Source organism: Eriocheir sinensis, chromosome 25, assembly GCF_024679095.1.
Source record: "Eriocheir sinensis breed Jianghai 21 chromosome 25, ASM2467909v1, whole genome shotgun sequence".
Taxonomy (NCBI): domain Eukaryota; kingdom Metazoa; phylum Arthropoda; class Malacostraca; order Decapoda; family Varunidae; genus Eriocheir; species Eriocheir sinensis.
The window spans coordinates 11,611,695-11,742,011 of NC_066533.1; the positions used below are offsets into that span (position 1 = coordinate 11,611,695).

At 44.8% G+C, this 130,317-nt stretch overlaps 1 protein-coding gene across 1 annotated transcript; it reads left to right on the top strand.

Annotated features, from left to right (window-relative positions):
• Positions 1 to 39,301: 39,301 nt before the first annotated feature.
• LOC127003363 (zwei Ig domain protein zig-8-like) lies at positions 39,302 to 120,455 on the top strand. The gene is made up of 7 exons (XM_050869897.1): positions 39,302 to 40,048; positions 75,474 to 75,802; positions 95,683 to 95,893; positions 111,527 to 111,657; positions 115,749 to 115,832; positions 117,527 to 117,611; positions 117,982 to 120,455. The coding sequence occupies exons 1-7, from the start codon at positions 39,979 to 39,981 to the stop codon at positions 118,125 to 118,127; spliced, it is 1,056 nt and encodes a 351-aa protein (XP_050725854.1). The 5' UTR covers positions 39,302 to 39,978; the 3' UTR covers positions 118,128 to 120,455.
• The last annotated feature ends 9,862 nt before the right edge of the window (positions 120,456 to 130,317 follow it).

A 130,317-nucleotide genomic window follows, 5' to 3' on the forward strand; every position in this document is an offset into this window, starting at 1 on the left:
TCTCTCTCTCTCTCTCTCTCTCTCGTGGCCTTGACTGACCAGAGGACCTTCGCACCGGGAGACAGAAGATTAAGGTGAGAATAAAGAAAAAAAGAGTAATAAATCATGTGAGAAAGAAAGAAAGCGAGAGAGAGAAGAAGAGAGTTATGTGAGGCGTTGAGGAGATGGATGGCAGGAAAAAGAAGAGAAGAAGGAGAAGGAAGAGGAGGAGGAGCAGAGGAAGGAGGAGGAAGAGGGGGGGGGGGGGGGTTAGCGGCTATGTGTATGAAGTGACCTTGAAGCGATACTCAAACCTAATGCATATATGATTGAACTCTCCAGGAAAGGGATCCAATCTTATTCTCTTTATCTTTCAGTGGTATTAGGTATCATAAATCTTTACGGGAGGCATTTTTATTTATTGCAAGAGTTTTAGTTGGTTTTGGCGTGCTTGTCCGTGCGTTAGTTATTCAAGTAGCTGTAGTAGTAGTAGTAGTAGTAGTAGCAGTAGTAGTAGTAGTGGTGGTGGCGATTGCAGGATTGTCAGACTAGCTGTGAGAAGAGTAGAAGTAGCAGTAGAAGCAACATAGTAATAGTAAGGAGAAAGAGAAAAGTGAGAGAGGAGGAAAAGGCGAGACAACCAGTAAGGGAAGAAACACCAAGAGCCGAGACACTGAGCAAGAAGTAGATAAAACAGCAGGGCGACACAAAGGAAGTGAAGACATATCTCAGTGCCTTATGCTCACACCAGCGACAATCCTTTCTTGTGTGTGTGTGTGTGTGTGTGCGCGTGTGCGTGTGTGTGTGTGTGTGTGTGTGTGTGTGTGTGTGTTTATTGCTACATTCCTGAAACTAGTCAGAAATGTAGTTGAATTTTTAAGAGCAAACTGGTTTCTTAAGTGCAAGTTTCATAAATAAATTGTAAATCGCGATAGATTTAATGCATCAAGGAATGAGTAAAGGCAAATAAGCATATATGTAAGTTAATAAGTAATAGGAAAACACTATGAATATGAAAAACTTAAAATAAAAAGAAACCAAATCATTGAAGCAGCCAAGCTAACCATTAACGCCAGAACAAAAGGATCGACTGACGCTTCAGAACCCCTTCGGCACTTCCCCGCGGCGCCGCCAAGCCGACAGCCCTCCGCTACACTGTTCCGAAGCACACAATCGAGGGATCACCAGGAGATTACACTGATTTAATCTCCACTGATTGTATATTATAATGCGCTGGTGAGGAGAGACAGTTACGTATTGTTATTATTATTACTCATTATTATATCATCCTTATACTTCGCAAAATATAAAAAGATCTGCATACGGCAATTGTTTGTGGCTACTTTTTCACTGTCTATCTCTATTTTTTCCCTTATTTTTTTGGAGTGGTGGAATTGATGTGGCGGAAAGGTTGAAGGATGATTTAGTAGTGATGTCACACTTCGCAAAATATAAAAAGATCTGCATACGGCAAGGGTTTATGGTTACTTTTTCTCTGTCTAACTCAATTTTTTTCCCTTTTTTTTGGAGTTGTGGAATTGATGTGGCGGAAAGGTTTAAGGATGATTTCGTAGTGATGTTGAGTGAGTGGAAGTGGAGGTATCTAGCTAAACATTGATTCTCTCCCTCTCCCTCTCCCTCTCTCCCTCTCCCTCTCCCTCTCTCTCTCTCTCTCTCTCTCTCTCTCTCAAACCCTCCACGTACTCTTCCCCCGGGGCAGAGTCTCTTCATTAAGCTTCCTAGAACTCTGGTACGGAGAAATAAAAACGCAATTAGCTCCATATGCAGACGAAGGGAGTTGAGACTTCTCGTAAAGCGTAAACTTGCAAGAAAAATATAAGCAAATCACTAACGCTCATGCATCCCACCGCACCAACTAAAAACAAAGGTAAGACAGCAGAAAAAAATATTGTACCAACGCCTTCCTTATTCTTGCTAATATCTACAGCATCAACGTGAGCAAAGACGAGTTATTAATATCCAATGAAACTTAAACATACAGAAGAACAGAGGTTATTAATTATAGAAAAGAAAGGAGTAGTCTTCCACCCTCATCTCTGCTTCTTCGTTCACTTTCACCTTGTACGAAAAATAATACACAATAAAAAAAGGAACGGATGAAATTAAAAGAGACAGAAATATAGAGTAAGAAAAAGTAACGAATAGAAAAATAGATAAAGTAAGAAGAAAAAGGTAAAGAGAAAAAGAATAGAAAAAATGGCTAAAGTAAAGCAAAGCAAAGAAGTTAAAAGACTCCTCCATCGCCTTATCCTTCCCTCTTCTACGATGCGCATAAAGAAGTAGTCACCAGTACCCAGGGGAAGGGATCTTAGTAGAGAAAAATATAACATAGGGAAGCTACAAGAAAATAATGTAACTGCGTCCTTCCCCGCGCTGAGTAGCCTAAGTAGTCCTCGTTATCTATGCAAGAGGGAGCAGCGAGAGGAGCAGCAGGAGGGAGGATGAGAAAACACACTCCCTCTCGTGGTGGCTTTCGCTCACATCCTAAGGGACTTTCGTGGAGTACACTCTCTCTCTCTCTCTCTCTCTCTCTCTCTCTCTCTCTCTCTCTCTCTCTCTCTCTCTCTCTCTCTCTCTCTCTCTCTCTCTCTCTCTCTCTCTCTCTCTCTCTCTCTCTCTCTCTCTCTCTCTCTCTCTCTCTCTCTCTCTCTCTCTCGTCCTTGCTTTCTCCTCCCATCGTTCCCGCGTCAGGTAGTGAGGCCATAGGAGGCTGATAGGCTCTGCCGGTGCTCCCAGATTGACGAGGCAGGTAATGAATCGAACAGGTGGTAGGAACGTGAGCCACATACCACAACCCGACATCCTCTTGAGTCCACAATTATCATACTTTCAATTTCAGAGGCAGGCGATGTATATATAAATGATTAATGTATGTCAAAAAAGCAAACTAGAGACAGACGATTCTTGGCATATCACTCAATCGTAAAGGCAGCGATATACTGAATGGCAAAAATGGAAACTGAGGGCTGAAAACTGAACACAGATAACTCAAAACCTATCAATTTTCTAGGCCCGCCATGCACTGTATAGCAACAATGAAGCCAGTGAATGGAATAATTGCCCTCACTTCACAGTTAGAGAAAATATCTGGTTGGAGCGAGGAAAAAAAATATTCCCTAGTGTACCAGCGTCCCGATCCCTGGAGTGGCGGCAGCTGGGGAGTCAGGGCTTTTAATCACCTCAGAACAGATTGAGCGCAGCGCGTCGTCCCTGAGCTTCGCCCACGCGCCCGTCCCGTCCCTTACTCCGTCACCGGTGTCTCCCTGTCCGGCGGGTCACGAGCAGCGAGCCATCAATCACGCCGCTAGTCGTCAATTACCGCGACCTAGAGCCTCCACTGCCACCCTCACCCGTCCGGCCTTCCCACGTCACCATAAACTATCCCACCTCTCCAGTCCTCTCCAGATTGTCCCCACTACACCTATTCCCAGCTTATCCCCTCCTCACCTCCTCACCGCCAAGGCCTATCCAATTTCCCAACTCAAGATTCACAGTAGACCTTCCCCTACCCAAGTCTCCCCGCTCCTCCCATTCATAAGACTACCTTTTACCTATACCCCAAACCATTCCGTTCCCCTTCTCAGCCAACATCCTTCTCAATATCTTCTTTCCCGAAAACTCTATTCATAGCCTCCTTTCCCCTTAAATCCAAACCTAACTCCTCCCCTCCAAACTCAAGTCCTTTTCCACTCCTCTCCTGCAGCTCTGATCCGCCCCACAACTATCCTGCCCTACCCAGCACGTCCCCCCCCCCCGCCCCAGCCTCATCCGTCCTGCTTTATCTGTGTGGCGAGGTAGCCGTGCGGCACCACCTGTCCCGCCTCGTCGCCTCGCTCGACCACCTGTGTCACGCTAATTAATGTACTCGCGCACCGCCTCTCCTGTGACCTACTTTGTGAACCCCTAGCCGCCCTTCTCCCTCTGAAGTGCCCACGCTGTGCCCGCCGCGGCTGTATTTGTGTGGGTGGTTTTCACATTTGGTCTCCCCATCCCGTCACTTCCACTCAAGAGGCGGCGACACCCCTACTTCCCCTTCTTGTTTCCCTCCCTCCTCGTCCCTTCCTGCTTCTCGGCTTCTTTGCTAAATCCAAACTTATCATTCCTACTTTGCTATCTTACTTTCTTCTTCCTTCACTTATCTCATTTATCTCTGTTCTATTAATTCTCATTCTTACACAGTGGGGCTGATCAGACTGCTGGCCATGAACAGAGTCGCAGAATCCTTGGGGTTTATCCCGGCTACTCAGACGATGTAGAAGCCTAAAGATGCAACAATTTACGGTAACACTACCTTAAAGTAAAAAAAAGAAAATGATGAAGAAAAAATGGTTCGTGGGCGTCGTGAGCGAATAGAACAAACTAAAAAGAAATAAAGTTGATACAAGCCCGATTAAAAGATTTTGAAACAATTTTTACCAGGAAATTTCAACAAAAAACTCTTTCTACATGAATTACACAACTCAAGGTCAAGCGCCTAACCTCTGACCTTGCTATTATTTTGAGAGAGAGAGAGAGAGAGAGAGAGAGAGAGAGAGAGAGAGAGAGTCATCGATCACGAGGTTAGTGACATCGAGAGAGAGAAAGAAGGAAGAACAGGAAGGAAGCAAGGAAGGAAGGATACTGACACGAGGAGGAGGAGGAAGAGGAGGAGGAGGAGGAGGAGGAGGAGGAGGAGGAGGAGGAGGAAGTGAAATAAGAGGAACAGGAACATGAATAAGGAAAGATGAATGCGGAAGAAAAAGACGAGGAGGAGACGGAAGGAGAAAGAGGAGGAGGAGGAGGAGGAGGAGGAGGAAGTGAAATAAGAGGAACAGGAACATGAATAAGGAAAGATGAATGCGGAAGAAAAAGACGAGGAGGAGACGGAAGGAGAAAGAGGAGGAGGAGGAGGAGGAGGAGGAGGAGGCGGCGAGTGAAGAATATATGACCGAGCGTGATATAAAGGATGAAGATGGAAGGCAGTTAAGAAAATATATGCGAGGAAAACAAAATAGGAGAAAATAATAAAGGAGGAACTAACAGAGAACGATGCGAGGAGGCGTGAAGATAGACACACAAAAGATGAAGAAGATGAAGAAGACGAAGAAGACGAAAAAAACGAAGAGAAAGACAAAGAATACGAAGAAGAGGAAGACGAAGAGAATGATAAAGAAGAATATGAAGACGAAGCGGACGAAGAAAGAGAAGAAGAAGAAAAGAAGATAAAGCAGATACAAAGAATGGAAGATTATGAAAGAAAAGACTGAAAATATGAAGGAAATTGAAACGTAATATTATGAAAAGAGATTAGAGAGAGAGAGAGAGAGAGAGAGAGAATGCAATATAAGATTCATTCTAGTCCGTCTATTATACTTTACCCGTCTCTCTCTCTCTCTCTCTCTAACACGTGGCTCTTACCCAGGCCTGTCTTTCTACCTCACTTCCTCCACTCTTTCCTCCACCTCATTCCTTCCTTTCCTCCCATTTCGCCCCATTCCCTCTCTCCTCCCTCCATTTCCTCCCTACCCTTTAGCCCTACACACCATATCCTCCTCCCTTTCCTCCCCATTCTCTCTTTACCTCCTCCTCCTCCTCCTCCTCCTCCTCTTCTTGCTCTTTTACCATTCCAAATAGTTTCTTTAGCTTTATCCCGCGAGAAAAGTTTGTGGTATCCCTCCCACTGCTTCTCTCTCTCTCTCTCTCTCTCTCTCTCTCTCTCTCTCTCTCTCTCTCTCTCTCTCTCGCTCTCTCACTCTCTCTCTCTTCATTTTACCGTTTCCTTTCCCGTCGTCTTTTTCTTCTTTTCCTCATTCTTCACGTCTACAAACACATCATTCTACTCCTTCTCTTTATACTCTTCCTCCTTTCTTCTATCGTTCCCTTTCTCTTCGTCTTTTCGTAACTATTTCCCTCATTCTTCACGTCTTTAAACACGTCATTCTACCCCGTCTCATTCTTCTCCATCTCTTTCCCATCCTCCTTAATTTTCCAGAGTCTCCTGAGGGTTCCTGATTGCCTAGCGGGATGCGATGTTCTAAAGTGGTGTTATTAATTCGAATGGCTTGGAAATCAGTGGGAGTCTTACTTAAGTTTTTTACCCGTGTGTGTGAGACGGCAAGAGGAGCGGTGATATTAGTATAGCTGTGAGTGGCAGAGCTTGAAAAGAGTGAGTGTTATCATCCCATCAATCTAACCTAATTCAACAGTGGGATGATTTAAAGAGATAAAAATAAGGAAGGTACTCAAACGCTGTCGATACGATAAACAAGGTAGAAAGATAGACAGGTAAAAGATAAATAAACACTGTGAGACGATTGACTGGAAGAGAAGAACATTGAGGTGGATGAATGGGTGTAGGAATGGAGTGATGGATGAGAGGGTTGGAAGTATAGATGGATGTGTTGTTTGACTTCTAATGGCTGCAGCGTCGGGGATTTACATAGCTATCAATAACCACTCAATTCGAAGACAGTGTGTGTGTGTGTGTGTGTGTGTGTGTGTGTGTGTGTGTGTGTGTGTGTGTGTGTGTGTAAGGGGGCGGGGGGTGATGGGATGGGATGGGAAAGGCTGCTGAGGTGTAAATAGTTAGTGAAGGAGAAGGGAAGGTGTTGGAGAGGAGATGCTGCGAGAGGCGAAGAGAGGAAACGCCGAGGAGGAAGTAGAGAAAAGAAAACTGATACACGGTGAAGAGAGGAGAGAAAAAGAAACAGGAGTGATGGAGGGATGGAAAAAGAGGTGAGAGATAAAAAAAGATGACAAGGGAGTGCAGGAAAGATAGATAGATAGAGATAGATAGATGGAGGAGATGCATGAACTCGGGGAAAAGATGCAGGATGAGAGAAAGAGAGAAAGCGTGGGAGGAGAAAAAAAGTGGTATGCAGACAATTAGTGTTGATGCTAAAGTTCTCCTCAGCCTATGCCTCTGCCTCCTCCCCCTCCTACTCCTCCTTCTCCTCCACCTCCTCCTCCTCCTCCTCCTTCTCCTCCACCTCCTCCTCCTCTTCCTCCTCCGTAGTGACACATGAAACACAGCACGCAAAAACTGGCTCCTTGTTTCCCTGCACGAATTGGACAAAAGACTGTCGCGTGACCGAGGCAAAAAGAAAACATTGATCTCAGTGGGAGGAGTTGGAGGAGGAGGAGGGGGAGGAGGAGGAGGAGGAGGAGGAGGAGGAGGAGGGGGGGGGGACGTGATTCTAGTGTAGGAGGATAAGATCGAGCAGAAAATAAAGCAGAAAAAGATGGAGTACTGCAAAAAATAAGGATTGAGGAGGAGGAAGAGGTAGAGGAAGGTGAGGAGGAGGAGTAGAAAGAGGAAGAAAAGAAAAAAAAGACAGTGTACGGCAAAAAGTAAATGGTGGAGTAGGAGGCGTTGGAAAAGGTGGAAGAAAAAGAAGAAAAAGAAGAGCAGAAGACAAAGAAGGTGCTGTGAAAACAAGAGAAAATCATAAAGAAAACGCATGAAAATTAGATAGAGAAAATGTTCAAAAACGAAAAGACGAGGAGAAAGAAAAGAGGAAAATAGAGACAAAGAAATGAAAAGAGATATCATATTGGAAAATACACAATAAAAAAAAACGCGGAAAGATAAGTGAAGGAAAAAACAGAAAGAAAAAGAAAACAAAAAATAGAAAAAAATAAGAAAATAGAAACATAGGAGCTTAAAAATAATGGAAAAAAAGGAAAAGAAAGATAGGAAAGTAAAATCCGTAGAGTTAAAAAAAAGAATAAGAAGAAAAACAGATCGCCATAGATGAAAAAAAGGGAAAAAACATGGAAAATGAGAGAGAGAGAGAGAGAGAGAGAGAGAGAGAGAGAGAGAGAGAGAGAGAGAGAGAGAGAGAGAGAGAGAGAGAGAGAGAGAGAGAGAGAGAGAGAATTAAAGCCGCCGCCCTCCTCCCAGCCCGTGCGCCATTCCCGGGTCATTCCAAGAGTCTAATATCACGCCACACAGCCTGACCCGCAGTCCTCGCCGGGTCAAAGGTCACATAAAGAGCCTGACGATAAGCTGAGGTATGATTATAATGGCGATGATGAAGAAATGGATGAAGAAAATGATGACTTGGGTGTACAATGGAAGTGATGATGATGATGGGGGTGATTTTGATGAGAAGAATGAGGAAAGAAGATGATTCGAGAAAAAAAACAATGATGATGATGATGATGATGATGTGTATGGGTAATGGTTCTCTTCCTTGCTTCCTTCTTTAATTCCTCCTTTCCTTCCATTATTTCTTCACTCATACCCTCCTTCATCACCTTCTTTTCCTTTTTTTATTATTTTTCTTCCTTCTCTTTCATTCTTTATCTCCCTCCTTCGTTCCTTCCTTCCTCTTTTCCTTTCTTTCCTCCCTCCCCCGTTTTATTCACCCTTCTTTTTTCTTTCGTTTATTCTTTCCTTCCATCTCTTTTTTTATCTCTCTTATTTTTTTATACTTTTTCCATGTTTTTTTTCTTCCTCTCTTTCCTTCCTTCCTTCCTTCCTTCCTCTTTTCCTTTCTTTCCTCCCTCCCCCGTTTTATTCACCCTTCTTTTTTTCTTTCACTTATTCTTTCCTTCCATCTCTTTTTCTTTTTATCTCTTATTTTCATTTACTTTCTCCATTCTTTTTTTTTCTTTCACTCTTTTTCTATTCCTTCTGTCCTTCCGTCACATCCCTCCCCTCCCCTTCACAGCCACAGGTCATCTAGCGGGCAAACCCACACCTCTAGGGACGTCACGTGACCCATAAGGCGCCACACTATCCAATCGCAGCCATCCATTTCCCTGCCTCATTCCCTGCCTCGATTAGCGCCGCTTTAGCCAAGAATTAATGCGCGAGTTGAAGTTCCCAGCAATAATCATTAGTAAGGAGCTTTTTGCCTCGGCCGTCTCTCTTTCCCGCTCCCTCACTCACGACCTGATGTAGAGTCTGAAAGTTTTGGACGCAGGAATTCCAAGACAACTCATATCTGGCGACGACTACGAATCTCCGTCTCTCCGTCTTCCTTTCTTGCCCTCTTCTTCACGACTTGATATTGATTCTGAGACGACTACGACTGAGGCGGTGAGGGTCGTGTTCAAGTGAGTGGCAGGAGATGCAGGTGTGCCCGGACGCTCTACCTGCACGCTAATTGGACAGGAAAATCCGTCTTTGAGTCCGGGTCGAGAATTGTCGGTGATTCCGCGTAGTTGTGCCTGAGAGATGGACGGGAACGAGGCGGACACAAAGCTACACTCATGCCCGGCGGGGAGGAGCAGCTGTCGGAGGAGCACGAGAGCAGGAAGAGTGTTTGAAGAAGAGGATTGACTTAGAGCAATTATGTGCCAGGGGACAATGAGAAGGCAAAGGTACGTGTATTCTTGCACAGGTGGAGGTCATGCTGGAGGATGTGGAGGGACATGAGTGGGGGAAAACAAGCATGAGAAATGAGACAAGGAACGAGAGAAAGAAGAAGAGAAAAGTGGAATGAAATGTTGTACAGGAGCAAGAAATATATACAAAGAGTCACACTTTTATTTTGTTAAGGTTAAGTGGTGAAAGTGGAAGGTGAATAAGTGGTAAGGAAAATTGAGTATATAAGAACAAAAGAATGAACGAAAGAAAGACAAATAGAGGCTGAATTATATAAAACAAAAGAAAAACAGAAAACAAAGAGAAATAGACGTTGAAAAATATATATAAACACCTCTAAGCACACATTTTGAAGCGAGACTTATCCGAGGAGAAAAGAACAAGGGAAAGAACAAAAGAAAGAGAAATAGAGGCTGAACTATATACATAACAAAAGAGAACAAAAGACAAAAGAAATAAAGGGAAGAAACACATGTAAATAACTCTAAGCACATATTTCAAAGGGAGATTATGTAGGGAGTCTAACCGCCCGACATATTAGCTACTCTTACGCAGGTGGCAGAAGAGAAGACGTTAATTAATATGCGTGGAGAGCAGAGAAGAAGTCCAGCAATGACATACAACCCACGAAGTTGCGGCGAATGTGTTGCAGAAGTACTTGAGTTGTGCGTAATTATAGAATCCTGGACGGCGATCTGAACTTGTTGGTGCGAGACGTATTGTTATAAGTCCTTCCAGGAAAGAAAATCCCTCAGGAGCTTCTCTTGCAAAGTTATGAAGTACTATAAACTGAATTTCTCTGTCTCTTCTCTGCTCTTCTCTTCTCTTCTCTTCTCTTCTCTCGCTACAAGGTTCACACGTCAGCTACCTTGGCGACACATCCTTGGGGACTTTACTAATCGCCGGCAATGTTCTGTATTCCCTGCTGCCCTGCCCTACCCTGCCCTGCCCCTGTCCCTGCTTCTGCCAGCCCGACCCTGCATTATAGCAACCCTGCCTCCCTTCACCCTTCTCCCCCTCCTCCTCCTTTCCTCCTACCTTCCCATCCATCCCGCCCTGCCTTAGCCTTGCATCCCTTTCTCCTTCGAGTTCATATCTTCCTTCCTCATCGCTGCCTCCCTCCCACCCTCTCTCTCCCTCTCTCACCCCCTCTCCCTTGCCCCTCCTTCCTCTCATTCCCTGACGGCCTAAAGTGGCTGGTAATAAGCAAACAAGGGTTCATTAGGAGTAATTAGCCAGTTTGGGCGACGCTCCGTCTTCCCCACCACATCCCAGCTTACCTCCACCAACCTCCACCTCCATCTCAACTCCACATCACCTTAATTTCTACCCCATTAAAATTTATAACCTACGACTCTGTCTTTGTCTTTTTCTTTCTCTATATTATCAACATCATCAAGAGTTCACACCACCACATCCACCACCACCACCACAATCACCAAACACAAAAGCCATCATCACCAATTGCAAACACCACTGTCCCTTCCATCACCACCACAATATACAACCAAACGACCCTGCCAAACACCACCACCACTATCACCAAAGGCAATTATCACCGTTTAAGAGAGAGTGAAGGTGGTGGATGAGGATGAAGGATAGAGAGGGAGGAGTGAGAAGAAAGAGGCTAAAAATTTTCATCTCACAAATTTCACCTGTCTTGAACCCTCATTTTCTCACATTTAAGCTAGCTCTAACTTAACTCGCTTTACACCAAAACGTAGCTCAATCTTTCCTCTTTCAAACCATACCAAGCTCGCTCACTTTCACACATGAGAACTTGCTCTAATCTCTCTTTTTCTTGGGACACTTTTTCTTGGGCTATCTAAAAATTTTCATCTCCAAAATTTCACCGGTCTTGAACCTTCATTTTCTCGAGAAGGGAAAGGAAGAGAAAAGAGAAAGGGGAGGAGTTACAGAGGGATGGGTAGATTATAAGTGTGACAGGAAAGAGAATGGTGATGGGGTGATGGGGATGAAGATTGCTTAGGAAGTTGAAGATAACGGATGACTGATGACAATAATGATGATGACAATGATGAAAATAATGATAATGTAAAAGGGCATTAAATAAGAGAAAGGAGGAGGAAGAGGAGGAAGAACACAAAAGGAGTAAAAAACATGTATAAAAAAAGAGGGTCGATGAATGATGAATGATAATGAAAAGTTAAAAGAGAGAAGGAGGGAAGGGAAGAAGAAAATAATTATAATGAGTAAAATTTAATATCGAGAAACAATACATGGTTAAACACGTATATAATAAAACATCACGGAATTAATCCACACAAAAACACAAGCACACACACACACACACACACACACACACACACACACACACACACAAACTCAAACATGACCTTTACTTCCCGGCCTTTCCTCCGCTCCTTCGTTAGGCGCGGGACAAACAGGAGTTCCCGCCGTGCCCCAAATAACTACGTGACTGCTAATTACAGGTAACTTTCCGCCGATATTCAAAACCCCGAAATTCGGTCCGGTAAAAGAAGATTAAAAATAAACGTCCTTGATTTTCTTTTTTTCCTTTCGACTCCTCTATTTGGAATGCGGGGCGGGGGGAGGATGGTGTCTTTCCGTCTCTCTCTCTCTCTCTCTCTCTCTCTCTCTCTCTCTCTCTCTCTCTCTCTCTGCCTTTTCATGCCTTTCCTTTCATCTCCTAATCTCCCTCTTTTATTCTTGTTTTTTTTTCCTCCTTTCTTCTCCTCTTTGTCAATTCTGCTTTTCTTTTCTTCTTTCCTTCCTTTTTATTCCCATTCTCCTTTATTCTTCTTTCCTTACTTAACACACGATCAGAAAGAGAGGGAATACTGGACACACACACAAACACACACACACACACACACACACAATGGACGTTTTAAGCTATATATATAACTCTAGCATATCTTTTATTTTATCCTCTTCTTCATGCACCTTATACTCCTTCTACCTATTTCCTTTCGCTTCCTTTTTTTTTCATCCCCATCATCATCATCATCATCATCATCATCCAATAGCATCACAGCTTTGCCATTTCTTTGCCCTAATCGTCCCTTCATTTCCCGATCGAACTTTAGGCGCGCTATTTAGGGAAACCAGACCGTCCAATCACAACCACGGATAATGTGAACGCGATCATTTGCAATCATTTTCCGGCCTGGTTTGCGGAAGGGGCGAGGGGTGAGCGGGTGAAGGGGGGGGGAGGAAAGAGGGGGAGGAAGTGGGGGTAAGGGAACGGGGGGTGAAGGAAAGGGGAGGAAGAGGGGGTAGTTGAAAGCGGATGAAGTGCATAGGTAAAGACTGCATGCGATGTGAGTGTGTGTGTATGCGTCTGTGTGCGTGTCCGTGTGCGTGTGCGTGTGTGTGTGTGTGTGTGTGTGTGAATGGCGTGACAAAACCTAAAGAGGGGACAATAGCAGTGATGATTGTGTGTAGTTATAAAATGATGGGGGTAAGGAAGGAAGGGGAGAGAAGGAGAGTGAGGGAGAGAGAGGGAAGGGGGAGAGGAGGAGGAGGATACAAGGCATGATTAGACGAGCTTGTTGAGATGAGGAGACCACACGAAACTTCCTGGTGCGTCAGATTACCGAGACAAACTTTTATCAGGAGAGTTGTGAGCGAGTGTCTGCAGGAATATTATGAGGTGTATTGAAGCTGGTTTAGGTGGGTCACGCAGAAAAGACACGTCGTACACATAGCCTGTTTACTTAAAGGACAGATAGATAGATAGAGAGATAGATGGATGGATAGATAGATAGAGAGGGAAAGAAAAAGAGGCTAAAACTGAAAGAAAAGAAAGGTTGGGTGATGGATGACGGAAAAAAGGTCTCTCTCTCTCTCTCTCTCTCTCTCTCTCTCTCTCTCTCAGGTTCCTTCTTCTGTTATGTCCCCGTTATCGTTTTTCTTCCTCTGTCTCTTTCTCTCCTCCTCCTCCTCCTCCACCTCCTTCTCCTCCTCCTCCTCCTCCTTTTATTTTTCTCTGCTCACTTTATCTCGTTCTCTTTTTTCTTCCTTTCCTTGCCTTTTGTCGCCTCGTTCATTTATCTTTCTTTTCTCTCTCTCTCTCTCTCTCTCATAATTCCATCTACACAACCCTCTACCAAAAACAGAGTATCTAATCCTCTTCATAAACCATTTTTCTTCACCTTACCTATTCTGGATCTCTTCAGGTTCTACAAGGGTTTGGATAGCATGGTTAGGGTATTCCATCGCCCTCCACCACCCTTCCTCTATACTCTCCAGAGGGTTAAGGGGTTCAATAACTTCTAAAGATCTCACGAACCCGCCCTTCCTTCAGTTTTTGTTCTTTAATAGAGTAATTTGGTGCAATTTGCGCGATGAAAAGTCGAGTACGGGGAAAAATGGGTGAGTGAAAAGGAGAAGAAATGAGAGAGAGAGAGAGAGAGAGAGAGAGAGAGAGAGAGAGAGAGAGAGAGAGAGAGAGAGAGAGAGAGAGAGAGAGAGAGAGAGAGAGAGAGAGAGAGAGAGAGAGAGAGAGAGAGAGAGAGAGAGAGAGAGAGAGAGAGAGAGAGAGAGAGAGAGAGAGAGAGAGAGAGAGAGAGAGAGAGAGAGAGAGAGAGAGAGAGAGAGAGAGAGAGAGAGAGAGAGAGAGAGAGAGGAGTTGGAAAGTCGCAAGCGTAAGCAAAGTTTCCTTTTGTCCCGTCAATTAGAGAGAGAGAGAGAGAGAGAGAGAGAGAGAGAGAGAGAGAGAGAGAGAGAGAGAGAGAGAGAGAGAGAGAGAGAGAGAGAGAGAGAGATATAGAGATAGAGAGAGAGAGAGAGATAGAGAGAGAGAGAGAGAGAGAGAGAGAGAGAGAGAGAGAGAGAGAGAGAGAGAGAGAGAGAGAGAGAGAGAGAGAGAGAGAGAGAGAGAGAGAGAGAGAGAGAGAGAGAGAGAGAGAGAGAGAGAGAGAGAGAGAGAGAAACCCTACTTGCATCCCGTCGAGTTGGTACTTTCAATCTTCAAATATTTCCTCGCCTCGATTTTACGATTAACTTGTAAGAAAAATTGAAGCTCATTGGAAGATATTGCTGCCGAGGACTCTTTTTGGGTTCCCTTGGGTCACTCACTCGGGGAGGAAGACCATCAAAAAGGGACCACGCGAACTCTCAATGACCCCGGACCATTCAACGTTCGGTCTCAATCAGTCTTGTTAGTCTTCTCGCCATTATCGTCTATATCGTCAATACATCATCATTACTTTTGGCGCTGATGCTATAGAGAAGGTGAAAGTTGGGTTTTATTGCTGTAGTTACAAAGTTAATCTAATATTGCAGTGGTCTTGGTGCTGTAGTTGAAAGTGTATTGTATTTTCACCATCATTTTCTCCATCATTTCTTTTGGCGCTGATGCTATAGAGAAGGTGAAAGTTGGGTTTTATTGCGATAGTTACAAAGTTAATCTAATATTGCAGTGGTCTTGGTGCTCTAGTTGTAGGTGTATTGCATTCTCACCATCGAGGTCACACGTTAATCAGCTACATAGAATCACCTGCAGCGCCGTCTGACCTCAGCTTTGTAAAAAAAATAGAGATGTGAAAAAAGAGCATCCCCATCCCCGCGGCTAAACACTGGCAACACTGTCATTCCTTACTTTAATCCAGCGCCGTCCATGCTATCCTACAACATATATTTCTGCCGCTTATGCTTTAGAAATGGCCAAGAAAAAAGAAAAGAAGGAAGAGAGAAAACGAGGGACGAAAAATTGCACAGCTTATGAAAGGATGGTTATGGCTTCCTCCTCTCCATCGTCGACCTGCTCCTCCTCCTCCTCCTTCCTCCTCTTCCTCTGCCTCCTCAAGAAAATAAGAAAAAGCCTACTGATGTCTTCCTTCGGCACGAGTAAGTAAAGATCAGCTGATCCTCCACCTTTGTGTCTACCGTCGGAGAGGAGGAGGAGGAGGAAGAGGAGGAAGAGGAGGATTAAGAGGATGAGGAAGAAAGAGGAGTGGAAGAGAACGAAGGTACGAGACTAGACAACAAGAAAGAATGGAGAAGAGAGAAGACTGGAAAAAGAGATGTGGAGGAGGAGAAGGAGGAAACATGGAGGAAGACGAGGATGAGGAGGAGGATTAGGAGGAGGAGGAAGAGGAGGAGGAGAGTAGTGGTAGGGAACGAAGGTACAGACAACAAGAAAGAATGGAGATGAAGAGGAGACAAGAGAGGAAGAGGAGATGTGGAGGAGGAGAAAGAGTCAATGAAGGGAGGGGAGGAAGAAAAAGAGGAGCAGAGGAGGGAAGTGAGGACCGGAGGGAAGAATTGGTAAAGTAGGGAGATAATTAGGAGCTGAGGAGGAGGAGGAGGAGGAGGAGGAGGAGGAGGAGATACTGAGGGCCATGAGAGTGATTTCAGTACATCATGGAAAAAGGAAGATGAAAACGACATATAAATAAAAGGAGGAAGAAGATTCATTACTTGGAGAAAATGTAGCAATAATAAAGTAAGGTGAATATGATGAAAAACAACAACAAAAACAACAACAACAACAACAGCCATGCATATCATAACACAAGAGATACAAAATAAGTCTTAATACAGAATATGTGGAGAGGATGAGTCAATCTCTCTCTCTCTCTCTCAGGAGGGCTAATCAATCTCTCTCTCTGACACTAACTATTATGCATCGCCACCATATAACACCACTAGGGTTCTGTGTGTGTGTGTACGTGGTCGGGGGTAATGGACTCGAGAGAGAGAACGAGAAAAAAGAGCGGAACTGAAAAGCAGAAACACACACACACACACACACACACACACACACACACACACACACACACACACACACACACACACACACACACACACACACACACACACACACACACACACACACACACGTGGAGACAACGCAGACAGACAGAGAATACCAACATAAGCAAGTTAAAAGAACGAAAAAAAGAACGAAAGAAAAAACAAGAAAAAAACAACAACAGTGAAAGAGAGACATTAGAATAATCGAGAGGAAAGAGAAGGAACAAACACAAGCATATACTGAGGAAACAAGGGAAGAAAGAATAAAGCGCAGGAGAAGGGGGGAAAAAGAGAAGGAGGAAGAGGAAAAGAATGAACTGGAGGAGGAAAATAATGAAGCCAAGGTATTCAAGTGGAGATAAAAAGGAGAAAAACAAGAAAACAACAAAAGAACAACATCAACAAACTCGCTCTCACCGTCAAAACACAATAACACATCCAACCTCCTCCTCCTCCTCCTCCTCCTCCTCCTCCTTCTCCTCCTTCTCTCGCACGCCAAGTCAACATAATGCAGTCGACAAGAAAGAAGAATAACGCAGCGATGATAAATTTAGCTTCAGGAATCTTGGTCGGACACAATCAGTCACCGAGGCAGCCAACACACACACACACACACACACACACGCACACACACACACACACACACACACACACACACACACACACACACACACACACATATACACACACACACACACCTGCAGAAGTAGGACGAAGTGTTGTACCATTTTCAAGAGGCAGAAGAAAGAGGAAAGGAAGAGAGAGAGAGAGAGAGAGAGAGAGAGAGAGAGAGAGAGAGAGAGAGAGAGAGAGAGAGAGAGAGAGAGAGAGAGAGAGAGAGAGAGAGAGAGAGAGAGAGAGAGAGAGAGAGAGAGAGACAGAGAGAGAGAGAGAGAGAGAGAGAGAGAGAGAGAGAGAGAGAGAGAGAGAGAGTTGAAACGAACGGAAGTGGAAGATGGAGGAAGACAAAATTAGAAAAAGGAAGAGAAGGAAGGAAGGAAGGAAGGAAGAGGGATGACAGGGAAAGACACAAAGGGGAGATAGAGAGGAAAACGTGATAATAATAACAAAAATATGGATTAAAGTGGAAAATTATGCATACGAGAGAGAGAGAGAGAGAAAGAGAGAGAGAGAGAGAGAGAGAGAGAGAGAGAGAGAGAGAGAGAGAGAGAGAGAGAGAGAGAGAGAGAGAGAGAGAGAGAGAGAGAGAGAGAGAGAGAGAGAGAGAGAGAGAGAGAGAGAGAGAGAGAGAGAGAGAGAGAGAGAGAGAGAGAGAGAGAGAGAGAGAGAGAGAGAGAGAGACCCGCGGACAGTCAACCGAAGGAGAAGCAAGATATATGTGGAGGAGGACGTGGCGAGATAAACCAAGATGTGTGGAGGGAAGGAAAAGGAAGGAAGGGAAGGAAGGGGAAGAAAGGGAAGGAAAAGGGAAGGAAAGGGAAGGAAAGGGAAGGCAAGGAAGGAAAGGGAAGGAAGGGAAGGAAAGGAAGGAAGGGGAACGAAAGGGAAGGAAAGGGAAGGAAGGGGAAGGAAAGGGAAGGAAAGGGAAGGCAACGGAAGGATGGAAGGAAAGGAAGGAAGGAAGGGGAAGGAAAGGGAAGGAAGGAAGGAAAGGAAGGAAGAAAGGAAGGAAGGAAGGGAAGGAAGGAAAGGAAGGGAAGGAAGGAACGGAAGGAAAGGGAAGGAAGGGAAGGAAAGGGGAGGAAAGGGAAGGAAAGGAAGGAAGGAAGGAAGGGAAGAAAGGGAAGGAAAGGAAGGAAAGGGAAGGAAGGAAGGAAAGGGAAGGAAAAGGAAGGAAAGGGAGAAAGGAAGGGAGGGAAGGAAGGAAGGAAAGGAAGGAAAGGAAGGAAGGGAAGGAAGGGAAGGAAAGGGAAGGAAAGGGAGGGAAGGATAGGAAGGGAAGGGAAGGAAGGAAAGGGAAGGGAAGGAAGGGAGGAAGGAAGGAAGGGGAAAGGAAGGAAGGAAGGAAGGAAGGGAAGGAAGGAAGGAAGGAGGGAAGGAATGGGAAGGAAAGGAAGGAAAGGAAGGAAAGGAAGGAAGGAAGGAAAGGAAGGAAAGGGAAGGAAGGGGAAGGAAGGGGAAGGAAAGGGAAGGGAAAGGAAGGGAAAGGAAGGAAGAGGAAGGAAGGGAAGGAAAGGGAAGGGAAGGGAAGGAAAGGGAAGGAATGGGAAAGAAAAGGAAGGAAAGGGAAGGAAAGGGAGGGAATGGGAAGGAAAGGGAAGGGAAAGGAAGGAAAAGAAGGAAGGGGAAGGAAAGGAAAGGAAAGGGAAAGGGAAGGAAAGGGAAGGAAAATGAAAGAAGGAGAAAGAAAGAGAAGGAAAGGGAAGGGAAAGGAAGGAAAAGAAAAGAAAGGGAAGGGAAAGGAAGGAAAAGGAAGGAAAGGGAAGGAAAGGGAAGAAAGATGAAGGAAACGGAAGGAAAGGAAAGGGAAAGGAAGGCAAAGTAAGATAAAGGAAGGGGAAGAAGCTGGAGAATGCAGGATAATTAAGTGTTAGAACGTTTTTGTTGAAGAAGAGACGAAAGGAAATACAAGGAGATGCATATAAATAGATAGAAATAGAGATAGAGATAGATAGATAGATAGAGAGAGAGAGAGAGAGAGAGAGAGAGAGAGAGAGAGAGAGAGAGAGAGAGAGAGAGAGAGAGAGAGAGAGAGAGAGAGAGAGAGAGAGAGAGAGAGAGAGAGAGAGAGAGAGAGAGAGAGAGAGAGAGAGAGAGAGAGAGAGAGAGAGAGAGAGAGAGAGAGAGAGAGAGAGAGAGAGAGAGAGAGAGAGAGAGAGAGAGAGAGAGAGAGAGAGAGAGAGAGAGAGAGAGAGAGAGAGAGAGAGATGAGAGGAGAGAGAGAGACATGGGAGAGAGAGAGAGCTTTGTTACTCCAAGAATGTAGGGTGACGATGAAGCTGAAAGAGAAGCAACTTTGGGGACAAGGAGGAGGAAGGAATGTAAATATCGGGAGTCGACAGAAATGAGGAAGGGAGGTAATGACGGGACGGGACGATGGGGGGGGGAGGGGGGGGCAGGAGGCACGATATGAGGACATGAGGACACGAGGCACGGCGATGACTAGCTAGGGAGGGGTGAGGGAGGAGAGCGAGAGAGAGAGAGAGAGAGAGAGAGAGAGAGAGAGAGAGAGAGAGAGAGAGAGAGAGAGAGAGAGAGAGAGAGAGAGAGAGAGAGAGAGAGAGAGAGAGAGAAGGAATAAGAATTACTCTGTTATCGGGGTGGCGATTGAACGAGGGAGAGAGAGACAAAATACACACTGAGAATTAGTCGAGGCAGAGAAGAGGAGGAGGAGGAGGAGGAGGAGGAGGAGGAGGAGGAAGAAGAGGAGGAGGAGGAGGAGGAGGAGGAGGAAAGGGTGAGAAGGGAAATTACAACCCGATAAAGGAGGGGGAGGATGGAAACGAATGAGATAATTACTAAAATATGAGTATGACGCCATCTGGTGGTGAGGAAAACGTTGATTAAAAAGTGGTAAAAGGCTGCGACGGCTACCACAACTCTACTACGACTACTTCTACGACTACTACTACGACTACTACTACTACTATTACTACTACTACTACTACGACTGCTACTACGAAAGCTCGCAATACCATATCCTTTTCTTCTTCCTCCTTCCTTTGTTCCTTCCTTCCTATTATTTCTTGCATTTTCAAGCCTTCTTCTCTTATTTCCTATATTACTATTGTTACTATGACTACTACTACTACTACTACTACTACTACAACTACTACTACTACTTCTCTTCTTCCTTTCTCTTATTATCATCACCACTAAGCCTCCCTCTATTATTCCCTACAATACTACTGTTACTACTACTACTACTACTACTACTACTACTACTACTACTGCTACTACTACTACTGCTACTACTCTTCCTCCTCCTCCATCCTTCATCCCTACCTTTTGTTTTTATCACTTCTAAGTCACTTTCTCTTATTACCATTCTTCTACTATTACTGCAACTACTAATACTATTACCAACACCAACACCACTTCTACCACCACTACTACAACCACCACCACTACTGTATGAACACAGCGGCGGGTACTGGGCAGAGTAATGCATCGCGTACTAAATCAGTGACCCACGCCCCGCCTCTGTAAAATAATACTTGCGCTAAACTAAAATTGGTGATGCCGCGCGCCATTAATTGCCGCCCCGAACCAACCTTTTGCAGCGGCCGAATTTGCATGTTTAATTTTCGTCGATTCCCGATTGTGTTACGCTTTCCCGTATTTCATTTTATGCCTCCTGTCTTCTCTGCGCGCTGGCTGGGTTCGCCTAATCCGCTTTCAGGCTTAGTAAACGTGTTAGGTTCGTGTTTATTTTAGGTTGGTGTATCTTCGTTAGAGTACAATTTAGTCTGTTTTTCTTTTACATATTTTAGTTTGGATGCATTTCAGTTGTGTTTGGGTAGGTTTAAGTTAGTATCTACTATAAAAGTTAGGTTGTATATATTTTAGTTGGTATCACGGCTCAAAGGCAATAAAAAAAGTACAAAAAAAAAGTCCGCTACTCGCCGCTCCTATAAAGGATAAAAGTAAAGAGTAACCAAAAATATAAATTAGTTACATTCTTTATTCTTTTTTAGTTAGGATTTACTTTAATTGGGTTTGTATATATTTTACATCTTTCCTCTTCTCCATCTTCCTCCTCCACTCTTTCTTTTATTTTACTTTCTTATCCTCATCTGTTTTGTTTGTTTTCTTCTGGTTTTGCTTTTTAGTCGGTATCCATTATATTTACTTGGGTTGAATTTAGGATCGTATATATTTTAGTGATTTCCTTGTATATATTTTGTTAGTTTAGTTTGCATATATTTTAGTTATTATTTTTTCTTTCACATCCTTTCTTTCACCTCTCCAGCATATCTTCCTCGCCGCCAAGCTTCCCTCAGTTCTTACATTCATCACCTTCCTCCTCCCCTTCTCTTTCTCTAACTTTCCCCTGCACATTTATTTCTCCTCCTCCTCGTCCTCTTCCTCCTTCTCCTGCTGTTCCTCCATTCCAACAACCCACTCTACACCACTACTCTCTCCACAATATACATAGAAGTCATCATACGTCTGGCGGAACTCATTGAAGCTCTGATTAAAATTACAGCTCGTTTTACTAATTATTCTGCGTCTCACCATAGCCTCCCAAGCCTTAATTTCGCCCAATCTATCTCTCCCTTTGTTTCCTTCTTGCCTTGCCTAGCCTTACTAATCTTCTTTTTCCTCCCGCCTAGCCTTGCCTTGCCTTTCCTTCCTTTTCTCTGTTCTAATCTTCTCTCTACTCTTCTGTTCTCCTCTTTGCTCTTCCTTTCCCTTCACTTGTCTTCATTTAGTCCTCATTATCATTTGTTATATAAATTGAGAAAAGCGTCTCCGTGTGCAAGAAGAATATTTTGTCCTTAGAGAGCATGTTCAGGTACAGAGAGTGAGGATACAGGAAGGTCTTTGACAAACTGGCAGTACCCTTTTACCTCCCGTATTCACCACATCGGGAATGGTTTACGCCCGTTGCGGTTTGGATCTTGCTGTCTACTCCCTACTGACTACGCTTTCACTTCCCACCCCTTCTTCTTCCCTTTCCTTTCCTTGTCTTCTCTCGCCGTCTCTTTCTTTCTCTGGCCTTCCTTTCCCATCCCTTCTCTTCTCTTCTCCTCATTTGCCTGCCCTTCCCCGTCCCTGCCGCTGCCCTCGCCTGCTTAATCCTCACTAATCCCCCCCAAGATATGCTAAGAATTATCGCTTCAACACATATAGATATCGAATAATCCTCTTCAGCGGAGGGATGGAAGGATGAGAGGAAGGAATGAAAAACGGGAGGAGGAGAGGGAGGGAGGGAAGAAAGGAGGGAAAGGAAGGGTAGGAAGAGGTTTAGTCAATCATTTTACACACACACCCTCGACCATAGATCTGATATATGCAAAGTTATATAAGAGCGGTGGTGTGGGTGGCGGGGTGCGAGCGTCGGTGTGTGTGTTTGGTTGGGGGGGAAGGGGAAAGGGAGGAGGAAAAGCAGAGGATTGGAAACAAACTACGAGACCCAATATTACCAGCTTTTGTTGCTCTCTATCTCTCCCTTTCCCCCTTATCACTCTTTCTCCCCCTCTTATCTGTGTGTGTGTGTGTGTGTGTGTGTGTGTGTGTGTGTGTGTGTGTGTGTGTGTGTGTGTGTGTGTGTGTGTGTATCACGGTATCTATCTTTCTCTTTCACCCCTCTAATAACCTCTCCCCCCCACCCCCACCCCACTCACACACACACACACACACACATACACACGTACACATCCTTCCCCACAGCCCCCTCGCACAAGAGTAGAGTAATAGGGACGAGCGGCAAGGCGGACAAAAGGACTTATAGCAGCGATTCGTCACACACATATAAATTGACCAACCAGTCGGCCTCTAACCGTCTCCCCTACCCCAGTGCAAACAGACCGCGCTCCCATTCTCGCCCCCTAATAAGTGTGGCCATTCACCGGTTTCCCCATGCCATAAAGATAGAGATGTGTCACTATGTTTCGCCAATGTTCCAGGAAGAAGTAGTAGTAGTAGTAGTGGAAGATGTAGTAGTAGTAGTAGTATCAGTAGTAGTAGTAGTAGTAGTAGTAGTAGTGGAAGAAGAAGAAGTAGTAGTAGTAGCAGTAGTGAGGTCTCCTGTTACCGGAAAGTGGCGAGGAGGAAAATGACAAATTGCGTAGGGGAAAATAGCAACAAATATAAAAAGAAAAAGAAAAGAGGATGAAAACTAATATCTACCCATGAAACGCCTACTCTTAAGGCTCCACGCGATTAAATTCAAAGTTACAAGTGAGTTATGACGGACATTTAAAAGGACAGGACACAAAGTAGTGGAAATTAGATAGCTAGTGAGGAGCAAAAAGGAACAAAAAGAAAAAAAGAATGAGGATGATCATGATAAAAGAAAATATATAACCAGAAAACACCAAATATTAAAGCTACACGCGAATTAAAAGTAAGAAATTAGTTACGGCAGAGATGATAGAAGAGAAAAAACAACAAGAGGAAATTAAAACCCATCAAATATATCATCAAACCCGACATCAAAACAACTCCCAACACAGTCACTATAATAATAATACAAAAGCCATTACGGAACTTCCTCTCTCTCCTTCCTTCTCCGCTCGACCTTTTTTCTGTCCCCCTCAGCAAGATCCGTCCCTAAAAACGCCAATCACCTCACTTTTATGTGTTTATGAGGCCGGCTCGGATGTTGTTAATACCCCGCCGCTGTGTAATACTCGTGTGATGGTTGACTTATTGTTTTATCGTATTTTCAAGCTTTAGTACAGTTCGTCGACTCCTAACGTGACTACAAATATTACTACTACTTCTGCTACTACTACTACTATTACTACTGCGACTACGACTACTACTGTTGCAATATTTTTTTTATGGACTATTTCTCTTGTGTTACGATAGATAGGCAGATAGATAGATAGAGAGCGAGAGCGAGAGAGAGAGAGAGAGAGAGAGAGAGAGAGAGAGAGAGAGAGAGAGAGAGAGAGAGAGAGAGAGAGAGAGAGAGAGAGAGAGAGAGAGAGAGAGAGAGAGAGAGAGAGAGAGAGAGAGAGAGAGAGAGTCCTAAATTGATTTCAGGTGAGACTTTGGATGAATTCCTCTACCGTGAACTGTGTTGGCTTCTGATTGGGTGGAGGCGACACGGTGGTGGTGGTGGTGTGGATGTGCCGTTGGTGGTGTTAGTGGCAGTGGTGGTATTTTCTGGTGTTGCTGTGGTGGTAGTCGTAGTACTGGTGGTGGTGGTGGTGGTGTTGTTGGTGGTGGTGGTAGTGGCAGTGGTGGTATTTTCTGGTGTTGCTGTGGTGGTAGCGGTAGTAGTGGTGGTGCTGTTGTTGTTGTTGTTGTTGGTGGTGGTGGTAGTGGCAGTAGTTGTGGTGGTGGTGGTGGTGGTGAGGCTCAAAGCAATCCCCCACAAGTGTTCCTAGGCGGCAGTGAACGTGTAACTTCTGTCTGTTTGATCCACACACACACACACACACACACACACACACACACACACACAACCACAAACAAACTAACTAAACAACTAAATAAATAAAACACAACTAAGGAAACAAATTAAAACTACACTCCTGAAACAAAGAAACAGAGTAATGCAAAAAAAAAAATCTCACTCGCTGACTAAAACAGGTTATTCTTTCTTCACTTTTCGCTTGTTTTTCAGATGAACAGTGAGTTTAGTGTCTTGCCTTCCCCTTGGCCTCCCTAATTTATCTTTAAACAATACAAATAAACAACAATATGGTGACTCGAGATGGAGATACAAGTAGTGGTGTTGGTGGACGCGGTGGTGAAGAGCCATACGAGTGGTGTTGAAGAGCTGAGGTGTTAATATAAGGGTGCTGGTGTTGACGGCCGGCCTCTGATCGGTGGTGTCTCTTTAAGCCCCAAGCGGCACCACCAGATGACTCAACACCACTCCCGCCCATCACCACACCTTAAAACTCCACCTGCCACCACCCATCCCTTCGACACACCTCCTTTGTGCTGGTGTTGGCGGGAGTTACAGTATAGTCAGACCCTTCCACCCCTCACCTCAACTATTTCCAGAGGCCAAAAAGGAGATTATTCAGGTTCTAGTGAGTGGTTCTTTAGATTCGAAGCACAGAAGAAAGGTCAAACTACCACCAGGGTCCTAAAACTACCCCTGGAAATGCCAAAAACTCCTACGAAGGCCTTTTCAAATTTGTGTGCTTGGTCGCAGAAATGTTTACAAATGTGGCCCCTACTCTGCTCTTCCTTGTGACTGGAGAAAGTAAATGTGTTTGTTTTTGCGATAGATATGGAAAGCAGGCAGATAACAGTTAACTACTAAAGGAATAAACAAAACTGCAATATCTATTTGTTTGTAGGCCAGGATATATAACCTATCTACTAATAGTGATAGGGAAATGGAAATGTGTGTTTATGATGGTTTGGTTTTGTGATAACTAAGAAAAACAAGAGGGTAACAGTTAACTACGAAGGGAATAAAGAAAATTGTATTATCTATATGTTTGTGAGGTTAATATAGTTAGTTTTCCCTGCAATTTTAATAAGAAGAGGATAATATGAGTTTATGGCTCTCAAACAAAGCAACGACACAACACATAATTACTTTAGGAATACACAGCAGGCTTCATTACCTTTCCCTGAGACTATATATTTATCTTTTCCACTCTTAATCATCGGAGGGATAATACCTTGCTTCTAGGATATTAAAACAACAAACATTTACTTTTTCTCTCTATCTATGAATATCAAAGTCTGTGTGGGGGTGAAACAAGAGATCACCGTGAAAATATATAGTCTTCTTATCTATCTATTTTTCCTGTCTATCCATCTATGAATATCAATGTCTGTGCGTGGATAAAACAAAAGCTTACCGCAAAAATATATACAACAACAAAGGGACCAAAATAAAACTCGGTAACTCTCCACAAAGGCGCAGCGTCAAAGCAAAGCCACTCGAATCGGAGGCGACAACAAAAACTGCCTAATCCTCCTCCCGAAGCTCTTGTCGACCACTCGCCTTCTGCTCCGCCTGACGTCAGCTCTCGCCACCTCGTCTTCCTCCCGACCCGCAACCTCCCTCCCACGTACCTCACCCCTCGCCCATCACACCACACGCTGACTCACTCACTCCCACTCTGTCTGTCTCTCTCCTTATCTGCCTCTTTCTCTGTTTCGTTCTGTGTATGTGTCTGCATCTGTGTGTTTATTTATATGTTTGTTTGTGGTTTTTTTATCTCCTCTCATATCTTTCTGGCTGCCTCCAACTCTCTCTCTCTCTCTCTCTCTCTCTCTCTCTCTCTCTCTCTCTCTCACACACACACACACACACACACACGCTGGCATTCTCAATAGCTTTTCATTGGCGAAGGTCAGGCTTGGTGGATGGGCGAGCGAGACACACACACACACACACACACACACACACACACACACACACACACACACACACACACACACACACACACACACACACACACGAGATCCCGTAAGTCAGATGTTTTTCAGCTTCCCGAGTCAACAATAATTCGATCTGCATTGCAAATCTAATCTCGCGTCCGTCCTGCCTGCTTGCGGGAGAATCCGAGGAGATGAACTCTTCCCGCGATTTACATACCATCTTCATAATTCATACGGAGATGGCATTAAATAACACTGTTGGCCCGTCCTTCCCTCCTGACTTCCTTCCTTCGCTTCCTTCTTTCCCTTCCAGGCCGCCCGTGGAGAGAGGAAAGACGAAGATCAGATAGTGAATGAGTAAAGAAATAGAAGAAAAAGAATAGAAAGAAAATAAGGGAGTCGATGGATCAGAGAGAAGGCATACATAAGAAAATAAAAGAATACATGAGATTGCCGGAAATAAGGAAGGACACATGAGTGGAAGGAAGAAGAGGAAATAGATGAAATAATGGCTGATATAAGGAAATATAGCAAAGAGGAAGGAATTGGAGGGAAATAGAGATGTGAGATAAGAAAATGACGAGACGGAGAAGATAAGGAAGCACGAAGGAAAGAGATGGATAGATGAAGGATAAATGAGGAAAAGAGGAAAATATAAATAAACGTAATAAGAGAGAGAGAGAGAGAGAGAGAGAGAGAGAGAGAGAGAGAGAGAGAGAGAGAGAGAGAGAGAGAGAGAGAGAGAGAGAGAGAGAGAGAGAGAGAGAGAGAGAGAGAGAGAGAGAGAGAGAGAGAGAGAGAGAGAGAGAGAGAGAGAGAGAGAGAGAAAGGGGGGCAGTGAGTGAGGGGAATTTACAGCCTATATTGATAAGGAAAAAGGGGAGAGAGAGTGAGGGGAGTGAGGAGAGAGAGAGAGAGAGAGAGGGGAGCACGTGAAGGGAGGAAGAGACGGGAGGAAAGGGAGAGAGTGTGAGGGGAGTTAGCGAGAGAGGGGAACGAGTGAAGGGAGGGAGTGGGGAGAGAGTAAAGGGAAGAAGAGGGGAGTTAGGGAGAGGAGAGCGAGCGAAGGGAAGTGAGGGGATTTAGTGGATGAGGGGAGGAGCAGGTCACCGCACATCCACGTCAGGCCCTTCCACTTTTCAATCTCCACCAATTACTGGTTGTCACACACTCCACCCGCCCCCTGCACGCACGCACCCACACTTTCATTTGTCTTTCTCTTTATACCGACGCCGCAAAACTCTATGGTAACCCCTAACTCTTCGCATTCATTCTTTATAACAACACTTTATTATTGACTCTTAATTATCAACTCTATCATCAGCTATAAAATTCAACTCTCTTTGTTTTAACTCTCTATTTCATCTTTTTATCAGCTCTGTTAAATCTGTATATCAACTCCCTAAAGCTTTATTTCATTACGTTTAGTGTTATTTCATTGACTATTTTAAGTTGATGATGTAGTTTATTCCTACATGTTAATACTACAACATCAGGCATCACTACAATGTATCATCTTCATTGTTATTTATTGCTAATTTTTATTCTTTTCCCACTTATGCCATGGTTTTTACACACACACACACACACACACACACACACACACACACACACACACACACACACACCTAACCTTGGGAGCGCTGCCTCTACTCATGTTTCACTTTTTCTCTATCTCCTTCTCCATCGCTCTCTCAATCTTGACGCAACTAATAGACAAGCGAAATTGGCCCCGCTTCTCGAAACTCACATTTTTTCCTATAGGGAGCAGAACCAATAAACACAATCTTTGCCTCCTTGATATTTTGTTTTTATATATATTATTACTTCCTACTACCTATATTTTTCTCCACCCACTGTTCTCTCTATCTGTCTTTCTATCTATCAATCTATCTATCTATCTATCGTTGTGTTAATAATAGAGGAAACCGTCACATAAGAGGCCATGAAAAAATATATATAGACATCAATTAAATCATTTTCAAGAGGCGGGAGAGACGAAGGGAAGGAAGAAGAGGAAGGAGGAAAGGAAGAGAAGGAAATAAATGGGGGGATACGAAAGAAGGGAGAACACGAGGGATGATGAGGGGAGGGAAAAAACAATGGAAGGCGAGAAGAGGGAGGGAAAAAAGGAAGATAAGGGAAGGGAGGGGAGGAAAACAAGGTAAGGAATGAATGGGAAAAAGAAGATAAGTGAGAGCTATTATCTTCCTCTTCCTCCTCTTCCTCTTAATGACTTTTCCCTATCATCTTCCCTTCTTCTCTCCTGACTCACCGCCATCCCCCCCCCACCCCCACCCCCAACACACACGCACGCACACACATTCACAAAAGTGGGAAGAAGAATTGTACCATTTTTAAGAGGCAAGAGGAGAGGAAAGAGAGAGAAAGTTGAAACGAACGGAAGTGGAAGATGGAGGAAGGGAAAATTAGAAAGAGGGGGTGAAGGAAGGAAGGAAGGAAGAGGGAAGATAGGGAAAGAGTTCAAGACACAAACAAAAACACAAACAAGCAGGCAGAGAGATAGATAAGCCCGAGATACCCACCTCCTCTATCTATCCTCTCGCCTCGTTTGCTCTCTCCCTTGTTTCCTCGTTTTAGTGTTTGCCGAGAAGGAACAAAACAAACAGCAACGGCCCGTAACTAAGCTCCTCCAATCCCTCCTCCTCCTCCTTTCCTCCAAGTTGTCTGGTGTTTTTATTTTTATTTTTGTTTTCGTCTTCCTTCGTCTGTCATTCGCCTCTAACACTCTTTTTCTCCCTACTTTTCTTCCCTTATTAAATCCTTCTACTTATTCTCCTACTTGTCTGTTGTATTTATTTCTATTTTTTCTTCGTTTTCCTTTTTCCATCATTCACCTCTAACCCTCTTTTTCTTCCTACTTCTTCCCTTATTAAATCCTTCTACTTATTCTCCTTTCTCTTCTCCTTAACTCTAATCTCTTTACTGTTTATTTTTTCTTCCTCTTCCTCCGTCTATCATCCACCTCTAACCCTCTTTTTCTTCCAGCTTCTTCCCTTATTAAATCTTTCTACTTGTTCTCCTTTCTCTACTCCTAACTTCTTTTCTGTTTGTTTTCTTTCTCTTCCTTCTTCAATATTTCACCTCTAACCCTCTTTTTCTCTCTACTTCTTCCGTTATTAAATCCTTCTGTTTATTCTCCTTTCTCTACTACTTATCATTAGTCTCTTTTCTGTTTATGTTTTCTTCCTCTTCCTTCTTCTATATTTAATCTCTAATCCTCTTTTTCTCCCTTCTCATTGCCTTAAATCCTCCCCCTCATTCTTCATTCTCTTCTCCTTAACTCTAATCTCCTTACTGTTTTTTTTTCTTCCTCTTCCCTTTCCTTCTATCTTTTACCTTTAATCCTCTTATTCTCCCTACTCCTTCTTTAAAAATCCTCCTTATTCTCCTTCCTTATTTATTTCCTCTATTTCTTGTTCCTCCTCTGCATTCTCTATTTCTTTCTTCCCCTTCTTCCTCTCATCCTCCTCTCCTGTTATTTTCTTCGTCCCCTTTCTTCTACCTCTTTCCTACCTTCTCCTTCCATTAAATACTCATTCTTCCTCTCCACCCTCTACTCCTAAATCCTCCTCTCCTTCCTCTACTCCTTCTCCCTTCTCTCCTTTATCTCTCCTTCCTTCCCCATCTTCCTCTGTTCCTTCTCTCCTGTTATTTTTTCCGTCCCCTTTCTTCTATCTTTCACCTCTAATCCTCTTTCCAAAATTCTCCTTCCATTAAATACTCATTCTTCCTTTCCGCCCCTTACTCCTTAATCCTCCTCTCCTTCCTCAACTCCTTCTCCCTCCTCTCCTTTATCTCTCCTTTCTTCCTCTCTTAGGCCACACGAATTACAACGAGCGTCGAGAACCAGGGCGTAAAATAGTGTTAAGAACTGCCTTTCGTAAACCACCACCACCACAACAACAACAACCCAACCACAACAATCACGGCAGCGGCGGCGCCAACACAATAACACGCGGCTCACGACACGGAAATGCAAGTAAGGGAATGGAAGGCGCCGTGTATTCCGCCCGCCCGCCGACCCGCCACGCAGCACAACAGAACCCGGATCTAGTACGGCCTTAAACTCGGCTGACGCACTGGCTCGCCTTGCATCACCCTCTTGCTTCTGCCTCAGACATGAAGACGTGGGGAAAGAGATGATATTAATGAGTACAGCGAAGGGAATGTGTGTGATCTAGGGCAAGCTTTAACAATAGTGATGCAGTTGTAGTAGGAATGGAAGAAGAGGGTAAGGAGGATAGTGAAAGGGAAGGGAAGGATATGCAAGTGGAGGGAAGTAAAGGGAAGGGAAGGGAAGGGAAGGGAATGGAAGGGAAGGGTAAGGGATGGGAAGGGAAAGGAAGGGTAACGTAAGGTAGGGTAGGGTAAGGTAGGGTAGGGAAGGGAAGGGAAGGGAAGGGAAGGGAAAAGAAGGGTAAGGTAGGGTAAGGTAGGGAAGGGAATGATAGGGAAGGGAAGGAAAGAGAAGAGAAGGGAAGGGAGGAGAAGGCTGGGTAGAGTAGGGAAGGGAATGGAAGGGAAGGGAAAGGAAGAGAAGGGAAGGGAAGGGAAGGGAAGGGAAGAGAAGGGAAGGGAAAGGAAGGAAAGATAAAATATATTCCTGGAGAAAGGGAATGATCGAGAGAATTTATTTTTCCCTCCCTTTCTTTTCTCCCTTTTCCTTTCTTATCTTTTCCCCTTCTTTTCCTGTTGTTCCATTCTTTACCTTTCCTTCCCTCCCTTCTCTCACTCTCCTCTCACTTTCCTCCTCCCTTCCCTTCACCTCCCCCCATCCTCTCTCTCTCTCTCTCTCTCTCTCTCTCCGCCCTTCCCTTCACCCCCCCATCCCCTCTCTCTCCCCCTCCCCGTCATTCGTGTTTACATCAGGTCAATTCCCGCCATTGATCACGGCCGCTTAATATCGCCTCCCTGATTTATGTGACTCCTTTCATTGTCGTAATTCAGTGACAGATTAGAGTCAGATTCCGTGTGTCTGACGTGATTGTGGTGCGGCTATTGTGTTGTGTGTGTGTGTGTGTGTGTGTGTGTAGTGACCTCGTTGTAATTGCGTGGGATTATGGGTAAAATGAAGGAGGAAGAGAGGGAGGAGGACGACGACCAAGAGGAACAAGAAGAGGAGGAGGAGGAGGAGGAGCGCGAATCAGTTGAAGTGTAAGATATTGAGAATGGTTAATGGAAGGGGAAGGACATACGGACACACACATATGTACACACACACACACACACACACACACACACACACACACACACACACACACACATACACACACACACAACTCCTTCCATCCACACACACTTGGTTTTACTCGCAAAGAAGACATAAAACAGCGATAAAACACATAAAGAGGTCACGTCAATTACTCTTTCTCCCAGTGAACCAAAATTTGCCTTCCCACTTCCACCTCCACTTGCCAGACACTCACTCAGCTACTCTGCCACACTCAAATGACGTTCTTTTCCACACTCGCTATGATGAAAAACGCTAAAATCCCTAAACGTCTTTTTAACACATATATCAAAGTTATTATCGATACGACACAGCAAAACCCATAAAGAAACCAATGCCGCCAATAAAAGTGCTCTATGGACGATGTTTTACCGGGAGAGAAGGCATAAAAGACACAGACAGGAAATATAAAAGAGAGAGAAAGGAGATAAAGAGGTTACGGCAATTATTATTTTTCCCCGCGGATCATAATTTGACTTTCCACTCCGCCCTGCACTCAACAGGCACTCGGCTCGCCACTCCACCGCACTCAAAACGCCGCTCGCTCCACCACACGCACAAATGGACGTTAAAATGTGAGTTCCTGTTATAATATTTTCAGCGAAGTTATCAAATAGAGCAACATTTACACCCTCTAAAGGAGATGTACAGAGTCAGAAAAGCTCCTTACAAAAATATAGCTGCAATATTTAATGGGACAATGCTTTAGTCTGCTATGAAAATGGAGGATTACAGAAAAAAGTATGGGTTAAATAAATAAAATAAAGGTTTGCGCAATGTGTGTGTGTGTGTGTGTGTGTGTGTGTGTGTGGCTAATTACAGACACCTGAGAATGTTACGTAAAGGTGTGAAAGAGGGAAAGGAAGGGAAGGGAAGGGAAAGAAAGGGAAGGGGAAGGAAAGGAAGGGGAAGGGAAGGGGAGGGGAGGGGAAAGGGAAGGGAAAGGAAGGGAAGGGAAGGGAAGGGAAGGGAAGGGAACGGAAGGGAACGGAAGGAGAGGAGAGGAGAGGAAAGGGACATGAAGGGAAGGGAAGGGATGGGAAAGAAAGGGAAGGGAAGGGAAGGGAAGGGAAGGGAAGGGAAGGATTAGGAAAGGAAGGGAAGGGAAGAGAAGGGAAAGGAAGGGAAGATAAAACAGATATTCCTGGAGATTGGGTACGATCTCCCTCCATCTCCTCTCCCTCTCCCTTTCCCTCTCCCTTCCTCCCTCGCTCCCTCGCTGGCTTTCTGACTGGCGGACGGATACACACTCTGACAGACCATCAATGCTCAGACCTCTCCTATATAGACCTCGTATCTCCCGTCAGGCTGCCAGGATTAATTCTTCGGCCGAGACCTTAATTTGCAGCGCCCATCCATCATCCGCGTATGGGAGTGACGTTGACAAAGTGAGGCGAGCGGGAGGACTAAAAAAAAAACGACGATCAATTGTAAAACGACCTGGCTACTGGTGGTCTAAAAGGAGGAGGAGGAGGAGGAGGAGGAGGAGGAGGTAAGGAAGGGAAGGAGGGAAGGGAAAGGGAAGAAGGATGAGGGAGAGAAGATGTTAATGGATGGGGGTAAAGAAAAAGGGAGGAAGGGAACATGGAAAGGGTTTTAAGTAGTTGCTCTCTCTCTCTCTCTCTCTCTCTCTCTCTCTCTCTCTCTCTCTTCTAGTTTATATAATTACCCTATTTAAACGTGTTCCCTGAGAAAGACAGAGAGAATAAGCAGCAATTAAAAGAGAAACAACAAAATAAAGAGAAATGAATAAAGGATTAAAGGTAGCTGAGAAGTGTGTGTGTGTGTGTGTGTGTGTGTGTGTGTGTGTGTGTGTGTGTCAGCCAACAGGGAAAGAAGAACAGAGATGAGACGGGTTATAAGGCGGTGAGAGGGCGGAGGGAGGGGCGGCGGAGAGGGGCGTGAAGGGGTTGAGGAGGCGGCGGCGAAGACCAGGGCGCGATAGAGCAGCTCAGGTCAGGCCTCAAGAGCCGAAACAATGCCCCGGCTCGCCCTTGTCGCCTCCTCGTGGGAAGGCGCAGCACAATACACACATCAGGACGGCTTGACAGAGGTGCGTGTTGGCGGAGGAATAAAAGAAAATGCATAAAAGAATGGACTTCCTATATGGTTGTTCAAAGCGGGTACTTGTGAATTGTGTCTCCCTCTCTCTCATCCTCTCCCTCTCCCACTCTCTCTCTCAGGATGGCTTGACGAAGATACGTGTTGGTGGAAAAAATAAATGAAAATATATTGAAATCTGTACTTCTATATGCATCCTCAGAGCGGGTACTTGTGAATCTTGTCTCTCTATCTCTCTCCCCCTCTCCCTCTCCCTCTCCCTCTCTCTCTCTCTCTCTCTCTCTCTCGCTGGCCATGAAGCGCTGCGAGGTAGGTAATAATGTCACGTGTTCCGGGATTTAATTACTAGTTTGTGTCGCAGATTATATCACGACCACAGATAAGTACACTACGTTCAGAGTAATTTCCCTTAATGAACTGCCTGCATCTCTCTCCCTCTCTCTCTCTCTCTCGGTGGTGGTGGTGGTAGTTGTAGGTGGTGGTGGTGGTTGCGGGTGGTGGTGGTGGCGTCGCTTGGCTTCGGAAGGGCAATAGAATGGCAATTAAAAGCCTGGTGAGTAATGGGCAATGGAAATGATCGTTTATTGTCCCAGAGACGAACCAGGGCAATCATATGGGTGAGAGGGCAAAGGAGAGGAGGGAAGATGTGGGGGAGGAGGGAAGAAGGGTAGAGAGAGAGATAATAGGGAAGGAGAGGGAGAGAAGGGTGAAAAGTGAGAGACAGAGGGAGAAGGGAACAGAGGAGACCAAGATAAGGGAGATATGGGAGGGGAACAGAAGACGGGAGATTGAGGGAGAGAGAATAAAGGGAGAGAGGAGGGAGCTAACGTATTTGCCTTAACTGAGAATGAACCTTGTTGTGTCTCTAACGTTATCACGAAGCGTACCTGGAACCTCACCTCACAGCACCTCACTTGTCCCATTACCTGTCCATTTACTTAACCTTCAACACACACTGAAATACACACATATAGATAGATAGATAGATAGATAGATAGATAGATACAATCAGATAGGAAGACAGGCACACTAACACACGCTTCCTACATAAACCTACACACACACATATAAATACACAGGCAAACTAACATACACTTCCAATATAGAACCTACACACACATATAGATAGGTACACAGACACACTAACACACATTTCCTACAAAAATCTACACACATTTAAATACACAGGCAAACTAACACGCACTTCCTATATAGAACCTAAACACACATACAGAAAGACAGACAGACAAGCACAGACAGATATATCTCCCAAAAACCTACACATACATAAAGACAGACAGACACACAGAGAGACACACAGACACACTAACCCCTAGATGACTTCCTGGAACCATCAGGCATACATTCGTGCACACTTCAGGAGACATTACGATAACGACAAGCAGATCGGGACGGTAATTGGACGAGAGCAAGGAAGCAATAATAGAAGCCGCCTCGTAGCCCCGTCTCGTGCCCGCGTCGAGTTACGAGCAAGAGTAATATTAGTGACGGCGATGATGGGCCATTAGGTGCGACTCCCGGCCTGCATCGCAATACCCGCTCGGCTGATGTACACGCGCGCCAATATTACGGACATGGTCATAAAGGCGGTAATGGGACTCCAGGCTGGTTCATTAATAAGCCGAGAGGTGATTAGCGCGAGAGTGAACTGTTGAAGAGAGGCCGTTCCAAGAAGAGGAGATAGATGATGCGGAAAAAAAAACTACACTGGTCTAATTATACGCAGATCAGGATGACACAGATGAGTCACAAATCTTCTTAATATCATAACGTAAATTCTCTCAGTCAAGTGCTTCCATATTTGTGCTCACTGGGCTTGTCTATCTCTTGTATTTCGCCCTTTATTTACCCTCTACTTATGCTGCAAACAACACGGATTCAAAAAAAATAATTAAACTGTACATCTGAGAGTGAAAATGCAATGAATAGGAGTCCACGGTCCCGCAAAACGCCAAAGAAACATTTACACAAGTATCCGTTACATTAGACAAGCAGGAGCAATTTTCTTTGGCTCATCTTGCCACTTTCTTCTGGGAGCAATGGAAGACTAAGGCATTTACCCCTGACAGAGAGGAGGAAGCAAAGGAAATTATGTATGAAATGCGGGAAAAAGAGGAAACGTCAGCGGGGATCCCGGAAAATTAAGGGACTGGAAACTGAATTGGACAACTGAAGTACATCCGGGAAGCTTAGTTGTCAAGGCAAAGCTTACAACTACAGCTAACTCGCATACACGGGGTCTAAAGCTAAGTGGAGTTAAGAAAGATAACCCAGATAAGACCCAAACCTTTACCCTAGATACTCACATACGGGGACTCTAAACTATGAGGCAAATTAGGAGAGTTTGAAGAACACATAAAAAAATAAGCAAAATAACATAAAACATACAAAAATCAGGACAATTCACAAGTTACCGTCACAATCGGCAAGAGAAGAGCAGTTTTCTGTGGCCCAGCTCGGTGCTCTTCGATCGAGACACTATGGGATACTCAGACATTCACACTTAAAGAACACCAAGCGCTATCTATATACAGTTTTAAAGAGCACTAAGGAAAAAAAATATATATATACGACTGTACACATTAAATCCAACTCAATCCTCTCTCCATCCCTGAAGTAAGTGTCTAGCAAGATTTACTGCAAAACGAACTCTGCAGCGAACATAAATGCAAGAAATATTATCCGATGGACCAAGTAATCGATAAGCACATGAGGAAATACACACGCGAAGCATAACACGAGGCATAGAAAGTAACACGAGACGCTGGGAATATCCTCGGAGGTGACTCGATGCACCATAAATAAGACACACGCAATAAGAATAACTGAACACATTCCCAGAGCCAAGACGAGGGTTGGTTATCACATCAACACAACGATGATGTGGTAATGTGGTGCGTTCGGTGGTTATCAATAAAACACACACTTCGATTTTGATAGGAAGATAGACAGAGAGACACAGATACCTCCTCCCCCCAAAACACACACACACACACACACACACACACACACACACAACCACAACTCAAAAATTTTATCGAGCAGAAACGAGCAAAACAGTAACAAACTCTACAAATACAAACCAACGGCAATGCATATTAAACACGCCATCCACAAGCCAATCACTAAACCGATCACACACACACACACACACACACAGTAGCGGCGGCGGCAGTACCAGGACCCAGCTCGCTCGCCCTCCCCTCCTCATTCCGGCTGCCGCGCGCCCCTCCGGCAAGGAAACACTCAAGCGCTGGGTCCTCAGTCGAGTCCCTCCAAGAATTAATTTGCCGTCCAGCGCTATGACGAATCGCCGAGAGGAGGACCGAGAGGGATGCGGAGGAGAGAGGCAAAGGAGGGAGGAAGGAGAGGGACCATGTGAAGAAGGCAAGAGAGGAAGCATGAGCGTGAAGGAGGAGACATGCATTGGAGAGTGCGTGGACAGAGAAACACGTGGGAAGGAAAAGAGATGGAGAAGAAGGAGCGCAAGGGACGAGAGGGAGGGAGGTAAGGGAAGCAGGTGAAGAAGGAAGGAGAGGGAGGGACAAGTGGAAGCTCAAAGAAGGAGGTAGTAGGGGAAGTGAGTAAAAAAGTAACGAAGAGAAAGAAACGAAGGAAGAAGAACAAAGCTGGAAGAGACAAGAGGAAGAGGGAGGTAAGGCCAATGAAGGAGAGTGAGAGAAGAGAGGAAGGTGAGGGAGAGAAGAGAGTGCAGTAGAGGAAGGGAGATGCCGGCAGGAGAGCGAGAAGTTGAAGGTACGGAGGGGGGGGGTGAGAGAGAGAGAGAGAGAGAGAGAGAGAGAGAGAGAGAGAGAGAGAGAGAGAGAGAGAGAGAGAGAGAGAGAGAGAGAGAGAGAGAGAGAGAGAGAGAGAGAGAGAGAGAGAGAGAGAGAGAGAGAGAGAGAGAGAGAGAGAACGGACGGAGAAAAAGATACTGGCAGACTTTTCCGGATGAGATCACTAACTCTTTTTTTTCTTTCTCGCTCCAAATTAAGAGTCAAATTAAACCAACGTACAATTAAGACACGTAAAAAGGGATATAAAGTTTTCTCGAAGTGGAGCTTGAGATTACAGGTAAAGTAAAGAAACAAATGTAAAAGAGACGAGAACTTGACATTTTATCGAACAGGGAATAGATAGATAGGGATTAAAGTGGAGATAAAAGAGACAGGTAGAGAGAGACAGACTGACGAACATAAAGAGACAGGTAGAGAGAGACAGACTGACGAACAAACAGACATACATACAGAGAAGCAGACACACGGAAACAAAATAAAAATAAGTTACACAGGAGATGGAAAGAGATAAAAAAAGATAGAGATAAAAATGGAAATAAAGTGACAGGTAGAGAAACATACACACAAAAAAAACGAGAAAAAAAAAGGGGGTAGATATTCATGAGATGGAAACAGAAACAAAAGAACGCTGAGAAGTCGACGATTAATACTTGACATTTTATCGATGAGAAAATAGATAGATAGTTAAAGAGATAATAGTGGAAATAAAGACAAGTTAAGAGACAGACCGCCAAAACAGAATACGAAACTAAAACAAAGGGAAAATATTTATGAACATGCAGGAAAAGATGACCCCCCCCAAAAAAAAAAAAAACGCTGAGAAGGCAACGAATTATACATTAAACAACGGGCGTCAGGAGAAGAGAAAAGGGCAGGGAAGCGAACCTCACTCTCCCGACAAGGACCGGTCTGAGGCGGAAATTTAATAACGCGACAAGACTCGTGCCGTCACACTAATTCACTAAAGCGTCACATTACTGTTTCAAGAGCGACCAAATTTATTACACATATACGCATTTTCACTTTTTTTTTATTTTTCTTGTGGACGGTGTGCATTAAACCAAACTCGGTGCTAAACCATTTCATTTACTTCGCAATCTCCACTTAATACTTCTACATTTGTTCTTATATGAGACACGAAAGAAAGAAGGGGAAAGAAATGGAGAAATAAGATGAAGAGAAAGAGATGGAGGTGGAAAAAGATGAAGAGGAGGAGGACAGTGGAGGAAGGTGATGGAAAAGGAGGAAAGGAAGTGAAAGGTAAGATAATGAAGGAAGGGTTATGCAGAGAAGAGATTGATGGGAGGGAAGAAAGAGGGCGTAAAGGAGGGAAGGCCGGGAATAGAGAAGAGGGATTGGAGGAGGGGAAGAGTGTTGTAAAAGAAGTAAGAGTTATGAGAGGTGGAGCGGGATGGGAGGGACGGAGGGAAGGTCACCAAAGAAAAGATGAATGGAAAGGAAAAAAGGAAGAGGAGGAGAAACATGAGGGAAAAAATGGAGAGAGAGAATCTGAATCTCACCTTCGTAGATATAATGGATGAATTTGGTGAAGTCTAGGCAGAGAAGGGAAAATAAATGAGCAAAGAAAATTACACCAAAACCATTCTGAAATAACGATCACGGAAGGAGAGTGAAAAAGTACTAAAGGAGGAATAAAGAAAGTGTAAAGCTTATAACGTTTAATGCAGATATGTACACGTATATAATTATGTATGACGAACCACTTCAATAACAACTACGTAAAGAGAAAAAGGAATTATAAAGGGAGAAATGAGACGTGTAGTGTTTGTATAATGTATCCATAACGCTTAATATGAGTATGTATGTATATAATTATATATAACGTATGTATGAAGATCTAACATTTGAGTAAAAAAAATCTTATTATTAGCGACATCGAAAAAGAAAAACAAAGAAGAAAAAGGGATTGCAATGTATGTATTATGTATGGATAACGTTTAAAATGAGTACGTATGTGTATAATTATGTATAACGAACGTATAATGCAGATATGACACATGAATACTAAAAACTCCAATTATTAGCGACATTGAAAAAGAAAAAACAAAGGAAAAAAAAAGAGATTGCAATGTATGTATAGTGTATGGATAACGTTTAATATGAGTACGTATGTGTATAATTATGTATAACGTAGTATGTATAATGCAGATATGACGCATGAATACTAAAAACTCCAATTATTAGCGACATTTGAACTTTCCATCGTGCCGGCCAAGGTTTACGAGGCCATTCACTCCTTGAGGGAATAAGGTGGACTTGAGGCGAACAATTTCCAGGACGGGACGCGATCACGGTGGAGGAGGAAGAGGAGGAGAGGGAGGGAGAGCTGGGGAAGGTGGGGGGGGGGAGGAGGAGGCACTGAGGGAGAGGTAGGGGCCGGTCAGCCAGGCTCTCCCTCGTCAGTTGCTCTCCAGTCATCGTCGTGTGAGGTGTCGCGTCGCCCTCTCGTCTCCCGCCGCAACTCTGCCTAACTTTTGATCTCGCGTGAAGGACACCGCCGAAGTCACGCGCCGCACCAGGAACAGAGAACTTTTGACTCCCGCGACTGTGTGCACTAACTAGCGGCCAATGAACTGAAAGATTAGCGAAAGACACGACCAGAAGAAGCGAACTTACTCCTGAACCAGAAAAAAAATATAATATAAGAAGAAACTGAATGTATGAAGGCCGAGAAAAGCTTTATGAGGCTTAATGATGATCCTGAGTACCCGATGAGGAAGGGTCGGGGCGCGAGGGGACTTTGAGAGCGACGAAAAAAAGGGAGAAAAGGAAAGGAAGGCAAGGGGAAGGACGCGACGGCCAGTCCAGGAAGTTTCCGAGACGTTGAAGACCCTTTGATGGCGATGGTGGGCGTGTGGGCGAGGGTGGCGTGGTGCGGCGCCCTCGCCCTCGCCCTCGCCTCCCCGGGTGAGTAAACTGCGCCGAGGAACAACGATCGTATGGCCATCAGGCGGGGAGTTCCCAAATGTGCGCGTTTGTGTGTGTGTGTGTGTGTGTGTGTGTGTGTGTGTGTGTGTGTGTGTGTGTGTGTGTGTGTGTGTGTGTGTGTGTGTGTGTGTGTGTGTGTTTTATAAGTCGTACCTCGTGAATGCATTATGCTTCAGCCATGTTCCGTGTAATAGGTAACATACAATACTCACGAAATTATTGGTATTTGGTTTTACGGATATCAAGACTCTCCTTTCTTCGATACGATAATGAATAAAACATGAAAATAAATTATACAAGAATATGTGTGATCCATAAACACACACACACACACACACACACACACACACACACACACACACACACACACACACACACACGCACGCACATTAGCCGAAGTACCTGGGGCGCACACCATCACAAACACGGTCAAACGAAGCACAGGATAGACAAACACGACAGTCATTGATGCATCCCTGGGCAGGAGGAGGCGCCAAACACTGCGACGGACAGACAGACAAGGAAATAAACTGAGCGATGGACGAGCACAAGAAACACAACACAGTCTGAACAGAAACACACGACCCACTCTGCCAATCACTCAGCCAGGATGGAAACCTTGTGAAAACTACAAAAGACGAATTAGATACAGAAATCAAAGGGTATAGACGAAATCAGATAAATACACGCAACACTCTGATGATTAAGCCATTCATTATATCTCGATCGCTCTTAGACATGAAGCAGAGAATAAAATCATGAAGACGAACGAAAGGAGTATTTGAGTATAGAAGACAATAAGGATAAACAAACAATCCCCAATTAGCCACAAACAAAACAGACATACCCACCACTCCCTCAATTGCTCTCAAACATGGAGGAAGAAGTGAATGGAAAAAAAAATATTACCCAAGCAAACAAATAGAAAAGAATAACTGAAAAATATAAATCGATGAACCAAACAACCAAACAACCCATAAACAAAAACAAACACAGACGTCAATCCCTTGCGGACAATGAAAATTTAATTGAAGAATAAAATAATCGAAGAAGTCTTATCGAGCCGCCAGCCAGCCAGTCAGCCAACCAGCCAGTCAGCCAGCCAGTCAGTCAAACAGTTAGTTAGCTAGTCAGTCATTCAGTTAGTTAGTCAGCCACTCAGCCAGCTAGCCAGTCAGTCAATTAGCCAGACAGTCATTCAGTCAGTCAGTCATTTAGTAGTCGGCCAGTCAGTCAACCAGCCATCCAGTCAGTCAATCAGTCAGTTAGCCAGCCAGTCAGCCCATCAGTTATCCATTCATCCAGCCAGTCATTCAGTCAGTCTTTCAGTTAGCAAGCCACAGTCACTCACAGTCACCCCGTCAGTCATTCAACCAGTCAGTCAGTCATACAGTCAGTCAGTCCCCCGTGTATCGCCCTTCCTTCCCCGTCCATCCTGCATCCCGCACCTTCTCATTACGTCTCGACTCTTCAGGCCTCAATATGCCTCCGGTGGTCTCTTCTTCCGCGCCCTCGTCGGCCTCTCATCACCACCACACCACCACCACGACATTGATCCCACACTAACCGCACAACCAACGCATTTTTTTTTTCGCTCTCGTTTCTTCTTTTGTTTAGTTTTTGTGTGTGTGTGTGTTCAGCCTCCTCGCGTCATCACCACCAACGCTCTTCTTCACGCAAATCACACGACGTCGTTATTATTTCTCGCATTCTGTTTTTGCCTCGCCTCTTTTTTTTCCTCTCTTTTCAACGCTCTTATTTTGCATTCCTTTTTTTTCCTCTCTTTTCAACGCTCTTATTTTGCATTCCTTTTTTTTCCTCTCTTTTCAACGCTCTTATTTTGCATTCCTCACTGATCATGTCTTTACCATTTTTTCCCTCTTTTTATTTTTGTTCTTTTTCTTTCATTTTTTTCCTCACTCATTTTTTCTTCGCCTCGTTTTTTCCTCTCTTTCCAACGCTCTTATTTTGCATACCTCACTGATCCTGTCTTTGCCATTCTTTTCCTCCTTCTATAGTTATGTTGTTTTCCTTCCATCTTCTTTTTCATTCTCAGTTTTTCTTCGCCTCATTTTTTGTCTGTTTTCAATGCCCTTTTTTTACCACTTCTCTCTGAATCCTGTTTTTTCCCTTCATTTCTTCTTTTTATTTTTGTTGTTTTTCCTTCCATCCTTTCTCTCGTTTTCAGTTTTTCTTCGTCTCATTATTATTTCTATTTCCAACGCACTCTTTTTCACTTCTCTCTGAATCCCTTTATCTCCCTTCTTTTTCTCTTTTCTTTTTCTTTCCATCCTTTCAACCCTACGGCGTATTTTTATAATTATCACTCTGCTCTGACTCTTCCCTTTTCCAACTCCATTTTTCCTTCTTTTTTTCTCCTCTCTCTCTCTCTCTTCTTTTACCATTTATTTTTGCACTCCTTTCTGAATCCCGTTTTGCCCATTCCTTTCATCTCTTTAGTTTTGTTTTTCTCTCCATCCTTTTAAGCGTCAGGACATATCTTTTATACTTATCCCTCAGTTCTGATTCTTTCCCTTCTTTCTACGCTTTTTTCCCCCCTTTCTCTCTCCTTTCCTTCTCTCTCTCTCTTCTTTCACCGCCTTATTTTTCCGCGCCGTCCACCCGTCAGCCTCAGTTTCCGGAGTGCTATGCGATCTTCACACACTTTTTCGTTGGGATTTTTCTCTTCACTCGGCACGGGCCAGCTTACTCCACTCCCTCCCGCCCTCCCCGCCATCTTATTCCCTCCTAACCACAGCCATAGAGCTCCATTCTTACCCAGACTTTACGTACAGACTACTCGCATGATTTTCTCGTATCATATTTCCCTGGTTTCTGAGGGTAAGCAAACTAACGGAGGAGAGAGTTGGGCGTAAGTTACCCGATACCTAACCACACCTAACCACGAACAGAGTGCGAGCGTCAGAAATTCGCAGACTTTAGGTGAAAACGACCCATATGATTTTCTCGTATCACATTTTCTCTCTCTTTGTGGCGGCTGTAAAACTAGAGCAGAGAGAAACATCAGCATTAAGTTAACTGACACCTTACAGCACCGAATCTAACTTAACCGAATGCAGCCACTAACAGAGGGCAAGCGATAGTATTTCTTGGACTTAAGACACTACCTATACCCCATGATTTTCCAGTATCGTATTCCCTCTCTTTTTGTGATTACTGGTTAACTAGCGAAGGGAGAAACATGGGGTTTAAGTTAACCGGCACCTACCGGCACCGAGTCTAACCTAACCTAACCTAACCACCAACACCAGCGTCAGTATTTCCTAGACTTTATGTACTCTCTACCCCTTGATTTTTCTGTATCGCATTCTCTCTCTCTTTGTGATCACTGGTTAACTAGCGAAGGGAGAAACATGGGGATTAAGATAACCGACACCTACCGCACCGAGTCTAACCTAACCTAACCTAACCACCAACACCAAGCGTCAGTATTTCGCAAACTTTAAGTACTATTTGTCTCATGATTTTCCAGTATCATATTTCCTCTCTTTATGTGACGGATGGCGAACTGTAGGAAAGAGAAACATGACCATCTAGTTAAGCGATACCTAACTGCACCGAACCTAACCTAAACTAACCATAAAAAAGCCTCAAAATTTTGCAGACTTTAGGCACAAGCTACTCACAGGATTTCCTCGTATCATATTCACCGTTGCCAGATTATTGTACTCAGAGCATAGTATTTACCGGGTTCTGACGTCTAACTATTGCCAAAAAACATCAGGATCTTACTCTTTTAACGATAACTATAAATGAGTCTCGTTATTGGAGCCAGAAAACAGTTTTGGGGTAGGAAGTCGGGAAAAATAAGCGGCTGAGTACGACAATCTGGCAACGTTGATCATATTCCCTCCCTTTTGCCACACTAGCGGATAGGGAAACAGGAGGATAATAAAGACAAGTGATATGTAACCTAACCAAATATAACCCAACCACCAACCATGAGCGTCCTTATCACCCCCACTTTACATACACACTCCTCACATGGTTTCCTCGTATCATATTCCCTCCCTTTTGACACACTAACGAATAGGGAAACAGGAGTATAAAGAGAACTGATGCGTAACCTAACCAAATATAACCCAACCACCAACCATGAGTACCCTACACACACACACACTACACACCTCACAGGAAACAGGAGTATAAAGAGAACTGAAACGTAACCTAACCAAATATAACCCAACCACCAACGACGAGCGTCCATATCACCCACACTTTACATACACACTCCCCACACTGTTTCCTCGTATCACATTTCCAGGTTTTTGCTGACGGACGGCGGCGAACTAGCGCAGCGAAGCACACACACAAGCCGAGGTCAGCCGATGGTAGCAGTTTCCCTCTTCTATGTTCCCGTTTTTCAGCTTTACACTTGCAATTACCCGAAGTTACCTGACACTCGAGCCTGTCAACCTGTAATTACCTGGAAAGCCTTACGTGGGAAGCTGTGATTGATGCGACGGACCTGAGCGCGGCGAAGGGGAGGAAGGGGGATTAAGGGGAGAAAGCCACGAGTGAAGAGACGCTTTATACCTTCCCTTATTCTGGGAGATTTAACACTCGGGTGAGACGACGACCAAGAGCACACGTGAGGGGAACTACCGCAAGGGAAGGTACTCTTTTGCATTAGTTTCTCCTTTTACACTGAGCACTCCATTACGGCACAAAGCAGCAGGAAGCAAAAAACAAAGCGACTAAACACTTGAACTCATAAACGCAGTCACATCCATCAGGAGTAAAAGGAAACTACAATATGGAGAGTTGTTTTTTCCCCGTATGATTCCTCTCCAAACCGCTTCACTCCATTACGACGACGAGCAACAGCGAGGAAAAAAGAAGATGAGTATGTGTAACCGATCCGAGGTGATGTAACTCGAACAGACCTAGCTCGAGCAGCGTGCAGGAGTCAATATGATGTTAAAAGCGAAGCGAGACACGAGATCTGCAGAAGCTTAGAGCCGGGGAGAGTGATAGCCGGGAGGGATCAGGGAGAAACAGACAAAGGGATACGTTAAATCTGGCGTGTGTGAGCGAATGATGACAGACATTTAGGAGGGAGAGGAGTACGCGGCTGTAATGGTGTAGGTCTGTGTGTATGTGGGTTGGGGTGGGTATGACTGGGTGTTTGCGCGCGTGTGACGGGAAATGCTTAACAGGAAGTGAAGGGGAGAGTGCCTGGCATTTGTGTAGCGAGAGCCAGGGCGGGGCAGGCCGTGTAGGGCGTGAGAGGTGCGTAACAGGAGCGAGAGGATTGATAGAAGCAGCTGCCGTGAGAAGGAGAGCAGGGTATTAATGAATGGGGGTGGGTGGAGGGGCAAGTTGGTGTTGTCCTCATTTTCAGGATAATTTTCTTTGTCCTTGTGTGATATAAAACGTGTCAAAGGAGTAAGGAGAGCAGTGGAGAGTGCTGGTTTGACAAATAGGGTGATAATATAAACATAAGGGAAAATAATGTTGCAGTTTACAAATAACGGGCCAGGCGGAGATGTAGTTATATTATTTGCCGGAGGAGAGATCGTGCACCGTTGCCAGATTATCGTACTCAGAGCCTCGTATTTACCTGTTTCTGAGTCATACCTATTACCAGAAAACACCAACAATTAACCATTTTAATGATAACTTTATATGAAGGCAGTTATTGGGGTCGAGGAGGCAGTTTTGGGGTCGGAAATCGGCAAACATTGAGGCTGAGTACGACAATATGGCAACGTTGGGAGAGAGAGAGGTGGAAGGTGTTAGGAATAAGCTTAGCCTGGTACTTCTAGACGCTTCAGCTTTTCGCACCAACTATTTATAAATGCCGAAAAGGAGAGTTATCGGGTTTTCAAGGCTTTTATCACGTTCAGGGCAAAGAAAATGTACCATACTACCACCAGGGTCATTAAACTACCCCTGAAAATGCAAGAAACACCTACGAAAGTCTTGCCAAATGTGTGCTTCGGCGTCTAAATCCTATAATGGACTAGTAATAACCGAAGATGATGATGATAATGCTCAGTGCTTCCTTATTCTTATAAACTAAGCTTCCCAATCCAACTTATGCCTTGCTGATGCCAAGGAACCGAGCATCCAATCTCTGCCCCACTGATGCCTCGCTAAGGGCTTCTGCGTGACTGACTCTTCGCCTCCCTCGCATAAACTAACAGCAATACCCTGGAATCTGCATCTTATTAAAATCATGATAATACCCCCAGATGGATGATTAAACGAGCCGGGGAGTGAAGGTTGCGGCGTCTAGGAAGGAAAACTTTTTACTCCTGACGTCAAAGGAAGACACGAGGCTGAATAAGACAACACCAATGCCTGATTTTCAATGCCTTTCTCCTCCTCAGCTTGTTGGCGTCTCTTCTTTGCCTTTGCTTTGATAAGAAGAAAAAAAAAATGACGTGTGGGAACAGGGTAAACAGAAGCTCTTTTGCCGCAACGCAGATTCATGTTTCTTCCTTCCTCTTTTTTTATTATGCATTCTCTTAGCTTCGTTTTTTTCAGTGGATCTTTGAATTTTCAGCGATGAGGAGGATGGTTTGTAATGGGTGAGAGGGGAAAGGGGTAGTGAAGGGAAAAGGAGGGGGAAGGTGAGGGAGTGAAGGAAAGCAGAAGGGGGAACGTGAGGGAGTGAAGGGAAGGGAGGTGGAAAAGTAAGGGAGTGAAAGAAAGTGGAAGCGAGAAGTGAGTGGATGAAGGGAAGAGGGAGGGGAAAGGTGAGGGAGTGAAGGAAAGGGAAGTGGGGGGAAGGGGAGGGAGTGAAGGGAAGCTGGTGGGGGAAGGTGAGGGAGTGAAGGAAAGGGAAGTGGAGGGGGAAGGTGAGGGAGTGAAGGGAAGAGGGAGGGGGAAGGTGAGGGAGTGAAGGAAAGGGAAGTGGGGGGGGGAAGGTGAGGGAGTGAAGGAAAGGGAAGAGGGAGGGGGAAGGGGAGGGAGTGAAGGAAAGGGAAGAGGGAGGGGGAAGGTGAGGGAGTGAAGGGAAGAGGGAGGGGGAAGGTGAGGGAGTGAAGGGAAGAGGGAGGGGAAAGGTGAGGGAGTGAAGGAAAGGGAAGTGGGGGGGGGGAAGGGGAGGGAGTGAAGGGAAGAGGGAGGGGGAAGGTAAAGCCAAGGACAACGGTGCGAATCAATGAGACTTACGTTTATATCCCTACCCTCGACTTTGCTCTCTCTCTTTCCGATCATCTAGTCTTTATCACCCTGAATGTGACGTGTTATAGGGCGGTAGGGAGGGGGTAGGGGGGGGGGGGTACTGGCCGGTCGGCGGTAATAAGGGGGAACTTCTTAATAAGCAATTTGAGTGTTAATGAACCAAGATTATTTTACCGCGGCAACTCCACTAAAAGTTGCGCTAATTTCCAGCTGTTGGCCCGGATTGTTTTGATTCCGCGGCCTAAAAACTTGAAGAAAAAAAGTCTCGTCTCACCTGAGGAAAGACAAACTAAGGAGAGAGAAATGATGTTGGGTGGGTGAAATTAAGAAAAGATAACAGGTAACAGATGCGGAAAACTCACCTTGAAGTAATATAATTGTCAGAAAAAATATATCTGTAGAGATAAAATATATGAGGCAAGATAGCGATTACAGAATGACTGATTATAAGACCCTGTAAAAATTAGTGTAATAATGTAACCTATATATAATATCAACCAGGAAGATGAGAAGAGGAGGAAGAGGACGAGGAGGAGGAGGAGAGGGAGGAGGAAGAGGAGGAGGAGGACGAGGAGGAGAGGGAGAAAGAGTAATTGATGAGCAGGAGGAGAAACTGAGGAGCAGGAGGATGGGGAGGAAGAAGAGACGGAGGAATAGAAGGAGGAGGAGGAGGAGGAGGAGGACAACATTATAATATTCTCTATCACCTGCCTTACTTCTCTAATTAGCCCAACACCTGGCGGCAGACACACACACACACACACACACACACACACACACACACACACACACACACGACCTATTATCCCTTGCTTCTTGCTATCCCCGTCATTCTCAAGACTAGTCCTGAGAGATCTTCGCCTTAAAACACGACAAAAAAAGTTATTAGTTAGCGCAAAAGAACGTCCACCACACCCACATGCGAGCCCCGTCTTAGCGTTATCCTGAGGCAAAGGGGACTGACGTAGACAAGAGAGAAGTGGCTACAAGAAACACTACCCCCGGCACTGTCTTAGCGTCCTGCTCTTGGGCCATTAAAGTCGACACCCAGGTTAGCCATACATGCGTCGAGGTCAGACAACACGAGAGGTACTTTCTGAGGGAGATAAGAAAAGGGGATATGTGTCAAGAAAGGGAGAGAGATAGTTAGATAAAGAGTAGGTATGGAACGAAAGGAGGAAGGAGTGGAGAGGAGAGAACGATGGAATAGGGTACGTATAGGAGGGAGAAAAGGGAAGGAAGAAGATTACAAAGGCTGGAAAGTAAGATAGGAGGAGAAAGGAGGGAATAAGGTAAGTAGAAAAGGAAAATGTAGAGAGAGAGAGATAAAAAGATAAAGAGATGGAAGGAAGATAAGGTCAGGCGAAGGAGGGAAGAGGAAAGTAAGGGAAGAAAGGTCGTATAAACGGAATGAATGAAGAAAGAAATGCGTTAGTTTGGGAAGGAGGGAAAGAGGGAGTGGGATAGAAGGACAAGAGTGAGTGAGGGAAATAGAGAGAAAGGGAAGATGAAGAAATAAAGGAGGAAAAGGGGAAGAGGATAGGAGGGAAGAATAGAAGGGAGGGTGGGACAGAAGGACGTGAGAGTGAGGAAAATAGAGAGAAAGGGAAGATGAAGAAATAAAGGAGGAAGAGAGGAAGAGGATGGGAGGGAAGAATAGAAGGGAGGGTGGGACAGAAGGACGTGAGAGTGAGGAAAATAGAGAGAAAGGGAAGATGAAGAAATAAAGGAGGAAGAGAGGAAAGGGGAGGAAATAATAGAAGGGAGGGTGGGAAGAAGGAGAGGAGGAAACATGAGGGTGGCAATCTCGACCCCCCAAACCAGGTATGAATGACTATATGAAGATTCTCAGGAACGGCGGATGAGCGGGAGTCACGGTATACACACACACACACACACACACACACACACACACACGCCCCCCCCCCCCCCACACACACACAAGCATACACACACGCACACCAATATGACCAAGCAAAGTTACAGACCCCAAGGCAAGCAACAGACACCAACGTTAATAAAATATATAAACAGACCACCACCACCACCACCACCACGGCACATTTCATTCGCCGGGACACCCTCGCCTTTCCCTCGCCGGAGTTGCTTTAATCTCGGAGTCTGCATTAGCGTGCCGGCATCTACTGAGACATTTAATTCACGCCGCAGGAGGTGAAAGTAACGTGGCGGAAGGGCGGGGAAGCAGAAGGGGGACAATGGGAGAGAGAGGAGGAGGAGAAGAGAGGGGGGAAATGGCACAGCTGATTAGGTCGGGGAGGGAGAGGTCTTAGGTACAGAGGGGGAGTATGTAGATGGGGTGAGGGTAAGAGAGAGAGAAGGGTGAGGGGAGATTGTGGAGGAGGGAGGAGGAGGAAGGAGAGAAGGGTGGGGAGAATGGAAATGAGAGTGGGGAAATTGAAACCGAAGAGGAGGAGGTAGGAAGAAGATGGTAAAGAGAGGAGAGCAGGAGGATGGGAGACAGTGGTGGAGGGAAAGGAGGTAGGAGATACAAGAGGAGGGAAGGGAAGGAAAAATGAAAATGGGTGAGGAGAGTAAAACCGAAGGAAGAGGAGGAGGAGGAGGAGGAGGAGGACGGAAAGTGAAGGTAAGAGGAGTAGGGGAGGAATGTGGGGGGAGTTTACAAAGGAGGAGGAAGGAGGAAAGCAGAGATACAAGAGGGAACGGCGGAAGAATGAAAATGAGTGAGGAGACTAAAACCGAAGGAGGAGGAGGTGAGGAGAGGAGGAGGAGGAAGACGGCAAGTGAAGGGAAAGGTGAAGGAGGAGAAGGGGAGAAGGAGGAGGTGAGGAGAGGAGGAGGAGGAAGACGGTAAGTGAAGGGAAAGGTGAAGGAGGAGAAGGGGAGAAGGAGGAGGTGAGGAGAGGATGAGGAGGAAGACGGTACGTGAAGGGAAAGGTGAAGAAGGAGGAGGGGAGAAGGAGGAGGAGGGGAGAAGGAGGAGGAGGGGAGAAGGGACTGCGAGTGGGGAGGGTAAGGACTAAGGTAACACCACGAATCGATGGGTCTTTTGCCTCCCGTCCTCAATGACTCATGAGGCTCAGATTCCGTTTGGAGCTTCTGGGAACGAAACAACAGACGCAGAGGGACGCGCCTAAGTGATACACACTCCCCACGCGTATTACCGGCGCGAGGAGCAGGCCCGTGACGACGACTTCAAAGTGCTGAGTTCAAGAGTGTGAGGGAACGAACACGTATCGCTGTGTGGGTGTGGGTGGGTGGGGAGCAACGTTGTCAAATTATCGTACTCAGAGCCACGTATTTACCGGTTTTTGACGCCTAACTATTGCCAAGAAACATCAGGCATTAACTATTTTACCGATAGATATAAATGAATCTAGTTATTGGGGCCCAGGAGTCAGTATTTGGGTCGGAAGTTGGTAAATATAAGGCTGAGTACGATAATCTGGCAACCTTGGTGGGGAGGCGCTTTGATGTGACAAGAGAATGATGAAGACGTGTTTCTATTATTAGTATCATCATTCTGTCCGTCTGTTTGTAATAAGGTATGTCTGTCTCTCTGTCTGTACTAATGTTTGTCTATCTCTATCTGTTCCTTTATAGCCGTTGTCACTGCAGCAATGTTATGTTATGTTACGTAATGTTGTGATGCGCCATGCTATGCTATGCTATCTATGCTATCTACCTGTTTGTACTAAGGTTCGTCAATTTCTATCTGTTCGTTCATAGCCGTTGTTACTGAGGCAATGTTATGTTATGTGATGTGATGCGCCGTGATATTCCTGCTATGCTATGCTATGCTATGTTATGCTCCGCTATATCTCGTGCTGGCTGCAGGCTGTTTTAATCCCACGACTGGTTATCTCGAGAATTATGACGGCTGTTACATCTACTTTTATGGGGAGTGTTCCAACTTAGCATACACATTACTTTGCGCGTATTTAAAACAGTAATTACCGCTGCTCCATTACTGCAATTACTTATATTACACGTTTGTGCTGCGCCTTGGCCCAACAGCAGCGGCGGCGCCCTTGCATCACCCTGTCTTCCTTCCGCGGCACAAAGGGCTTCGCTAAACACACACAACATTTTCTGCACACTTACAACAAACATAAATCTCGCATCATTGCATTTCCTGGCCTGGGTGTACCTGCCCCGAGTGTCCGAATGCACTAAATCGCGTTGTAATTATGTAAAGTAATTTCCAGACTTCTAAAAAAATACTCATCCTTTTATATTTTTCACTCCCGCTTTTTATGCCCACGAGGGAGAGGGCTGAAAAAAATGCGAAATGATATGAGGAGAAGTTTCCGATAGTTTTTTTTCTCTCTTTTTTAATATTTGAGAAAAGTTAAGAAACTTCCACCACTAAACAGAATTAAGCCTCGGCGTGGGTTGGCGTTCCCTATCCTCCCTGACACACACACACACACACACACACACACACACACACACACACACACACTACCCCCCACTCCCCCACACCAGACACCAAACACATGGCAACAAGAAAAAAAACACGACACACGAGCGAGTCACAATTTGCATACTAACAAATCAACATAATAAATAGTGGACGAATATTGGTGTACATTTATAAAGACGTATTTCATTGCGGCGGGAAATTCAGGACTCTGCAAACGTTAGGGTCATGGCGAGCAGGTAATGGATGGACACGACAAAAAATAACTGATTAAAAAGCTAAATTAATATAGGGACTGTAGAAAAAAGAAATGAAAGGAGAAAAAAATGAAGGAAAGAAGAAAAGAAAAAGAAAAGAAAGGAAGAAGAACTGACATATATAACGTAATAGCTATGAAACTCCCTGACAAAGACAATCAAATACGAAATAAGGAAATTACTTAATAAACAAAAGATTGAAAAACGGAACGATGGAATAAAGAAAGTCGGAATAGAGAAAGAAAAAAAGATATACAAAACTAGTAAAAAAAAGATGATGGCCATGAAACTCCCTGATAAAGAAACAATCAAATGATAACAAGAAAATAAATAAATCAACAAGGATTGGAAAAATAACGAAATAAAAGAAAGAACAAAGATTACACTAACATGATAGACTCCAATTAGATAACAGAAGTGTGTGTAAGGGGGAGGGAGCTTAATGCTAATGTGTATGTGATAAAATAAAACACTCTTCACGAACAAAGAAACACAGACAGACACAGACATCCACACAATATTTTCAACGTACGAGAAGGTTACTCATTATGCTAATTTCATCGCTTACCTGAGGATACATAGTAATGAGGCGAATGGGGAACAGGAAGATGAGGAGGAAGGAGGAAGGAGGACGAGGAAGCAGGACACAAACGATGAGAGGGAAGAAGATGAAGATGACAATAACCAGGAAGAGGAAGAGATGGAGGAGAAAAATAATGCAGGAAGAGATTGTAAAGGAAGAGCTATCGCGTTTTTAAAAGGTGAAAGGTGAGAGTGAATGAAGGACAAAGAGTAAAAAGGCAAATCAGCCAGAGAGTGAGTGAATTACCAGCGCAAAACACCTGTGGATATCAATTAAGCAGTCGTAATACGTGAAGGAGAAATGCAAACAAGATTACACGATTTAATAATAATTTTGAACTGTGTAATATTGTGCATGGTAAATTGTTAATATGTGTAGGACTGTTATTGTAAGATATTGTGTTCTTTTAGCTTTTAGAAATGAGTAGGATTGTGTAGTATTGCAGGATTGGGCAAGACCGACAAACTCTTCCCCTAAAGTCGCTGAACACAAAACCATCACGAAGCCGAACAACTGTTTGACGAACCTTCAGTCTGTGTTTCGACCGCTAATTGGCCATGTTCTGTGTGTGTGTGTGTGTGTGTGTGTGTGTGTGTGTGTGTGTGTGTGTGTGTGTGTGTGTGTGTGTGTGTGTGTGTGTGTGTGTGTGTGTGTGTGTTTGGAGGGGGATTTACAAAGGCGAGGGAGATGCAGTCTGTTTGTATTCCGAGATTAATGTGTTTATGGAGATGTGTGTGTGTGTGTGTGTGTGTGTGTGTGTGTGTGTGTGTGTGTGTGTGTGTGTGTGTGTGTGTGTGTGTGTGTGTGTGTGTGTGTGTGTGTGTGTGTGTGTGTGTGTGTGTGTGTGTGTGTGTAAGCGGGGGGAAGGGGCTGTCTGAATGCACGCAAGCGCCAGAAGGAAATTAATTTGCTTGCTAAGGGACAAAGGAAGGAAGGCACGAGAAAGCCACGCCTGGACCTGCCCTTCCTCACGTTCCGGCCCTCACGTCCTCGCCCGGCATGAACACTCACAAAACCGAGACAAACGGGGACTTACGAGCAAGCTAACCCCTCACACTAACACACGGCATAAATAGACGTAGTAGTTTTCCATGCATTACCTTAGAACATGAGCGTAAAAGTAGGAATATAGAACACAGATAACCTCCACAATTCCTTTTTTTTTCCTTCATCTCATCTCAAAGCAAGGTACATAAACACAACCGCGGACCAGCGCAGAAAAGAAGAAAACTAAGCGAATCGTATCCCATTATTCATCCATCACCGTTGCACATTTTCAGGTATTCATAACACAGGTAACCTCCACCATTCTTAGTAGTTAAAACTCCCTCATCTCATCTCAGAGCAAAGGTACACAAACACAATGCCGGACAAGTGCAAAAAAGTTGAGGGAAATAAAATGCCATCCCCCGTTGTTCACCCATCGCCTTTACACACACACAAGACAAGGGGAGAAGGGTAATGATATAATACTTACAAAACAGATAACAAAGCCTCGTCGGGGAATGTGTTAACAGGGCGCGTAAAACAGCACAGGTAGGGATCACGTTCACCTCAATATGTCGACCTTAATTAAACTTTCTAGTGCACCTCCTCAGTACACACACACACACACACACACACACACACACACACACACACACACACACACACTCACTTACATAGACTCACGAATTATAATCTCAAAAGCACATTATGGATATATACATCGAACTTGCAGCCTTGAAACTCTGACACAACCTTAGAAGCTCTCTCGTGATATTCCTCCGTGTGGTGTAATGTTAATTCCTCGCTAACGTGCTCTAATGTGTTTCGTAATACAATATATGACTTGTTCCTCGCCCGCTTTACTCTGTCGGGCTTATGACTGACGTGGCTTTGATGCTCATTTGTTTTCAGGCAATGCTACATCTTCGGGATAGACAATTTGGGTTATATTATAAGACATTTCGTCGTCAAAATAAACATATTTCACAAGGCTTTCGTGGGAGCTGTGGCCATTTCCAGGAGTAGTTGAATGACCCTGGTGGTAGTTTGACCCTCCTTCTGTACCGTGAACCTGAAGAAACACTCATCAGAACCCGATTGACCTCCTCTTTGACCTTTAGAAAAAGCTGATGTGAGATGCGGAAGTGTCATAATACCAACCCATGACAAAGCAACCGAGTATCCTTCCTTGTATACTGACAAATCCAGAGTATTTACGTATATAACAGAGAAAGATCTACTTTATGAGGTAAGAAATGGGAAAGTTACATATGTGAACTCTGGATGCAAGATATAATAACAGAAATGAAAAAAAAAAAATAGAGCATCAAATAAATATACAGTGAGAGGCAATACAACAAATGGTTCTAAGTCGAGCGTCACTATTTCTCGCCTCACCTGCCTACCAATAATGAAACGTTCCCCGGAATGAAATACATAACGCCGTCAATAACACTAAAGAAAGACTGCAGTAGTATTCTGCAAGGAAAGCCGATCCCGCACGAAATGGTTGAATGTTACGTTGTGTAGGCGCATCAGGGCGGCAGCAGCAGCGGCAACAACAAGCAGGGAGGAGCAGTAGCAGGAGGAGGAGGAGGAGGAGGAGGAGTCCAACACGCGCCGTTTTCACTTTCTTGTTTCATGCAACATTTGGTGCCTCGGGCCAGACAAGCTACACGCAACTCTTTTTTGTTCCGCTATGAAACACGCCTTTCTCTCTCTCTCTCTCTCTCTCTCTCTCTCTCTCTCTCTCTCTCTCTCTCTCTCTCTCTCTCTCTCTCTCTCTCTCTCTCTCTCTCTCTCTCACACACACACACACACACACACACACACACACACACGGCCCCTCTCAGCCAGCCCGTCGCCATTAATTATCAGCTGATGGGGCAGGTAGTTAAATAAATGCGTCGATGGAAAACAGTGCGTCACGCCTTTATCGGCCTGGCTGTGGAATGGTGCTGGATGGCTGCGGGAACACGACGGAAAGGGGCGGCGGCTGGAGGAAGATCGACAGAAGGTTAAGGCGAGGTTCTTTATATCACAAACCACACCCAGTACACGCTCGTAATAAGAAGAGACGTGGACATAGCGGGGCGGGGCGGCAGGCGGAGGAGAATCGGCACAGTGGTTAAGGTGAGGTACTTCAAATCACGGACCGCGCCCAGTCAACGATCGCAATAACCATAAACGGGGACACGAAGGGACGGGGCAAACGAGCGGAAGGAAAATCAAAAGTGTGTTAGGGAAACATTCTTCAAATCCCGAACCACTCCCATTACACCATTCGAATACCAAAAAAGATACCTTGAATAGAATAGATATTACAGTAGAACCATAACAGGTATATAGAAACCATTGAGTGGCTTTACATTTTTTTACTGGAAGAGAGGCGGCTCAAGGGCAAAAAAACAAAATACAGGAACAATGAAGCTCACTAGACGATGCTGCTACAAAATAAAACCGAACGAGAAGCCAGAAGAGAGGTCAATTTCTGTTGGAGAGTTGTCTTGATTCTCTCCTAATACTCTCCACATAGCTTTTAGTACTGTTTTCACGTTCTACTTCCTCCCTCTAGATTAGAATTGCTACTAGAATAGAACCATAGTAGGCAACCAGAAGCCATACCGTAGAAGTACATAGCCTTTAGTACCGTTTCCCCTTCTTCTTCCCCGTTCTCTCTCTCTTGATTTCTTTCTCCCTTTCTTCTCTGACCGTCCTACCTTTCTCCCATCACCTTACTCTTTATGTTCCCTCTGCTTCACAACTTTGCATCTAAACACCTAGCAAAGAGAGAGGCACACAGCGGAGTTTAGTGGCTTCAAGTGCCTTCAGAGTGGGTCGTGATGGCAATGCTTAAAGTAAAAGAAGAAAAGTTTGGAGAGCACTGGTTTGAGGCGCACTTGGGCTCAGCGAGGGCTTAGGACGGGGGATAAGAGAGCTGATTGAAGTCTGAGTATAAGAAGCCAGAATCTCGCCGCTGTCTGAGTGTGTCTTTGGGGTAGTGTTAGGTCCAATCTCTCTGGTGCAAAAAGTAATTAGTGCTTAAGGAGAAGAGTTAGAGTTTAAACGGTTACGACGAGTTCTCCCGCCCACACGTATGAGTCAGCTCTCGCACAGGATGGAGTGGTGTGGGCGGAGTGACCGACGACAGTTTGTTTGTGCCTCCTTGCCTGCCCGTCTGCTAGCCTGTCTATCTGTTTGCCTGTCTCTCTGTTTGTCTGCCTGTCTGCTAGCCTCTATTTCTGTTTGCCTGTCTCTCTGTTTGTCTGCCTGTTTGCTTGTCTGTCTATCTGTTTGAGTATCTGTATAAATGTCTGTATATCTGCCCTTCTGTGTCTGTTTATGTCTGTTAATGTCTGTTTTTGTCTTCATTTCCATCTCTTAGTTCGTCTTTTCACGGTGATTTAAATATTGTCACAGAGAATATCTTCCACAATTCCTCTGGTCAACTCTCCCTGTCTTCCCCATTCCCCTGCACCACTATCACCCACCTCCACCATCACCACTATCACCACCACCACCACCACCAGCCTCCTCCTCCTCCAGCCGGCGCTCACTCTCCCTCTTATCACGACCGCCTTTGTTCACTATCTTCCCGGCCGGTCAGTCCTGTGCTCTATCTACGAGGCGCTCTTCCTTTACGGGGGGCAACTAGGTGTGTCATTCGCAGGTGTGTGTGTGTGTGTGTGTGTGTGTGTGTGTGTGTGTGTGTGTGTGTGTGTGTGTGTGTGTGTGTGTGTGTGTGTGTGTGTGTGTTATTTTTATACTCTTTTATTGACTTTTGCCGTTTGCTTTTTAATTCTTATAGTTGATTTTCCTCTTTTTTCTTCCTTTCTCTTGTCTCTGTTCTTCCCTCCTTTCATCTTCTTTCTTCGTTTATTTTTGTCGCATTTTTCCCTTTGCTTCTATTTTTCATTTTGTATTTGTGTGTGTTTGTTTGTTTGTTTGTCTGGCTTCACGTCCATCTGTGTGTCCAACGTGTTTTATTTTCCTCCTTTTTATCCTTTTTTTTTTACTTTTCTGTTTGTGTCCGCGTCTCTGTTTTTCTGGTTCCTTTTTTTTCCCTCGCTCACTTTTGCTTCTTTTTCCTTTTTCACGTCGTTAGGGTTCGTGCTTCAGTGCTTTCTCTGGGCGTTTCCTTTTATGTGTTTCTTGAAGCGTGCACTCCTCACACACACACACACACACACACACACACACACACACACACACACACACACACACACACACACACACACACACTCATTAACCTTCTTTCCGATCACTACTCCTTCCATCTTTTTACCCTTTTCCTTTCTTTTTCTATTCCTCTTCCATTCTTTCTTCCTCTCTTTCTTTCCTCATTCCTCCGTTCTCCACTGTCACTCTTCTTACAGTTTTCTCCCTTCTATTCTCCTCTCCCTTCCCTTATCTCCCGTTTTCTCTCCATATTCTTCTTCCTTCTAATCTTCCAAGTTTCCTTCCTGTCCCATTCTCTTTCATCCTAACATGCCCACTCCCATCTCTCTCTCTCTCTCTCTCTCTCTCTCTCTCTCTCTCTCTCTCAGGTAGACAATAGCATCATGAAGAAGTGTAATTTGCACCTCTTAATTTCCCCTTACCTGCGTGCCTCTTCCTCTCCTCTCCTCTCCTCTCCTCTCCTCTCCTCTCCTCTCTTCTCCTCTCCTCTCTCTCTCTCTCTCCCTCGATGCGAAACTGTTATTACTCCTCTCATCACTTCCTCATTTCCTCCTTCTTTCTTTCTCCCTCCTCCTCCTCCTCCTCCTCCTCCTCCTCCTCCTTAGACCGGTATGTCTTCTGGTGTCTGTTCTTCCTATGTATTCCTATGTATTCCTCCTCCTCCTCCTCCTCCTCCTCCTCCTCCTCTTGTCTCTTCCGACTTTTGTTCTAGTTGGTAATTTTAACTTTTGTCACTTGTTTTTCCTCTAATTTTCTTCCTCTTCTCCTTCCTCTTCTTTTTCGTCCTCCTCCTCTTTTTTCCATCTTCTTCTTCCTCCTCCTCTTCCTCTTCTTCGTGATTTAGCGCCTCCTCGTTTAAAGACTTGACGGATTAAGTTTAAAAGTCTCAGTCACTCTCTTTGTCTCTCTCTCTCTCTCTCTCTCTCTCTCTCTCTCTCTCTCTCTCTCTCTCTCTCTCTCTCTCTCTCTCTCTCTCTCTCTCTCTCTCTCTCTCTCTCTCTCTCTCTCTCTCTCTCTCTCTCTCCCTTCGGCTCTTCACTTTTCACATCCTCGTTCTTTCTTCCTCTCCTCCTCTTCCTCCTCTCCTCCTCTTCCTCCTCTCCTCCTCTTCCTCCTCTCCTCCTCTTCCTCCTCTCACCCCTCCTCGTGTCTTTCTCTCACTCCTTCACTTCTCTTGACACTTTCGCGCCCTCCTCCTCCTCCTCCTCCTCCTCCTCCTCCTCCTCCTTGTTTTTTCTTCTCTCACCTCTCCCTCCTTTCTTTCCTTTCCATTCACTTCATCCATATATTTCGCTTGTCCTCTTTCGTCCATCATAGAATCCTGCCCCAGCTCTCTCTCTCTCTCTCTCTCTCTCTCTCTCTCTCTCTCTCTCTCTCTCTCTCTCTCTCTCTCTCTCTCTCTCTCTCTCTCTCTCTCTCTCTCTCTCTCTCTCTCTCTCCTCCTCCTGTTCTTCACTTTTATTTTCCTCCTCCTCCTCCTCTTCTTCCTCCTCCTCCTCCTCCTCCTATTCCTCCACGCATGTCCTTGATATCGTTTTCCGTTGCTCTTCTTTTTTTTTTCTCTTCTTCCTTACACGGTCGTTAAATTTCTCCACTTTTCCTCCTTGTTTTCCTCCTGGCGATCGTTTCTCTCCTCCTCCTCCTCCTCCTCCTCCTCCTCCCTGAGTTCTGATACCATTTCGCATTATGTAAACAACCTTTTTCCAGTGATTTCTTCCATGCCCTCGAGGAACGGGAAATCTCTCGGCGCTATTCATTTGTTTTCCCTTTTTCCCACCCAGCGCACACACACACACACACACACACACACACACACACACACACACACACTTGCTAGCTATTCCTTCCTTTCCCGCCTCCTCGTCTAGTTCGTGTCCTCGCCGGGTCTGTTGGGAGTTCTTTAACGTGTATTCCTACCCGTCTGTTGTGGCTCGTTCTTGGGGCCTTTCCCGACACTCTTAAGCCCTTCTGAAGCCTTAGTGGGGGGGCCTCGAGACATTCAAGGGTGGTAACGTTTCTTTTGAATTTGTTATATATTATTTATTTCATTGTTATTTGTTTTATTTATTATTATTTATATTGGTTTTTTTTTCTCTCTTTATTATTGTATTCTTTTCATTGTGTTCTTTGTTTTCGTTCATTTACTTCTCGTCTTCCTTTTCCTCCTCCTTCTCCTCTTCGTCCTCCTCCCCCTTCTCGGCCTTGTTCTCCTCCTCCGGCTCCTCCTCCTCCTTCTGTCCCTCTTCCTCCTCCTCGTCCTAATTCACCTTATTTCTCCCCCAATGGATGTTAGTATGGCCCTGTCCCACTTTTTTCTCCTCCTCCTCCTCCTCCTAGACCTCCTCCTTCTCCTCCTCCTCGTCCTCTGCGGCACCATCCTTCACTCCTCCACCTCCCCCCCCATCCCCCCCCTTCCCCGCCCCCCCTGATTAATGGCCGCCGCACTGGCTCGTTTATCGTAACAAGGTGATTGGTGGCCGCTTCATGTACCCGCCGCTCGCCCTCACGTACGCCCTTATTTATGTGTGTCCGGCACCACGTGGGCTGCTCGGGATCTAGGTTTTAGGCCTTACATATTTTTTTTTTTCTGGTACTACTGCTGCGGCTGATTCTACTACTACTACTACTACTACTACTACTACTGATAATGGTTGCTGTTTTGTCGCTACTGTTACTTCTGCTTCTATTTGTTTTCAGTGTTTCCATATATATTTTTTTCTTCTACTATTGCTGTTGCTCCTATTCCTCCTACTACAACTGCTTCTGCTGCTACTACTACTACTACTACTACTACTACTACTACTACTACTACTACTTGTCACTTATCCGGTTTCCTCTCCCTCTCTCCCGACATCACTCCCTCCTTCTCTCTCTTCCTCTCTCCTGCCTTTTCCTTCTAATTTTCCCTTATCATTTTCCGTACTCTTTTACTTCATTCTCCTTATCGTTTCTACCTCCTTCTTATATCCTTCTCTCCTTCCCCCCTCTACTACTACTACTACTACTACTACTACTGATAATAATGTTCCTTTTGTTCTTATTATTGTTTCTGCTACTACTTTTTTTTTACACATTCTCCATCAGTTCAGAGTTGCGTTGCGAGAGGCACATTTCTCCCGGCACAGTCCACCGGCCGATCCCCGCCAATGCCTGCGGCCGTCATCCGTATTTATGGGGTTAGTTTTTCAAGCAGGAGTTGTATAGACTAAATTTAGCACAGCCTTTGATTGATGCGGCTGTAGCACCACCGTCGCCTCAAAATCCGACGGCAATGTGAGTGAATTTGGGTTAGGACTACTACTACTACTACTACTACTACTACTACTACTACTACTACTATAACTACTACTACTACTACTATTTCGTCGAATGATAAAAAAATGAAGTATAAATTCTTTTCATTATCATCCTTATCGTTGTTAACATAATCTGTAACTAACACTGTCTCGAACTCATAATAAATAGTCTCTTTAATAATAAATAAAAAATGCTGTTCTGTACTTGTTTCTTTCTTGCTTAATCCACAAATATAGCCGGTAAGATTTTTTAATGAAGTGTATCCAATTATTCCGCGTCATTCCTGTGTCAACCTTTTTAATTTTTTACCCGAGAACTCACTTTTACTTTCGGTTCTGGTCTGCTGATTCCAAACATCCTCCCTCCCTCCATCTCTCCCCTCCTCTCTCCTTCCTTCCACCTTCCCCTTACTTTATTTACTCCTCATGCTCAGTTTTCCCTTTTTCACTCCCTCCCTTCCTCTCTTTTTTTAACCTTCCCTCCTTTTTCTTCTTTCTTTATTTACTCTTTATACTCACTCTTTCCTCTCTTCTTCCTTCCTTCTTCCTCTTCCTCTATTTACTCCTCACACTCACTATTTCCTTATCACTCTTCCTCCCTTCCTTATTCACGTCCCTCCTTCCTTCCTTCCTTCTCCCTCTCCTCCTTTATTTACTCCTTATAAGCATTTCTTATCAACAAGCATCACTCCCTCCCTCTCTTCCTCTCTCCTGCCTTTCCTCCTCTCTCTTCTTTTGTGCTCTCTCTCCCATTTTATCCTCCTTATCGTTTCTACCTCCTGCTATCCCTCTCTCCTCCCTTCCTCCCTCTCTCTCCCTCCCTCCCATCCTCCTCATTATCTGCCTTTCCAATTAAGCAGTTGATCGCAAAAATGTCTCCCGGCTCAGCTCTGATGCTCCGATAATTTCTGTGACCTTTATTTAAGTGTCCTGGTTAACTTTATTGCTCTCTACTTCTCATCCTCTCTTCCCATCCCCTGCTATTCCTCCTTCCTTAACTGTCCTCTCCCTGCTCTGTCACCACCCCTAAGCCTCCCTCCCACCTCCCCTTCTCTCGCTTCTATTCTCCTCTTCTCTTCTACGAATCTCATCAGTCTCCCTTTTTATACCTATGTGTTTTATACGTTCTCCTTTAACTGTCCTCCCCCTCCTCTGTCACCACCCCTAAGCCTCCCTCCCACCTCCCCTTCGCTCGCTTCAATCTCCTCTTCTCTTCTCTTCTACGCATTTCATCTGTCTCCCTTTTTATACCTGTCTGTTTTATACGTTCTCTCTCCTCTCATCTCCCATTTTCCCCCTTTTCGTGTTTCTTTCCTTCCATTGGCCGTCGTTATTTAGCTCTCACTTATTATATTCAATTATTTGTTTCTATTCTCCCAATACTGTAACTTATCATTCATTCTCCGTCCTCTTCTATCCTTCCCCCATTCCCTTCACTCCCCTTTACCTCTATTCCGCTATGCCTGTTTCTCTCTCTTTGTCGCTGTTCATGTGGTTTCATCCCGCCCTGCTCATGTCACCTTGAACGCAATCCAATGTCTTTTACTACCTGTCTCTGTCTTTCCAGTCGCCGGGAAACAGTATTTTATTTTCTGGCGGAATATTCTGCTCCCCAAGGGTATGTACGAGGCCTCAAGTCCAAGGCTATAAAATGATAAAATATGTGTGTTGGAATGTGCGAGCGAAACTGCTTTGCCGCCACGCACGACGAATATCACACATTCTCTTTTGCGCGTCTGGCTGCATTTTGCTTTATTGTTGTTTTGAAACGTTCGTGACCTCCGTTTTTGTCTTGGGTCGAGAGGTCATGAATATTCTTTACACCTTTTTCTAGTTTACGAGTTTTCAGTTTTTTTTTAAGGTTTCAATAACGTTTTCTACCAGTAACCTTCCTCTGTCTCTCCCTTTTCCAATCCTTCCTCTCTACCTCCTAGTTCTTCTTATTTTCCCCATCTTATCTTTAAACACTTCCTTACCTTCAGCTTCAGACGAATTTAATCCATTTCTTAATCCTTATACTCGTTACTGTATCGCAAATCTACCTCACAACATCCTAACCTTTCATCTTGTTCTCCCCACCGTGTCTTTTAAGCCTCTTCCCTTCCCTTCAGTTTCTTTTCTCTTCTGAACCTGTCCCTTGCGTTCTAATCCTCCTTGTCCTCTTCCTCCTCCTCCTCGCCATATCTTGTAAAACCTGAATTGCTTTCCTTCCCTTCCTCCCCTTTCCACAACACGTCCTTCAAAGCCTTACAAGTCTTAAGTCCCTCGTGAACCTTCTGTCCTAATCCTCCTCCTCCTCTTCCTCCTCCTCCTCTTGCCTCCTCTTCCTTCTCCTCCTCCTCACATAGTCCTTCAACACACGTCCTCCTTCTTCTTCTCCCTCCGTTTCCTTTTACCACGCGTTTCGAAACCCTCTTCCTTCCCCTTCTCTTCCTTGCCTCGTCTTTCAACACTTTTCTTGTTTTCTTTTATTATCCTTCTTCTGTTACAACTTCCAATACTTTTTAAACTTTTCTCTCACCTGCATCCCCCATATCACGAGCCATTTTATTCATATTCTTATTCTTTTTTAACCTTCTCCTCCTCCTTCTCCTCCTCCTCCTTCTGACCTACTAGAGTATATGACCACATGGCTCCCGCGCCGATGATGAAGGGTGTTAAACGCGGCCCTAAAAAAGCCCCTTGACAGCGTGTTTACGAGCGATGCACCTGAGTGTTTATGGCTGTCTGGCCGGTCACTCTGCCTCCTCCTAGCCGCGACGTGATGATGCCACTAATGCCGCCCTTCTCCTTCCAACACACACCCACCAACACTATTTTTTCTGTCTCCTTATTTCTCTGTCTCTCTTATTAGGTATATTTTCTATTGCTATTGTTATTCTTATCTTCGTTCTTATCCTTATTCTTTTTCTTCTTATTAATCTTATTAGTCAACGGAAAATTTAACCTCTTTTTCTTTCTGTCTCCCTTCTCTCTCCATAAAACACTGCACAAAGAAAGACGCAAGGACACACACACACACACACACACACACACACACACACACACGTCGAAACATAACCTCAGAGAGAGTGTGACTCGTTCAGAAAAACTACGGGGTGTAAAATAGCTGTGGGAGAGAGAGAGAGGGAGAGAGAGAGAGAGAGAGAGAGAGAGAGAGAGAGAGAGAGAATGTTACGTAATAAAAGCGAATGATGGATTGAGGAGCGACGATGAAACGGGAGGGGAAAAATATGTTGGAGATCGGGAGGAGGCGCAAGAAGAGGAGGAGGAGGAGGAGGAGGAGGAGGAGGAGGAGGAGGAGGAGGAGGAGGAAGGGAAGGAAAATGAGGAAGCGCAGGTGGTGGTGTAGGATACGATAGTGATGGTAATGTACATGGAAACATGGAAACATGGACTAGCAGGCAGCAGAAAGCCTGTTGGCTCATTATTAAGCTGCCTGCTTTCAGTGATTTAATCAATCCGTTTGCCACAGGAGTGGCTTGCAGGGAAGGATTAAAGCACTTGTGTACCTACTCTTGGATACGTTCAGTTCACTCCCGATGCAGCAAATTGGCGATCAATGCGTTTCTTGAATGAGTTGATGGTCTCTGCGCTAACCACTTCTGCAGGGAGGCTGTTCCAGTGGCGAACAACTCTATTCGAGAAATTACTCCTGCTGATGTCGGTATTGCATCGCTTTGCTTGAAATGTTTTTCCGTTGTTTCTTGTTCTCAGGTTAGTTTGTAGCGTGAAGAGTTTGGAGTGATCAACGTTGCTGAGCCTGTTCAGGTACTTAAAGACTTGTATCATGTCTCCCCGCAGTCGTCTCTTTTCCAACATGAAGAGGTTGAGTCGCTCGAGTCGCTCTTCATAGGGCTTCGTCCTCAGTGATGGTATCATCTTCGTGGCGCGGCGCTGTACTCTCTCAAGTAATTCAATGTCTTTCCTGTAATTTGGAGACCAGAATTGCAGAGCGTATTCCAGGTGGGGCCTTACCAGCGAGTTATACAAGGATAACATAACTCCCGGCGTCTTGTATTCGAAGTTCCTACTATGAACCCGAGCATAATATTGGTTTTCTTGCAGGCGGACATGCAGTGTTTTGTTTGTTTCAAGTCACTGCTGATGGTGACCCTGAGGTCTTTCCTCTTGCACAACATGGTGGTTCGCCACCCATGTGGTACGTGGTTGCTGTTTCTGGATCCGATATGCATTACTTTACATTTGGTAGCGTTGAAGGTCATCTGCCATTTTTCTGACCACCGAGTGATCTGTCCAGGTCTCTGATAATTTCAGTCTGCCGTCGTGAGGGCCTTTCCACCCACCTTTCTGTCGTCGGCAAATTTTGAAAGATTGATTTTAATCCTAGTTCTAGGTCGTTGATATATATGATGAAGAGTATGGGTCCCAGCACTGACCCCTGTGGCACTCCACTTGTGACCGGGAGCCACTGGAGGCCTGGCCTGGCTGTTGACAACTCGTTGTTTCCTTCCAGTAAGCCAGTCTTTGATCCACGCTGTCAGATTGTCGCCCAACCCGCCGACTTAAGTTTCTTGAGGAGTCTCGTGTGGCATTTTGTGATGAAGTTAGTAGTGGTGGTGGTGGTGGTGGTAGTGATGGTTGTTATGGTGGCTGATAACAAGAGAGAGAGAGAGAGAGAGAGAGAGAGAGAGAGAGAGAGAGAGAGAGAGAGAGAGAGAGAGAGAGAGAGAGAGAGAGAGAGAGAGAGAGAGAGAGAGAGAGAGAGAGAGAGAGAGAGAGAGAGAGAGAGAGAGAGAGAGATAGAGAGAGAGAGATATAGAGAGAGAGAGAGAGAGAGAGAGAGAGAGAGAGAGAGAGAGAGAGAGAGAGAGAGAGAGAGAGAGGTAAAAGGAATGATGGATTGAGGAGCGACGATGAAACGGGAGGGGAAAAATATGTTGGAGATCGGGAGGAGGCGCAAGAAGAGGAGGAGGAGGAGGAGGAGGAGGAGGAGGAGGAGGAGGAGGAGGAGGAGGAGGAGGAAGGGAAGGAAAATGAGGAAGCGCAGGTGGTGGTGTAGGATACGATAGTGATGTTAATGTACATGGAAACATGGAAATACGGACAGCAGAAAGCCTGTTGGCTCATTATTGTTTGCTTTCAGATTTAATCAATCCGTTTGCCACAGGAGTGGCTTGCAGGGAAGGATTAAAGCACTTGTGTACCTACTCTTGGATACGTTCAGTTCACTCCCGATGCAGCAAATTGGCGATCAATGCGTTTCTTGAATGAGTTGATGGTCTCTGCGCTAACCACTTCTGCAGGGAGGCTGTTCCAGTGGCGAACAACTCTATTCGAGAAATTACTCCTGCTGATGTCGGTATTGCATCGCTTTGCTTGAAATGTTTTTCCGTTGTTTCTTGTTCTCAGGTTAGTTTGTAGCGTGAAGAGTTTGGAGTGATCAACGTTGCTGAGCCTGTTCAGGTACTTAAAGACTTGTATCATGTCTCCCCGCAGTCGTCTCTTTTCCAACATGAAGAGGTTGAGTCGCTCGAGTCGCTCTTCATAGGGCTTCGTCCTCAGTGATGGTATCATCTTCGTGGCGCGGCGCTGTACTCTCTCAAGTAATTCAATGTCTTTCCTGTAATTTGGAGACCAGAATTGCAGAGCGTATTCCAGGTGGTTTACCAGCGAGTTATACAAGGATAACATAACTCCGGCGTCTTGTATTCGAAGTTCCTTGCTATGAACTCAAGCATTATATTGGCTATCTGCAGGCGGACCTGCAGTGTTTTGTTTGTTTCAAGTCACTGCTGATGGTGACCCTGAGGTCTTCTTTCCTCTTGCACAACATGTAGTGGTTCGCCACCCATGTGGTACGTGTGGTTGCTGTTTCTGGATCCGATATGCATTACTTTACATTTGGAAGCGTTGAAGGTCATCTGCCATTTTTCTGACCACCGAGTGATCTGGTCCAGGTCTCTGGATATTTCAGTCTGCCGTCGTGAGGGCCTTCCACCCACCTTTCTGTCGTCGGCAAATTTTGAAAGATTGATTTTAACCTAGTTCTAGGTCGTTGATATATATGATGAAGAGTATGGGTCCCAGCACTGACCCTGTGGCACTCCACTTGTGACCGGGAGCCACTGGAGGCCTGGCCGTTGAGTACAACTCGTTGTTTCCTTCCAGTAAGCCAGTCTTTGATCCACGCTGTCAGATTGTCGCCTAACCCCGCCGACTTGTTTCTTGAGGAGTGTGGCATTTGTGATGAAGTTAGTAGTGGTGGTGGTGGTGGTAGTGATGGTTGTTATGGTGGCTGATAACAAGAGATAGTGATACATAGTTGGATAAATAGATAGAGGGAGAGAGACAGGGAAAACGAACGAACGAGAGAGAGAGAGAGAGAGAGAGAGAGAGAGAGAGAGAGAGAGAGAGAGAGAGAGAGAGAGAGAGAGAGAGAGAGAGAGAGAGAGAGAGAGAGAGAGAGAGAGAGAGAGAGAGAATGTTACGTAATAAAAGCGAATGATGGATTGAGGAGCGACGATGAAACGGGAGGGGAAAAATATGTTGGAGATCGGGAGGAGGCGCAAGAAGAGGAGGAGGAGGAGGAAGGAAGGAAATGAGGAAGCGCAGGTGGTGGTAGGATACGATAGTGATGGTAATGTATGGAAACATGGAAATATGGACTAGCAGGCAGCAGAAAGCCTGTTGGCTCATTATTGTTGTTTGCTTTCAGTGATTTAATCAATCCGTTTGCCACAGGAGTGGCTTGCAGGGAAGGATTAAAGCACTTGTGTACCTACTCTTGGATACGTTCAGTTCACTCCCGATGCAGCAAATTGGCGATCAATGCGTTTCTTGAATGAGTTGATGGTCTCTGCGCTAACCACTTCTGCAGGGAGGCTGTTCCAGTGGCGAACAACTCTATTCGAGAAATTACTCCTGCTGATGTCGGTATTGCATCGCTTTGCTTGAAATGTTTTTCCGTTGTTTCTTGTTCTCAGGTTAGTTTGTAGCGTGAAGAGTTTGGAGTGATCAACGTTGCTGAGCCTGTTCAGGTACTTAAAGACTTGTATCATGTCTCCCCGCAGTCGTCTCTTTTCCAACATGAAGAGGTTGAGTCGCTCGAGTCGCTCTTCATAGGGCTTCGTCCTCAGTGATGGTATCATCTTCGTGGCGCGGCGCTGTACTCTCTCAAGTAATTCAATGTCTTTCCTGTAATTTGGAGACCAGAATTGCAGAGCGTATTCCAGGTGGGGCCTTACCAGCGAGTTATACAAGGATAACATAACTCCCGGCGTCTTGTATTCGAAGTTCCTTGCTATGAACTCAAGCATTATATTGGCTATCTTGCAGGCGGACCTGCAGTGTTTTGTTTGTTTCAAGTCACTGCTGATGGTGACCCCGAGGTCTCTTTCCTCTTGCACAACATGTAGTGGTTCGCCACCCATGTGGTACGTGTGGTTGCTGTTTCTGGATCCGATATGCATTACTTTACATTTGGAAGCGTGTTTACGAGCGATGCACCTGAGTGTTTATGGCTGTCTGGCCGGTCACTCTGCCTCCTCCTAGCCGCGACGTGATGATGCCACTAATGCCGCCCTTCTCCTTCCAACACACACCCACCAACACTATTTTTTCTGTCTCCTTATTTCTCTGTCTCTCTTATTAGGTATATTTTCTATTGCTATTGTTATTCTTATCTTCGTTCTTATCCTTATTCTTTTTCTTCTTATTAATCTTATTAGTCAACGGAAAATTTAACCTCTTTTTCTTTCTGTCTCCCTTCTCTCTCCATAAAACACTGCACAAAGAAAGACGCAAGGACACACACACACACACACACACACACACACACACACACACACACACACACACACACACACACACACACACACACGTCGAAACATAACCTCAGAGAGACTGTGACTCGTTCAGAAAAACTACGGGGTGTAAAATAGCTGTTGGAGAGAGAGAGAGAGAGAGAGAGAGAGAGAGAGAGAGAGAGAGAGAGAGAGAGAGAGAGAGAGAGAGAGAGAGAGAGAGAGAGAGAGAATGTTACGTAATAAAAGCGAATGATGGATTGAGGAGCGACGATGAAACGGGAGGGGAAAAATATGTTGGAGATCGGGAGGAGGCGCAAGAAGAGGAGGAGGAGGAGGAGGAGGAGGAGGAGGAGGAGGAGGAGGAGGAAGGGAAGGAAAATGAGGAGGCGCAGGTGATGGTGTAGGATACGATAGTGATGGTAATGTACATGGAAACATGGAAACATGGACTAGCAGGCAGCAGAAAGCCTGTTGGCTCATTATTAAGCTGCCTGCTTTCAGTGATTTAATCAATCCGTTTGCCACAGGAGTGGCTAGCAGGGAAGGATTAAAGCACTTGTGTACCTACTCTTGGATACGTTCAGTTCACTCCCGATGCAGCAAATTGGCGATCAATGCGATTCTTGAATGAGTTCATGCTCTCTGCGCTAACCACTTCTGCAGGGAGGCTGTTCCAGTGGCGAACAACTCTATTCGATAAATAACTCCTGCCGATGTCGGTATTGCATCGCTTTGCTTGAATTGTTTTTCCGTTGTTTCTTGTTCTCAGGTTAGTTTGTAGCGTGAAGAGTTTGGAGTGATCAACGTTGCTGAGCTTGTTCAGGTACTTAAAGACTTGTATCATGTCTCCCCGCAGTCGTCTCTTTTCCAACATGAAGAGGTTGAGTCGCTCGAGTCGCTCTTCATAGGGCTTCGTCCTCAGTGATGGTATCATCTTCGTGGCGCGGCGCTGTACTCTCTCAAGTAATTCAATGTCTTTCCTGTAATTTGGAGACCAGAATTGCAGAGCGTATTCCAGGTGGGGCCTTACCAGCGAGTTATACAAGGATAACATAACTCCCGGCGTCTTGTATTCGAAGTTCCTTGCTATGAACTCAAGCATTATATTGGCTATCTTGCAGGCGGACCTGCAGTGTTTTGTTTGTTTCAAGTCACTGCTGATGGTGACCCCGAGGTCTCTTTCCTCTTGCACAACATGTAGTGGTTCGCCACCCATGTGGTACGTGTGGTTGCTGTTTCTGGATCCGATATGCATTACTTTACATTTGGTAGCGTTGAAGGTCATCTGCCATTTTTCTGACCACCGAGTGATCTGGTCCAGGTCTCTCTGGATAATTTCGCAGTCTGCCGTCGTGAGGGCCTTCCCACCCACCTTTCTGTCGTCGGCAAATTTTGAAAGATTGGATTTTAATCCTAGTTCTAGGTCGTTGATATATATGATGAAGAGTATGGGTCCCAGCACTGACCCCTGTGGCACTCCACTTGTGACCGGGAGCCACTCGGAGGCCTGGCCGTTGAGTACAACTCGTTGTTTCCTTCCAGTAAGCCAGTCTTTGATCCACGCTGTCAGATTGTCGCCTAACCCCGCCGACTTAAGTTTCTTGAGGAGTCTTTCGTGTGGCATTTTGTGATGAAGTTAGTAGTGGTGGTGGTGGTGGTGGTAGTGATGGTTGTTATGGTGGCTGATAACAAGAGATAGTGATACATAGTTGGATAAATAGATAGAGGGAGAGAGACAGGGAAAACGAACGAACGAGAGAGAGAGAGAGAGAGAGAGAGAGAGAGAGAGAGAGCAACCAAGGTGAGGGGAGAAGCAGAGGAAGCGTAGGAAGCTCAGTAGAAGACCAACATCGGGCGGGAAAAATGAGGAGGCAGGAGGAAGGGGAGTCTTTCGTCCGTGGGTGTTTGTGAAGAACGTAAATATTCAGTGAAGGGGAGCGGCCGGGGAAGGAAAGGCTCGTGGAGTTACTTGACAGAGGACTTAACAAGGACTGTGGTCAAGGAATTCATCTCGAGTCCTTACTATCAGAGCTGTATTGAAAAGGGTCGGAAAAAGAACCAGAAAAAGGAAGGGGGAACAAAGCCTCTGGTCCAGAAATTCATACCGTGTGTTTACTTAAAGGGAAGATTAAGAATGCGAAAGGCAGCCTGAGCGCGGGTGATATAATTAAAGTTTATCTTCTCCCAAAGGTGTATTTAAGGTAGCCTGCTTATCTACAGTGTGTGTGTGTGTGTGTGTGTGTGTGTGTGTGTGTGTGTGTGTGTGTGTGTGTGTGTGTGTGTGTGTGTGTGTGTGTGTGTGTGTGTGTGTGTGTGTGTGTGTGTGTGTGTGTGTGTGTGTGTGTGTGTCTGTGTGTGTGTGTGTGTGTGTGTGTGTGTGTGTGTGTGTGTGTGTGTGTGTGTGTGTGTGTGTGTGTGTGTGTGTGTGTGTGTGTGTGTGTGTGTGTGTGTGTGTGTGTGTGTGTGTGTGTGTGTGTGTTGTGTGTGTGTGTGTGTGTGTGTGTGTGTGTGTGTGGCTCCCCCCTGTGGCAATACGCCTGCAAACACATATTTATTTTGCACATAAACGACGAAAAGCTATTCTATTATGTATGAACGCGTGCAATGAGAAATACATTACTGTCATATATGTTTAAAAAGGAAAATGTAATGTGTAAACGTGAACACATGAAATTGATGTGTACACACGCATTAAAATTTTATTATATTAATATGCATATAAAAATAATGTTTATGATCACACACGCACACACACACACACACAATATATATAAAGTCTGCACATGTTTCAAAACAAAAATGCTACGTACAAGTGCTAAAACGATGCATTGTACTTAGTGTGTGTGGGGGGGAGGTGGCGGGGGGGGGCAGTGTATGTGTGAGGGGGGAGTGTGTAGAGAGTGTGTGTGTGGGGGGGGGGGGGGGGACTGTGTGTGTGTGTGTGTGTGTGTGTGTGTGTGTGTGTGTGTGTGTGTGCGCGTGCGGGAACGGTGAGTGTGAATGTGTGTGTATGTGTGTGTGTGTGTGTGTTCCTCCGCACCTGGCCGCCTGCCGTGTGTCTCTCCACTGAGTCACCGCCATTAATTAAGGATGCATCAGCCAAATGAGATAATTTCCATATATTCGGCCTGTAGCAGCGATTCGGCTTTTTATGGATATGAGAAGGGCTAAAAGGGATTACGAAGACATATAATCACTGGCCGTAAAATATATAGAACGATTATAATAATGATCAACCTTATTTCAGCAACATTTTAAAAGCATTTTGTGAGGATAATGGCCTAAGCTAAACCGATGCGATTAGCCAGGCCATCATCATCATCACCATCATCACCATAATCTTTAACCCACTAATGGTCGAGGGCAGGACAAAGCTCTTTCCCAATGTCCTCCACCTATTCCTCTCTGTTTTTAATTCATTGTCGTACTTATGAAAAAATTCCATACTTACAGAAGCAAAATATGTGTTCTGTTAATGGAAATCTGTACCAAATGGAAACCTGAGGAAATACTGAAATCCACGGGGGGCGAGAGGGACTATATACCCAACACACACCGATGTACAGTAGAGCAATATAAAGAGTTATCCCCCATTCATTAGTCCCAGCATCGCAGCAACACGATTCAACCCTCTCTCTGATCCACGTGAGCGCCCGCCATCCAAACCCCTTCATGTTCATTGCTTCCTAGACTTCATAACATGACAGCTGCGTTTTTTCCCTAAGTTAAAGCAACACGACTGACTGAGCCTGATATTAACATTAGCGAGAGCCTCCGCGTGTATAATGGCTATATATATCGAGGCAGGCGAATGGATAATTGGGTCCCTCTGCAATATCGGGAGGAGGAGGAGGAGGACAGAGGAGAGGAGCACAAAGTAATAAATACATGGAGTTGGGAGTTGAAAAAGATCGGTAACAGGGACGTGAAAAAGAAAAAAAGTGGATAATGGATGAAAGAAATAAAGGATAGATGTCTCGGATGGAAGGAAGAGGAACAAGGGATGGAGGAAAAGGGGAAATAGAAGAGGGAGAACTGGGACCCCTGGGAATAGATTCATGGACGGGAAAGAAAAAACAGGAAACAAGGAATGAGAGAAATGGTGGATGGATGGCATGGGTGAAAGAAAGAGAAGCGAGGAAGATGAACCCATGGCGCCCATTCACAGTACTACACCAGGTCATCATGTGTCCCATTCAGCCGAAGCTTTAATTAAGGAGGGAAAAATTGCGTCGTAGCTCACACCGACATGCGTGCAGGCTCTCACTCCGCCACAATAAAGTCCGGAACTCCGTCCAACCTGTTTTCACAATTTGTTTTTCCTTTTTTTTTCCATTTACAGCGAAAGGGACACGTGTGGGCGAAACAACGGCAAACGAAATATGAATAGATCAAAGGACTGACCACATGCAAAGGGCGACAAATAAATCAACATATATGAAAAATGGAATAGAAAATAGCAAATCGGTATAGCGGCTTAGTATGATGGGTTGGCAGCACAATTAATTTCAGGGATGGAAAAGAAAGGAAGGGGGCAGCCTGAAAGCGGGAGGAGGGAAGGAAGGGAAAGGGGAAAAAAGATAAATATATGCAATGCCATGAAAGGAAAGGGAAAGGAAGGGAATGACAAAAAAAGCAACAAATAGTACCTAAAACGCTTGAAAGTTGAAATGAAAAAAAAATGGTGAAATTGTATAGGATGAAACAAAGCCGAGGGAAGAGGAAGCGGGGGACAAAGAAGTGAAGAAATGTGGGAAAGTAACAGTTATATGGTTAACAAGTAAAGAAACAAAACTTCCAAAGAATGAGCATTGCTTGTGAATGTTTTACCGGATGAATTCTCAACAGTAATAAACAAGTTCAAAATAGTCTTGAATTTCGTTAATAATAAATATACATCATGGCCACACATTCATATCGAGTCTCCTTTCCCTGAACCGTTGCATTAATAATTACGTAACATAAATCTACACAAATTAAGTAAACAAAACACGCATCCTTTCTCTTGTAAATCAGTTCATGTTGCAATCCCGTCAGATTAACGTATTTGCATTACAACACGATGCTAAGTAGGTTTTGTAGTACTTCCCAGTTTTCATGAACCGACTGAATTGTATTTCGTCACACGCTGAATTAATGAGAGCGATCCCTTCCTTCCCTGTCAACAACCCCTCGGCAGCACACGCCTGACTTGATCCCGCCCCAAAGGATTCTCATAACACCTCAGTCACGGCGCCGCTTGCACGCACACCACTGAAAGCGACACGTGCAGTCCAGGAGGTGAGAGAGGCGCCGATCATACACTGCTTCTCCCTCTTTTTTTTTTTTTTTTTTTTTTTACAGTTAACGAGACAGTTCTAGGGCGTAAAGAAAGATATATGAAAAAAGCCCGCTACTTACTGCTCCTGAATAGAAGGACTACCAGTACCACCCATCAGTGCAAACGCCAGCAGAGAAAGGTCATTTAATCACTGAGTTTTACGGAAAAATAACCAACGTAACCATTAAAGCTTAAAACAAATTCACCCTCACCACGCCCCCTTCACAATGCCTTACCAAACTAACAAGGATAATAACAACCATCAGCACAGGGGAAGATAACAAAATATCTATAATCCCACCCTTCATCCCCCCCCCCCCCCCAAGGGCTCGGGATGCAGCGAGGAGTGAAAGAAAAGGGAAAACTTCAACTTCTTCTCCATTGAGGTTTCCTACGCGAAGCCGCTTGTCGGATTTTCGTTATTCCATCACAAAAACTTTCTCGTTCTTTATTTTATTTTTTTCAACGGCGAGTTTCTAAAAAAAAAAAATAACTCCCTTCGCTCAGTTTTTTTTTTATATGTGCGCTCTCTCTCTCTCTCTCTCTCTCTCTCTCTCTCTCTCTCTCTCTCTCTCTCTCTCTCTCTCTCTCTCTCTCTCTCTCTCCCTTCGTTCAGTCTTTTTTATATGTGCTCTCTCTCTCTCTCTCTCTCTCTCTCTCTCTCTCTCTCTCTCTCTCTCTCTCTCTCTCTCTCTCTCTCTCTCTCTCCACCCATCTCTCTTCCCTGTTCTCAGTACGCCGTAATCTCCGCTCTGAATGCTCTCGTTGCCTGTGGAGCCAAAAAATGCAACACTAATACTCTTGTTCTATCATACATCCCCCGCCTGTCCGACTTAAGCTCTTTACCAGCTCTGTGCAATCACAAACGAGGCATCGAGCTCCGGCGTAATCATGAAAAACCTTGCTGGCCTCCGGAGCCTCATCCACTTACAAACACAAACACACGCACTTTCCGAGGCATGCAATAACACTTCCATTTATCAGGTTGCCTCAGACCGGCGAGTTGCTTCAGCGTTGCCTGGTAGCTTACTGGTGTTGCTGATTATTGAGTGGGGTGCTGGAACTCATCACGTCGTGTTCTTCCTCGGCTATGGTCTTGGAGTGAGGAGAATGGCGACAGACACAGAGTAATGCTGCCAACAATGAAAACGACGATCTATAATGGCATAACTTCAATATACTGACTAGTAGATTTCCGTAACCTTACCTAAACCTAAACTAACATTATAACAACAACTATAAACAACTATTCAATGTATAGGACTTCTTTCTTCGCTACAGGAAAGAAAAGACGTGTGAATCATTAGAGAGACTGACATTTTTGACTCCCTGACCAAACCCAACCTAACCTAAGCGAATCTAAGCTAACCTAACTTAACGGAACCTAACACAACACTCCCATAAACAACACCCCTACGCACCGATAACCCCCAGCACGCCTTCCTCTTCCCTACAGGAGAGAGCAGCGAGAGTGGGTCATCCGAAGGCCCGACACCCTACACGAGGCTCCTGCAGCGAAGCCTTCTGCTGGGAGACTTAGCGAGGCGGAAGCCGAGGGGGAGCGGCACAGGCTTAGGGACAGGGATCACAATTACCAGCGGGAGCAGCAGCAGCCCCGTGGAGCCTATCAGACCCTTGTTAGACCTGTCCTCACATACTACGGGCGAGCCGCAGGTCAGCCCGCCTGTGCCCATCTTCGACGACGCTGCCCCGCGGAACGTGTCGGAGCTCACGGGGAACGCTGCCTACCTACACTGCCTCGTGCACAACCTGGGGAACAGAAGCGTGAGTATTGGTGTGTGTGTGTGTGTGTGTGTGTGTGTGTGTGTGTGTGTAATTTAAATGGCATCAATGAATAATTTATTGCGAGTAAGCCTTGTTTGTCCTTGTGTCGTTGTAAGGGGGAGGGGTATATCGACTGTGCTAGTAAACATGTTCCTCGAAACGTGCTCAAACACACACAAAAATAAATAAATAAATAAATAAAATGAATCCATAAGACTAGGGAGGGATAGAAACGGATTATAGAAGCAGCAGCGGTGAAAATAAAAGAAATTAAAACTTATGTAAAGAAAAACAGGAAGGGGAAAGGAAAGTATCCGTTTGGGAACACTGGAACGACTGAAACGCAGGAAACTCAGCAAACATCCAGGATGAGATGAAACAAGATTACGAAGCCTGGAAAGAAGGAAGGAAATTGCTGCGAGGAAAAAAAACATCAAACCAAAATAAAATAAAATAAAAAAAACTAAGCGAATGACTGAATTAAAATACGAGAAAAAAAAAAGAAGAAAAAAAAGAGCTGTCTTCATGAAACTCTCCGGGAGAAAGGCAGATGATTTCAACTCGCGGGCAACGTTATTCTCCTTTCAGGCTAAACGGCGGTGATGATAGAAAATGGAGAACGGGAGTGAAGCAGAGGAGGAAGAGCAGGAGGAGGGGAAGGGAGAGGAGGTGGAGGAGGAGGAGGAAGAGGTGGAGGAGGAGGGGTAGGAGGAGGAGGAGTGAAAAATTAAAGTCATTTCAGTTTATGGCTGAGTCGTGCGCCGGTCACTGCTCCGGGAGACACGAGGGCGCAGGTAGATCCTTTCCCTCGCCTCACCTCGCACGCCCACGCTTTTCTAAGGTCCATATTCACAAACATTTCGGGGCTTACACACCAACATTTGATAAGACTTTCGTAGAGGTTGTTCTTTCTTAGTTCCAGGGTTAGTTGAGTCTAGTGGTAGTTTTGACAAGGGTTCTGCACCACGAATGTAAAAGAGCACTCGTGAGAACCTGACTAATCTCCCTTGTGCCCTTTGGAAATATTTGTTGTGGGGGCCAAAAGCGTCTGGGAATACGGGCCTAAAGCCTCTTAACCTCCCCCCTAACACCCACAGCATCGTTCTCTCACAGGATATCGCATTCTTTTCCCTCTCCTAAGCCCTCACCATTTCCTCCCGCCGCTCAGTCTTCTAAGCCTCAACCTCACTCCTCTTCCACTTCTCCCCATCTTCACAACACATAGCGGGGTTCTGGACCTTCACCTAAACCTCCACTGCAATGCCCCACTTTCCCTTTGTCCTTCCGATATCGAGGAGTGAAGATGCTGGCCTGAGGAGAGCCTTCAATCTCTTAAATAACTCTCGTCTTTGTCTGTCTCTGGCGTTCGAGAGGCTCTGATTTTCCTCCCGAACCAGAAAGTGGAAAAAAGATGTCCTGTGTTAACCCTTCTATGCATGAAATAACTTTGTCTCCGCCAGCTTAGCGTGCAAGTTATTCTGAAGCGCATAAAATCCCGTGCCTTCAATCTCTTAAATAACTTTCTTCTTTGCCTGTCTGACGTTTAAGTGGTTCTGAATTTTCTCCTTTATCTGAAAGTAAAAACTTTGCCCGGTGTTAACCCTTCTATGCATAAAACAACTTAAGTCTTTGCCAGCTTAGCGTGCAAGTGATTTTGAGCAGAATAAATATCCCCTGCAATGCATCAGACTCACATTGTATTCCTGAACCAATGAGTAAAGAGGATGTCCAGTGGAATCCCTTCTTTGCATACGATAACTTAGTCTTTACAAGCTTAGCGCGAAAGTGATTTTGAACCGGATAAACATCACATCAATGCATCGGCCTCCCTTTGTATTCACCTAAACAAAAGAGTGAAGTTCGCGGCCGGCTGATCGGATAGCTACACATCCCTCTGCTGCCTCGCCAATGGATATCAAAGTTGAGGGACATTTCACGAGCGGCGGCATAAGTTTGGGGCTCAGATTCGATACTCCTATTCAGAAGGCGTCTAAGTCGTACAAAGGAGAGGAAGAGAGTGAGAGCGAGAAAGCGAGAGCGAGAGAGAGAGAGAGAGAGATAGCAGGCCGTCTCTCGCAGGAGTTTAGTGGCAAGGGGAATGCGGCGGAGAAGATGCTGCTCAACTCTGGGAATGGGAAGATGAACAGACGGAGCGTGAAGCTGCTATGTGTGGCGAGACGAGGCGGCGGCGGTGGAGGCTGAGGGAATGGCGGGCAGGCAGGCAGGCAAGCAGGCGCGTAGGCAGGCATATGTGAAGGAATGTAGGTAGGAGAGCATGGTGTTAGGTAGGTATGTAGGTAGGGAGTTGGAAAGGAAAGCAATGAAAGAAGTAACTAAGACAGGCAGGCATGTTTGTGGATATGATAGTAGGTAGACAAAAAAGAATGCATGGTGTTAGGTGGGTAGGTAGATAGGGAGTTGGAAAGGAAAGTAATGAAAGAAGTAACTAAGACAGGCAGGCATGTTTGTGGATATGTTAGTAGGTAGGCAAAAAGGAATGTATGTTGTTATGTAGGTAAGTAGGTAAATAGGTAAGCAAGATAACACGTAGGAAAATAAACAAAAAAAGGGGGCAGGTAAGCGGAAACAAACAGGTAGCATGAAATAAACTACAGGTACGCCTTTTTTGTGCTGGCTTTTTTTGTAATGCGGGCTTTTTTTGTACTCTTTTTGTTGCCCTTGAGCCGTGTCCATTGATGTAGAAAAAAGATAGGCAGGCAAGCAGGTCATATCCCACGGCATCCACTATAAATAAAATCCACCAGCGCCACTAACCACCTGGAGTCGTTCAAGAGAGACTACGGGCGCTATAGACAACACGTAAATAAAATGTAAGGAAAATCAAACAAGCAAACAGGAAGGCAAACTGGTTGGTAGATTGTAAGGCAGGTAGATAGGAAGGTATACGTTTTTTTTTTTTTTTTTTACGCCTTTGCACTGTCTCCTCTGCTGTAAAAAAAAAAAGAAGAGCAACAACAACAACATGACAGAGACAGCCAGGTAGATAGATATGTAGGCAGAACAACAGGTAGAATACGTGGAACAACCCCGTTCAGTAAAACAAAGAGAGGAAGTAGGAGAGAAAATCGTTCAACGAAGCCACATTCGTAGTAACCGATCAAAAAAAGAAGGAAGCAATTTCAGTGAGGGAAGGTATACTTCAAGAAGAAAAACAAGAAGACAGATACAGACAGGTAGATAGATATATAGACAGGAAAACAGGTAGAATACGGGGAGCAACACCATTCAGTAAAAGAGGGAAAGAGAGGAAGCAGGAGATAAAATCGTTCATCACAGCCACATTTGTAGTAACCCATCAAAAAAAGAAGGAAGCAATTTCAGTGAGGAAATGTTTAACGATGAGCCAAAGTGTTGCAGGACTTGGCGCCGCGAGAGACAGGGAGGAGAATGGAGAGGATTGCAAATGTACAGGAAAGGAATTTGCATCACGGGACCATTACATTCACGCGGGGCAAAAAAAACTTTAATAGAGAGACGGGAAGAGTGAAACACGCGAGAATATACTATTTCAAAGGCTCATTTCGATCCCTATTTACCTGCACCTCGGACAGACAAATGAAGTAACGCGAGATTGCCTTCGGGGACTGCGTGAAAAACTCAATCTTTCGGGTCCAACTTTTCATCTGTTTAATTAGGATTCGCCACTCCGCGCGCCACACAGAAATATACACACGGATATGACAGTTCTTCCTCCTTCTCCTCCTCCTCCTCATCATCATCATCCTCTTCCTTTCCTCCTATTTATTATCGTCTTTTGCCTCTTTCCCTCTTTCTCCTCATCATCATCCCTTCTTCCCTTTCATTTCTCCTCCTTCCGCTGATAATCTTCACTCAACCACCTCCTCCTCCTCGTCCTCCTCCTGATCCTCCTCCTCCTCCTCCTCCTCCTCCCCCTCCTTCTGATCCTCCTCCTCCTCCTCCTCCTTCTCCTGATCCTCCTCCTCGCGGGCTAATGAGGACCCAGATATCTGCTCACACAAGCACGGTCCCAAACACGCCCTCGACCTGTCACACACACACACACACACACACACACACACACACACACACACACACACACACACACACGTCCCCCACACACACACCGGCTTAAGCAAACAAACATAACATTTCGCAAACTGAAAATGCAGTGGTTATTTTCCCCGTTCCCCCTCGTTAAAAAAAGTTGAAGAGATGAAATAATTTGCAGTAAGTGGCTGAGTAGGTGGGTGAGTAGGAGGGTAATTGGCTAGGTGGATAAAGGTAGATGGATGAACAGGTAGAGAGGTAGGAAAGTGGACAGATGGTCAGATGAACGGATGACATCTTTCCACAATCAACAATCCTTACCTCACCTCTTCTCGTACACTCTTCCACAATCATCACAACCCTTACCTCACCTCCTCTCTATCACAGATCTTCCCGCTTTTCCACGTCACTCCCTCACTCTCTCTCCCTCTGCAAATCTGTCTTATCCCCGCTTAAGGCGCCGCCCTCAGCCTCGGAGGGATTAAACCCGACGAGAAGTGAGCTGCAGCGCTGACAATTGAGCCGACACCGGGAACAGAAAGACTCAACCTTGTATGCATAAAGGATGAGGAAGTGGAGGAAGGGGTGCGAACGAGAGCGGGGGAAGGATGGAGACTAAGAAAAGAAGAAATCACTAGGAGGAGGAGGACTAGCAAGGGGAAGATCTGGAGAATGAAGTCAAAAAAGAAAACACGGAAGAAGAAATATAAACTCAGATATGGAAGACAGAAGGCAAACGAGGGAAGGAAGTAAAAACAAAAGGATTAAGAGCGAAAGAAAGGTCAAGAAGGAATGATTCTATGAAGAGCGAGCAAAAGAGTGAAGACAACTGATGAAGGGAGATCTCAGAGGTGAAGAGGGATGAGAAAGAGGACGAGGATGAATAAGGAAGAAAAAAAACCTTAGAGGAAAAAGGAAAAATGTGAGTTAATTAAAGAAAGGAGGTATAGAGGCAGGGAATAGATATACAGGAGACCAAGGAAGAGAAGAAAGAGGAAGAGGAGCGGAAGGGTAAAAAAATAACTGGTAGGAGGAAAAAGAGCGAAAGAAGAGGAAGACAAACAAAGAGAGGGGAGCTGGGCTGAGAGGAGGAAGAGAGGAGGAGAGAAAGCGTAGGAGAATAAACTGACAGGAAGAGGAAACGGGGAAAAAGAAACAAATAGAAAGAGAATGAAGATAAATTAAAGAAAGAAAAAGAAAGAAAGAAGAAATGGGGAGAGAAAGAGAAAGAAGACATACAAGAGGCAAGATACAAATAAAAATAAATAAATGAAAGAAAGAAAGATAAAAAATAATATTGAGGAATAAAAATCGAGAAAAAATAAAAATAAAATGTACGAAAAAGGAAAAAAAAACGAGAAAGAGGGAGAAAAATATTGAGGGAGAGAAGATTAAGGAGATGAAGGAGGCAAAGAGAATGACAGAGAGAGGAAAGAAACGATAGAGAGGAAGGGAGGGAATGAAAGGATAGGTGAGGGTGCGTGTGCGTGTGTGTGTGTGTGTGTGTGTGTGTGTGTGTGTGTGTGTGTGTGTGTGTGTGTGTGTGTGTGTGTGTGTGTGTAGCAGCTCCTGTAACATTAATTTCCCGCCGACCTCCTATGACACGGCTGGTGAGTACTTCGAACACCTGACACATGACACCTGGCCTTAATCACCTGTATGACTGCTGTGCCGCCCCCCCCCCCCTTTCCACCTGCCCTCACCCTATCCTTTTATCTTCCTTTCCTCTCACTTTCTTCTCCCTTCTCTCTTCTTTGCTAGTTTATATTCTCTTCCTTTCTTTTCATTTCATCTTTTTCCCCTCCTTCCTTCTTGTCCCCCCATCCTTATTTTTTCTCCCTTCACTTTCTCCTCCATCGTTCTCTCTTCTTTGTTAGTTTATATTCCCTTCCTTTCTTCTTTTCATTTCGTCTTTTCTCCCTCCTTCCTTCCTGTCCCCCCATCCTCCATCATTCTCTCTTCTTTGCTAGTTCACATTCCATTCGGTTCTTCTCTCCTCTCTCTCTCTCTCTCTCTCTCTCTCTCTCTCTCTCTCTCTCTCTCTCTCTCTCTCTCTCTCTCTCTCTCTCTCTCTCTCTCTCTCTCTCTCTCTCTCTCTCTCTCTCTCTCTCTCTCTCTCTCTCTCTCTCTCTCTCTCTCTCCTTCCCGTTCCCCATACTCATTTGCTTTATCTCCTATTATTTCCTTTCTCCTTTATTTGCTACTCCTTTCTCCTTTTCGCTTCCCCTTCTCGCCTTCCCCCTTTCCTTACTACCTTTCTCTATCCTTACTTTCTCTTCCCTTCTTTCTGTTACGTTACTATTTCTTATTCTCTTCCCTTCTTTCTCTCCTTTCACTTCTTCCCGTCCCCACATTATCATCTTCTCCCTTATTCTCTCCTTCCCTTTGCTACTCCGAACTCCCTTTCCTTATCCTCTTCATTTCCTCCTCCCTTCCCTGCTCCCTTTCTCCACCTCATATCCTCTTCCCTTCCCCGCTTCCCTTATCCTCGCCTTCCCTTTGCTACTTCGAATTCCCTTTCCTTATCTTCCTCATTTTCTCTCTCCTTTCCTCTCTTCATATCCTCTTCCCTTCCCCGCTTCCCTTATCCTCTCTTCCCTTCGTCTTCCGGCCCGCGACTCAGCTGCTGCCGCCTCGCTAAGGATGGCAAGGCAGGCAGTGTGAGACTCTTTGTTGCTCCACTTCCCGTCCTCCTCCTCCTCCTCCTCCTCCTCCTCTTCCTTTCCCACCACTGCTTCCTGACGGCTCACTTCACTCCCTCGTATTCGATTTTCCTCAGAAGTTTACATTTTTCATTCATTTCATTTTGCTTTATAATTTGGAAGCTTTTTTGTGTGTGTTTCTTTAAAGGAGAGGACAAAAAAAATAACGAAGCAAAGGAAAGAGAAATTAAAGAGTAGGATAATTTAATGTTGCAGAGCTAAGCACGCACACACACACACACACACACACACACACACACACACACACACACACACACACACACAGACACGTGCAAAAAAAAAATTCCATGGCCCATTCGTAAAAAGAAAAATATATATTACATGGCGACTTTTTTTTAGAATCTGAGAGTGGCAGAGGATGGTATTGACAGTCGCCTCAATGCCCCTGTCAATACACCGAGGAGGAGGAGGAGGAGGAGGAGGAGGAGGAGGAGGAATGAAAAAAAAAAGGAAAGAAAGGCAAAGGGAACATGGCGAGGATGAGGACGAAGGAGAGATGAAAGAGGCGCTGAAAAAGGAGTTTGAGAAAGGAAAAGGAGGAAGAGGAGGAGGAGGAAGACGAATAAGGAGGAGAGGAAGAAGGAACAGCAGGAAGAATAAGAAGGTTGAAACAAAAGAACACCGATGAAGAGAAAGATAAAAAGGAGTATAATGAGGTAGAGGCGAGGAAAAAGAGAAAGAACAAGGAGGAGGAGGAGGAGGAGGAGGAGAAGACATTGGTAGTACCCTCAAGACCTTCATCACCACCACCACCACCACGACCCGCATGACCCAACCACCACCACCACCACCACCTCTTCCATCACTCCAACTCATTCCACCCCCCCCCCCTCCTTCCCCCTCCCCCCCTGCTCCTGTGTCCATTGTGCGCCTCTTGACTGACAGGACACAAGGCCGCGACAGGAATATTGCTGCTTGAGGCTCCTGCTGTGTCCCTCTCGCCGCCTCCAAGGGTGTGTGGGTGTCCGTGTGCGTGTGTGTGTGTGTGTGTGTGTGTGTGTGTGTGTTGGAGTCACCCCCACGAGACGCATACGCACTTAGGTAGAAAGATACAGAAAAAAGACAAAATACAACCGAAAGACAGACATTCAGATACAAAAACAGACAGAAAAAGGGATATAGACAACGTACAGATAGAGAAACAGACACACTTAGGAAGATAAAAAGATAAACAGAAAAAGACAAAATACTGCCAAAAGACAGAAATTCAGATAAAAAACAGACAGAAAATAGGAAACAGACAACATACAGACAGAGAAACAGGCGCTCAGATATAAATAGAGGGACGCAGGCAGGGATGTAATGCTGTTTCTGAACTGTAAATACTTTCCACTGAGGGAAGCGATGCGTTAAAATGTTACCATCGTTAGTGACTCACCTGGCTCGTCTGAAAGGCGCTTCTCGTCTGACCTGGCTTAAATAACGAGGCTTTGAAGGAGAGCTGCGTATACATTCATTTTTACTGTGCGAGTCTTGCTTAGCTGACCCCTAGACATACATAATTCTCTCACGGATGATGATAAAATTCGTAAAACAGGCTTAACGCAGTCTCTTCAGGAAGGCAACCCTCGCGTAAAACCGGAGCTAATCTCACCTAAACCATAAATAATCGCCCAATCAATCAAAGAGCACACACCGTTCACCACTTCAACAATACCCAATGAAAAGAAGCGGGCGAACTGAGGCCGAAACAGGCGTAAAAAAGGATTACACGGACTAACACCCAACACAACAGCTGGGGCTGTTGTGTCCCGCCCGGGACACAATGACTCTGGGGCCGGCCGTCCATCGCAGCAATTACCACAAAGCAAACCTGCTCCCACCCACAGCCATCAATTGTGCCTCGCGCCGCCCACACGAGCACCAAGGCCACACCGCCCACACGAGGACACGAGAAACGAAGTCAGAGATTTTAGACATGGTATCATTAATGAGAAACAAGTCCACTTACACAATCATTATAATCAGAGCATACAGGATTCACACCGCAGACAGTGGCTGAGTCAACAGCGTGACGGCGCCGCATTCAGGACGCCGCGAGCTCAATCCCCGCCCGGTGCCACCATGCTGGGATTTTTCAGCCGCCGCCGAGTGGCTTAAAACTACCCACATGCTGTCCACAAAACCACCAATCAACCCGGACTCTAGATTCTAGGATTAAAGATGAGCTCCGGGAGGACAGCATGAGCCAATGCAAAATGGCGCCACTATAAACACTGGCCTGCGCCACAAGGGGCTGAGCCATACCATCAGGCCCCTCCAAAAAACAAGCCTACCGGCGCCACAGGCGAAGATGTAAAAAAAAAAAAAAATTATACAGACGCATGATTTTAGGAAGATAAGTCCAAAATCTGCACCAATAACCGACAATAACGACGAAAAGAATATCAACGTAGAAAATGACGGGATTCACAGCACAGGAGGACAGTATTTGATACAGCCGCACAATTCTAGGTGGAGAAGTCCAGTGTCTGTAAAAATAACCGATGAATAAACGATCAAAAACTACCAACGCTAAAAATAAGGCAGCACAAACCAACACTAAATCCAGGGTAAGAAAATCGTCAACCCCAGCCTGCAAAGATTACATGTGAGAGAGTGAGAGAAGCAACAATTTAGCGTGAGTGAGCAGGCATGAGAGGTCTTCTGTAAGAGCCAGTGACTATTCCTAACAAGATTACGGCGGTGCGCGGCACACGTGTCATGCGTGGCCGTCATGTTTCCACAATGTGAGCACGTGAACGGCTCAGTCAGGCTTGGAGAGAACACAATCATGTCAAGAGGGGCGAGGACAGAATACTCGAGTGACATCATGTGTGCTTGAGGAGAGGCAGGCGAGGAAAGAAGATGAAATATTTAGTAATCGTGGAAAAACATGAAAAAATAAGCAAAACCCGCAAGCAAAGACGACTACCCACAAATGATACAAGTCAGGAGGAGAGGCAGGCGAGGGACGAAGTTGAAATATTTAGTTGTCGTGGCAAAACATGAAAAAATAAGAAAAACCCGCAAGAAAAAACAACCACCCACTGATAATACACGAGCCATTTTTAAAAGAATGAGATAAGAATAGCAATGAAGACTATAAATGGCAGTCGATGTAGAGAGATAAGCGATGCAAAGGATGTATGAAGACGGGTAATAAAATATGTAGCTATGAAAAATGGAGGTTATAAAAGGAAACGCCATGGAAAATATAGAGTAAAAGAATAGCTCAAAGCGTCCACAGGTAAGTAAAGCGAAGTAAAATAAAAACATACTAGACTCAATGACTCTTGGGAAGACGAGTGAAACGTGACACGGAGATAAACGTTACAAAAATCTCAGCAAAACGTGAAATACCAGAGATGAAAAAGCAAAAAAATGGACAGAAAAGTATGAGAAGATGAAAGAATACGTTAGAAAAATCAAGGAAAGGCTTGGAGCAAATGTGAGCTAGAAAATTCTGAAAAAACATAACGTGAAAGAATAGGTAAAAACGGCAACAAAAGTAAGTGAGGAAAAAACAGCGGCAAGAAAAATTAATGGTGTGGCGGGAAATACTCAAATGAAGTCTGTGTTAGGAGTCTTACTGAAAAGGGAAAGGAAGGCACCTATTCCCCACAAAATAATTCAATAAAGTCTTGTAAAATGTAATGAAATGCTGTCCATGAAAAGAGGAAGGCGAGACACGAGAAAATATATATACAAAAAATCTTGCTGAAACGTAAAGTAAAATAAAATATACAAATAAAAACCCCGTCGTGTGATATGATACACTTTTGAGCTTTCAAGTTAAATGAATAGTTATGAGAAGAAGAAAAATGTATATATATATCACACGAGTTCAGTAATCTTTGTAAAACTAGAAATGCAAATACCCGAGCATACCAAAATCAAAAAAGGAAATTACAAGTGGGAAAAGGTTTGTGAAATAGACGAAATTTTAGGAATAACAATCATGGTAAAACAAGAGCAGAGGATGATGGAAAACAGGACAAAACAATAAAACAATGAAACGACGTGTGATATGATACATTTTTTAATTTTGAAGTTAAATGAATAGTTATGAGAAATACAAAAAAAATATATATAAGTATCATACGAGTTCAGTAATCTTCGTAAACCTAGAAATGATGATGAAAGATTGAAGCAAATACCCGAGCATAGCAAAATTGAAAATGAAATCACGGGTGGGAAAAGGTTTGCGAAATCGTCGAAATTTTAGGAATAACAATCAGGGTAAAACGAGAGCAGAGGATTATGGAAAACAAGACAAAACAATAAAACAATGAGGCGACCTTGCTCTCCTCTCCTCCCTCAGTCACTCAGTTGTTTGTGTCTCGGCTGTGGGCTGAAGAGGCAAGGCAAGGCAAGGCAAGGCAAGGCAAGGCAAGGCAAGGCAAACCACTGCTAAGAAGACCTGAGCGGAACCTTGCAGGGGAGAGAAGAACGGGAAGGTGAGCGTGACAAGGGATACGGGAGGGGGACAGGAGGGGAAGATAGAGACTGAGTGACGTCATAAGGCTGATAAGAGTTGTGGAAATGCCTCGGAGTAACTATCTTTATCCAATCGCGTGTGTGTGTGTGTGTGTGTGTGTGTGTGTGTGTGTGTGTATGTTTGTGTGTGTGCTGTCCGTTTACATTTGCCTCTTTCCCACACCAGCCCTCACATCAGCGATATTAAGACCCGTTTTTATGCCACGGGATGCACTGATGAGCCAACGTAATAATAACTAATGAATAATAACTTTTCCTTGAACGCTGGACTTATAATTAATTACATTCGACTAACTAAAAAAAATGTCCCTGTTTCATTATCTCTCCCCTTTGCTTCTATCGCTCTCTCTATCTCCCCCTCCTCTCCTTGTACCTCCCTCCTTCCCTCACCGCCCTTTCATTTTCCTTTTATAGTTCCCCTCACCTTCGTAATTCAATGTCATGCTGTTTGTTTCATTTCATCACTTTCCCTCCCCTTCCTCTCTTCTCCCTCCTCTTCCTTAAATCCTTCCCCTCTTCCTCTTATTCCTGTTCTAGTTTATCTCGTTAATCTCCTTCATCTTCGTTTTTCCCTTTATATTTTTTTATCCTTCCCTTTCCAACCCCACTTTCTCTCCCTCCCTATTACTCTTACTCCTAATCCTGTTCTCCTACTTTCTTCTGTTCATCTCCATTGTCTCCATTTCTCCTTGTATAAATTTTAATCCTCTGTCTTTTTCCCTCCTCACTTTCTCTCCCTCCCTTTCCCTTGCACTCTTTTCACTTCTCACCTCTGCCCTTTCCCATCCCACGTCATCCTCCTCTATGCCTCTTCACTTCCACCTCCTACATGACCTACTTTTTCACCGCCCTTTCCTCCCCGTCTTCCCCCATCCTCCCCTTTTTCCCCTACAGTTACTAACGAGGGAAGTGAATCTTTGAAGGCATTAAAAGACAATAATTCTCTCACTAAGTCTCGCCATTGCTTCCCTGAATCTCAATGGGGTGAAGACTAATGCTGATGGAGAGAGAGAGAGAGAGAGAGAGAGAGAGAGAGAGAGAGAGAGAGAGAGAGAGAGAGAGAGAGAGAGAGAGAGAGAGAGAGAGAGAGAGAGAGAGAGAGAGAGAGGAAGAGGAAAGTAGGGCAGGAGGGAGGCAAGGGGGGGAAGGCAACTCTCATTTTCCAGGTAATAGGGAGAAACATTCGTTATGGAGGTAACAAAAAAAAAAAATAGGGTTGATTAACTGTAATACATCACCACCACCACCACAACCACCACCACAAAATCAACAACAACAACACCACCAACAATCATCAGCACCACAGCCATCATCTTCCATAACAAACCATACAACACCAGTAGACTCATCACCACCATCACCATCACCAACTTCAACACCATCCTCACCTCGCCTTACATAACACATCGTCCCATAGCCTTCATCACCATCAACACCTTCACCACCATTCTCACACCTTGGGCACAGCACCACTCATTCCCAGCCATATGTATACCCCCCCCCCCCCCCCCACCACCACCACCCTTATTGACTCCCTCGCCCCTCGCAGCCTCCAGTAATCCAGTTCGTTCCTCACAGTGCCGCGCCGCCTCAAAAAAGTAATCGGGGTGATGAGAAGAAATCGCACCCCATCAGGTATTGTCAAGCTCCGGCTCTCTCTAATTGCATCGACCTTTCCCTGCCCTACCTGTCCATCCTACCCCGCTACCTGTTTCCCTTCATCTCCCTCCCCTCCCTTCACCCATTTTTCCTTCTCTCCCTCCCTACCTTCCTATTCTCTCTCCCTCCCCTACCTGTCCACCCTACCCCGCTACCTGTTTCCCTTCCTCTCCCTCCCCTCCCTTCTCCCATTATTCCTTCTCTCCCTTCCTACCTCCCTATCATCCCTCCCTCCCTGCCTGCCCTACCCCCCCTTACCTGTCTCCTTCCCTCCGCTACTACCAACTATCCTAGCCTCCCTCTCTCCCTCTCTCCCTATCTACCTCCCTCCCTCACGACCTACATCCTTCCCTGCCTTCATATGTATCCATCTCTCCTTCCCTACCTGGCTCCCCTACCTCCATCCCCTTCACACATTTCTTCTCTCTTTCCCTCCTCTCCCCTCTCCCAAACCCTCACCTCCTTACTCTATTCTTTTCTTTTCTTTCATTCCTCTTTTCATTTCTACTTATCTACCACACTAATTTATTCACTTCTCACTCACTGCAACTCAAATTATCACTGTCTTTCTTGCTCTCTGCCTTCCTTCCTTTCCTTTCCTTCTCCCTATCTACCTACCAACTCTAGTCTCTCTCTCTCTCTCTCTCTCTCTCTCTCTCTCTCTCTCTCTCTCTCTCTCTCTCTCTCTCTCTCTCTCTCTCTCTCTCTCTCTCTCTCTCTCTCTCTCTCTCTCTCTCTCTCTCTCTCTCTCTCTCTCTCTCTCTCTCTCTCTCTCTCTCTCTCAATCCTTACCCAATTAAATACCTTCATACATACCTTCACTATAATACCTCCCTCCTTTCCTGCTGCCTCTCCCTCACTCCTAATTCCTGCTTCATTTCCCGTATTTTAACCCTCTCGTTTTCCGTTCATCAGTATCTCAAATTACCTCCTTTCCTGTTTCCCTCCCCACGTCTCTCTCTCTCTCTCTCTCTCTCTCTCTCTCTCTCTCTCTCTCTCTCTCTCTCTCTCTCTCTCTCTCTCTCTCTCTCTCTCTCTCTCTCTCTCTCTCTCTCTCTCTCTCTCTCTCTCTCTCTCTCTCTCTCTCTCTCTCTCTCTCTCTCTCTCTCTCTCTCTCTCTCTCTCTCTCTCTCTCTCTCTCTCTCTCTCTCTCTCTCTCTCTCTCTCTCTCTCTCTTTCTCTCCTTTTACCTGTCCTTATTAGTACTTTCCCCCTCTCCCTTCTCCCTTTCCTCAATGTCAGGTAATCCTCTCTCATTCCTTTCTCCTCCGCCCGTCAGGACTAAATTGGACTTCGCTCAGTCATCAGGAAGAGAGAAAAATAAATGTAATATGTGAGTGGCTGAGGGAGAGGTAATCATAGGTGTGAGGTGGAGGAATGGGATGGAGCTAGGTGGGTAGGGAAGGATAGGGGGAGATTAGGGAGATATGGAGGAAGAGGGGAGAGACGGAAGAATGGGATGTAGGTGGGTAGGGGAAGATAGGGAAGTGGAGGGACTAGAGGGAGAGGGGAAAGGGGCGAGCCACGCACATCAGGTAAACATCATCACGGTAGGTTACGTGACTCTCGACCTCGACGAAAATAAGAATCAAGGACGAGGAAAACACAAACAAAAAAACACCTCAGCTTATTAATTCTCCATAACAAGATTTCCAGCCCGACATGTGCGGCGAGAGACATGATGATTTATATATATTTGATTATTGTTATTTTTTTAGGTTGTTTTGTATACAGGGAAGGGAGGGAAAGGAGAGAGGATGTGTGAGAGTGTGTGTGTGTGACTCTGGGTGTGTTTTGAAAGAGGATGTGAGTGTGTGGGTGTGACTCTGGGTGTGTTTTGAGAGAAGGTGTGAGAGTGTGTGTGTGTGACTCTGGGTGTGTTTTGGGAAGGGAGGGAAAGAAGGAGGGTGTGATGTGGGTGTATGGATGTGGATATGAGTGTGCAACTGTATATTTAGCGTTTGATCTGTCATTGATATGTGGCTAGATTTACATGAGGAAAGGTCAAACACGTGTGGCCATAAGAGGCATAAAAGGAGGAGAATGATGTGTGAAACTGAGTGTCCACGTGATGATGAAAATATTTGGTTATTATTATTATACGTCGGTCTATATTAACATCCGATCGGTAATTAATTCGCGGCTTAATTTAGAAGCAGAAAGGTCAAACATGTGTGGGAAGGAAATAAGTCAAAAGAGGAAAAAAAGTGTGAGAACGAGATTGTACGTGTATCAAGGTTAGAATTAATTAACACACGGCGGCAGGTGAGATTGAAAAATGCACTTTCATCATCCCTTTTTTTTCGTAGAAGTGATTAAAGTCGCGTGAGGGGGAAGGGTCGTTCTCGGAAAATCACACTCACGGTCGTCAATCACCTTTTTTCTCCCTGTGGCAATTCAAAAAAATATTGTTCTAGCCATTCATGTCACGTTTAACCATCACCAGCACCACCATCAGCACCATCTTCCTTGTCATCACCGTCGTTTTGCCACTACCACATCCATCATCATCAACATCAGCACCATCACCAACACCATCTTCCTTGTCATCACCATCTTTTTTGCCACCACCACGACCACCATCATCATCAACACAAATACCAACACCATCACTACTATCAACACCATTACCAACACCATTATCCTCTTTATCACCATCATTTTCGCCACCACCACCACCATTACCATCGCCATCATTAATATGTTTGTTCCGATTATTTTCTCACGAACCTGTCCTCATTTTACCTTCACCCTTTTCACCTCCATCATCATCACCACCACCACCACCACCTTCATTTCCTCATTACCAGCGCACGCAACCTCACCAGTCCACCTTTCATCACCCTTCACACATGTCAACACCACTATTTTCCACGTCAATTCACCTCCAAAATCACCACCACCACTACCACCACCACAATAACAAAAACGCCATCATCAACAACAGCAACAACAACAACAACGACAACAACTAGAGCGGGTCATATAGCAAGGAGAAAAAGAGGAAGAGGAAAGAAAAGGTAGAAAATAAGAGGAAGAAAAAGGTGTATAGGGAAGGATTAGCAGGGAAGTAGTAGCAGTAGTAGTAGTAGTAGTAGTAGTAGTAGTAGTAGTAGTAGTGGTGGTGGTGGTGGTGGTAGTGGTGGTCGCAGCCGTATAGCAATCGCCACACGAAAAACAATCACCACCATCCCCATCACCACCACCACTACCACCGCCACCACCACCACCACCACCACCACCTCTCCCCTACAATATTTCATCACCAATCACTTAGATCTTGCAAGCCACGCCAGCAAGCAGAAACTCATGCATTTAAATGACCTTTCTTCTTCCCGCTCCTCTTCCCCTACACGCAGTAATTTTCCTCTGTTTTTTTCTCATTTCTCTTGTCATCCCAGTTGTCTTCCCTTCCCTCATCTCTCTTCTCAAGCATCTCTCCCTTCCCTCTCCTTACGTCTTAACTCTCCGTCCCCTTCCCCTTCCTAACAATCTTCCTTTTATCCTGCTCCGCCCTCATCTCCTTCTCTTCCTCCTCCTCCTTGTTCTTGGTCTTCTATTTCTTGTTTTCTTCTTTGTTTTCCGCAGCCTCCTCCTCCTTCTCCTCCTCCTTCTCCTCCTCTTTCTAGACCCGCCTCTTATATACCATTTATATTCCTATTTCCATGTATATTTCTTCTTTTCAACCTCCTTTCCATATTTTTTCGTTTACGGTCATTCATCTCTCAGGCAGCTAGCATTTATACTCCTTGTGCCTCTCCTCCTGCTCCTCCTCCTCCTCCTGCTTTTCCTTCTACTCTTACTTTCCCTCTTCCTCCTCCTTCTCCTCCACTAGCTATTCCACTATCTCAAAACACATCAGAACACACTAACAGAATATGCGGGGCAAAAATGAACTATTACAACGTCAGTATAATCAGTCCTCCTTATCTCACAGACGCATATATCTGCCCTTTTTTCCGAGTCTACATCAAAAGAGATAAAGGGAGGGAGATGTAATGAGATCCGAGTCTAGATTAGGGAAGAGGAAACTAAACCGAGTGAAAACAGTTATATATATATGTGTGTGAAGGTGGATACGTCACGAGTGCGTTCATCTCAGAGTGCGGAAAGTGCGATAACATTAGTGCAGGGGAAACCATTTTATTCCTCTTCAACGCCTGGAAAATGTGGAATAATCTAGGAATGAAGTAATTTTGACATCCACGCATACTCTGCTCCCTCTGCTCTCTCTCTCTCTCTCTCTCTCTCTCTCTCTCTCTCTCTCTCTCTCTCTCTCTCTCTCTCTCTCTCTCTCTCTCTCTCTCTCTCTCTCTCTCTCTCTCTCTCTCTCTCTCTCTCTCTCTCTTGTTTCATACTTTTTCCTGTCCCTCGCATTCACGTTCTCTCTTTTCCTTCAGCATTCCGCCGTTCATTCCGCCTTTCCCTCCTTCGCTTTACGTTCCCTCGCCGCAAATTCCTCACCTTCACTTCAATTTGCACTGTTTAGTTCATCACCTCCCCGATGTATTTTCTCTTCGCGCTTCCCTCTTTCTCTCCTTCCCTCTGTTCAGGCTTCCGGCATCCTTCTCCACTTTGGTTTTGATCTCCGGGTAAAACTCTTCCCTTCCTATTTGCAGGTCTTGTCTTCTTGTTGCTCTCTCTCTCTCTCTCTCTCTCTCTCTCTCTCTCTCTCTCTCTCTCTCTCTCTCTCTCTCTCTCTCTCTCTCTCTCTCTCTCTCTCTCTCTCTCTCTCTCTCTCTCTCTCTCTCTCTCTCTCTCTCTCTCTCTCTCTCTCTCTCACTTTTATTTGATTTCTTTTCTTTTACGATCAATCACTCCGTTTGTCATTGCTTTCTCGGTATGTATTGTTGAAAGGTAAGGTTCAGTGCTCTCTCTCTCTCTCTCTCTCTCTCTCTCTCTCTCTCTCTCTCTCTCTCTCTCTCTCTCTCTCTCTCTCTCTCTCTCTCTCTCTCTCTCTCTCTCTCTCTCTCTCTCTCTCTCTCTCTCTCTCTCTCTCTCTCTCATCATTAGTAACCCATTCCATAATAAAGGTCTTTTAAACGTTCTCCTTCGATGTGCGTGTGATATTTGCGTCATATAGGAGTCTGCTACCTGTCTCATTCACCTTTGCTGCACAGTGATTTATAAACGTATATCGGAATGAAGGGAAGGAACTAAGAATGTAAGGAGGAGGGAAAGTGTGAATTGACTCGGGGAGGTGGAGGCCGCCAAGCACCTCACTCTGATATAGGACCAGCCCCTCACCCAAATACACAGAAATAGGAAAAGATAAAGAAAAAAGGTATTATGAACTATAGAAAATTTGTCAACCTCTTAACTTTATGCTTCTAATGTTATTCTAGAAAATTGTGTATATCGTTTTTCACCCTAATTTCCTAATCATGTACTAAATTGATCTATAGAAACTCAATGAATTAACAACCCAAAACTATGACTTCTGCCCCTGCCTTCCCTCTTCTCACTCCCTCGCTCACCTGCCCTAACCCACCTGAGACTCGCCGGCAATTAGGTGCAGTCCCAGGCGTGTGCAAAATAATCAGGTGGGGCGTCCAGGTGCGGTCATCCATCTTGTGTCTGTCTGTTTCCGGGGTTTAAACTAAAGGTCGGGGCGGGTCAGGGCTGAGGCGAGGGATAATATTTCGCGCCAAGTTCCGGTCAGTCAGAAACGCGGCCCGGGCCACTAAATCATCGGTCTTTATTACGCTAATCTCTGCAGTCGGTGGTAATAATGCGTTTGTTGCTCCTGTTTTGTGTTATTATTCCACGTCAAACGATCAGGGCCTCCGTGATGGGCGCGCGCGCGCGTGTGTGTGTGTGTGTGTGTGTGTGTGTGTGTGTGTGTGTGTGTGTAAGAGAGAAAGAGAGTGCAAGAATCGTTGTTAATGTGTTTTGGAAGGGATAAGAGATGTTTTAGCGAATATGTTATGGAGTTATGGAGTAAAAACCTCATCGCGTGCATTTAACAGTTCAAAAACACAAAGACCATAACCCTCCCACCACACACTCACACACACACACACACACACACACACACACACACACACACACACAGTAACACAAGCAGCCCCCCCCCCCCAGCGAGTAGCAAACATTTTCGCCCCAGATTTTCTTGCCGCCCTCCACCTGATCCGGCGCCTCCACCTCACCCCCGGCCGCCTCTTTGTCGTGGCAGCGGTGTCGTGTAGTGTTTGTCAAGCTCGCGTGCTGAGGCTCCTACACACACGCACACACACACACACACACACACACACACACACACACACACAAAGAGGAGGAGGTGGATCGGGGGAGGGGGGGAGGAGGGCGACACGCAAGACTAAGAAAAAAAGACACTGTTTACAAGGGTCTTATTCACAAGCGTTGCACCTTCGCTTCGCTTCAAAGGCTACTCCTCCTCGACTTCTGTAGCCAGCCTCACCGCACTCAGCTAGAATTAAAAACAGTGCCCAAAATATCTACACTATTTCAATATGCAAAGCTTCTTCCCTCGCTCTCTTAATGTATAAACTCTTTTAGTCAAACGTTCTCCGGAATCTATTACTAAAAAATACTTACCCTATCTAAACCATAACAGTCCAAAGTTCCTACACGATATCGATTTTAAAAGCTTCTACCTCGCTCTCTTTATATATAAACTCTTTTAGTCAAACGTTCTCCGGTATCTATTACTTAAAAATACCTATACCTTATCTTAACCCTAACACAGTCCAAAGTTTCTACACGATATCGATTTTAAAAGCTTCTACCCTCGCTCTGTTAATATATAAAGTCATTTACTTAAGCTTCGTCTTTTATCTAATACTCGAAAATACCTACCCTACCTTAACCCTAACAGACTGTCCAAGGTTACTATACTATGACATTCTACCCTTACCTTTAATCAAATCTACTCAAGCTCCCTCGGCTAGGTTATACCCAATTATGCTCTCTGTCTTAAAGTTCGACACCTTCCCAGCTCTTCACCGCCGTCTTCTCCCTCCCTCCCAGGTGTCGTGGATGCGTCAGCGGGACCTGCGGATCATGACGGTGGGCCGCTACACCTACACGACTGACCAGCGCTTTGAGGTAATCCACTCCCCGGGCTCCAAGGACTGGATACTCAAGATCAAGTACGCCCAAGTCAGGGATTCCGGGAACTACGAGTGCCAGGTGTCCACGAAGCCCGTCATGTCCTACGTGGTGCGTCTCAGCGTCTTTGGTGAGTGTTCAGAATGTTGGTGTTGGTCTGATTGTTAACACTGGTATTACTTAACGTTTGTGGCTCTTGTTACGAACGTTTTTCAAGGCCAGAGAGGAGCTACGTGGGGTTGTCATGAGTATTGTCCCGTTCACAGCGCGGAAGCCTTGCAAAACTACCTCCAGGCTCAGGAATCCACCTATGTAAGCCCCGACAACTTTCACGAGACCCTTTTGAAACAGATGGACTAAACCTTCGAGGAGTTTGATTATATGGACCCAGGCGTCTTAGAAATTATTATACCTTATGTTTGTGTTGTCCTGTTTGTGTTTGGGCTTGTTAGTGATGATTATAAAGGCTTGTGTTTCCAGGAGTATCAACAAGGCCTATAGAGCAGCGTCAAACAAGCTTGCCACACTCACACACACACACACTCTCTCTCTCTCTCTCTCTCTCTCTCTCTCTCTCTCTCTCTCTCTCTCTCTCTCTCTCTCTCTCTCTCTCTCTCTCTCTCTCTCTCTCTCTCTCTCTCTCTCTCTCTCTCTCTCTCTCTCTCTCTCTTAGTTGGGACTCATAAAACAAGTAATGGACCGAAAAGTCACACTAACTCAGAGGTTCATAGAGACGGAGGCCAGTGAGCGGGACACTGACATGATTCCCCTCCCATCACTGCCCTCTCTAGCCCCTTCAGTCCCCTCGGCCTTCCCCTCGACTCTTCCTCCTCCTCTTGTGCCTCCTCAACTTTCCTCTTTCCTCTTTCCTCTCTTCTCCTTCTCTTATTTCATTCCCTTTCCTCTCATGATTTTTTACTAATGCGTTTTTTTAGCATATTTCCTTTCCTCTTCCTTCTCCAATACTTTCTCCTTCTCCTCTATATTAACGTTCATTTTTCCTCTCTTTCTACTACCCTCTTTGTTTTCTCTCCATTTCCCCTTTCTCTCTCCTCCCTTTCCTTTTTTTCTTTTCTCCTTCTCATTCCTTTCCCTTCCGCTTCCTCTTCTTACATATACATATTCTTTCCCTTTCTCTATTCTTCCTCTTTTATCTCCTTTCCTAATCCCCTCAATCCCTAAACTTTTATCTTTCATTCTCTTCTTTTTATCTCTTCTTTTCCATTTTCTCCATTTTCCTTCTTTCTTATCTGCCTCCTCCTCCTCTCCCTCCTCCTCCAACCTAATCCTCCTCCTCCTCCTCCTCCTCCTCCTCCTCCTCCTCCTATTCCTCCGCACTGCCCACGGATCAAAGGAAGAGGATGAGGCCAAAGTAGTTAATTAATATTGATAAAAATGTCTTTGCTGTCACCACGGATCCCTGCAGATTAGAAGAGAGTGGCCAGTGATATTAACCTCGGAAAAGAGAGCAAGAGCGAGAGCGAGCGAGCGAGAGAGAGAGAGAGAGACACAGAGACACAGACAGACACAAAGAGAGTAACATATATAGAGAATGACTGACAGATAGAAAAACGTGAAATGAGTGAAAAGGTTTAAAAATAGAGATGTGCACAAAAGGGAAGACAAAAGATATACGAAGTGAAAGCGAGGAAAAAAGTCGCCTATCCCGCCCTGGACAACGCGACGCCTCGACAAACTTGTTTCTGAAAGTCGTTACTGTTGCTCGCGCTGCCAATGGTCCTTCCGCCCTGCTTGGCCCGGGAAGGAGGACAGGAGACAATAGCCGCACACACACACACACACACACACACACACACACACACACACACACACATGGTTCTTCCGCTCTGCTTGGCCCGGGAGGGAGGACAAGCGGGGAGACAATAGCCGCACACACACACACACACACACACACACACACACACACACACACACACACATGGTTCTTCCGCTCTGCTTGGCCCGGGAGAGAGGACAGGTGGGGCGACAATAGCCACACACACACACACACACACACACACACATTCACACCCACTAACACAGGTGACACATAATCAAGTATCTAATTAGCAGGTATGTGTTCGCTTTGAGTTTGCACAGGTGAGGCGAGGCGAGGCACACCTGAATGTCGACACCTGGCTCGCCTCAAGAGCGCCAGGTATTCAGGAGAGCGTCGAGTTTTTTTGTTTTCTGTCATTCGCCGGAATAAGAAAAACGATTTTGATGAGGTTTAGTTCAGCGCAAACGAGCCACGAATGTCGATTGGTAATGATTTTCTTCTTTGTCTCTTGTTTTGTTTCTCCACTGTGGTGATGCAGTACAGTAAATAATTCCCTAACTTATTTTACCACTTAATTACATATACATATTCTCTCCCTCTCTATATTCTTCCTCTTTTATCTCCTTTCCTAGTCCCCTCAATCCCTAAACTTTCCTCTTTCATTCTCTTCTTTTTTTCTCTTCTTTTCCATTTTCTCCATTTTCATTTTCTCCAACTCTCACGTCTTTTTTTGTTCGAATAAAAAATAAACGATACTGATCAGGTTTACTTCAGTGCAAATTAGCTACGAACATCCATTGGTAACATTATATTCTTAGATTCTTGTTTTATTCTTCTTTATCGTGTTGCTTCTGTACAGTAAATAATTTCCCAATTTATTTTACCACTTTGTTACTACTTGAACTCGTTTCCCATGTTCAGCTGGATTATCCTTCCTTAAATTTACCAGAGACCAAGCACTCAAAACAATGATAAAAAATAAAACAACTTTCAGCATGTCCGTTGTTATACCCGCGTCCAAACTCAATAAGACCAGAATTTGTTTTAATGAATTTAATTTCAGCAACTAATACAGAAAATATATAAAGAAAAATATGATTACACGTGCAGAAAGTATCTCCTAAAGCCCACAAATTCAAGAGTCTAATCTGAATTGGATAGATAGATGGATAGGTAGATAGATAGATAGATAGGTAGACAAATAGGTAACTCAAATTGATGGATAGATATAGAGATAGTAAAATAAATATATAAATAAAGGGAAAGAGAGAGCATCGGCCAGTCCTGAATGCATTATCACAGTGATTCACGCTCCGGGCTGCATGAAAATTTGATGTAATCGGTGTCATTTCATTGGCCAGTTTTGAAAGAACACAGCAATCGCGGCGACGCAATTCCCAGGTATTTAATAATTCATCTCTCTTTTGGTTTCTGAGGGACATGGAATATGCATGAGACTAGACTAATTTCCCTCACAAATTGAAAAAAATATATTAATGACTCTGGAAGTGAATCACGCATGTTCACGCTTTTTGATCGATCACTTCTTTATCTTTTGCGTGAATAAAAATATACATGAACAAAACATGCACATTGCAATTCAGCAAAGATCTTTCACCACCTATTCTTTATTCTATGATCCAATTTATCCTTTTCTTATACTGATCCATCGTACTGGCGCTCACCAAATGGCTGCCACGCTGGTTACACTTATCAAAACCTCTATTCCTAAGCCAAATATCCCGCATGTCTCCACTAATATGAATGTGTACAAGTTGTCCCCATTGCTACATTGCTACAATATCACAATCCATTTTCTCTTAACAAACTACTTTTTTTACCATTATCACTACCATCACCACCACTAGAACGACCACACAGCAAAAGCAACAACAACAACCAAAAAACACCTAATATATATTCCCACATTTCCTTCCCCCCACCACCACATCCACTATTCCCTATGGTATATTCTCCCCATTACCCTACCGCTGCCACCATCCCCGCCGCCACACCTCGCTCTGTCACCTTTCCGCCCCTCAACGCCAGGACAAAAACAGCCAATCTCAGCAGCTGTCCCGTGCAGGGCGTCGCCTCCTCCCTCAACGTGCTACCAAAGACCTGCCACGCTTCCCTCCGCTTCATTTTCCGCCTCGGGTGTAGGGGAGGCGTGCACATGCCTTCACTGTGTCACTTTCTCCCCTTTCCCCTAACCCCGGTCTCTGCCGCGATCTCTAACCTTTGTAGCTTGATAGGATGCTTCCCTTTAGGTCTTGTCTAGTTTCTGTTTAGTTTTTCATCGATTTAGCTTCTATTTCTCAGCCTAACTTTACTGAATGATACTTTATTGACACTCCAGCACAGTTTCTACTACCCATACATTCCTTGACACTCCTGCCTGGTCTCTCTCCAGCTCTCAGTCATTCCCCTCCAGTCGTTTGGTCGTCATGTGTCCTGTTCGGCAAGGGATGTGATGCATGGTGGGCTGTCTTTGATTTTTGTTTCAGATTTTTATACTTAACCTTACTCATATTGTTGTGTGTGTGTGTGTGTGTGTGTGTGTGTGTGTGTGTGTGTGTGTGAATTAATGAAAATAGATATACTTTGTTTTTAATCCGTCAGTGATATGAATATATATCCCCACTAACACCCCTATCCTCCCACCACCACCACCACCACCAGACAGCCTCAGACAATCAATACATGTCTCTCGTCAACACTTATCCTTGCCAGCACCACATGTCACGCCCCCACCATCCAGCACCGCCACTTCACGACCATTACTCCTGCACTCACTCGCACTCGCTCCCCTCCTCCTCCTCCTCCTCCTCCTCCTCCTCCTCCTCTCTACCCATTACATCATCTATAAACCTTCCTCTACTGCACCCCGACACAAACACACAGTTACTCTTGAAAACAACACGAATTTCGATACGTCACTCACTCACACTCACGCACACACACACACACACACACCACACACACACACACACAGAGCAATGGACACAAGTTGAGGAAGAGTTCAGGACACCAATTTAACTTTACAAACCTGAGCAGCCCATCCACGTCCCCTCTCACCCCTCAGGGCCATGCCCCCCCCCCCACAGCCCCCCTTGTCCCCTCCGCCTCGCACCTGGAGTCAACAATGGACAAACACTCGCACGCCCTCACACGCCCGCGCCCGCTCCCCCACACGCACCTTGACACACCCAAACTTATAATACAACATGTGAAAAGTTTACTCTTCGCTTAAGCCAAAGATAAAAGAGTAAGTTTTTGTGTTGAGAAGATTAAAGGTGTGGAGTTGATTAAGGTTCTTTTATTAAATTATTTAGTGTAAACCTTTATATCAAGCACCTGATCAATGACCTCTGAGTTCTGTCAACGGTAAAGAATTATAGTTGATAATGACCCAGCTTTAATACATATGGCTTGTCAACATACCGCATCATCTAACACACAACCTAATTAACCTGATCAACCTAGTTCAACGTAACCTAAACTCACCAACCTACGAAATAAACTGTTATATTGTTTCGGTCTAACGTTTAAAGTTATTACTTACCCACAAAACTTTAAAACAACAAAGCATCAAGACATGTACTCTGCTCACACAAATAAATCCCCTCGCGATAAATTCCACAACATATATATTTTCCGCGTCCCCAAACGTCGCATTGGAAGGCAGACGGAACCGCCACTGAATATCTAGTATCCTGGCGGCGCTCGTTGTGCTCGTCCGCCTCATCAAAGGAATTTACTGGAAAAAGAAAAATATCTGTTGAATTTATATTTTTTGAGGCATAATCCGATGCTCTTTTTCCAATACTTGTTCCTACTTTTCCGATTTGTTGTGCAACTCGCGGGAAACATCGCTGCAGAATTTCTGTGTGTGTGTGTGTGTGTGTGTGTGTGTGTGTGTGTGTGTGTGTGTGTGTGTGTGTGTGTGTGTGTGTGTGTGTGTGTGTGCGTGCGTGCGTGCGTGCGTGCGTGCGTGTGTGTGTGTGTGTGTGTGTGTGTGTGTGTGTGTGTGTGTGTGTGTGTGTGTGTGTGTGTGTGTGTGTGTGTGAACCTGTTTCTGTGTACGCTGTGAGAATGACGAAACATTTATTCCCTCGGGTCATCTTTTAACCTCTCGGTAAAACATTTTTTCAATATTTTTTCGGAGAAATATTTCTTCTCATATAACATTTTGGAAAAGTGACATGCATGGATAAATAGAGAGGTAGACGGCTATACACAGATGAAAGAAATAGACTAAATGAAAAAAATAGGTAGATAGATACAGATAGATACATGATTTACATATACAATAGAACAAACCAGGTGTAAATACAAATAGCAAACTTTCATGAATTAGTCATATGATCATCTAGTGGACACTCCCTCAAACATTAATTATTACGAACGAGAAGATAATTAAAAACACAACTCCATTCATCTTTAATATCAAAATGTCCGCCGGAAATAAAAGGCAACGACAAATATGTTTTAACGATCATAAAAATAAAGTCCCAATTCATTATCTGAACGTATTATTACTTTGCAAAGACAATGAAGGAGTGGAGGATGATGAGCTGTTAATTAAGACTGATGGACACACACACACACACACACACACACACACACACACACACACACACACACACACACACACACGAGCGCCAAACAAACACGCATTTTTATTCGAGATATTTATGTCGTCATTAATGAGCACTCGAGGCCTCGTGTGGTGATTAAAAACTTGTGGAAAACATTACTGATGAAGGTAAATATTGCATGTTTTATTATTAAGTGTGTGCTGCAAATAACTCCCTTTTGTATACGTATTGTTGCCGCATCCTTCCTGTCAGCAATCAACCTGTCGTGTGCCGCCTCTCCCATCAGCCCCATCCCGGTCCTTCCGATGACGTCAAACACTTTTTACATCCTGGTAATCTGTCTTGCGCCCTGAGAATGTTCAAGCTAAAAACACCAACATAAGGAGAGAAAAAACAAGCTTGTATATATGATAGAAATGAGGACAAATAATAAATAATGGTGTTCAAATGAAAGGAAGTAAAAGAAATAAGTGAAGGTATAAAAAAAATAACGAAAAAGGAAGAGAAAGAACAGGACGGAGCAATACTGTCACTTCGAGAGAAATAGAAATTAGAGAAAAGAGAGAAAACTGAAAGAAAAGAGAAAACACGACGGAGGGATGGAGTCATGGTGAAGAGGAGGAGAAAGAAACGACAAGAAGTGGAACCAGATAAAGGGAAGGAGCAGCAAGGGCCGAGTGAGTGCCTGGCTGAGGGCCCGTCACTCACTGCGAGCCTCAAATAACCCATTCCAGAGGCAAATGGACACCAGAAGCTCATCCCTCCTCGCCATTCAGACCCAACAAAGACTCGCACTGCCATGAGAGGGAAGAGGGGACGGGGCGGGAGAGGGAGGACTGCAATCACCTCCCTGAGAAATCGGTGCAGCCACAAAGAACCCGCCGTTGCTTTTGACGCCCTCCGCCCAAATGACTGAACGCTTGTATCACTGCCTCGTGCTGTTGTATCCTGAGACGTTGGTGCAACAATAACACCTGAATGAGAAACAAATACAATGAGCGTGCCGTTTCTATGGACACTTCAGGGACTTCAAGAGGTGAGGGAAAGAGGAAGTGCATGCCCCCTTTTGTTACCGACCAGACATGGATACACAGAGATAAGGATGAGGAACAAATGCAAGAGACAGGCATTGAGTATTCTGTCTATAAATGGATTGAAGAGGTAAGGGGAAGGAGTGTACACCCCACTTGACGATGATTACACACACACACACACACACACACACACACACACACACACACACACACACACACACACACACACACACACACACACACACACTAAGGTACTGACTGGCATAACAAACACACAGATAGACAGGCAGACAGACGAAAGAGGAGGGAAGGCAAGGAAAATAAGGAAAAGTTAAAATATACCGAGAGAGAGAGAAAGAGAGAGAGAGAGAGAGAGAGAGAGAGAGAGAGAGAGAGAGAGAGAGAGAGAGAGAGAGAGAGAGATGGGGTAAGTTAAGAAAACTCATAAGATTTTGAAAGAAAGTAGGAAAACTTCAGCGCGGAGGAGAGGAGAGGAAGCGAGTTAGAGAAGGGAGTGAAAATGGAATAAAAAATACAAAGGAATGGAAAAGGATTGTAGAGATTGAGGAAGAGGAGGAGGAGAAGGAGGAGGAGGATAGTAAATTGATATAAAAAATGAATAAAAATTGAAAAGGAAGAATAAACGAAAAATAAAAAGGTATATGAGAGAGAGAGAGAAACATAAAGGGTGTTGTTGGCTTGATAATCAGTTCTCAGGGACGGAGGACACAAAAGATTTTATAACGTGATTTACTGATCGAAAGTGTATGTCTTGTCAGCGTTGGCGGCCATCCAGAACACACACACACACACACACACACACACACACACACACACACACACACACGTACATGCACACGCCGTTAACGACCCTATTTGGCCTTGTTAGCCACTCCCAGCACAGGTCGTTAATGTCTAGTGGTGATGACATCGATGGTGACGGTAATGAGGGGAGGACGACTACGATGATGACAGTGACGAGATAATGACGGTGATAATGAGGATGGTGACGATGGCAAGATCTATCATTATCGTAAACGTTTTCATTATAGTAACAAACACCAAACTCCTACCCCAAAAAATGATACTGATAAGGAGAGAAGAGAAAAAGAAGGGGAAAGAAGTGGACGATAACGAGAAAGATAACGAGGAGAAAGAGAAAGAGGAGGAGGGAAAGAACGAATAGGAGGAGGAGAATGTGTTGGGGAATGAGGAAAAAATAAAAAGGATAAAAAGAGAATAAGGAGGAGTAGGGTGAGGACGAGGAGAAAGAGAAGGAGGAGGAGGAGGGAAAGAACGGATAGCAGGACGGGAATGTGTCGGGAATGAGGAAACTATAAAAATAAATACAAAAGAATAACAAGAAAATTAGGAGTCGGGTGAGGAAGAGGAGAAAGAGGGTAAAGAGGACGAGGAGGTGAGCAAGAACACATACCAGGAAAGTTGGAAAATAAGAAAAAATAAATACAAGAATAACAATACGAATGATGATAATAATAATAATAATAATAATAATAATAATAATAATAATAATAATAATAATAATAATAATAATAATAATAATAATAATAATAATAATAATAATAATAATAATAATAATAATAATAATAATAATAATAATAATAATAATAATAATAATAATGTGGACTAAGTCAAACTCTTTCTCCGGGGTCACGGGAGGCGAAAATTAACATCAGGAGGCTGGAAAGAAAAAGCAAACTGAAACAAACTCAAAATATTACTGAACACTCGCTATTGTGCGCACATTCGCGGACAAAAAGAACAATAATGGCTTCCTCATTACTTCCTGGCGGGAAAATTAACTCCTCGAGAAAAATATACCTCAGGGAAACACATTACGAGACAGACAGAAGTAGACAGACAGACGGACAGACGGATACACGCACACAAAGACAGACAGACACAGACACACACCCAGACAGAGAGATAGTCACACAGATAAACACAGACAGGGACATAGACACACAGACAAACACAGACAAACACAGACACACACACAGACGGACAGACATATATACACACACAAAGATAGACAAACACAGACACACACCCAAACAGAGAGACAGAAACACAGACAAACACAGACACACACCCAGACAGAGAGACAGACACACAGACAAACACAGACAAACACAGACACACATCCAGACAGAGAGACAGACACACACACAAACACAGACAAACACAGACAGAGAGATAGACAGACAGAGACAGATAAAGACACAGGAGCAGACAGAAAGACATATAGATAGACTGGAAGACAGAGGGAAAAATATTCAGTAATGCGGGATATTATAAAGCTGAAGCCCTGCACAGGAAGCCTCAGGGACAAAACCATAACATTTTATTACCGTCATCGTGGCCGCCCAAACCCCAAGCTTCACTCCCTCCCCCCGACCCTCCCTTCCCCTGAGGCAACACCCAGCCCCTTCCCCCTTGCCCTTCCTTCCTCCTCCTCTACCACACCACATTCAGCCTTCTCCTCCTCCATGCCAGTCTCACACCACATCATTTGCCCTTTTCATCTCCCTTTCCATACTTATCCTTCTACATAACTTAGTATATATATGTCAGGTACTCTCCTCTTTCCCCTCTTCCTTTCCCCTATGTCTTACCCTCTTCCTGCTTTCTCTCTCTACCTGACCAAGTCCATGTTTGTCTCGCCCTCTTCTCTGTTTTCTCTTCCCTCTAAACCTTATCCTCTACCTTCTTTCTCTCTGCCATTCGTTCTTTCCCTCCTCCTCGTTCTCTTTCTCCTCGTTTTCTTTCTCGTTATCGTCCACTTCTTTCCCCTTCTTTTTCTCTTATACTCTTATCATTATCAATTTTTTGGTAGGAATTTGGTGTTTGTTATTATAGTGAAAACGTTTACGATAATGATAAATCTTGCCATCGTCACCATCCTCATTATCACCATCATTATCCATGTCTGTATCTCGCCCTCGTCTTTCCTCTCCCTCCCCCATTATCATTACCATCTGCCTTCTTTGTTCTACTACCTGACCCACTCTCTGTCTACTCTTTGCATGAAGGAAAAAAAAACGCGTAACGCCAAAATCAACGTAATTTGCCAGTGCTAAAAAATATCTCGAGGAAAATTCAACGCAACGAATTCTAACAAAACTCCTTAAATAGCCGCTGCACGCCGGGACCTTCCCTCGGCGCGGAAAGAGAACAAAAAAGCAAATTATTAACATATATATCAGAGAAAAAGATAAAAAACGATGCTGCGAAATGCGTAATGCGGCATACTTACAGCTTTTCTCATCCGTAATTATGTGATGAATATTAATGTTTAAATGTCCTCTCTCTCTCTCTCTCGCATTTATACTTGAAAAAAAAATTAGGTTGCTTTTTATCATCATCAGAAATCCTAAAAATAAAAATCCAAAACAATAACCCACCAAAAAAAAAAAAGTAACGAAACAAAAGGACGAGAGGACAAGAATGAGAGAGTAAGAAAATAATATTGAAACTGGAATTCTACACCGACGTGAGAAAATATTTTACGGGCGGAAAAATGAAATATGCGAAGAGAATAAAATAACGCGGACGGGTAAAGCTGGACGAGGCGAGACAGGTGAGAAAAAAAAGGAATTCCAGGTGTTGCCCTTCCTTGAATCCCTTTTGGGGGGCAAACTCTCTCCCCTCCCCAACTCCCCGCTGCGCCCCCCCTCCCTCTAAGAAAAATATGCAGCATATCCCAAAAGAGGAGGAGGAGGAGGAGGAGGAGGAGGAGGGGAGAGAAGGGAGGGAGAAGGAGCAGGAGGAGGAGAAGGAGGAGGAGGAGGAGGAGGAGGTTTGGGATTAGTAACATAAAAAGGAAGAAGAGAAGGAGAAGGAGCTAAGAGAAAAGTAGCAAAATAGGAAGTGGAAGAGGGGGAGGAGGAGGTAAGGAAGAAGTAACAACACAGAAAGAAGAGGAAGAGGAATATTAGGTAGGGGAGGAGGATGAAGAGGAGGAGGAGTAGTAACAGAGGAGTAGAGGGAAGAAACAATAGGGAAGAGGGAGAAAGAGGTAGGGAAGGAGTAACGGAAGTGGAAGGAAAAGGAGGAGAAACAGAGAAGAGGAGGAAGAAGAGCAGAAAAGATAATGGAACAGGCAGAGTGACGAAGATATAGGATCCATGGCGAGGAGGAGGAGGAGAAGGAAGAGGAAGAGGGTGGTGGTGGTGATGGTGGTGATGGTGGTGGTGATGGTAGAAGTGCTCCATCTCCTCCTCGTGATGGATATTGAGAAACTCTACGGCAACTGCTCCGAATATTTCACTACTGACTGGCTTAAAATAGTCGGCCCTCGTATCCCGCTTCCCCGGGGCCGCCGAGGCAAAGTTTGGAGAGTCCGCGCGAATGATGGAGACGCAGAGCAATTTCCATCCCGCAAACTTACAAAACCCGAAGAAAAAAGTAAGTGAAACGCCATTGACACTTCTTGACACTTATTGATCACTTCAGTTGGCTGCCTGACTTTCTTCTTAGTAAGTTTGTTTGCTCCCTCCTCTCTTTCTTATATTGATACTTTCTTTCTGCGTTTCTTTGTCTCTCTCTCTCTCTCTATCTATCTATCTGTCTATCTATCTATCTATCTATCTATCTCTCGCTCTCTCTAAGCTTAAATCCTCTGCCGTAAACTCCCTCTTATCTAGGTCTTCTCTTTTGGTTGCAGTCCTTGTATTGTGACTGTTCCCGTACCCAAAGCTATATATAACGATAAAGAAGGTAAAATCGACTAATGCCGTACACCTTCCACCCCATAAATTCTCCCATAACGTGCTGTCTGCTCCTATATCCGCCCTGCTCCCTACGCCATTCTCTCTGACTGGTATTTTTGGAATGCGGTCACACGCTCTCGACCAAGGTTATAAGTACCATTAAGAATGCAAATTTACCCAAGTTGTGAACCCCTTCCATAAGTTTTCACCTCACGTTCTTTCTGCCCTCATCGTCGCCCGGTTCACCACGCCATTCTTTTGGACACTGGTGGCTGCAGGCATGAACGTACCACCATCAATAGAGCACCTAACAGCGGGTGGAGAAAGGTTTACACCGAGTGGACGTAGTGAGGAGGAAATATATTAAAAGTTCTCGCTCGAGGCATCAAACATATATGAAGGAGGAGGAGTAGGAAAAAGGATAGAAAGAGAAGGAGAACGAGGAGAAGGGATAAGAAGAGAATGATAAGAGGAACAAGAATAGGAAGAGGAGGAAGAGGAGTAAGAGGAAAAGGGATAGGAAGAGAAGGAGGAAGAGAAGAGGGGATAAGAAGAGAATGATAAGAGGAACAAGAATAGGAAGAGGAGGAAGAGGAGGAAGAGGGAAAGGGATAGGAAGAGAAGGAGGAAGAGAAGAGGGGATAAGAAGAGAATGATAAGAGGAACAAGAATAGGAAGAGGAGGAAGAGGAGGAAGAGGAAAAGGGATAGGAAGAGAAGGAGGAAGAGAAGAGGGGATAAGAAGAGAATGATAAGAAGAATAAGAATAGGAAGAGGAGGAAGAGGAAAAGGGATAGGAAGATAGGGAAGAGGAGCAGCTTGTGGAGTGAGGGTTGCTATCATATATCATTTCTGACTTCTTTAGACCGAGACAAAGTAACACACGAAAACAAATTAAAAATACGGAGCAAAGACAAAATATATAACAATCCAGCTACCTTACCACGGCCTAACGTTACCTCATCTACCCTAAACTATCGTAACCCCAACACGACCGCATATACACACGCGGCATGGCAACGAGACTGAATAATGCAGCGTTGAATATTTATGCCCGTATTCCGGCCTCGGGTCCCGGCAAGACAGACTGTGGGCGGCTCGCTTCCCCGATCACTGTCAGTCTCGGGCCGCGGCGCCGCATGGGAAGCAGCGACCGAGGTGACACTGAGGAGAAGATGTGCATTACGCTTTCTTCCTCTTTTGTTTCCCTGTGGCGCCTTCAGGGAGGAGGAGAATGAGGAAGAAGAGAGAGAAAATGAGAAGGCGGAAGAGGACGACGAAGAGGAAAAGAAACACACACTCTCCGTTGTTAATTAACTCTCCTCCCGGAAATGATACCTTAGCCTCAAAAAGTTTTCTAGACACAAAAAAAACGAGTGAAAAAATCTATGACCTTGACTAGAGCAAAGCAAAGCAAAGAGCGTCTCGAGGCAGCAAAGCAACACTCTCTCGACACAGCACCAAGCACAGACAACACTAGATTATACACGCCAGCTTACCGCACACACACCAGCCACCCCCAACCACCCCCAGCCGCTGCTACGACCATGACAAACAGGCACAGACACCACGACCTGAACACAAACGCGCGGTAGCACAGGCTGCGTCCTCAATACAAACAAGTCTTGATAGGACACAGAGACTACAAAGGAGGAGCCAGCGGGGAGGAAGAAGAGGAGGAAGAGGAGAGAAATGGGGACAAGAGGGACGAGGAGTAGGAGGGCGAGGAGGAGGAAGAGGGCGAGGAGGAGTAGGAGGAAGAGGAGGAGGAGGAAGAAGTAAAAATAGGACGAACTGAAAAAAAAATGAAGAGGAGGAGGACGAGTACGAAGAAGACGAGGAGAAAGGGAATGAAGAGCAGAAGTGGAGGAGGAGGAGGAGGAGGAGGAGCAAAAGTAAGGAGGAGGAGAAGGAGAAGGAAGAGGGGTAAAAGGAAATGAAGCAAGTAAAAATAACCGGAGGACGAAAAGAAGAAAAAGAATATCGAGTTAGAAAAGTAGAAGTAAGAAAGAGGAGGAGGAAAAGGAAGACGATCTACACTGAAAACAGAGAAGTGCTCATACAATGTTGAAGTAGTGTACGCATAGGAAACCCTGAATGGAGAATATCAAAATACAAGAGGAGTATGTGGAGAGGGAAAGGGACTATCACTCTTGAATTTTCCAGGCTGTACTCTTTCCTGGAACCAGACATTGACCATTCCTAACAAGCCTTACTCATGGGGAATTTGTCTGGACGAATGGACAAACTGGGGAGAAAGGGAGGGATGGACAGACAGGGGGAAGGTGAGGGGAGTATTGGAAAGGGTTATAGGAGTAGGGGAACCAGGGAAGAGAATGTTAGGGCATACAGAAGGGGCAGGGGAAGGGAGAGATGCCAGACTCAACAGGAAACAGAGGGACGAGGGGAAAATAGGGGAATGAATGAAGGTATAATAGAACATGATGTAAAAAATGGTGTACGCTCTCAAGTAATTTTATGACGTTTTGATAAGGTAGTGGTCCTGATGGTGGGAATAGGATGGTCGTAATGAGGGTCGCGATTGTTGTGGTGGTGACGGTGGTGGTATAATTTTGCAGCTCTCCTAAACTTTCATGAGGCATTCAGTGTCGGGTCGGTGTTGCTGGTAAGTGCTCTGCGAGATGACACACTCGCCGCCAAACTTTATCCCGGAGACAATGACCGCCATTATAGTACCAAAGGCAACGATGATGACTTCACCAGTACTTCGAGAACTTCTGCTTCCCCGCGTTTCCAGCCTCTCCCACGACCTGCTTCTACCTACACTATTAATTATGGAAAAGACACTAACATATACCTCGGGCGTTGTTCTGTTTAATATAAATAATGATGCTCTGATCCCTTACTTCCTTTGTAGCCCTTAGCCTTCCCTTTCCGGCCTAAAAATGCTAAAAATGGCAAAAGACTTAATACCAAGCTTAGTCAGGGAAAAATATATTTCTCCATCTCTCGTCAAACAATAACGTTAAAAAAATAGACGTGTTTTTGTTCCCTCTCTGCTGCTATCCAGGTTAAAAATGTAAAGATTATGATATCAGGCTTACTGTGAACGTTCCAAATGGTTATTTTATTCCTCTGTTTATTGTCTAGCTCTGAACGAGTCTGCTATTGTATTAAAACAGCTGAACGGCAAAACTGTGTACACCGTCTATATGAGCTGCTTGCCAGAGTAAAAAAAACATAAAACCAAGCTTATCACGCACGTTAACTCTCACAACATCACTAGCTTTTTTGAGTCCCCCCACCCGTTATAAGCCAAGCCAACTCCCAAGGAAAAGCGAGAGCCAAAATAATACATAACAAATCTATTCTTCCCATCTCAGCAGACGGCAAAGACACCCCAGACCAGCAGGTAAACATCAGAATAGCGATTAACCCCTCATTCCCATTCTTTCTCCAGCACCTCGACAGCAAAGGAAACGACAACACTAACACACTCGGTTCTCTCGCCTCAGCTGCACCTCAGGCGGACACTATTGGCAAGCAAACATCAAAGCAAGGATTAACCCCTCTGTCCCATTCTTTGTCTACCTCCCCAACTCTCTTAATCTGCAAGAGTAACAATTATAACACCCACTCTATTCCCCCGCTCCAGCTGCACCCCAGGCGGACATCATCGGCTCCCCGGACATGCACGTGGACATGGGCTCGACGATCAACCTCACCTGCGTTATCAGTCACACACCTGAGCCGCCAGACTACATCAAGTGGACCCACAACGGCCAGGTGAGTGCGGGCGCGGCGAGAAAGTGGAGAGACGCGTCAGAAAATGAGGTCTGCATTCAATTTTATGAAGATTGGTGTTGCGTGCGTCGCTTTGTGAAAATTGATGGTGTTTTTGGTAAGTGAATGATGATGGTGGCTATGTTGGCGGTGGTGGCGGTGGTGGTGTGCGTGTGCGTGTGTGTGTGTGTGTATATGTGTGTGTACGTGTTCATGAATTGGTAAGAAAAGAAGTAAAAACAGACGAACGCCCTTGCATGACAGACAAACACACACACAAAAAAAACGCAGACACAGACAAAAAAAAAAGACACACGCATCTCATGTTACAAAAAAAAAAGAAATCCGTCACTCACTTCTCTTGCTCTTGTTCCATTGTTGTCTCTCACGTCCATTATTATTATACACCCCCCTCTCCCTCTCCCTCTCTCTCTCTCTCTCTCTCTCTCTCTCTCTCTCTCTCTCTCTCTCTCTCTCTCTCTCACAATGGCGTCGTGCCCGGGGTCATTCATTCTCCCCTTTGCCTTCTTTTGTTCTTTCATCGCATGCCTTTGTCTTCAGCCTCCGGGACAAGACTGTATCTGGGCCTCGAAAACAAGGACGCATGGTGAGGAAGACACGAGTAGAGGGAGGCTTCCTTAGGTTTCTGTCTCCTACTACTCCTCCTCACCTCCTCCTCCTCCTACTCCTCCTATATATAAGAACTGGGATGCCCACATCCCCAGTGATGTTATATACCTGGACTTTCAGAAAGCCTTCGACAAGGTACCGCACGAGCGACTCCTTGAGAAACTGCACTCGGCGGGCATCGGAGCCAATCTGATCGCGTGGATAAGAGATTGGCTCACCGACAGAAAACAACGAGTACTACTCAACGGACAGCCTTCCGATTGGCTACCAGTCACTATATAGTGGAGTGCCTCAAGGGTCAGTGCTGGGACCCATCCTCTTTATCATATATATCAATGACCTAGAATCAGGACTGAAATCCACAATATCGAAATTTGCAGATGACACCAAGGTGGGTGGAGATGCCCTCACATAGACCGACTGCGAAATCATTCAGAAAGACCTCAATCACATTATCGAATGGTCGGAAAAATGGCAAATGTCTTTTAATGTTGACAAATGCAAAGTCATGCACATTGGGTCCCAAAATAGTAACCACACATACATCATGAATGGGAGACCTCTGCAAGCGATGCAGGAGGAAAAGGATCTTGGAGTCACTATCAGCAGTGACCTGAAACACGCGAATCACTGTAAAAAAGCATACAACAAGGCCAACATTATGCTCGGGTTCATAGCGAGGAACTTCGAGTGTAAAACACCAGACGTGATGCTATCCTTGTATAATTCCATGGTAAGACCGCACCTCGAGTATGCAGTGCAGTTCTGGTCTCCCAATTACAGAAAGGACATTGCTTTACTGGAAAGGATTCAACGACGCGCCACAAAGATGATTCCAACCTTCAGGGCTCAACCGTACGAGGAACGACTCAAGCGACTCAATCTCTTTACATTGGAGAAAAGACGCCTACGAGGGGATATGATTCAAGTCTTCAAGTATCTAAAAAAGTTCAATAACGTCGATTACTCCAAATTCTTTGAACTGCAAACCAACTCAAGAACTAGAAATAACGGTTTACCCATTCAGTCGAGTCGATGTTACACAGACATTGGAAGGAGTTTCTTTTCAAACCGAGTCATCCGCCACTGGAACAATCTTCCCTCAGAAGTAGTAAATGCGAATACCATCAACTCCTTCAAATATAGAATCGACCGTCATTTCGCTGCGTCAGGAGTAAACTGAATAACGAGGGGCTTCCATCTGCTCCTCAATATCGAGGTGCTTTCATCTGCTCACCAAGCCCCAAGTGGCGGTCGAGCAGATTAAATCACCCAAGCGGGCGACCTCGTAATGAGCCAATAGGCTTTCTGTTGCCTGCATTTCCATGTTTCCATGTTTCCATGTTTCCTCTCTTCTTCCTCTTCTTCCTCCTCCTCGTACATCTTTTCGTACCCCGCAGTGTTCGTCTGTTCGTTAATTAAGGAGTTCGTTTCATCCTTCCTTGTTAGGTTAGTGAGGTTATATTTCTTTCTCATTATACATCCTCAGTTGTTTATCTATTTAGTCATCTCTTGCCTCTTTGATTGTTTCCTTCATCCTTCTCATTCTCCAGCTGCTCTTCCTTCACCCTAAAAATTCCAACCATGTTCCTCCTCTTACACTCACCTCCTCCTCCTCCTTCTTCTCCTCCTCCTGGTTTCCCTCCTGATTGCTTCCTCACACTTCTGCTCTCCTCCCTCTCCCACTCCTTCACTTCCCCACTCCTGCCTGTCTCACTCCTCCTCAGTCATAGTTTTGGGCCGACTCTTAACACTCTTCCCTCCTCATTGCTTCCTCCCACCTCTGCTCTCCTCCCTCTCCCACTCCTTCACTTCCCCACTCCTCCCTGTCTCACTCCTGCCTCTCACTGCTTCTCACTCATACTTTCGGGCCGACTCTTAACACGCCAAAATTAGATGCTGGTTTCCTCTTCTTAAAGTCTCATTATCTGACTGGATTCATTCTCTTGCAGTCTTCCTTCTCTTATAATTCCGTTCTTTCCTATTTTTATATTATCTTTTTACATATTTAACTATTTTTGTCCCTCCTCCTCCTCCTCCTCCTCCTCCTCCTCTGAGTCTCTTTCTGCTTCTCCTTCTCAGGCATGTTAATACTTCGAAATTAGCGCCGCGATGCCCCAGGTTACGTCTGGTTAATATTAATAATGCTAATAAGAGCCGTGTATCGAGTGGTTAGCTTAATCGCGTGCTCCCGGTGGCTTATATGTCGGGGTGGGGGGTGGGGGTGGGGCAGGAGAGAACGAAGAGGAGGAGAACGAGAGAAGGAGGGCAGGAGAGAGGGAGGGAGAGAGAGAGAGAGGGAAGGAGAGGTCAGGAGGTGCAAGAAGGAATGCCACAGGAGGGAGTCGAGTCCTTTTCCTTCTTCCTCCTTAGACTTCATTACACTCTCCTCTCTCTCTCTCTCTCTCTCTCTCTCTCTCTCTCTCTCTCTCTCTCTCTCTCTCTCTCTCTCTCTCTCTCTCTCTCTCTCTCTCTCTCTCTCTCTCTCTCTCTCTCTCTCTCTCTCTCTCTCTCTCTCTCTCTCTCTCTCTCTCTCTCTCTCTCTCTCTCTCTCTCTCTCTCTCTCTCTCTCTCTCTCTCTCTCTCTCTCTCTCTCTCTCTCTCTCTCTCTCTCTCTCTCTCTCTCTCTCTCTCTCTCTCTCTCTCTCTCTCTCTCTCTCTCTCTCTCTCTCTCTCTCCCTACCTGCCCCTGCCACACCTGCGTCAGGGTATCCTTTCCCACGTGAATAATTAAGCGTAGGGGCTGCTGTTTACTCATCCCCGGAAGAGCATCGTCCCGCACTTAGAAGATGAGTCGCGGGTAGAAGAGTCCCCCCAAAAAAAGCGGTCCTTCTTTACCATGCTCCCTTTTAACCCAAGAGACCCACACATACAGCAGTACTTAAATGTGTCCCGCCCCTCCCTTCCTCTCTCTCCCTTGCTGCCTGACTTCTTTCTCTACTTCAGTATTTACCCTTTTCCTCCTCCACGGGAAAAAGACACACTCCTAAAAGTACAGCTGTGTGGCCCGCTCTCCCTTTCTTCCTCTCTACTTTACAATATCCTCTCCTTCCTTCCTCTTGTATTTTTTCGCTCTCTCTACCTGTCTTTGTTCCTTCCTTCCTTGATTCCATTCTACTTTCCTACAATATTTTTTCCTTCGTCGTTTCTCTCTTTCTCCATTCTCGTTTTATATTGATTTTCTACATTATTTATCTTCTTCTCTTTCTACTTCTCGCCCTCTCCCTCTCCCTCTCTCTCTCTCTCTCTCTCTCTCTCTCTCTCTCTCTCTCTCTGATAGCAATAGGCATGATATACACTCGACGTAACTTATATTTGAGTCTTTACTAATGAATCGCTACGTACATATACATTTCAAAGGCTTACTGTGTGTGTGTGTGTGTGTGTGTGTGTGTGTGTGTGTGTGTGTGTGTGTGTGTGTGTGTGTGTGTGTGTGTGTGTAACCATGCAGTCGTCCCCCTCAGCCTCTCCAGTACGACTCTCCACGCGGCGGGATCACGGTCGTGACGGAGCGGGGCAACACGACGAGCGGTTACCTGCTGATCCAGGTGAGAAAAAGAGACTAATCTTTTGTAGGTCATTTTATAAAGAGAGCCAGAAAGTAGAACAGTGGGAAGAAAAGGTAAATAAATAATCATCCACATCTCACTTGTTTGCACAATTGATAGGGAAGAGAAGAAGCAGAGATAAGTGAAGCTAAAAGAAGGAAGTTTATTTTAGAGACAGCATTAGATAGATAGATAGATAGATAGATAAATAGATAGATAGATAGACAGAGAGAGAGAGAGAGAGAGAGAGAGAATGTATGTAACTGATCTCTCTTTTGGCCTCTCGTTCGTGTTTCCTTTGACTGGAGCAGCGTCTAGCAGGCCCTTTTTGTCTCTGTTTTTGTTTCTAGACCCTGAACAAAAAAGAAAAAAAATAGAATGTATATGAATGTATGTATGTAAGTATGTATGTATGTATGTATAATTAGATGGATGGATAAAAGAAAAATATAAAATTGATACCAAGGCTGCACTGATTAAACTATACTTTTCTATTCTTAACCTCTTTTTCATTTTTCATATTCAGAATAAAGAAAGAAACAAACGAAATATTACAGCACACATTTTATATAAACTCAGTGCAATTAACGCTTTATTATACATTTTTTGTTCACTAAGTCAAATTAATTAAAACTATCCCTGTTCAAAAGATAAGTCGCAGAACAAAATCGGAAGCAACACAAACGCACTAATATTTTTCCTCTATATTTTAACTCCTTCCACTCCGCAGCCTCCAGCCCTTGTTCTCCACCGTCCCGCGCATCACCCTGCTCCCATTTCATCTCTCACCATCCACGCCTCTACCTCCACCTCTCCTCTCCTCTAGTCCGCTTTTTCTCTCCTTTCTTTTCCTTCCCAATCATTTCCCCTCTTCTCACTCCCTCTCCTCTCCTCTCCTTTCCTTTCCTTTCCTCTCCTTTGATTTCCATTCCTTTCCTTCCTTTCCTTTCCTTTCCTCTCCTCGCTTCTCCTCTCCTTTCTTTTCCTTCCCAATCTTTTCCCCTCTTCTCACTTCCTCTCCCCTCCTTTCCTTTCTTTTCCTTTCCTCTTATTTGATATCCAGTCCTTTCCTTCCTTTCCTTTCCTCTCCTCGCTTCTCCTCTCCTTTCTTTTCCTTCCCAATCTTTTCCCCTCTTCTCACTCCCTCTCCCCTCCTTTCCTTTCTTTTCCTTTCCTCTCATTTGATATCCAGTCCTTTCCTTCCTTTCCTTTCCTCTCCTTTCCTCGCCTCTCTTTTCCTTTCTTTTTACCTCTCCTTTCGTCTCCTCTCACCTCACCTCCTCTCCTCTGATCCCGCTCCTCCTCTCGCCCCCCCTCGGGAATACATTACTCTAATCTAAACTTTACTCGCGTGTTACTGGTGGTCTTCGGCTGATCATAATTACACACCTCCCCCCTCTCTCTCTCTCTCTCTCTCTCTCTCTCTCTCTCTCTCTCTCTCTCTCTCGCACAAAAAAATATATATGCTTTTTTGTTAATATCTATTCACAGGGCATTAAATTATTTATATTCCTACACAATACAAATATCATATTTAATTTAGGATGATTTAGTTTTTTTTAAAGTTTCAAGAGCAGGAAGATGAGTAGTAGTAGTAGTAGTAGTAGTAGTAGTAGTAGTAGTAGGAGGAGGAGGAGGAAGAGGAGGAGCAGAAGGTGGAATAGGTAGCGAGGGTGACGTGCCTCCCCTTACAGGATGCCCGCGCCTCGGACACCGGGAACTACACGTGTGCCCCCTCCAACACCGCCGCCTCCACGCTCAGAGTACACGTCCTTCATGGTGAGTACACACACACACACACACACATACACACACACACACACACACATACACACCACACACACACACCCGCAGAGAGAAAGGCTTTCTGCAATATGCATTTAACTCTTCAGTTAGTTTTCCGCGCTTTAAAGTACCATCATATTTCTTGCACACATTTTTCTCTCGGAACATCAAATATATACGCTTGCAATGCTGTAAAATCCTCAAGTAATCATCTGAAAAATAATAAATGAAGAGATCCTTTGTTTCTTGCCAGGAGCGAAAGTAATGTGTAAAAAGTTTAGAAAAAAAAGTTGGAATAGAATATGTAAATAGTCCGCCTCTTCCATGTGAGCCATTACGAGATAACAATGTCGTGTCGCCTCAGGGGAGACGCCGGCGGCGATGCAACACAACGGGTCGCCGTCTCCAGCCGGGCGCCTCCACGCCCTGCTGCCGCTGCTGCTGCTGCTGCTGCCGCTGCTGACGCGGGACAGCCTGGCCCGCGGGACGCTGAGGGGCGGGGACACCTGAGCTTCGCGGACGTGCTGGCGGACTGCTGGAGTCCTCCTGTCAAGTGCCTTGTGCGTGTGTCTGTCCATGTGTCGCCCCGCCCCGCCCCGCCCCGCGCCGCCCCAACGAGGTCAACAACCGTCGCCGCAGACACCATCCCCCCTGCCTCCCCACCAGCCAGGGAAAAGCCGAAGGAAATATTTTTTAGGCAACCTTTTATTCAACAAAGAGTTAAATGAAAAAGTTAGATACAGTAAAATTTTAAAAGGAAAAAATACAATATAATTACATTAATAGAGGCAGGTGCCGCTCCAAAGGCTGAAGTTCGCTCGAACAACAACACTCAACCCAGGCCGCGTGTGTTGCCTCTCTGGCCGCGCGGCCTTCACAACGCCCTGGGTACGAGACTCTGACGAACCTTCCGTCTCTCAACGATGCCACTAAGGGCCAACGCAGGTCTTACATCCAAAGGGCTACTGGGGGAGTTGAGACGGCTAGTGTGATTTCTAGTCGCGATTACACTCCCTTACAGGCGTTCAAGTACCAATGAGAGGAGTTTAATTGAGTATCTTGCTCAGGGTCGCTTCGAGAGTGCGCAATACTAAGCCGATTGAAGGGCTACTTAATCCTTCAAGGTAAAGCGGCAAATAAATTGCCCGCTAAACCACTTAACGCTCCTTGTGGCCCGCGACAGGACGGTACTTGGCGGCGGCGGCGGCAAGCTGAGTGTTTCTGGCCCGCGTCTGAAGAAAGAGCGGCCACCATCTCTTTTCTATCTCATAAGGTGCTCGAGTGAATACCAGAGGAAGTGTGTGACGCCGGTGTGTCCCTGGGAGAGTGATGAACAGACTCTCACTTCCACACCTCCACTAATCACCAGGGCAAGCCCATCCTCTACCTCCTCCTCCTCCATCCCCTCCCACTACCTTTCCGATCGTCCTCATCCTCCTCTTCTCTAAGCCATACGGGAGTACATAATCCCTGGTCCCTCACGACCACTGCCTCCTCTTCTCCCTCCATCCTTTACTCCTCTCACTCCTCCCACACACACGCTCCATTTCCGCGGGTAACTCACGTGTAACCTTCCCCTTAAGGCGCTTGTTATTCATTCCCGGTGCTGGCTGGGTCCTCCCCTTCACCCGCCAAACAATGGTCGTCTGATGTGACTTTAAACGATGTCATTCTCCCTTACCTGGAAAAACGACGATTACGACCCCCACCGCCCTAATGACGCACTCACTACGGCGGGACACTGACCGACCTGCTCCACCTTCACCCAACCTCCTCCTGCCCCCGCCTCGACAAGGGTCACTGAGGAAGCTCTTCAAGGGGCCATTACACTATTACCGCCCTTGCTGCTCCTTCCCTCACCTCCTACCCTCCCTCCCACTCTACCCTTCCTTCCTTCCTTCCTTCCTTCTTTCTTTCCTTCCCTCTTGTTCCCCCTTCCTCTCCTCTATCCTACTTGTACAAAAATGTATATATTTGAATTCATGGACGAAAATATGAATTCGAAAAACAATTGAATACCAAGAAAAATCGGAGAAACAACCGTAGAAGTGATGAGAGCTGTGTTGCGTGGTGTTGTGTGACCCGGGTCCCTGGAAAGTGATTCAAGGAGAAGAAAGGTGTTGCGAGTGAGGGGAGAGTATGGGAAGCCCTGCGGGAGGTGTGATGAGGGTGTAAGGGTATGAATTAGTGAGGTGAGTCTTCTCGGGCAGTTCGTGTCCCAATCGGGCTCAAACCAAGACCGCCATGTCCACGAGAACCCTTTCAGTACATCGGTGAATCCAAAAAGAGATGAATCAGACAAAGAAAAATCAAAGAGTCGTGGAAGAAGTGTATCAAAATTATAAAAAAACATCCAAGACTGCATGAAAAAACAAATTATTATAGAAAATAAATCCAGCACCAAATTTGATAATAAAAGAACAATCTCTTGCCAATGAATCCAGTTAAAAGTGTTTATTAGATTGCGAGAAAAATCAAAGCGTCGTAGAAAAAGCAAATCAAAATTACTGAAAAAAAAATTAAACAACCTTGACAAAGCGAGTGTGAAAGAAAACAAAACAAAGAAAAAAAAGCCCCGGACTCAATCTAATAATGAAGGGGAGGATAATCAACTTCGAACAATACGGGAAAGTTTTGAGATGCAATTAACGACGATTGGGAAGACAGGAGAGGCAGAGAGAGCCGCTCCTCACACCCCCCGGCGCCCACGTCACGACTTCCTCCCACATGAGAATTATTAACGACATTGTTCTCTATAAATATCTTAGAATTTAATATCATACTGCCCATCCCCCCCTACCCTCTCTCTCTCTCTCTCTCTCTCTCTCTCTCTCTCTCTCTCTCTCTCTCTCTCTCTCTCTCTCTCTCTCTCTCTCTCTCTCTCTCTCTCTCTCTCTCTCTCTCTCTCTCTCTCTCTCTCTCTCTCTCTCTCTCTCTCTCTCTCTCTTTTTTCTTATTTCTTTTTTCTTCCATTTCTTTTCATTTTTTCAGATTTTATTTTTTTACTGTTTACCATTTTTTCATATTTTTTTAACCTTGCTACCTGTCTATCTATCTATCAGTCAATCTATTCCTTCACTTGTCAATTAATACTGCATATCTGTTTTTTTTCATCTTTATCTACTAACCTCTCTATTGTATTATCGATTTCTTGTCCATCTATCTATCTATATATCGACCTTTCTGTCCACGTAATATATTTTCCCTGTGACTTTACCTATGTGCATGACCTTCATCTTTCATATTCTCATCTCTTACCCTCCCTTACCCACACCATGCACTCGCCTACCTCTTTACACTAATGCGCATCTCACCGCTCTGTCCCCTTTAATCTGAGTCCCTTTCCATCTTCTCCCCAACTATATTACTCTCTCCCTTCCTCTCCTTTGAGATCAGCTTCACCGATATCAGAATGCCAGATCCCGATCCAAACGAGCTTTCTCTGAACCAACGTTACGGGTTGATGGATATCTCCGACCTATTAATTTTCTCTGTAATAGTGTGGCGCGAGTAGTATTCCGAGACAAAAAATGGAAGTGTGTTATGTGGGATTCAGGGAAGGCGAAGGCAGTTTAGAGGCTGTTGTTGTTGTTGATGTTTTACGTTGGAAATGATTGACATTTCTTCGAAAGGCAGAGCTTGGAATACACACACTCTCCCTCTCCCTCTCCCACTCACTCTCACTCTCATTCTTCCTCTTCCTCTTATTCTTTTCACTCTTACTCTTTCTTATCTTACTCTCACTCTGTCACTCTCTATCTATCCCTCTATCTATCTCTCCCTTTCTCTCTCCCCACATGCTGGTATTTTTGTATGTACAGCCGCACCCTCCCACACCTGTCCACCCACACCTCTCTGCTCTGAGGGCGTCAACAGGTAAACATTCATATATATTTTTGTCATGTATAGCTTTCACCATGTGTCGTCACGGTGTTGGTATGTATGCTGCATGTATACCCCCACCCCCCCTCTTTCATCTGTGTGTGTGTGTGTGTGTGTGTGTGTGTGTGTGTGTGTGTGTGTGTGTGTGTGTGTGTCTATGTCTGTTTCTCTTCTCCATGTGGGTATGCGATGCTACTGATGTAAGATAATGTCGTGTGTGTGTTTACGGTCATAATATTTACCAATAATAAATACATAAAAAATAATAAATACCACCTTTGTACATGTAAAGCGGCTTGTTTTCATTGTCCTTCCTGCAGCAGCGAACAATGCCCCCCGCCGCTAATCTGTCTGTTGTTACGTGATGGTCATTATGAATGCGATGATTAATTGGCATCCTTGGCTTTAATGGCCACGGGAAAATAAATTAAACACAGGCTTCTCTCCTTAATTACGGTGCCGCTGATGTCCCGGAAAGTGCAGGTAATGAGACACCGCCCAGGTAAACCAAAGGAAGCGACAGATAAGATAATAAAGAATAAATGAAAGAAATATGGAAGATTACTTGTATATTATGAAGAGAAAAATAATCTGTGAGTTATTTTCACGTAAGCATCACAGGTAATGAGGGAACACTCCGGTTAATCAAGAGAGCCACAAAATAAATGAGAAAGAGTAAATGAAAGAAATATGGAAGATTACTTTTATATTATGAAGAAAATAATGATGTGTCAATTATTTCCGAGTAAACGGCACAGGTGTAGAGGTAACACTCAGGTAAACGAAGGGAAGCCACAAAAAGAAATAGAAAAATGAATGAAATAAATACGGAAGATTACTTGTATTTTTAGAGGAGAAAAAGATCTATGTCAGAGGTATTTCCAGGTAAACAGCACAGGTAAAAAGACAACACTCAGGTGGAAAAATACATGAATGTCTACGTATTTTCAAGGTAATCAAGGGTAAAGAAAGAACGCAAAAAAAAGCCAACTAACATTATTTTCCTCACTATTATTTTGGTTGTTCTATATTTGTCATTACTATTATTATTATCATTATTATTATTATTATTATTATTATTATTATTATTATTATTATTATTATTATTAGTAGTAGTAGTAGTAGTAGTAGTAGTAGTAGTAGTAGTAGTAGTATCATTATTATTATTATTGCTACTATTATTATCATTATCATTATTATTATCCACACAGTTATCAATAATGTTTCTTTGGTGTTGTTGTTGTTCCTGCTGGTAACGCCTACACCAAACACATCGCGGTAAGTATGGAGGAGCAGCGTGATTCGGAATAACACAAAACACAGGTCGGGCTCCGGTAAATATATCCCCATTACCGTCTGACAAATTAAAGCATTAAATCACGCGCCAGCCCTCCCGATCTGATTTAAACCTTTTTTTCCACGTGTACAAACAAACAAGCGGCTGTCAATATACGGGTCACCTCCCTCACCCACACCCCAAGCATTTACCGGGGCCAGAAAAAAAGGAAACATTTGTATCAGTTATTACGACTACCATTATTATTTTTTTTATTATAATTGTAGTCGTAGTAGTAGTAATCGCAGTAGTAGTAGTAGTAGTAGTAGTAGTAGTAGTGATAATAAAGTGGGATACCTAACAATCAACAACAACAATCACAACAGTAACAACAACAATCATAACAATCAAAATAACATTAATCACATCAACTAAAGCAAAAAAAAAAAAAGACTTTCCTCAGTAGTAGTAGTAGTAGTAGTAGTAGTAGTAGTGGCAGCATATTCATTATCATCATCATCATCATCATCATTAAAATTCTGCTGTCAGGATGGAGAAGCAATCTAAGGAAAGCGTCGTTTGAGTTAGGTGTAAGGTTTGTGTCTGTCTATGTTCTGTCTGTGTAAGGTCTTCCTCCTCCTCTTTCCACATTTTCCCCTCCCTTCCTCCTCTCATTGTACATACTTCCTACCTCCACCCACTTGAAGATTATCCTCCTCCCCCTCCTCCTCCTCCTACTCCTATTCATTCTTCTCCCCCACCCCCCTTCCCCTCTTCTTGGATATCTCATTTCTCTCCTCCATCTACACCCACAAACACAAACACACATACACCCACCCACACACCCACACACACACACGATTTCCATATCTTTGTTTACCTGGAAATTCTATCCCATCCGTTAAGATTTAGTTTAAGCCGTGTGTGTGTGTGTGTGTGTGTGTGTGTGTGTGTGTGTGTGTAATCGCCAGCAGGTACCCTCCCGGCATGAGCAAGTGCTCTTTATCGTCAATGTCTGGGTACTGCCAGGAACTCACACATCACACCCCCCATCCCCCTTGCTCAAGGGGAGACAGTAACCACTCCTAATCAACGGAAAGAATCCGGCCTGAGCGGGCTCGAACCGCCGCCCTGTCAGACCGTGAAGCCTGGCAGCGCAGCGCTCTAACCAGTTACGCCACGGAGAAGTGTGTGTGTGTGTGTGTGTGTGTGTGTGTGTGTGTGTGTGTGTGTGTGTGTGTGTGTGTGTTCATGCAATTTCATTAAATGTCAGTGGCCTCAGGTTGCAATTATTCTCGGATTAAGGGAATTTCATCGCTGCGTAATGCTCTCCGATGTTGTAATTATTGTCGGTGGATGTGATGCTCTTTGATCCGCCGCCAACTGGAGAGAGGGAGAGAAGCAGCTCGGACCCGCCCCAGCCATGCCAGGCCACAAGGGACGGACGGTAATGAGATGGGGGAGCCGCGAACACACGGAATGGTGAGGGATGCATGTTAACAGAAGGGCGAGGCAGTAGCTAAGACGGCGCAGGAGGAGATGAAGCAGGGAAGCAGTCGTGTGGGTGGCTAAGAGGATGAAAGGATGAAACAGCAGGGCAGGTCTAGAGTAGTAACTGAAACAAGAGAACATCAAATAGTGTTGACCAGCTAAAACAATGAAAGAATAACGAATGAATAAGAAACAGTGTAGAAGGTTGCAATTTCGTAAGCAAGAAAGCGAAACAGTAGTATATATAACACGATACACTTGAATAACGGACAGATATATAAGCTAATTAGACAGTGAGGCAGTAGTTAACAAGAGGGAACGGGAAGATAAACTGCATAATAATAAGAGAGAACATGAGAGAGGATGAGGAGTCGAGAGTGGCAAATTGTCTGATAAACGGCGCATGAAACACTGGAGCATGACTTGGCCGGACGAGTGTGTGAGCGATAAATCAAGGGAATGACACGACCGGCCAGAGCAAGACAGGCGCAGCAGGGGTGTGAAGCTGAGGCAAAATGAGTGAGGCAGCGAGGCAATTAGCTGGGCCAGAAGTAAGAACATGCACAGCTGAAGTGTTACTGCCATGTGCTGATAACCGAGGCAGCGAGGCGAGGCACTAACTAAAGCAGATGAACTCGAGCGGAGGTGTGAAGGGAAAAATGGAAGGTGTGAAGCAGAGGAGGGAAAATTCTCCACAAGCATCCGAGCAAAAGGCAAAATAATGACAGACTAAAGCAGATGAACCGAGGCAGGAGTGAGAGGAATAACATAGATGGGCAAGGAAGAAAAATAAAGTGGTGAAAGAAAGAATTGAAAAGCGTGAAAGAAACATTGAAAAGGAGGGAAATGAAAGGCTTGGAGGACAGTGTGGAAAAGTGAAAGCGGAAGCCGTGGAAAAAAAAGGGAAGTCACAAAAGGAAAGATGAAGGAATAAATAAAGAAAAGAGAAAAAGAATGAAGTAAAACAGTTAGCGCCCAGAGGAATCATTAATCTCTCTTTAAAGACACACACACACACACACACACACACACACACACACACACACACACACACACACACACACACATAATAATAATAATAATAATAATAATAATAATAATAATAATAATAATAATAATAATAATAATAATAATAATAATAATAATAATAATAATAATAATAATAATAATAATAGTAATAATAGTAATAATATTAATAATAGTAGTAATAATAATAATAATAATAATAATAATAATAATAATAATAATAATAATAATAATAATAATAATAATAATAATAATAATAATAATAATAATAATAATAATAATAATAATAATAATAATAATAATAATAATAATAATAATAATAATAATAACAATAATAATAACAACAAAAATAATAACAACAATAATAATAATGAAAGTCTACCATTTAAGGAGTTTTGATTCTAGTTTTCACAAATAAATGTCAGAATTGTTTTGGTTTTAAATTTCCGTGACTCACTATCTTCATGTTCAACGTTACCTGCCCATTTTTATCCATCCAAATGATCTTCCTCTCTACATGCTCAACTAATCCATCCTCTCTATCGACACAACCTTTATCCCTGCCTGCCCTTATCTGTCTATCCAACTGACCTTCCTCTCAGCCACTTCCCATTGTCCATCTCACTGTGCACTTTCCACTTTCCTCTCTATTCACGAGTAACATGTTATCATCTACCCACCTGCCTACACGCTCGCTATCAATGCTTTTCATATGCCGTTGACCGCCCACATCCTCCTGCAACCTACACGTGTCGCCTTTGAGCTGTCCACCCACTAACCACCTTTCCGTTCCCTCTCCAGCAGTAGGGATTCAGTTATCACGGTTAGAGCGCGAGATGGATGTGCTGTATCGCCTGGGAAGTTTGCATAAAATATCCACATTGATCTATTCGGTCTTGTCTCATCTTCTAATGGCTCGCTTTTTCTTTTCCGTCCACATTTGTATAGATTAAGCCGACACTAGTTCATCTATCCCTCTCCCCTCACACGCGAGAAAGGTTTGCTAAAATACTGACGTAGATTTTTTCGGTTTGCCTTGTCTCCTCTCGATCGCCTCGCTTATCCTTTCTTTGTCCCTGTTTACATTGATCGAGGCGTCCCCAGTTCATATACGCCTCCCCCCTCGCACGTGTCGCGGTGAACCCAAGTCCGGTACTCTTCGCTCACGCTTCACGATTATGGTCCGAAAATACCCACTCTCTCCAGTACCTTGTTCCACTTTTTGCGCTATGAAACTGTATTTTTATTTCTCCCTCCTTTTTTCTTTCTCAAACAGTCCTTCTCCTCATCACCTCTTTTCAATGTTCTCTCTTTTTCCTCTCCTTCTACCTCCTCCTCCTCCTCTGCCTCCTCTATCACTCCTTATCCTATTACCCGCTTCCTCGCCCTGACACCCTCGGTAATGCAACCACTCCCACAGCGCCACTACAGACGCACGCCACACACTCCAATATTTAGTCGCCGCCTTTTACCTCCAGGCTTAGGTCGTTGCCCCTTCGCCGTAACACTCCTCATGGGAGAAGAAAAAGTTTAATGGAAGCGTTGCGTCGTCACCATGTTCCGCAAACCTCTTTAAGACCACAAATCTGCTTTTTGTGGGAGTTCGTGTACGAAGCTAACAGAAGAACGCGGCGAGGCTCCTGTGCCACGGACGATGAAGGAATATTGATGGGACGCAGGACGCATGAATGAACCAGGCCAACCAGAGTGTTCTTACTGTATCATGATTGCGTTTCGCTTCGTCAGTATCGATCGGTTCTCCGTTCTTTTATGTTCTGCCTCATACGTAGCGACAAAATACTAGCTTTATTATGTGCGGGTTGCGCCTGACTACGCACTTCACTGGGACGCCGCTTCTTCTCAAATAGGCAACTAAACACTTGGCGGCGAGATGCACAGCTCTTCGAATTGTCAAGAAGATTCGAAGCGCAAGGAAGGGGAAAGGAGAGGTTGAGAGCTGTGAGGGGGAGGGAGAGCGATGGAGTGTTTGAAGAATATACAGAAGGGAGGAAGGTGCTGGCTGGAAGAGGAGTTGAGAGGAGGGTTTGGGGCACGTTGGTGGAAGCTGAGGATTAAGAAACGAGTATAAGGGATAAAGGGGAGGCTAGAGAAGTGAGACGCAGGCTATTGGGCAGGCTTTGAGGCGAGGCGGTCGTGTCTTGTGCGTCACAGAAATAATAATTGGCAATAAGGGGCGAGGTGAAGGGCGACAGTGGGGTAGGTTGGGGTGGGGGTGGAGAAGGGTGGGGGTGGAGACGGGTGGGGGTGGAGACGGGTGGGGGTGGAGAAGGGTGGGGGTGGAGGCGGGTGGGGGTGGAGAAGGGTGGGGGAGGGTGGTGTCTCAGAATTGTTTGGGTGTGTGTACATTGACATAGACACTCGATTAGAATAATACTCAGAAAATAAGGGCTTTCAGAGTTTATATTCCTCGTTTATACATACCCATGATTCGGAATATCACTTCGGTAACCAATGCCAAACGTGTTTCGTCAATCGATACCAAAATAACATGGAGAGATAAATATTCAAGAAAGTACTTTTGAACACTTCCGGAAAAGTTAAAAATTCAACAGCAATAGTACTAATATAGATTTACCGTAATACGCCAGTTTATATATACTATTAGAATAAACACGACATTGATAAACTATTTACAACGACCGCTCCCACCACACGCACCCCCCAACCCCCCCCCCCACACACAGAGAGGACCTTGCCGTGGGTGGGTAAAGGCGAAGATCATTAAGGTAATTGAAGAGTCGGCCCGCACGCCATCGCCCCCCTCCTCCCCAAGCACTCCTCACCCTCAGTACAATCCCTCCCCCCCCCTTATGTTTTCCCTCCACGTCTACACAGCGGGCAAATATAGTGGTTACGGCGTATATTTGACCCTCACGCTCGATTTACGGTGTTTTCCAGGAAATGCAGGCAAAAGGAGCGATCCGTCATGAAGCACAATGCATGAATGACAGCTCCGTGAGGCGAGGCGTTTAATTAAGGAACAAGGAAGTCGAAGGTTAGGCGAATGCAATGTATCTCTCGGCGGGGTAACGCAACACGAACAGTGCAACGCATTACCATTCTTGTTTACGCGGCTTCCTCTCCCCGTGTTCCTAATGCTATGTTATCATTGGCCTCCTCGCGTGTTGGGATAATTTTAAAAACCCAAGGCCAGTGCATATTTTTCTGCCTGTGTAAACGGCTCAGCCCCAACAACTTTGAGGAGATTTAAAGTTGTTGAGGCAGAATGAGTAGCAGAACAAGGGCACAGGAAACACCACAGAGCTTCTCCCTTCACCGACCAGTAAACCAGTACACGTATTTTTTCGTCTTTAAACACCTCCTGGACAAATTTGACGAACTGGATTAAAGTAGTGGGTCTGGAATATGTAGTAGGATCAAGGATGGGGAAAGGAAGCAAGAGAGAAACATATCAACTAGTTATTACCTACAAATAGCTTGGACTCAGAAGTTAATATGTGCAAACACCTCCACGACGATAAACTGAAGCTGAATGGAAAAGTGTGAATATGGAGAATGCAGCAAGACCATAACTCACACTGCAAGAAATACACCTCATCATCGCCTGCAAACATTTACAGATCCTATATCAGCACACGATTTTTTCCTCTTCCATCACCGCACTCAATACATCTTTGAGGGATTGAATCAGAGCAATGGACGTGAGGTAAGGAGCAAGACCAACAAGCAAGAAGGAACCAGGAAACACACACACACACATGCTCACTCTCATCTGCAAACATTCTTGACTTAAACCCATTCCACGAAAACTAGATTAAAGTCGTGGAAGTAAATAAGGAAGGTAAGGGGGGATTCTCAGGGTCTATTTTTTATCCTCAGCCTTTTCTCGCCTTGAAGATTTATTGCTATTAACGCCACAAAGGAGTGTCTAGGTGTGCCATATAATACACGATGGCAATTTACAGCCCGTGAGCTATCGTCAGGTTGGCACGTAAAGGCAGGGAATTTTTACGAGTCTCCGGGCATCGCGTAAATCATAAAGGTTAATGGTCACTTCAGTATCAATAGTACTCGGTAAACAGGTAGAATCAGGGAGTGTGCTGGCGATTTTTTATCCGGAGAAAGAAAGGAATTGAATGTCGCAGAAAAGCAGCGAGAACTTATGTATATTACGTCCGCCGGCATGCAAATTTTCACACTTTCTCCTTGTCTTTTATCTCGTTTCTGCTCTAACGATATTAAAACGTGCAGAAAACATGAAGCAACAGAATGCCGAGAAATGTTAGTATTGTTCGTAATGTAATTTTAAAGTTGAAGAGAGTTACATGCAAGGAGAGGAAGAGGACTAGGAGTAGGAGAAGAGCAGGGAGGAGAAAGGGAGGAAAGATGAATGGATGTAGGGAGAGGAAGGAGAAAGGGGAACATAGAAGGCATTACTTGTCCCTCAAAGCAAATCATATTATTTAATTACATTTCTCGTTCCCTCGTATTAACCATAAAATCTAGCTTATTAGTGTGGCACTCTAACAGGTCCTTCTGGTGTGTGTTGTAGGTAGCCTCCCCAACACACACACACACACACACACACACACACACACACACACACACACAAGAACAAATTGATGCATAAAACACCAATCAATCGATGTCGTGAATGCAAAAAGTATATACAAGTTCGGGCAGCCGACTTACAAAAACAACAACCACACATATTATACGCCCCGTGAATCAATCTTATCAAATAACCAATACGCAAAAACACAGAAACACGGAGAAACAAGGAGACTGTAACCGGACCCTTTAAAAGCATAAGCAACACTACCCACTCTCTCGACCCCTCCTTCCTCCGCACGTGTGTCTCCTGATGGTGCTGACGATGCTGCTGCTGTTCCTGTTCGTGCCGCCGGAGAATGTCAAGCCAGCAGGAAAACGAGGCAAGGACAAGAACACGGCAGTAGACGCGTAACGAGCCTCTGAATGTTGAGATGCTAATACCGGCCCTGAGAGAGAGAGAGAGAGAGAGAGAGAGAGAGAGAGAGAGAG

Coding starts and splice junctions, on each gene's coding strand:
- LOC127003363 (XM_050869897.1), top strand. CDS start 39,979: ATGGCGATGGTGGGCGTGTGGGCGAGGGTGGCGTGGTGCGGCGCCCTC. Junction 40,049..75,473: donor CCTCGCCCTCGCCTCCCCGG/GTGAGTAAACTG, acceptor TCTTCCCTACAG/GAGAGAGCAGCGAGAGTGGG. Junction 117,612..117,981: donor CAGAGTACACGTCCTTCATG/GTGAGTACACAC, acceptor GTGTCGCCTCAG/GGGAGACGCCGGCGGCGATG.